The sequence below is a fragment of the Sminthopsis crassicaudata genome, chromosome 1 (assembly GCF_048593235.1).
Source record: "Sminthopsis crassicaudata isolate SCR6 chromosome 1, ASM4859323v1, whole genome shotgun sequence".
Taxonomy (NCBI): Eukaryota; Metazoa; Chordata; class Mammalia; order Dasyuromorphia; family Dasyuridae; genus Sminthopsis; species Sminthopsis crassicaudata.
In genome coordinates, this window is record NC_133617.1 from 252,122,550 (window position 1) to 252,266,728 (window position 144,179).

General features: G+C 34.6%; 1 protein-coding gene across 3 annotated transcripts; it reads left to right on the top strand.

The window, feature by feature from the left end:
* Nucleotides 1–1,114: 1,114 nt before the first annotated feature.
* On the top strand, nucleotides 1,115–55,579 carry UBE2V2 (ubiquitin conjugating enzyme E2 V2). Of its 3 annotated transcripts, none has more exons than XM_074278039.1 (4): nucleotides 1,115–1,523; nucleotides 40,491–40,639; nucleotides 47,076–47,201; nucleotides 54,676–55,579. In XM_074278039.1, exons 1-4 carry the CDS (start codon nucleotides 1,508–1,510, stop codon nucleotides 54,820–54,822), a joined length of 438 nt encoding a protein of 145 aa, XP_074134140.1. In that variant the 5' UTR covers nucleotides 1,115–1,507; the 3' UTR covers nucleotides 54,823–55,579. The 3 variants fall into 3 exon arrangements, with proteins under 3 accessions (XP_074134140.1, XP_074134149.1, XP_074134129.1); XM_074278048.1 differs by having other exon boundaries at nucleotides 1,188–1,295; XM_074278028.1 differs by lacking the exons at nucleotides 1,115–1,523; nucleotides 40,491–40,639 and adding an exon at nucleotides 43,724–43,913.
* The last annotated feature ends 88,600 nt before the right edge of the window (nucleotides 55,580–144,179 follow it).

Genomic DNA, 144,179 nt, shown 5'->3' on the forward strand with positions numbered 1-144,179 from the left:
ATAATGATTCAACAATTGAGAAATAGTGGAACAAATTGTGGCATATATTAATATAACAGAATATCATTGCAACAAATAGGAAGAATACTAAAAAAATATGGGAAGACGAGATGTAGTGAGAAGAAAGCAGAACCAGAAGAATACATACTAAAACAACACAATTTTACTAACAATCATTCATTCTTCATTTAAACATCTGTGCACTGTGCATTGTGAAAAATATTAGAGGAAAATAGTTATTAGATTAAGACGCCCATCTTTGCCCTCACAGAGCTTATATTCTACTATAGGGTAAGGAACAAACTATAATACTTAAGTGATAGTATGTAAGTGACTACGTAAGAATTAAGTGAGACTTTTGGAAGAGAGATCATAATAAAGCACTTGGGTGGGAAATCGGACATCTGTAGTGCAACATATTGAAAAGAGGGACTTTTAAAAACATTTTTGACCTTTAGGTAGAAACGTATTTTTTTTTTTTTTTTAAGCATTAGATACTGCAGTATAGTCGGAACATTTTTTAAAAAGTTATAGCTACACTGAATAATCTAGCGTCTTATTTTTCAGATTATAAAGGGTAGCTACAAGTATTCTCAACAGGATAGTTTAGGATTTTTTGTGAAGTACTAAAGGGTCAGGCTCGTGTCTCTAATGTTTAAATAATATTAGAAAGCAACACATCATTTTGTAAATCGGCCTGTGTATGGTGACCTTAACTCTTAGAAAGTAGCATAGCTTTGCCTTTGTGGTGGTGCTACAGGTGGCTAGTCACACTTTCCCTCCTCTCTCCTGACCGCCACACATCTAGCTAGAAAGATGCTCTTCCTTATTACTTTCTCAGGCAAAAGTTAAGGGGCGCAAACCTTTCTCCCTTCCTGCTTCCTGTGTAGTCTCTCAAAAGCCCCACTAGGGTGGGGGATGGGGTCGGCGTTCCCTCAGATCCCTTTGTATGTCCTCTCCCCTCCCCCTCGAGACATTCCAGAAGCTCCGCTTTGGGGAGATAGGGGTGGGGTCGACGTTCCCTAGGGTTCCTTTATATTCCCCTCCCCCCATTTCCCAAGCTTCGGTGCATCATCGAAGCTTGGCTTGGGGGAAGGGGTGACGTCCTCGGGCTCAGTAACTACTAACGCCCCCCGCCCCGCCCGGGGACATCCACGAATCTCGGCGGTTGGGGGTGGGACTGGGATGGTGGTGTCGGAAGTGGGATGGTGGCCGAAGTCACAGAGTCAAAATACGGGTAGATAAGGACCAAAACTCGGGAAAGGTCTTCTCACCCTCAGCCGGGAAGGCGACGGGTAAATACTGTAGGGAATAGTAGGGGAGCCTGAGGCTGGGAGGAGGGAAGCTATCGGATCCGCCTCTTTCCAGTCAGTTGGAAACCCCGGTGGGGGGGGCAGGGAGGTTGGGGTCGGCAGCGTTAACAGCGGCGCGCGCGCGCCCGGAAGTGACGCCGCATGACGCGGCGTGGCGCGTGCTGGGCGGCAGAAGTCCGGGGTTGCAGGAGAAGATGGCGGTCTCCACAGGTCTGTTTTCCGTGCCGGTTTTCTTCACTTTTTTTCTCCTTGGCCCCACTCCTTCTCCCAACTCTCATTCTGTTGCTGGTGTGGATTTGGGAGGGAGGGCGAAGCTTTTCCTTCTTTTTTAAGATTTGGGTTTTCCCAGTCGGCCCAGAGCCATGAAAGGCGGCCGGTGGCTGATCCCCGGGGCCGGGGCAAGGGGGCTGAGGAGGGCTGGGGGACTGAGGGCGCTTGGCCCACCGGGACCGCTCAGAGGAGAGTCGGGGCCTCCGCCGCTCTTGCGCCGCTCCGGGGCTTGCGATCCCGGCAGGCTCGACCCTGGTGGTGATTGGGGGTGGGGGAGGAATGGGCCCTCCAGACCCACGCACACTCGATCGGGGACGGAGCTAGGGGGGGACGGGGCGGCTGTTTGTCCTTCTTCGCCCTTTTAACGGCAGAACTTAGGGGAGAGCAATAGGGGAGCATGGAAACCATAGGGGGCCTGACTCCTAGTTGGAAGGGTTTAGTGCCTGTGTCAAATGAAAGCTATAAAATTAAGTGGGCACCTGGGATTTAGCAGAGGCGGAGAAGGAAGAATGCTACGGTTTATAGAGGTTGACACTTTTCAAAACAGGAATATACCTATTTTACTTAAAAGCATATAAGTGTTGTATTTATTTTGTTTTGTAGCACAGTGAAATATTAGCTGAGCAAGATAGATTTGTTTTTAAGAAGGCTAAAACCAGTTATTTCTTAGATGACCTGTTAAACTTCCTGCCTGCCTTGTGTACATTTCAGGTTTCTTTAAAGTTACAGATATCGAAATTATTGCACTTGCTAGTATTAACAAAGGGGTGAATTTTTTTTTTTTTAATTTGGTGTAATATTTTTAAAAATTGCTTTGTAAGCAAGACTTGGCTAATAACCATTTCCTGACTTTTGTAGATGTAAGAATATAAAACTTGTTGTTAAACAGAATTTTTCTTCTCTTATCATTCATTTTAAATAGTTATGATTGTTTAATTTGAGTACATGTAGTAGTATATGATAGATTTTAGTTTAAGGAATTATTTAAGAATACTGTGCAAACTGCTGAACATCTGTGGGCCTCCTAATCTGTAAAAAAGACTAGTTGACCTCCAAGATCTCTTCATTCTAAATATATGAAGTAGTGACACATTAGAAATAATCTTTGAATAATCTTTTAAATCTCATTTTCACTTCATTTTGCATGCAAATGTTACAGCTGATTTATTGTTGCCTATATCATGCCTTCTAAACAATTCAAGTCTAGTATTAGATGACAAAAAGTCAGTAATTTATTTTACTGTTTTTGACTATTTTATATTGAATCAGATTTTTTTCAGTGTAAAGTTAATTTACCTCTTTAAAAAATTTAAAACTACATTTGAGGAGAGGGGCTGTCTTAAAGTTTATAGATATTGGTAACAAAAGTACATATTTAGTTGGATTTTAGAGTTTCCACTTTTTTACTTAATTAGGGCAATTGCCCTTTCTTAGGCTGATATGTGAGAGAATAGAATATCTTCCTATTAAAATAGCAAAAATCATGAACTTATAGTTAATAGCATTTATTTGGAGCTTATAGTGACTATATAGTGCACTTATTTAAGTACCTTAAGTTTTGCAAAGTAATTTACATGTTATCTCTTTTGACCCTAAGAATTTAGTGCTATTAATAACATGCCCATGTTACCCATGAAGAATTGAAACTCATCTTAGAGTCATTTAGTTAGAAAGTACCTGAGGTCTGATTTGAAAGATCTTCATGGCTCCTGAGTCTGGTATCTTATAATTACTAATTGTTTTTAATATATCTTTATTCTTTTAGTGTTTTTAAAGCTTATGTTGTCCACCTTTTATTTCAAATGTATTATTTATAAAAAGAAGAAAAAAAACTTTCAAATTTGTCCTTATTGGTAGATTGAAAGTCTGTATTCCCACATTTACGGAGTTTGGAATTTTGAAGTGATTTAAAATCTTTACGTGAATTAGGAATAGTTTTTTGTGAAAGTAATGAATATTATTAAAAACCATGAATTATATTTTGAATTTTCCCTTCTTATCTCTTAAATCCTGCCTTAAATTGCAGCTAAAATCCTATCTTCTACAGAAAGCTTTTTCCAATCCCTTTTTAAATTTTTCTACTTTGTTCTGTTAATTATTTTTTTTCTCTCCTGTATACAACTTGTTTGTACATATATTTGCTTTTGGTATCCCATGTTAATTTTTGAGTTTTTCTGGGGCAGGATCTATCTTTTCCCAAATTCTTTCTATCTCCAATTCTTGGCACATAGTAGGCCAGTAATAAATGCTTATTGATTGACTAAAAATTAGCACGGGTAAATTTTCAGACAATCTGAACTAGAGCATTGACAGGGCTGAATCTGAGGTGAACATAGAAGTAACTTTTTTTTTTTTAAATCACTCTGCAGAAGTAAACATAAGTTACTTTTTTCATGAGGAAAATTGGGAAATTCACTTTATTGCTGTAATCTTAAAATAAACTATCAATTATACTTTAAAACAAATTAGAAATTGGAAAAAATTGTATATAATATAAAGTTGATTTACTTTATAAATGTGTAGTTAAATAATAATTTTTATTTTTATGAAGGCATTTAGATCTGACATACAGAATACAACCTTTGAAACTTAAATTTTGTAATTCCATTTTCTTGTTTTTAGAAGGCAAATTCAACAAATGTTTCTAATAAATTTTTTCATAAAAGTGAAATAGTTTTCATGTTTTTCTAGGAGAAACCCCAGGTATTTGCTTCAGAGAAAACATTCTAATGATTTTTTGGGGGGAGGAATGTGATTGATCCAATATTTCAGTCATTTAGCAAGCAAAGTAAGGGCCTCCACTGTGCTAAAAAACCTGAAGCAAAAAGGTAAAAAAGTCTTTTTCCCTCAAGGATGTTCATTTCATATTTCTAATGGAAGTGGCCTTATTTTAGGAGCACCCAACAATTTCTTAATAATTTTAGTATTATTAGCTAGAATGTTCGAAGATACAAATAACATTTGTAATAATACGTCAATAACTCAATAAAGTGTCTTATTATGTTACCATCATATTGTGTCTTATATTATCATCATATCCCTTCAAGTACATTGGGATGTATGTATATAAAAGTATATCCATATTGTAGCATGCTTTTATTCTCATCTGATATTCAGTTACAGTGTTACAGTGGGGTTTTATTGCACTTGAATGCTAAAATGGAGAGGATATTAAAATGCTTTTAAGAATGAAGGAGCTCAAGAAAGATAATGGAATTTTTTTCCCTTTTTAGATGTGGAGGAACTTTTCAGGCTTTCTGAATTTTTGTCTACTATGTGGAAACTTTATCCTCAAAAGTGGATGAGAGGGATACTGTTAAGTATTGGATCGAAGTCAAATATGCAAATGATAATTTGACTTTATCCATTTTCTCTGCAAATGAACTCAAAAACTAAGTAAGGGCTGGCTAGATGGTATGATAGAGCAACAGCCTTGTAGTCAGGAGGACCATAGCTCATTGCCTCCACCAAAAAAAAAAAAAAAAAAAAAAAAAAAAAAAAAAAAAAAGGAAAACTTGTTCCATGCTTGTCCATAGTTCTAAACTAATGATCCTAATTTAAGGTTATTTTGGCCTCAACTAGTCTTTTTCCTGTCTAAGGTTAATATAGTTCCAAATCTCATGGTTTACAGACTGTGGCAAGGGAAAGAGGGTTATTAATAATTAATTAATAATAATAATGATGATGACCTAAAATATTTTAAAGGAGAGAATATACATAGGAACACACATGAAATAAAAGAAAATATTTTAAAGGAGAGAATATACATAGGAACACACTGAAAAAGAAGACTGATTATTGGCCTCACTCAATTTTTATACAAGCCATAATTAATGGGCCTCTATTTCCAGTATGGCATTATGAACATGAAAAGTTGGTATGATTGCATTATTTTAAAACAATCTGTACAGTGTATAAAAGGTAAAGAGAACATGAAAGGAAATAGAATTTTAGCATACTTATTTTATATATATACTCACACACACGCGTGTCGTGTGCACACCCACCCATATATATATATCTATTTAATTTCATTTGAGATCTGGCCATTCAAGTATCTATAGATTTTTTTTTACCTTAAATTGTTAAAGGAAGGCCTTTCTAGATCTATGTCAGCATATGAATTTGGTATTGTAGATCCACACATATTATGGTAAAGTTTTCTTGTATTTAATGTGTCCTAATTCTGGTTAGCAATTATTGTAAATTATTGATTCTTATATTAGGTGAGTGGATATGATCCTTGAAATTTGGGATATGCAAAAGGAGATTGTAGAGGTCATATATATTAGGAGTAAGATCAGGGTGATATTTGAAATCTTCATATTTAAATAACCTTTCGTGTTTTAACTTTTTTTTTTTTAAACTTTTGCTTGAACCTATAATCTGGATGGGGGTGATGGTTTATGAACAGATTCTTATTTTACTTTTGCTCACTTGCTTCTTAGTTGCTTTTTCAGTAGCCCTTTGAAAAATCACTGGGTTTGCCAAGTCTGTCATAGTTACATAGATTATAAAGAAAAACTCAATGCCTTCTTTCTTTGTGCTTGTTGGGTAACACTATAATGGACTAACACTAATAGAAAGTGATAGTGGATTTCTTGAAAGTCTAGGACTGACTAACCTAAGCTTTATATGAAGCTATAACATTTTATTCCTCTGGGGCTTTGATTCTGAAGATCATTTGCCCTTGTATGATTTTTATACTCAGAGGAAATAAAGAACCATTGTTTGAGTTATGCCTCTGCCACACTTAGCTGTGTGATCCTAGCAAATGACTTTAACTCTCTGAATCTTAATTTTCTGTTTTTGAAAATGAATGGTTTGGATGTAGATGATCTCTAAAGTAATTTTCAGTTACAATTTTCTGTGATTCTAAATATTTATCTGCATTCCTCATCTTTCTACAAAATTATAAACTACTCAAAGGTTAGTGACTTATTTTAATAATTACATATCATAATAAATTTCTGGTGGAATTATTGGTAACCCACCTTTGTGACTGATAGAGTTTTCCATGCAGGCACACATTTCAAGTAGATGTCCATTATGAATTGGATATTGAGTTTCTTTTTCATGAAGTGAAATTATTTTTCACTGGCCTTATTTGCTTCCAGTAATCCTCACCAAGTCCTGAGCTTGTTTCATGAACTTCAGGAGCACATGAGTTAAATCTGAATTTTTGAAGGCTGAATTATCATTTATCTATCTTATCTAAAACTTATACTCTGCTGACATAGCCTTTAAAAATTTAGGTATGGATGGCCCTGGCAAGAGACCAAAGACTAAGTATAAATGAGAGTCATTGCTAATAGGATAGCCACTTAGGTGACAAATTCTTTGCCTAAGCAAAGAATCCATGAAGCAAAGAAAAACACAAAATACTCCTCATCCATGTGCTGTTCCCCATTTGTACTCATTGAGGCAGTGATGGGGAAAAAGGGGGTAAAAGATTCAGAGACTTACATAATTCTCTGTTTATAAATATCAGTTTAGCCATGATATTCTAAAGATGAGATCCTTATTCAGTGACCAAGTAGATAGAATATTGGAAAAATGAATGTTTTAACAGTTTTGGTATTTTTGTTGTGAATGAGACTCAGAGATAGAAAGTTGTAGCTGGATGGAGGGAAATAAAGCTCACAGAGAAATTGATTTTATCATATATAGAAAAGCAATAAGAAACATTTCATATCTTGTCAAATACTGGTGGTAAGAAATCTGGGAATGATAACACAGCAAATGATAGAGTTCAGAAAGTATTTGATCAAACAGAATAAAGATCAAATTTAAAGGGTTATACTTGGGTTCAAAAAACAAACTTTGCAAATACACAGTTGGGGAGCATGGCTAGATAGCATTGATAGCATTTTGTTTGGAAAAAGTAGATCTAGGAATTTTAGTGGAAAACAGGCTCAATTTGAATCAACAGTGTGATAAGACAACCAAGCTATCTGAGGCTATAATAGTTTTTAAGATAAAGACAATATTTTTTCCCCCTAGTTAAATTTATTTTTGCTTCCCTATTCCCTTGAAAAAGAAAAGCAAAACATAGGTAACATATGCATGTCAAGAAGAAACATTGCTGCAATGTCAGTGTCCAAAAAAATTATATCACAATCCATGTTCATCACCTCTCTCTTATCAGGAAATGCATAGCATCATGAATCCTCTGGAATTGTACTTGGTCATGAAAAAGATCACAGTTCTTAAGCCTTTTGAAATTGCTTGTCTTTACAATGTTATTGTAAAAATAGTTCTTTCTGTTCACTTTATTGTATTATTTCATATAAGTTCTTAGGTTTCTCTGAAAACATTCCCTTCATAATTTCTTATATTGCACAGTATTTTTATATTCAATTACCATAATTTCTTCAGTCATTTCCCCATTTCCCAATTCAGTTCTTTGCTGCCTCAAAAAGCTATATTTTTGTATGTACAGTTTCTTTTCCTTTTTATGTGATTTTTTTTTGGGGGGGTGTAGGCCTAGTGTTGGTATTGCGGTATGGAAGAGTATATGCGTTTTGAGCATAGTTTCAAATTGTTTGCTGGAATGCCTGGAATAGATCTTTAACAACAGTGAGTTCATATACCCATTTTCCCGCAGTTTCAGCATTTGTCATTTTCCTTTTTTTTTTTTCCCCCCAATTTTAAGAAAGGAATAGCTTCAAGGATTTAAGTAATATAATTCTGTTGTACTTTGCTCTGGTCAGACTATATTTGAAGTATGTCTTCTATTCTGTGAACCATGTTTTAGAAAGAAAATAAGGATTGTCCAGAAGAGGGCAAGCAGTATAGTAAAGGTCTGAATTCATGCCCTCTGAGGATTGCTTAAAGTCAATGGAGATGTTTAGCCATGAAAATAATGATTTAGAGGGAATTACCTGATAACTCTTCCAGTATTTGAAAAGCTATCATATGGGAGAGTTGGACAGGAAAATACTGGTATTACCCATGTGGTAGTCATTTCTGAATCAGCTGTCTTTGTACAGTCAGAACATCAGTATGAAGAAAGATTAGTGTCAGTGTGTAAAAATCACTTGCCACAATGTAGAAGTTAAAAGAGCTTAGTAAATCTTACTCAGTCACATCTTTATTTCTTTGTCAAATGGAGAGGCATGGACACGCAGGGGAAATGCAAGTTTTGAATAGAAACTTGTATACAAAGTCTTAGTTAAATTATGAATAATGTCAACTTCAAAAAATAGCAAGAATATTTTTGGGATTTACTGGCTATATTTCTTAAGGACAATTCCTTAACCCAAACCAATCTGAATGTCATTGACTGCCGATAGTCCTATGCCTTATAAGCCCCATTTGGTCATTGTGTGGGTCCTGTTTGACTCATTGAATCTATGTAGCAATAATTTCTGCTTTGGCCAGAAACCCCTAGAGTCTTCCCTTCCCAGTTTTATTTACTTATTTAGTTTTTTTTTTTTCCTTTGCTGGACTAGGTGAAAGAGGAAATTTTTTGCCTCAGTTGCTACTTAGCCTTAATCACTGAATGAGTTTGGCCTCAAACTGAGGCCTGTTGAAAACCTTTGCTTAAAAAGGCCAACGTCTCCCATTTCATACAGGGCCATCTTCAGTCATCTTGATCTATATCTTGCTACTGGACCAAGGCAGCTCTGGAGGGGGAAAGAGAGACAGGTGACTTTATACAATCCTCCCTCACTTAAATCCAATTCATTTGCATATCAAAACATCACTCATGATCCCCTTTGAGACTGAAGAACAAATAACAATCTACTGTACCACATTGCTTCAGCATTTATATTTTGGACATGTACTACAGATTAACAAACTAGGTTCAGCACTGAATAATGGGGGGGAAGGGAATGGGCTGATTTGCCTTTGGGAAATTATGCACTGCTTTTAGAGATGCTAACTTCTTCCCTTCCTCCTTTCCTTTCTCCCTCTCTTCCTCCTTCCCTCCTCTCTTTCCCTTTCTCAAATCTCTTTTACATAACATTTCTCCAATAATGCTATAAATTCAACATCATTTGCTTCAATTTCAGAATGATAATCACATTATCAAATGTGAGTTGCCTGAAACATTACTTGTTGAAAATTGCACATGAGAAGTGCCAAGGATGTAATTAGAGAATGTATGATCAGAGAAGTATGGAGAATAAGGATTTATTATTAAACATTGCCTGCTTGTGTTGTATTGGTATCCATGAAATGCAAGAAGAGCTCTATGCTCTAGAATTTAGAATTTCTTAGTTGATTGGCCAATCTATGGATGATTTACTGGTTATTTTGCTAGTGTACAATTAGATAATGGGGAATTCCTGAATTGAGGACTTGGGAAAGAATCAAGCACCTATGGATGGGGTGTGATTCCATTGTAGGGAGCATCACATCTTTGAAATCATAAGGCAGTCTTATTTAAAGTAATCTTAATTTTCATCTTTGATTGGAGTTTGTTTTCAGTATTTCTTCTCTTTTGACTCAATAAAAACATTAACACCAGCAATATTAAGAGGACTTTTAAAGTTGTCATTTGTGATAATTCTAAATACTATCTAGAAAGTAAGAATTATAACTTCAGATCCTGTTTTTTTTTTTTTTTTTAATGATTTTTTGACTTGTTTTATTATTTCTTGAAGTCACATGGAGTTGTTAGATTCCACTCTACCAATTCTAATTTTCCCCCCTGAGACAATTGGGGTTAAGTGACTTGCCCAGGGTCACACAGGTAAGTGTCTAAGATCAGATTTGAAGTCAATCCTGTCTTCAGGGCTCATGTTCTCTATCACACTGCCCCACCTAAGCTGCCCCACTAGTTCTAATTTTTAAGGAATTATTTTCTGTAGCATCTCCTTTTCTATTTGTTTGATTCTACATTATTTTTTAAATTTCATTTTATTTTTTTGTAGTTGCAGGTCCTTAAAAATTTTTTTTTATTAAAGATTTTTATTTTCAAAACATGCATGAATAATTTTTCAGCATTAATCCTTGTAAAACCTTATGCTCCAATTCTCTCTGCCCTTCTCCCTCTTTCCCTAGATGGCAAGTAATCCAGGATATATTAAACATGGTAGAAATATACGTTAAATCCATTATATGCATGCATACTTATGCAATTATTTTGCTACATAAGAAAAAAATTAAACAGGAAAAAAATGAGAAAATAAACTGCAAGGAAACAATAACAAAAAGAGTGAAAATGCTATGTTGTGAATCTGAATCATACTCAGTTCCCATAGTCCTTTCTGCGTGTAAATGGCTCTCTTCATCACAAGATCATTGGAACTGGTATAAATTGTGTCTGTTGAAGAGAATTGATCATCATATAATCTTGTTATTGCTGTGTACCTTTGATTTCCTGGTTCTGCTCACTTTATTTAGCCTTAGTTCATGTAAGTCTTTCCAAGTCTCTCTGAAATCATTCTGCTGATCATTTCTTATAGAACAATAATATTCCATAACATTCATATACCATAACTTATTTAGCCATTCTCCAATTGATGGGTATTCTCCCAGATTCCAGTTTCTTGTCACTACAAAAAGGACTGCCACAAACATTTTTGCACATGTGGGTCCCTTTCCCTTCTTTAAAGTCTCTTTGGGATATAGGCCTAGTAGAAAGACTGCTGGATCAAAGAGTATGCACAGTTTAATAATTTTTTGGACATAGTTCCAAATTCTTCTCCAGAATGGTTGATATCCTAGTTTCTAAAAAAGGTTTTGTTCCTCTCTCAAATATGTTCTTCAAACAATAGAAATGTTTCTTATTACTTTGAATGTACTTTAGATTTTTAACTCTAGCAATTGAAGTGTTTTTATGTGATGCCAATAAAATTCCTGACACACATATTAAGAATCAGCATTGGTATAGTGCAGAAGTTTAGGATGAGCCAAACAAGATTAAAAATGTTCTTGGGAAACGTTTAACAAAATGAATTTTTTGCCTCTTCATGTGATGTAACAACCCCATTTTCTTTTCTACTACAATCCCTTTTTCATCTTTAGTTTCTTTTTTTATATCATCACCCTCCGTTATCTACACCTGATAAGTATACCTCTAACAAAGATACAGTTCTCAAGTGTTAGACATATCTTCTTATATAGGGATGCAAACATTTTAATTAAAAAACATTACTTTTTTTCTTCCCTTATTTTCTTCTTTTGCTTTTCTTGGGTTCTGTATTTGAAGATCAAATTTTCTGTTCAGCTCTGGTCTTTTCATCAAAAATAATTGTCCATTTTTTTCTTCTGAAAAATAATGCTTAGTTTTGCTGGGTAGTTGATTCTTGGCTGCACTCCAGCTCCTTTGCCCCCGGAATATCATATTCCAGGCCCTTTGATTCTTTAAAATGCAAACTGCTAGGTCCTGGGTAATCCTGATTTTATGGCTCCTTGATATTTGAATTGTTTCTGCCTACTTTTGTAATATTTTCTCCTTGATCTGATAATTCTGGAATTTATGGAGTTTTCATTTTGGGATCTAAGGAGGTGATCAGTGGATTCTTTCAATGGCTTTTGCCCTCTGGTTCTAGGATATCAGGACAGTTTTTCTTGCTGATTTCTTGAAAGATGTTGTTTGGGCTATTTCTTTCAAAATGGTTTTCAGGTGGTTCAAGAATTTATAGATTGTCTCTTAAATCTATTTTCCAGGTCAGATGTTTTATCAATGAGGTATTCATATTCTATTTTTTCATTGTTTTTCCAAGGAATTGCTTTCTTTTTCCATTTCGTCAAATTATTTTTTAAGGAGTTATTTTCTTTTTCCGTTTCACCAAACCTATTTTTAAAAAATTGTTTTTTTCCCAGGAAGTTTGTTTCCATTTCACCAATTTTTTTAAAAAGGAGTTTTCTTCAGACTATTTCTATGTTTTCTTTTTCCAAAACTCTCATTTCCTTTCCCCATTTTTTTCTAACTCTTAAGACCATTTTTGAATTCTTCTAAGAACCTTTTGAATAGGAGACCAACTCTCATTTGGAGACATTTTGCCCTTAGTGTCCTCAGAGTTTGAGATCTGTCCTACTTTGTCTCCATAATAGTTATTTATTGTCAGAGCTTCTTTTGCTTTTTTGCTTATTTTTAAAAGTTGAGGTCGGTTCTTAGGGCAAAGGGGAGATTGACCAGAGCTTCCTGTACAGGTGACAACAGCTTCATGCTGTGCTGGTGCTGGTGCTGGTGCTTCCTTCCCATACTGAGTGGGTGGGGCAAAGTCATGCTTTTATACTGGGGTTCAGGGGCTCATTTGTAGTTCTTTGTAGTTGTGTCCGCAAATCTGATAATCCACTGTCTTCTGAACCAAGATAGAGTAGCTAATATTGCTGTATTTTGGCTGAGAGCCTCCCACTAGATTCCCCTGATATGGGGAAGCCTTTCTGCCCTGGTCCTCCCTCCATTGCACCTGTATTGGGTCACATAACCCCCTGCCCAAGTGAGACAGACCTTTCTTGAAGTACTTCCAAGATAATCTGCTGGAAATTTGTTACATTCCAAATATTTGTGGGTTCAGTCACTCCAAAATCTGTTCAAAGGCTTAATCTGGTGTGCATTTTGAGGGAAACCAGGAGGAGCTCAGGCAAAGACCTGTCTACTGTCCTCTATCTTGGCTCCATCTCCAACAAAATAAATGCAAAAAAAAAAAAATCCATAGAAAATGTTTGTGATTTTCTGATTGAGCATGGATTTATGCCTGTTTAAATTTGATACCATTGATATAGTGGGTGGAGGCTTCCCTTAAAGAGAGAAGTTGGATTCAAGTTTTGAATTCACACATCCTGGCTGTGTGACCATTGTGGACAAATTCTTTGAATTCTCTGTTTCAAGATAATCTGTTAAGTTATAGTAGAGTTGTGGGTCTGCTAAAATTAGGAGAGAGATTTTTCCACACTGCTGTTTCCTTATACCAGTTAAGTCATAGATTTTGAGGAAAAGCAAAAGAAAAGCAAAAACCTATTAGACCATACCAGACGCTATTCACAGGTGTTCTTGTCTTTTGATACTTCAGTTATAAGATTGTTATGAAGGAATTGGGAACAACTTAATTTGACCTAATTTGAGCCCTGGTTTCATATGTAAAAAGTTCATAACAGCACCTAGCATTGTTGTAGGCTTAAATGAGTTCTAAGTATTTTGCAAAAATTATTTAAGAGTTGTATAGATGTTATTATTAGTAATAATAACAATATTTATTATTTCTCTAACTTCAGGGACAATGCTCTTTCCATTGAAAAATGGTTCTCTTGGAATCTCTTGATTTGGAACTCAAAAGTCAACCTAATAAATTTATTCAACCCTAGTAGATTAAAATCTTTTATTTATTTCATGTAATCATAGGGTTTAGATCTGAAAGGGAACTTGGAGATTAATTTAGATCTTGGAGGCTAGCACTTTATTGTATAGATGAGGAAAGAAGTCCCAAAGGGGCTAAAAAAAAGTCTGCCAGAGTTCAAATAGTTAAATAGTTATAATAAATAGTACTTAAATTTTGCCAGAAGAAATATTGAAATTATTGGAAAATATAATTTTTTTGACAAAATTTGTTTATTATATTCAACTATTTGATGAAAAGTTTTTGTTGTAAAATGTTTTTTTTCACTAGAACATTCTTGAGATTATTATTACTGTTATTTTTAGTTCCTATGGGATATAACCATATAGGGATCTTTTATGTAGAACATTTCACATAATTTACTTATGCCTTTAATCTAATTCTTACTGTATATTTGATATGAAAAAAATTTAAATACAAGCAGTTGCCAGTGTCTTGTTTAGAGCATTTAGTCTTAAACAAGTAAGCTTCTGTCATCCTTTGTGGGATTTCTCCATGATGATGATATACTTGGTATTAGACTACAATAAGATTATTGGAAATCATTAGAATCAGAAAAATTTATTCTTTTTCTCCCGTTTGTAATGTTTGTGTGTTGCTTCTGTTTCTCTATATTATAAAATTTCACTAATAAACTTCTCTTCAGATGGTTTTCTTATGTGAGGTAGCAGAAAAAGTAAATTACATTCATATAAATTCATTTTTCAGTTTATTTAAAAATATTTAGTTAAATTGGTATTAAGGATGCTTGCAAAAGCCGAATGTGTAAGGCTACGTGGGAATATATACAATACATCGTAAGATGATGTAATTGACCCATGCAATCAACAATTAGTATTCTTGCTTATTTAAAAATGAAAATATTGTAGTTCAGCTTCACAGCTTGAACTTGCCAAATCAGATTAAAATGTAAATCAGAAATATTTAACAAAATAAATAAAAATATAGTACAATATGGACATTTTAAATTTGTAGTTTTCTAAGTCTATACCCTTTTCCATTTTTCTTTTAAAAATGTTTTTAGTGATGACATCTGTTATTTACATCATCATACCTACCCCAACTATTTCTCTTGAACACTTTCTAGAGAGCCATAATGTGTAGCAGGGTTTTTTTTTTTTTTTAATAATGGAAAAAAATAAGCATGACTGACAGATTGAAAAAGTCTGACAAACCTATGCAATGTATAATACCTGTAGATCCTCCCTTGTTCACAAAGGTATGGGTTGAGGGTGTCCACTCAACTCTTCAAATCCTACTTCATCTTTGTAATTTAATTTATACATTTATAAATGGTGTTTTCTCTCCCATCTTCCCCTTTCCTATTTGATACTGCTGTTGAGGGAATTAAAAATTGACGATGTTGGAAAAAATAGTTTAAATGAAAAAAAAAAATCTTCCCAATTCAGGTATATTTGAATAAAGTGGTCTCAAAATTTTGCTTTACAGTTAGTTCAAATAATATAATTATGATAACCTGTGAATATCTCAACTTTTTGATAAACTTGTCCCATTAAAATAAAAAAAAATTTTGATTCAGAGGATGGTTTTGTGGGGGAAAAAAAGTAAGACAACTAGTTTTTTCAAACTGGAAACTGAGAGTTTTTCATTTCAGTTCTTTTCAATTCAATATCTTTAAGATAGGCAGGTTGTGGAAATAGCTTAATGGAAGAAATGAGAAAGGCCAGAGAAGAGTTGAGAGTAGAGCCAGGCACATTGTGACAATCAAGATTTTTTTTTTTTTTTTTGATGAGAGGTGGCAGGGGAGGAAGGGGGGGAATTAAGCATTTGTAATCCTTTATAGATGTTTTTTGAGACCCAGCCATGTTTATTTTAGTTAATGTCATTCAGTGGTGCAAGTAGTTACTTTTAGTGTAAAGGCTGTCTCCTAATTTACCTTTTGCTATGCAATCCTTGTCTATACCTTTTGGTATGCAATTAAGAAGCAGTTTCATTTTGGGTTCATGTGAATTTACTACTCACATTCCCTTTAGGAAACTATTTCCTATTGGGAAACTATTCCTGTGATTCCTTTCAGATTCTCAGCCCCTCCAGGCTGAGGCATATCTTCCCCAGATACTGTCTTTCCAGGATGCCAGAGTCTTTGATTTAATTACAAATCCTGGTCAAAAAGCATGCCTTTGAATTCCAATAGGAGATCCGGGCTATCTCAGCCCCCACTAAGACACTCAATATAAAAAAGCCAAATTAAAACCCTTTCTTTGCAGAGGTTTCAAACATACCAGCCATGCCATGCTTGACTGACATCCCAAGGAGCCTCTGTCCACTGGAATATTCTTTTCCAGTGCCACTCTCTTTTTACCCTCATTTATTTCCCTAAACAGACTTTATGCCTCTCTGTCAGGATTTCTAACCTTACTTCCAATCCCCATAATAAACCACTTTTATCAATCTAGGTTTTTGGGTCTGTAAATTTCTTTATAGAGAACCTCTGCACCACCAGAAGGGAGTTCCCCAAAACTCCCTACTCTTGCACTGAATCCCAAGGAGTTGCAGGGAAACCAAACCTTTCCATTTGGTTCCCTGAACCTCGAACCTGCCACTAGACCTTATTATTTAACTCCCCAACCACCAGAAATTCTAATCTCATTTTGGTTCCATAAATCTAAACCTTAATCAACTTTACATGTGGTTTGAGTTTTTTCCCAAGACAATTCTGTCAAGATGTCTTTGTAATTACATATAATTATTATCAAGTATTAAATAATCACTCTGTTACAATTTATTGTAAAATCAGTCTCTTTTTATGTCTTATTGTTTTGTATTTGTAGAAATGAATATTATCCATTTCTTAGTCCTGTAAATTAAGATAGGCTTATAATCTAGTTAATTCATTTTATTAAGTGATTTAAGTAGTTAGGAAGACTTAATTTTTTTTTCAGCAAAAGTACATTTTAATTTTCTATTTAATTTTACATATTTAATTTTCTATCCACAAAATAATCATTTTCATCTTAATACCACTTAATAATACTATATATTTTAAAGTAATAGTTAATTTCGGTTATTTGTATAGGTTAGATTTTGTAACATTCAGAAAACTATAAAAGCTGTTGAAATAGGCACTTAAATATCTGAGAAGTGAATAACTTGATATTATACTACATTAATTAGAGCCATTTAAAGACTTTTTCTTACATTGTATTAAGGGCCATTATCAACTAGAACTGTAGTAGATGTTGATTTGTTGATTTTTTTTTTTTTTTTTGAATTAAAAAAATGGCAATTTTGCATATCAGGAATATTTTTTCTTCAATGACATGTATTTAAAAGTATTTTAAACATCTCCAGGAGTTTTATTTTCATAATTTCAGTTAAGTTTAGCATACTAGAATTGTAAACTGGTAATGCATCTGTCTCTTTTTCCCCCCCTCCCATTTATAAGAGGAAAAAAAATAAGCTTGTGTGGTTTTTAAAAATATTCTTTAAAAAAAAATTCATCTGAATTCTCAATTTAAAATAAATTATCCCAAAATGAAAGAATATGTGCCTATGTTTAAAAAAAGCTACTGCTATTAAATATTGAGAGTGTTACTTAAGCAGCACACTGAAGACTCTAGATATTTAAATAACTCCCAGTAGAGTGACTTTCTTTAAAATTTAGGCAGTCAGCAAACATTTAGATTTCTAGTATGTTCCAGGCTCATCAGCAAGTCTTGAATGATTCAGTCCCTAGCTGTAAAAATAGATTTACAGAATCTCATCATTGGGAGATAAGTCACAGGATATTTAATCCAACCTATACCTGATCATGAATCCCTTTTATTGTCTTCCTGTCACAAGGTCATTGACCTTTTTCTTGATGAAATTCACTGAGAACCTATTATTTCCTAAAACAAGAGGTTCTTAACCTCAGGGGAACTTGAATGGCAAAAAAGTATGTTTATTTTCACTAACCTTTGTGGCATTCCCTTCAGTTATTAATCTAGGCAGCAAACATTCTGAGGAGACTATAGGCTTCATCACATTGCTAGCAAGATCTAGGACACCAGGAAGGCTAAGAATTTTTAAGTTTTTAGTTTTAAGGCATCCCATAACACCCATATTATAATAGGAAATTTTTCATTCGATCAAACCTTAATTTGCCTCTTCATAACTTCTATATGTTGTTTGTAATTAAGAAAACTTAAGCTAACCAGAACATGAGTCTTTTTTTTCTAGATGATCAATTTTAAAATCTTATTTCCCCAACTTGAAATAACTATTCCCAGAATGAACTTGACAGCTGTCCTGATTGTCCTACGTTTGATAATCTGTAATTTATAAATTTTTTTTTTTTTTATAAAAGACAGCACCTAGAATTGAGAGAATACAATTGTCTGACCAGAGATGAGAAGTACTTTGGCTTTTTTCTTCCTACACTCTGATTCTTTTAATTCAAACTAGGATTGCATCAGCTCTTTTTAATTAATTAATTTTTTTTTTTTTGCTGCTGTTGCTGCATTACACTGTTAATTTATATTGAAGTTGTAATCTGTTAAACTCCTAGATCTTTCTGTATTTTCTAGCCAAATCTTGTATTTCTTAAGTTTGTTTTTTGAAATTAAGAAATTTCATAGCTTTGTATTTTTGAAAACTTTTAAGTTTATCTTTATTATCACTTTATCTGATTCGACTCAGTGTTCCTGCTTGGGTTGAGAAACCTCATATACCATGAGATAAGAATAGTTTTAAATATTTTTTGAATTTTTAAATAGTATTTTATTGTTTTACCTAATTACATATCAAGACAATTTTTAGCATTCACTTTTACAAGATTTTGAATCCCAGATTTTTTTTCCTTCCTAAAAATGGCAGGCAACTTGATACAGGTTATGCACCATCATGTTATGTTACATATGTGTTAACATATGTTTTTCATATTTCCATATTAATCATAGTTGTGAAAGAAGAAACAATCAAAAAGAAAAAAACTCAAAAAAATATGCTGTTCTATGCATTCAGTCTATCAGTTTTTTATCTGGTGTGGATGGTATTTTCTTTTGAATCCTTGGATCATTGTGTTAATGAGAAGAACTGAATCATTCATAGTTGATTATCACACAATGTTATTGATATTTCGAATACACAGTAAGGGTAAGAAGGTGAATGAAAGCACAATCTATACTTTAGCTGAAGTAAGAAAATCAGGGTTAGCATTCCTGGTCTCAAAATGAAAGCAAAAATAGACAATTAAAAGAGAAGGAAGGAAACTACATCTTGCAAAAAGGTATCAGAAACAGTGAAGCAGTATCAATACTAAAAATATATCCACCAAGTGATTTACCATCTAGATTCTTAAAAGGAGAAGTCAAATGAGTTAGAGAAAGAAATAGACAGCAAAACTATATTAGTGGGGGACTTCAAATGTCCTTTTTCAGAACTCAATAAATCCAACCAAAAAATAAACTAGGAAAAAACTAAGGAGGTAGAAAAGCTGAATATGTCAGACATTTGAAAAAAAACTAAATGGGAACAGATAAGAATATTGTGTACCTTTTGCTCAGGATTACATGGCATCTGAATAAAAATAACAGTGTTGTAGGGCATAAAACATTCAGAATTGAATGTAGAAAGGTAAGTATATTAAATGTATTTTTTTGGATTCATAATGAAATAAAATTACATTCAACAAAAGGGCTCTGAAAGATATGTTAAAATTAATTGAAAACTAATATAATCCTAAAGATTGCATCAAAGAAGTTGTCATAGAAATAATTTCATAAAGAATGACAACAATGAGATAATATACTAAAATTTATGGGATCCAGCCAAAGCATCCCTCATAGGGAAAATATTTCTCTAAATTCTTACATCAACAAAATAGAAAAAGAACAAATTAAAAGTCCCCAATTGAGCACCCAATTAGAAATTGTGAAAATCAAAAGTGAGAATAAGATTGAAAGTAAAAAAGCTATTGAGCTAATAAGTCTAGGAGATGATTTTATGAGAAAAAATAAGATAAATCATTGGTTAATTTGGAAAAAACCCAAATACCCAGTATCAAAAATGAAAATTGAGAAATCACCACCAATGAAGAAATTAATCATTAGGAAATATTTTGCTCAATTATGTCATATATCTGACAATATGAGCAAAATAGAATATTTATTAAAATACAAATTATCCACATTAACAAACAGATCAGGAAACAGAATGCCTAAATCGCCCCATCTTAGATAAAGAAGTTGAACAAGTTAATAATGAACTCCCCAAGAAAAAATTCTCAGTGGCATATGGATTTACTAGTGAATCCTACCAAACATTTAAAGAAAAATTAATTCTAATACTACATAATTTGGAAAAATAAGCAAAGAATCTCTACTCATTTTATGACATAAATAATGGTGCTGATACCTAAGCCAGGAAGCGGTTACATAATGTTGTACTTTTTTTTTTTCCCCTCCCTCCGAGGCTGGGGACTTGTCCAGGGTCACACAGCTAGGAAGTGTTAAGTGTCTGAGACTACATTTGAACTCTGGTCCTCCTGAATTCAAGGCTGGTGCTCTATCTGCTGCGCCACCTAGCTGTTCCTGAGGTTATATAATGAATATTGATATAAACATTTTGAACAAAAGCCAGTGAATCAGCAATATAAAATAAGGATTATACACTATGACCAAGTAGTATTATATCAGCAGTGCAGGATCATAATGGACCATATCAGTAACAAAACCAGTAAAACCTAGTAGCAAGAGATAGAAAGAGAAATTCTATTTAAAATAAACAATATAAAATCCTTGGGAGTCTACCTACCAAGACAAACCCAGGAACTATATGAACATAGTTAGACAACATTTTTCACACATAGATTAAACTGGAAAAATTTCAGTTGTTCATGAATAGGCAGAAGCAAAATAATAAAAATGACAATTCTCAAACTATATTTTAAGGATATATTATATATATATATTCTTATTGGATATATACATATATCCAATAAGAATTGGCTAGTGGTGACAGCTGTTTTCATATCTTATATAGGAGGATCATTTCCCTCCTTGTGGCTTTACTTTCCATGATAAACAGCTCTGATCATCTTTTAGTCCTTCTGCTGTAATGTTCTATGCAGCTATGGCTGGCTGGATCCTGCCCTCAGTGTCTCTATATCGTATATTTGTGTCTCTGTATTTACCAGAGCTGGAAAAAATTCCATATAAAAAAGTTAAAAAAAAAATTCCTGAACAGGAATCTTTTGGTGCATTTTCTAGTTTTGTGGAGGAGCTAAGGGAAGGAGAATTTAGCTAAACTTTCTGCTAGTCTATCTTACCTCTGCCCACCTTTGTCCCTTTGTATGTACATGTCTGAAATATTCTCCCTTATTACCCCCTAGGCTCTTTAAATTCCAAGGAAATTTTAAAGTCTTACTTGAAGTGAGAACAATTTGTAGAGTTCTTTCCTAGTTCCTAGTTAGCATGCTTTCACACACTTTTTTTTTTCATGTTTATACATAATTGATTTCTCCTTGTACATGTTTAGCTTCAGTTGAATTGAAAATAATCCCCTCCTTAAGGGAGGATCTGTTTCCTTTTTTTGTCCTTGTAGGCACTTAATAAATAAATGCTTATTGTGTAGAATTGAATTTCTTTAAAATAAGATTCCTTCTTCTCTCCCTTTACCTATGCTATTCTTTTTTTTTCCCCCTCTGAGGCTGGGGTTAAGTGACTTGCCCAGGGTCACACAGCTAGGAAGTGTTAAGTGTACCTATGCTATTCTTGATGTTCCTTGTAAATTAGCTCATTCTGAGCTTTAGTATAGCATTATTCTCTTTTGAAGAATGAAATCATTCTAAACATTTACTTTATAGTTTTTAAAATTTTATTTGTTTTGAACATTGCAATCACCAGTCATGTGCATTTCTTCATGTAAAGCAAAAGAGAGAGAACTGCATATGAAAATATATCTATAGATTATTTTTCTTAGGATGAAATTGTCATTAAAGCAAGCCAAGAAATTGACTCCTAGAAAGTCTAAATGTTTAGATAATTGAAGATGCGCATTACTAGTGCCAGGCTTGTGAGCTGTTTCTTGAACTCATCTATTTCCTTTTTCATGGCAGTCTGTCTTACTACTCTCATGACAGTATTTTGTCTGTATTTATGCTTTTGTTATCTTAATCCAGTTATTCTTCACCTTGCTTTACCACTTTGAATTCTGAATTTTCTTTAGAATATTTTCTTACTGTATAGGGCAATTTTGACTCCTGTCCTATTTTTAAAAAAGAAACAAATCATATGTCCTTTTCTTTTATATTCTAGCAATGAATTTCATCCCATCTAGTTATTTTGATACCAGTGAGATAAAATTTGCTTTTTTATCTTAGGCTCTCAATTTGTGTAGTCATATTTTGTGCATTTGTGTAGATATGATACCTAGAATTTTATGACTGGTCCCTTAGATTTTATTTTTTGAAAGTAAAGCCATTGAGGGGAAGCTAATTAACTTGGCCAAGATCACATGATAAGTGTCTGAAGTGGGATTTAAATCTATGTCTTTCTGATTAATTGGTAATTATTATACATAGGTTATCAGTTTTAAAGCAATTGGGAAACAGCAGCTAATAAATAAGCCACATTTAATGTGGCTCACTAATTTTCAAATTAATTTAATGTTAGATTTATGTATCTTAAATAGGGTGTGAGTTTGAATATCAAATATGTAGATTTTATAGGATGTATTAGCTAAAATGTTATTTTGATCCCATAACATGTTCTGGAAGTTGATTTTTTGAATAGATCTCAGTTGTCACCTAGTTTTCTTAGAATCATGTTAGAATTTTAGAGCAAGAGGCAACTAACCCTATCTTCATTTTATATAAGAAAAAACTAAGACCTAAGTAAAAGTCACATTGTCTTTCAAAACAGGGCTTAGAGAAATGATTATGTAATAGCTCATATTTATAGAGTGTTTTAAGACACAAAGTGTTTTACACCTATCTCATATGATCTTCACAGTAATACTTTGTGATAGGGATTATTATAATAAATCCTTATTTTTACAGATGAATAGATTGTGGGTGAGAATAAGTGACCTGCCTAGGGTCACACAATTAATTTCTTGAGGCAAGATGTATACTCAAATCTTCTTAATTTCAAGATTAGGATGTGCCATGCTGCTTCATATAGGCTTATATCATTATTTATTATCTTTTTTCTCTCTTAAAAATGTGTTGTAAAATATGCAAAAGTGATTTTTTGATATTTGTGATAGTTTGACTTTTAGGTCAATAATAAAAATATAAAAAATACATCCTGCCTCCTACCTCAAGAACTTAAAAAATTTCAAAAGATTTCAAATACTATTTGTCTTAAAATTACAAATATCTATTTTAAAAATTTAACAGTGCATTTTACACGAAGGAAGAAATCTTTGATTAATTCAGTTAATAGAATGCTTGAAGGGAATAGATAAAAGGGATTAGGAAAAATTATTTTTCAGGATAATTTGGGAATGCTATAAATTGTAAACAGAAATGGCATGTCAAATTTTCAGAAGTTTTTTTTGTTCATTTGGATTTTCTAAGTAGAGATGTCATTGGTCTACTTGAGGTACATAGCTAGTAGTGAAATCTTTGGATTAAAAGGATATGGATAATTTTATCACCATATGCTTGTATATAATTCCACATTGATATATTTAAATAGTAGACCAATTTACAGCACTTATCATTGCTTATCATTCTATAAACTCTCAGACATTGGCTATTTTTCTCATGTCATCTTTACCAATTTGCTAGATGTCTAGTGAAACCAGACATCTGGTTCACTTCATGTTTTAATTTGCATTTCTTTTATTATTATCGATTAAAGTATTCTCATGACTTAGAACTTTGCAGTTCTTTTGGGAACTTTTTTCTCTTTGATCATTAACATCTATTAGGGAATGATTTTTAGTCATATATACCTAGTTGCCTTTTTATCTTAGATATTATGACTTTTATCAGAGATGTTTGCTATGAAACTTTTTTTTCCCAGCAGTGGTTTTCCTTCTTATCCTTGTTGTGTTAATTGTTGTGGAGTGGAGGGGGCTTTTCAATTTCATCCAATTTTATTTTGTTAGGTACCTGTCTCTTTTTTTTTTTTTTTTAAAGTTAAGAATTCAGCTTTTAATTTTAGCATGTAAAAGGCACCCTTCTAATTCTCTCCTTATTTTTTGTGGTTTGATCTTTACTGTTCTGATAATATATCTATTTTGAGTTTATTTTGTAAATGTTAGTTTTTGTGGTGCATTTGATAGGCCTGTAGTCAGGAAGACTTGAATGCAAATTTTACCTCAGGTATTTATTAGCTATGTAACCCTGGGCAAGTCACTTAACCTGTTTGTCTCTGTTTCCTCATCTATAAAATGAGCTGGAGAAATAAATGGCAAAATACTCCAGTAACTTTGCCAGAAAAACCCCAAATGAGGTTACAGAGTTGAACATGACAGACAACTGAACAGTTACAAATTTAATATTTCTTTATAGTTTCCCTGTAATTCTTGTCAATATTAAAATTGTTTTCCTGGCTAATTGTTCAGGTTATTTGAATGCTGAATTCTTGAGTTTATTTATTTCTGATTCTTCCTGACTTAGTCTGTATCATAGTCTTACTTTTCTATGATTTTGAGGATAACTGCTTTGTGATATAGCCTTAAGGGAATTGTCTGGGATATTTGATACATTAAATGACTTGTCTAACAAATTGAGCATGTGTAAGGAAGCACTTGAATCCAGGACTTCCTCACTCAGCTCTCTATCCACCAGGCTAGAGATTTCAAGCATCCTGTTGACAATAATCCCAAGTGCCACTGGACAATTAAAATGTAACTCAGAAATATTAAAAAATATATAAAAATGCAAAACACAATATTGGTGTGGATTTTAGTGACCCCAGTTTCTACTTGAGTTTGACGCCTTTGTGCCACACTATATACTGCCTCTCAAAAAAATAGTCTGTCTTCTGGGACATACTTTTTTTTTTTTTTTCACAAAAAGATCTAGATAAGCAAGATGACAAAATTAAAAGAGAAGAGAAGGAAAAGGTGAGAGAAGTGCCTCGAAGTTATGTTAAACATGATATTAAACATCACATATCAAGAGAAGAGCCCATGTTATATAGCAAGCAGCTAGCAACAGGATGAACAGAGAATTCAAGATCCCTGCTCCAGCAAAGTTAAGGGTAGGAGTAATTTTCCATTCACCTTATGTTTATTTCTTCCATTGTTAAATAAAAGCTGTTATCTATGTATACCATACAGGTTGAACTCATACTTAAGGGAAATGTGAAAGGACTTAAGGAGGAAAATATTTCTGTACTGTCCAATAAGGCATTCTTGGAAAGAGTGGAATAAAATGCTTCAAACAGAAAATGAAGAAGGCAGAAGGGAATCCAAACAAGTGTCAGGAGAATGAAGGAGTAGTACAAAAACATTAGAAGGAAAGTAGAAAAACCCTTGGTTAGAGCCAAGTAATAGATTACTGTGGAGAAAGGAATTTGTGATGAGAATTCATGGGTTTTTCAAGGGCAAAGATAAGCTATCCAGTATAGTTTAAAGAGAAATTAATGTTAATTCTCTGTTGCAGAATACCAAAGCAGTTGTAGAATGATCTGAAATAAACATTAGGAAAATTTGCTGTTTTCCTAGGGTATATTTAGGAAATGACTGAAAGTATACCAAAACTTGTCAAAGTAAACTGCTATTGTTACATCTGTCTGGAGCACAGACCATACTTTGAAGGTTTTAGCCCTTTAATTTCTGGAACTGTTGTCCTGGGGCTTTGACTTCCTGAATTGTGACTTCTTCACCTGCTTCTGACATTTCCTTCGCATACTTCACTTTACTTCCTGTGCCTTGGCCATCTTCACTCGTCATATTTCCATTTCTGGAACTGATAAAATTAACTTTGTTACTGCTCTTGGCGTGGGGTTATGTCAGTCATATCATTTCTGTAGTCAAAGTGCTTACTGGCTACTATTTTCCTTTGTTTATTGGCTTCATTATAATATAGCTTCCTTGAGGATCAAGACTGCCTTTATATTTATATTTCTAATGCTTGGCAAATTAATATTTTTTTCATTCATTCGTCATGCATATTAATGATTTTGGGTGAGAAGGTAAATTATACTTTTGGGAGGAATCTAGAAAACATTGCTTTCATGAAGCCCTGGTTAGGTAACTGTTTCGAATAGTAGAATTAGAATTGTAATAACTTTTATATAGCTCTTACTGTATCAGGCACTAGTAAATTATTGTTTCAGTTGATCCTCAAAACAGCCCTCAGAGGTAGGTGCTAGGAAAATTTGCTGTTTTCTTAGGGTATATTCAGGAAATGACTGAAAGTCATTGTCAAATTAAACTGTTATATTACCTGACCATCTTCTCATGTTTCTTGCCTTTCTCCTTGAAAAACCCTATTTTACAGATGAGGAAACTGCTAAGGTTAACAGGTGACTACTTGCCCATGGAGGATATAGGTGCCTTGGTCAGCAAGCATTTATTAATTGCCTACTATATGCCAGTCACTGCTGTGAGCTGGGGATGCAAAGAAAGAAAAAATTCTCCCTTCTGTCAAGATGTGTAGTTTGTTGACAAGGATACAACATGCAAACATTGCATATAAGTTCAAGATATATACAAAAATCAATTGGAGATGGTGCATTTGGCATGTGACTAGTTGATTAAAAAGATAGGGTCTGATGAAAATATTTGGATTTCTAGATTCTTGTTTGTGATTTAAGAAGATGAGCTTTTGGCTAATGATGGAGGTATCTTGAGAAAGTTGGTAAAAACATATTTTCCTGGACATTTGTGATCCACTAAACAGAACTTTAGATTGAAAATAGAGGAGGAAGTGGGGGGGGGGGGGAATGGAAACAGCACCAAAACATGTCAACATGCTTCCAGCAAGTCTATTTCTAAAAGGATCAATAAGAGTACTTTTGGTTTTAGATCTCTATGTAAAAATGTGCAGAAAATGAATAAAGTCAAGTATAATGCTTAAAATAGAATTTTCCTAAGTATCACCTCAATTATTTTAAGATCACTTTTTAAATATGGGACCTTAGGGATTATCTCTTCCTATCCCTTCATATTACAGATGAAACTAAGGCCCAGAAATTTTAACCAAGACAATACCTTTATATGTGTATGTGTATATATGTATGTATGTGAATTTCCAAACTTTAAGGAAAAATGTATTCTTATATTTCTTATACATGATTTTATTGCAGTACTATTTATTTAGGCTGCTCCCAATCTTTGTACAGATAGCTCTTTAATTGTTTTTGATATCATTCTTAGGGTATATTCTCAAAATTGACAAAAAGGTATGATTTGGGGAGTTAGTTTATCCTGTCAAGTTACTTTCCACTAAGATTCTATTTCATCCACAATGAATGAATATATTGATTTCGCCCTGATTTTCCTGGCATTTATTTACTACCTTAATTTTTTTATTATCATTTTGATGAGTGTAAAGTAGTATTTAAAAATTGTTTTAATTTGCATAATTTTGATTATTAGCTAAGTTGAGTATTTTAGATGGTTGTTATCAGCTTATTTCTACTTTTGAAAATTATCAAAATAAACTTTTTTTTTTTAAATTATGCTAGGCATATGAGAAAGACCAAAGGGGGGAGAACCATTTCTTGGAACAAACTGTACAATGATAATAAAGTGAATGAATGAAAAAATCATTTATCGTTCATTATATACTTAGTTTGTTGTAAATGTGCTATTTTAGCATTTGATAAACTAAGGGCTAATGTCAATAGCCCATTAGCTCATATGTCTCTTTTCATTATAAAGGAGAACTATTTTTCATTTGAGAATATGGATAGGGTATAAACATAGTCAAGAATTTGAAACTCAAGATTGAAGAGATGGTAAAAAAAGCATTCATGTCCTCAGTAAGTACACCTTGCTGTGCATGCACAGATGTTATATGCCAGTTTAAAAAAAAAAATGGTTGCACCTCTCCTTGACCATCTTTGAAAAATTAAAAATGGAAGAGGTGCTACAAGACTGGATTTAGGTTTGGGGATCTTTTGAATTTCTGAAAAAAAGTGGATTCTTCAGATTACAAGTCAGTGAATTTGACTTTCATTCCTGGAAAAATTCTATATTGCTTTATTAAATAAATAATTGTTATTATTTAATGAAAGAAATTATTGTGGACTCAATAGGCAAGGGGAATTCAACAAAAACAGGTGGTGCTAGAGTAATCTCATTTCCCATTTTGATAGATGTTAGACTGGTAGGTAAACCGGGGGAATCCCAAAAATTTAGTTACCCAGATTTTGTAAAAGTATTTCAATTTCTCACAAATTCTTGTGGGCAAAACAAATGTAGGTTAAGTGGTGATGTATAAATGGTGGCTGATTTTCTGTCATTCGACTGGTTGAATGATCAGATAAGATAGTAATTAATGGTTCAAAATCAACTCTATTAATATTGATATGAGAGATATGTGCTTAGATAACTTGATTGTGGGCAGAGCAATCTGGGATTTTCAGTAGTCTCATAACCTTAATGAGTCATCAGTTTGGAGTGGTATCTGCAAAAAGTAATATGAAATTAGGTTATTAAAATGATCTAGTATCTAGGTTGAGAGAGGTAGTAGTTAATTCTGTTCTCTCCTGGTCAGAGTGCATTTTGGGGAGTTATATTCAGTCCTTGGCACCACATTTTATTTAATATTAAGTTAGTTTTCATTGATAAATATTCAGATATATAAAGTATTACATTTCTTCTATTATTAGTTGTTAACCTCATCTTTCAGATAGTGGTTAATTGATAAATTAGAAGAAATATGGTATCTTGCATGCTTATTTTTCTTTTCTCTTTTTCTTGAAAACTTGATTTTTATCAGTAGACATTAAAGATTTTATATATATACCAGTATTTTATTTTATTTTATATTTATTTGATGCAAAGATAGCCATTATGAGTTTACCCTTTTTTTTTTGTTAATTCCCTATCAGTGTGGATCTCCCTCCCTCTCTTCCTTTTTTCCTTCTTCCTTTCCTCCATCACTCTGTCCCTCACTTCCTCCCTTAATTCTTTCCTTCCTTTTCATCCCTATTATCATCTTCAAAAACAGCTCTCACTTCATGTAAATTTGCATTATACAGATATGACTTTACATAGAGTTCTAAAAGAAATCTGCATTCTAAAGAAATTATAAAAATTCCTTAACAAAAAGTAGACACTGTACAATAAAGTGATGTAAGATGTTTTATGATGTAAATGATGATGGGAAGCTAAGATTCATTTCATTTGGAAATGAAAATAAAAATAATTAGAAAATATGAAGGACAAAGATCGTTGTCGATAGCATATGAACTTAGTCTTGTGGTATTGACTGAACACTTGTGGTGAAGGATGCTGCCAGATAAAGGAGAAGCAAAAGAGAGCACTTGGACAAAGTTGACTTTCTGTGGAAATGAAGAGATGGATAAACCACTGACTATGTGGATAGAAGACCAGACTCAGAAGAATTTTCCTTTAGCTTGATGACAATTCAAGCCAAGACTTAAAACTTGTTCTTGTGGAGCAGCTAGGTGGCGCAGTGGATAGAGTACCAGCCTTGAATTCAGGAGGACCTGAGTTCAAATGTGGCCTCAGACACTTAACACTTCCTAGCTGTGTGACCCTGGGCAAGTCACTTAACTCCAGCCTTAGGGGAAAAAAAAACAAAAACAAAGTTGTTCTTGTGCAGTTTCAGAAAATCCTAGAGCACAGAAACAGAAAAGATTCAGCAAAGGCAACACACTACTGTGCTTTTTTTTTTTTTTTTTTTTTTTTTTTTTTGCTAATCCTTATCATCCTTGTATAGTAGTTTATATACTACTTCATTCCCAAAATTGAAAAATTTTTAATGATAATGGCATTCCTTTCAAGATTCTATTTATCTTGAGTAATGTTAGCTCTGAGTGATCCACCCCCTTAGGGTGGATTTTAATGAAAATGTAAAAGTTCCTTTCCCCTAACATCTCATTATTACAACCTTTGTAGCCTTGGTTGCAGATAAGGACTTGACATTGAGAGATTAATCTACAATATTTACCTTGCATTCTGGAATATTGCTAGAGCATGGGAAGATGTAATAGAAATATGTGAAGTTTGGAAAAAAGTATGCTCACATTTCTTTCCAGTTGACTTGGGTTTGACAAAGATGAAACAACAGAGGAAATGAGTATAATTAGCACAAGAATTGGAACTAGAAGTAGATAAGAATGGTGTGAAGAGCTTGAATCATGGAGAACTCTTGATTGAAGAGCTGATGAACTATTAACTGCAAAAATTGCCAAGAAAGGGAAGTTTTGTAATAGATCAGCAGAAGCATTTCATCATTTGAATGATTTTTTTCCCTCTTTGTATTGAAAAGTTGGATCCAAATACTGCAGGATTTTTAAGTTCAAAGATTGGTTGAGAATAATATTATATATATATAATATTACTTTCAGATATATGAAGGAAAAAAAGAGAGCTACTGTCTAAACATTCCCTCAATAGCTTCATTAAAAAAAGTTGTAGGAATGATGGCATATGGGATACAGAAGCACTGAATCCCCCCCAAATATATTGATATTGTGGTTTCAGGACTCTCCTTTTGCAGTCCACCAAATATTGAGAAGAAGGGATTAAGCCCCAGAAGTATGTTGGGGTTTAGGTCCAGTATTGGGAGAAATCGCAAGAATTTGTAAATTTAGACCATCTTCAAATTGAAAAAAACAAAGATTATATTAAGCCACTGACTGACACTAATGGACACTAAAGTTCTAATAAGGAATTTTAGCAGTTAACAAGGGGAAAGCCTCTGACTTAAAAGTTCCCCTAGCAGAATACCTCATAACAAGGAGAAAGATGTCATAACAATAGCATAAGTTAGTAAGCAGGCTAAAATCCTAATGGGAGTTGGGAGAGGAGGGGATTATGTCATTGAGTGGCAAGCCTACCCTAACATGAGTTAGCCATTGTTACTTTTAGTGATTGGGCTAAAGGGAAGGTGTAACAAGGAGAAAGATTCCAGAAGGCAAAGCTCCTAGAGAATTTGCTACCTTAAGGGAGGAAGTGTTCCTAATGAACTCGCCATTATGATGCTTAGTAAACTGGCTAAAAGGAGTTAATAATAATAAGGGATTAGAGTGCTAGTAGGATTTTTTTTTAATAGGAGAGAAATAACTTTGGCGGTTAATATCATAACTTGGCCTTCTGATCCGATGATTGTCTTTGCTTGGAATTCAACCAGGGACCTCAAACTGCTGGAAAAGTCCACTTGAAGATAACAAAAGTCCTAATTAAGATCAAAAGGTTCAGGTAATCAGCGCTCTTCCTTGTTTGCCCTAGGGAGTAGCTTAGACTGTAAAATTTTGGTTCTCTTTCCCCATAATGCCACTTCTTGCTACCAAGGACTACCAAGACTGGGGTCTTTTTGTTGGGGTATTATCATTGATCCCAGCTAGATGCAGTGGGTGGTGAAAGATAACATACCAATTTTACATTATTGGATCTGCATTATTGTTGGCTTTGATTTCATAATTGTTTATTATCTTGGTACAATATTTAATATGCCTGCATTTTAGTATTGTGTGGTACAGAAATGGTGAGGGATCACCATTTAATAAAAAAGTGGAGAGATCTCTAGAAGCAAAGCAAAGTTTATTTATACATTCTCTCCAGACCGGGAGTCCCATGGAGGAAGCACCTTCTGGGGCAGGGTTAACACTTAATCCCTAACGCAAATAGTCCCTCCCACCATTGATCCTCATCCTCATTGGCTGAGGATCTTATATTCTAAACTGGAGATCTACCCAAGAAATTGAACTTGACCAATAAGTACATAGTTACCCATATTTGATTGAAATAGGGAGAAAATGTTGTCATGGGAGGATAGCAGGAAGTGGACTTAAGTAAGTCCACTTAAGACTCAATCTTCAAAGTCCTTCAGGCCTACTCAAACTTTGAAGTAGATGAAACCTTACTTGATTTTCACAACTGTCTTGAAAGATCTCACCTCATCTCGTTCAGTATAATGTATGTTTTGTGTAACAATATTATTTTGTACATGCCTTTGTTATATAGACTAAGTGGGAGGTTGGGGGCAAATGTGCATTTATAAAAATGACTATCTCTAGGTAGATTTATTAAATAGGAAATCATTAATAGAAGGAAGATACTGGACTTAAGAGGGGTTGGGAGTTGGGAAGAGGATAGAGAAGGTGGAATTCGAGGTGGAACTTATAGGAAGACAGGAAAGTCTGTAGCAGAATGGAGGAAAGAGTGTTGCAGGCGTGGTGGGGACATAACAGAAAAAATGTCCAGAGCTGAGAAATGGTGTCTTGTTCATGGAACAGCAATGTCACTAGATTGAAGAATTATGTATTTGGGTGGGAGTAAGGTTTAAGAAAACTGGAAAGGCAGGAGGGGTAGGTTATAAAAGACTTTGAGATCCAAATTGAAAGCCATTAGGACTTGCCATTTTAGGAAAATCACTTGAGCTGCTGAATGGAGAATGTTTGGAGTGGGGAGAGATTTAAGGCAGGCAAGCTATGTCAGTAATCAAGGCATGAAATGAGGAGGCCTATAGTAGCATGGCAGTGTTAGAGGGGAGAAATTGGCACATTTCAAAGGTAAAATCATGGGCCTTGGTGGCCAGGGGGGAGGGGGAGAGGGAAGAAGGGATGTTTGAGAGATTTTGAGGAATCAAGAATGAGCCTTGTAGGACTGGAAGGAGGGTATTTTCTTCTACAATAATAGAAAAGATGCTGGTCCGGATAGGGAAAGGATGTTTTTGATACTGTTGCCTTATCCTTGTTTCACTAGTTAACTTCCCAATAAACCCGAAAGTCGTCTTTGGTTAGTTAATCTAGCATTGAGCTTGGAGAAAAATTGGTATACCTCTTTGGTTCATTTATGTTCTAGTTCTTTGTGTATGTACCTCCTTTGCTTAAAGTATACCTTTTTTTTTTTTTTTTTTTTTTAAATACACTACAATGTATGTGATATGTGGGATTGCACTTAGTTATTAATAGCAGCTAATGTGTTGTGGACATAGTTGGTGCTTAATAAATTTGTTTACTTTAATTAGGCTTTATTTGATAAAATCGTGATCTGGTGTGTGTGTGTGTGTGGGATGAGTGCTAGACCCCTTTACCCAAATTGAGGCCCAAGCACACCAGCTGAGGAGACCCAGAGCCTCTCAGCTCCTATCTCCCAGCATTGTGCCGCCTCCCCCAAGTCAGAAATAGTGAATTTGGTTAAATAGCAAAAGACTTGAGTTCATTGAATGGATTGAAAAGGAAGTAGCCATTGAGCAATGGTCAGCAATGTTGTCTACTACCTGTGGGTCACCAAACTTCCAGAAGCTTAGGCCTAGGATCTGACCTTTTTTTTGCCTTCTGAGAATAGGGATCATGTGACTTCCTGCAAATTAGGCCTAGGGTCTGACCTACTCCATCTCATAGACCTTTTGGGAAATCTTCACCTGATCCTATTCAGTCCCTCCTCTTTTTCATAGTTTGAAGATTTCTCACACCAATCTTGATATATTTCTTCCACTAGGGTATCTTTTTTTTTTTTTTTTTCTAGGCCTTTAGGCTCCTCCCCTCTAAATTCTTAACTGTAACCTGCCCTCTACCATTTAGAACCATTTAGAATTGCACATGGAAACTTTCAGGAACCATTTTAACTAAGTAATGTTGAACTATTCTAGTGACTAAGAGCATAAGCAAGTGGGTGATAGGATCATACTGCTTATAGCAGTGACCAGGAATCAGAGCCCTCTTCCACCAATTCCCACTATCTGTTTTGGAAGCCCTGTCATTACAGACCAATAGATTAGAATCTGGCAGCCAGTATTTTCCATAGAATTACAGAATTGTTGAGGTCCAGGGGCCTCAGAGCCATTATCTCATCATTCCCATCTCAAGTAGTCCAGACCCAGATTCATTTGGGACAAAGGGATGAAGGTCTCATCTTCTGGAGCTGCTTCAGGCTGATAAGGGACAAGGAGCTGGCCCTTCCCAGTGGGGATCCATACTGAGGAGGGGAGACAAGTAACTTGCAGGTGGTATCAGCAGTGTCTGGTGCTGAATGTCAGAATCAGGACTCAGGTGATTTCAGGTTGAACAAGTAGTTGGAATTTCATGGCTTACAGTTTGGAAGAAACAACTCTCACAAGTAGATTAAAAATGCAAGGACCAAATATGAGCAAAAGAAAAAGAATAAACAAAAGTGGAGTTTAATATGGAGGCTACTAGGGACATGAACCCCACTCAGAGGAAGACTTGGGGGAAGGGAGAATCCTATCCAATCAGCTTTTTTTAGGATAAATACCAAAGAATGTTTTCCCCCAAATTCCTGCTTTTGTTTCCTCAAAAGGAGTAGGGGCAAGGAGAATGAGCTTAGGAGCTTCCTCAGTTAGAAAGGGCTCTGGCAGCCAACTCTAAGGCAGGAGGGTCACCCTAAAGAAACCAAGTTTCTTTGAGAATTAAACAAAGGATCTAGGATATGGTTTTAGAGACCCCTAGGACCTGGTCCCCACCTTTCATCAATGTACCGTGTAAAAGGCTTTGGGTAGGGCTAAGACCCAGGTAGAGTTTAGTTTCAGGGTTCTAAAAACCCTGGCCTGATCAGGGCATGATTCTCTGCTTCCTCTCCAGTGAGGAAAAGGGAAAGTGGGAAGTGGCCCCAAATACTTAGGGGAAAAGTGGGCCTTCAGACAAAGAAACTCTTGTCCCAGGAAGCAAGAGAGTTGTTGCAAACTTATTGTGCTTATCTTCCACTAACCACTTGCTCTGATTATAGAAATTTGCTACAAGAAAAAAAAAAGCAGGGACATGATTATTATATAATTTATATAATTAGTCAAAACTGATTCTTCAATCTGAGAGTATGTACATGACAGGATAAGGCATCCTTAGCTCTGACAACAATCATGCATTTTCTACCTCATGGCCAGATTCAAGAATAATCAGGTGGGAAGCAAAGAAATGGAACTGGAAAACTGAGTCAGAAGGATCCCACTTTAAGCAGAGGCTAAAGTTGTCCTTCCAGCTCTTGCCCAGATAAGCCATACACCTTTCAGTCATCCCTCTGAGTAACTTATTGCATATTTTTTTCAGGTGGTAGATCACTGGCTTGATGATCAGTCAGGCAATTATCCAAATTTGAAACTTTAAACAATATTAATACAGGCTCAAGAGATTTCATCTCAATAGCAAGTTTCACATATCAGGGGCTTCAAGGTCTATATAAAAACAAACAAGACATCTGACAAACAATTGTGCAAAACTTATCAAATGTACCTGCAAAAGCACAGTCAAGACTAGTGCAGCGATATCAGGTTAAAATTTTGTTGTAGGTACTTTAGGAAATCTATAGATATTTGTTATTTATATTCATTAAATGAGACCATTATGCACTTAAATAAATATTAAATAATTTGCTGAAGACAGATGGAGACCTGGGTAGAAATAATCATTTTCAGATATTTCATTCATTTGCAGTCCTAATAAACCTCCTAAAAGTTTCTTGTATTACTAAGCCGTGGAATTTTTGATACAGCATCAAAGGCTTTGCCTTAAAGGAGCTATAAATTTGAAAATTTAAAACACATTCAATTATTAATACCAAGTAAATGTAAGCTGTTTCTTTAAACAATAAAAGCAATTAATGTTAAAAGTAATTTCATTTAACCAGCAAATTGGGGATGTGTGTGTGTGTGTGTGTGTGTGTGTGTGTGTGTGTGTGTGTGTGTGTTGGGGTGGGGGTGGGGGTAGGGGTAGGAGGGTGGGATGAGTGTGTGGATGTTGAGTTAAATCTTTACTTTCTGTACGCTCCTACAGATCTTTCCCTTTCCCCTTCCCCTATTCCATGTGATATTTCTCCTAACTCCACTATGCTTTCCAACTCCACTTCTCTTTATAGCTAATTCTTTTGGGGTGCTAAATCTTTTGGGCTGCCAGCTAAGGACATGCTACAACTTCATGGGATATCTCCTTTTCTCTGGTAAATGGCAAGTTCCAGTAGGAGTTTGCCCCTTTTTATCTTTTAACAAAGATTATGGCCAAGTCTAATTCCTTACATAACCGAACCTTAACTTTGGGGCCTATCATCATCTAGTATCTACCTAAACCACATGCCTAACAATTTTTAGGTTTTAATATTAAGGCAATAATAACCCCATATAATTTAACTAGCAATTTCACAATCTTTATAAGTGGTAACCAAATAAACATAACATAGACTATCACAAAAATGGATAGGAATCTCATATAATTTTCAGTTTCCAATTTTAACATCCATGCCAATTAAGTAATTTTAAAAGTCAATACTTTACCTTGTGCTATTCTAACGATGTTCCATTCAAGCTATCAGTTGCTTTTGCCAATTGATCTTTCTTGTCCCTTGTTTTTAAAATCACCTTTTTTTTTTTTTTTTTTTTAAAGATTCACAATATAGCTAATATCCAAATAACTTTGGGCCAAATTTCATAAAACTTATACATATGTCCAACAGAGCTGACAAATTTAAAACATAGATCATAATTTTTACAAATTATTCAATGTACATTTTAGAAAACAACATACTTCATCTAATTAGGGGATACATACATGTGATCCCCTTATGATAAGCCACCACATTTTGTTTTAATAACCTGTTTGGTTTTTTTAAAATTTAAAATCAAATCAAATATAGCTTTAAATTTCCAGTAGTAATGTTTCAATATTTGCACACAAATTTCTAAGATCTTTTAGTTAAAAGTAAACAAACTTAAAATTCTAGCACATACCATTTAATAGTGAGCATCTCATATAATTGTAAGAGATTGATGTAATTATATGACTTCTATAATTGTAAGAGAGTCATCATAAAATTTATAATTCATCTTGGTATCTAAGGAGGTAGACTTCAGGGCAACATTACTGATTGAATCCAATCATTATAATTTATTCCTACTTATTTAACAGACTTGTAGATTTGTAGATTATTAGTAAACTCATTCCTTCTATGTAATTCAAGCAAGTTATTTCTCAAGGATAATAACCTTACAAAATAGTTTTAAGAAGCTCCCCCCCCCCCTCCCGTGCCTCAGAAAAGGCTTTTGGACTAGACTGTTTATTTTAAAAACAGCTTTTCTACTTTTTGACTTTTCAATTCTTTTCTGTTCCCCCCTACCCCCCAAAGTCATTACAAAAGGATTACAATTTATATAAAACTTCTCTTACTGTCATATCTCAGATAACAAATTTCACTGAACTGATTGAGCATAGTTTCTTTCTTTCCCTCTCACCCCTTTGTCCATGTATCCCTGCTGTAGTCAGGGAATGAGGGAAGGGGAAAGAAAAAGAGATTCTCTTTATGTATTATCCTCCTCACAAAGGCCTTAATTTAGTTGAATTTGTTTCCAAATTGCTTTACACACACACATACACAATCCATTTATCTCAACGTTGGTATTCTACGATGGTCACATCTAAAAACCCATATAAAGTTACCAAATATGAAGCAATTAAATCCAATAAAGAAGTTAACACTCATATATAGCATTTGTTTCATGCTAAGCACTTTTGCAATCTTGAAATGACCAATTTCCTAATGCCTCAGTTATTGCTTTCAAAAATTAGCTAACTTTTTCTGCAGCCCCCAGCTTGCCTAGAGCTGGTCTACAGAAAAAAGGCTTTTTTTTTTTTTTAATGAAATCTAGCTCACAGAACATACATGACAGATATTCTGCACAAAGACACAGATAGACAAAAATTACATGAAAGAGGACCCCTTCTTTCCCCACGCAAGAAAGAAGTATCTCATCAAGTGTACCCTCTGGTGATATTTTAGGTTTCTTTTTCTCCAAAGATTTGGTTTAGACTGTTCGTTCCTTCTCTCCTGGGGAGAGCAGTTCCAATCTCATGGCTTGAGATGCTGTAATACACAGAGCTGACCTCTCAGTTGGATGCTCAACTCTGGAGGGGTCTCCTCCATCCAGGAGTCATCCAGAGCACCCCTGCCTCTATGCCATTTATCAGATTTCTTTCTGGCTTCCCCTTCCACCTAAGGACAGCCCAAGGACACAGGCAGTGCCCTGGGAGGGAGAGCTGGACTGCTCCTTCCCCTTCCCTCTGGATTATAAGCACATAAGTTACCTGATTGGCCACTTGTCCTAGGGCTGCTGCTTTTTCTTCAGAGACTTGTGCTGCTTGAATTTGGATGCCTCTCTTGAGGCCCATACTTCACAGAGGAAGGCTGAGGGTCTGATGTCAAGGACGGGTGAGAGAAAACCCAATCTGGCACCTGCCTTGAATCAGAACCCCAGGCAACTCCCTGAGAAGTCACAGATCCTGGGAGAGCCCCTGTAAACTGTGTAGGACGGGTGCTGTCTCCCTTACCCAAATTGATTACTCAGAGGCATATTCAGGTAGAAAGAGGAAGCATTTATTTGGTCCTTGCAAGGAGAGATCCAAACACACCAGCTCAGCTGAGCAGATCCAGAGCCCTTCAGCTCCCCTCTCCTTTAGGCACATTGTGCCTGAATAGTGAATTTGGTTAAATAGCAAAAGACTTGAGTTCAATGAATAGGTTGAAAAGGAAGTAATCACTGACCAATGGTCAGTAATGTTGTCTACTTCCTTTAGACCTAGAATATGACCTTTACTGCCCTATGATCCTCTGAGAGAATGGGGATTACATGCTATCTTGCAGTTTAGGCATAGGGTCTGACCTCCATTTCATTGAGTTTTTGAGAAATCTTAACCTGGTTCCATTCAGGGGAAAGCTATAGTTTTTTTTTTTTTAAAAGCCTTTTACATCTATTGTTTATTGTTTAGAAAGAAAGAAAAAACCTGAAAAGGGTCCACATTAATTTCCTGGTTCTCCTCTTTACTGAACAATTGGAACTGCTTTGAATCATCTCATTGTTGAAGAGAGCCATATCCATCAGAATTGATCATCGTATATAATCTTCTTGTTGCCATGTATAATGATCTCCTGGTTCTACTTATTTCACTTAGCATCAATTCATGTAAGAATCTCCAGGCCTCTCTGAAATCATCCTGTTGGTAATTTCTTACAGAATAATAATATTCCATAACATTCATATACCATAATTCAGCCATTCTCCAATTGATGGACATCCACTTATTTTCCAGTTCCTTGCCACTACAAATAGGGCTGCCACAAACTTGCCCATGTCCCTTCTGTAACATCTCTGGGATATAAGCCTAGTAGAAACACTGCTGGATCACAGTTTGATAACTTTTTGAGCATAGTTTCAAATTGTTCTCCAGAATTGTTGGATCCATTCACAGTTCCACCAACAATGTATCAGTGTAACAAAAAAAAAAAAAAAAAAAAAAATCCTCCATTCTGAATCTACTGGATAGTTGAGAGTTTATTGTAGGGCAAGTTGGCCCTGTAAGTCCACTCATTTAACACTTTACTAATTCTTTCCCCTCCTGTTACATTTTCTTATGCCATTTATCATAAACTTATACAGTCAAATGGATATTGTCCAGCTGTTCATCTTTTAGAGCATTACCCTGTACAACATCCAACCTTCATTTGTACTTTATCAAAATGCTTCCAGTGACCATCTATCATAAAAGGTAGTTCAACTTTTGACAGTTATAAAACTGATTGAGCTGCAGTTTGCCTTATAATTTCTATTGATTCAAAATCTGCTTTCTGGAACTAAAAAGGAAAAGATGAATTCGATTTCCTTGTAATAATTCAACCCCTCTGTACCTTTGTTTCTGTAAAGTATATCTACTTTTGTTCATAAAGTTGTTATAAAAGTAAAATAAAAAGACTTAAGCAATTTTTTTATAGTCAGCATGCTAACTTTTGATAAAATTTATAATTACCTAAAGTTGCACTGTTCTTTGTGCCTATATAATATATTAATTATGGAGGAAGGGGTATTCCAATGTATGGGACAGCTAAAAGCATCTATGCACTCTGCCCCTGGAGTCATGAAGACTCCTCTTCTTGAATTCAAATCTGGCCTGACACTTAGCTGGTTAAGTCTGGGCATGTTACTTAACCTTGTCTACTTAAGTTTCCTCATCTGTATAATGAGCTGAAAAGGTAATGGCACACCATTCCAATGATCTTTGTTAAGAAAACCCCAGATGGCATATGGCGTCGTGAAGAATTAGACATGACAGCAAAATGATTCAGTACATCCCAATGTATACATTTTCTAGTACTTGGAACATAATTATACTATTTTAAATTGTAGAAATTTCTTCTTTGGATATTTTATTGGTCATTCTTAAGATTTGTTTGATATAGAATACTAGATTATAAATCCATCCCTGATTGTGATAATTCTCCTTGTGGGAAAATACAGCCCAATTTATGATAATCTGCTTTATGGTGTTTTCAAATGTGGGAAAAAGTACTGTATATAACTAAGAAAGCTAAAAAGTATGTAAATGTACTAATATTCAACATGATTCATTCTTTAGCCCTTATGAACAGTTGTAAGAATTTTTCCTTGGAGAAGAATTTAAATATTTATTACTAAAAAAAAGTATGAAGATTGTTTCACTTACCAAAAGTTGAATTGGAATGTTTGTTGAATATTCAATAATTATGAGCTTTTTACGTTTCCATTTCCTTTGTGTAGGAGTTAAAGTTCCACGTAATTTTCGCTTGTTAGAAGAACTTGAAGAAGGCCAAAAAGGAGTAGGCGATGGGACAGTTAGCTGGGGACTGGAAGATGATGAAGATATGACACTTACAAGGTGGACAGGCATGATTATTGGGCCACCAAGGGTCAGTCTCCCAAGTTTTTTCTGTTAATACTGATCTTAACTAATAAATGACTCATTGAAAAAATGTTAGCATAAGAAATCACTATTAACCATAATTTTAAAATGTTTCCTGTGTACTTATGTTTAATATAGATTTACAAATTCATTTGCAATAAAAAAGGTCCTTTAGAATTTTTTATCATTGTTTCAATCATATTGCATAGTAAAGGTATATATCCTTTTGTCTCTCTCAAAGTTATTGGCTTTTATTTTAATTTGTAGGATTTTTTCCTGGATTGAAGCAGCATATTCCTCATTTCAAGGAATTCCCTCACTGAGGGTTAGTCATTTTTTTTTTTTTTTGAAACCTATGTTAAAATTCTCTTTGGTTTGATAAATTGATACCAATTCAGACTTTTCCTTCATTTGGTATTATTTTGGTATTGAAAGGAGCATGGTATAGTAGATAGGGAAGCTGGCTTTGAATTCTGGAAGATTTAAGTTCAATTTCCTCTTTTGGTATACTAGCTGTGTGACCCTGAAAAAGTCAATTGCCCCAAGTAGTTTCTATGAGGTTTTAACTCACACAGAAGAAATTTCTGTCTTGGTAGAAGAAATTCTTCACTGGGGAATTTTCTACATTGATAAAATCATAAGGCCTACTAAAAGTAATTTTATTTTTTTACACAGTGGCTCCTATATTATCAGGCTAATAATATAATTCTCTCTCTTTCTCTATATATACACTAATCAGTGGTAGTAGAACCATCATATCTGAATACTTAAAATTATAGTTCCCAGTGAAAAAGTATAAATTTTACTAAAAAAGAGTATCTGGCCTAGGGACTCTGTGTAGGAGAACAAAGGTTTGGAAAAAACCAGATTTTATTATTTAAAAACCCATATATTCAAGACAGACTATAACTATTTATGTGTATGCCTGCTATCCTAGAAATTCTTGAAGAGTCACAGTAGGACAGCTTGTCATTTCCTTTGGTTGTTGTCAATTAGCTAGCAAGCATTTATTTATTCATTCACTCATTCACTTTATTTATTTATTTATTTATCTGTTTATCTATTTATCTATTCATCTATCTATTCATTTATTTATCCATTCATTCATTCATTCATTCATTTAAGCTCATGTTTGACTTTAATAGAATTAATTTGAGAGAGATAGCTATAAGAATGGTTAAACACAATGTTCAGTGGTCATATTAAAAAACGTATGCAACTTCCTGTCCCTTGTGTTCATCACTTCTGAAAGGGAACATTCTTCATCATGGGTCCTCTGGATACATGGTTGTTACTGATCAGAGTTCTTGTATTTTGAAGATGTTTTTCTTTTAAAATGTTGCTCTCTTTGGATAAATTGTTCTGCTGATTTCATTCTGCATCAGTTTCCATTATAAAGGATTCTCTGAAATCATCATTCATCACTTATAATGCAATAACATTCCATCGTATACTTATATCACAATTTGTCCTGCCATTTCCCTACCACTTAAGAGGCAAAATTTTAAGGCATCCCATTAGATTAAAAGTATTTTCCTTTCAGCAAGTATTTTTGCTATGCCTTAAATTATATTAAGCAAAGCATAAAACAGAAATATTTGCTTACTAAATATTTTTGCTACTATGGGAGATTCAAAGGGAAGAAGGATTTCCTGTAGTTGGTGAGGGTCCTATAATATCTTTGTTGGAAATTTTATTAAGCCCCAGAACATTGCAGGCCCTTTTAAGTAGGGCCCATGATTAATTATAAGAGTTTGACTTAACTGCAAAAAATAAAGTGAATGAAGATTGCTAGGTTGTGATATATAGTTGGATTCATAGAGTTTGTCTGTCAGTACATATATCTCAGGCAAGCTTAAATTAAGCTGGGCTTAAAATTAAATAAAGATGTGATAATGGCCTAGATTATTTTTGCAAATTACACATCTAAAATGATCCTCAATTACCTTCTGAAAAAGTCATCTTTTTAACACAGCTTCTAAAGAGTTTAAATTGAGAGTCATTCAAAGGGCAGTAAAGAGGCATGTATGTGCACATACGGAGAGTATAATATAGTAAAATCAATTGTATAAGAGAAGTTTTGTAAAGAACACCATCAGAAAAATCTGTGATCGGTAAAGAACAAAGGAATAATTGTTGAACAGATCCTGCATTCCATTGAGGATTTACTCGTGCTATATCCAGAGAGCTAGACAAATAATCTGCAGCAATTTGGGTGGAGCTCCTGTTGAGAATTGAAGAATAGAATAAAAGTCACTAAGGATAAAAGGAAATGGTTAGCTTGCAATCCATGTTGGAGTACTGCATCAGTGAGATTACAGGTCTTTTTGAGAAATGAATTGCAATATAGTATATTCAGATATATTTTTGCTATTTTGTCTGTTAACACAATATTCACAAGGAAGCTAAGATAGGGTAAGTAACAATGCTAATTTCTTGGAAGGAATATTTTGTTGTATGTCCGTTTTTATTTTTCTATGCTGATGCATATTTAAAAGTTATCAGTTTTCTAAAAAAATTTCAGGTGTTAGGAAAGAAATTACATATAAGTGTTAGCAAGAAGAATTTTTCATGTTTCCTCATCAATTTTTTACAGTATGTGTTTAGTGCATATTGAATTTTTTTTTAATTTGTTATAATGATTTAAGATACTTGCTTTACTTTATAATTTAGTTATTATGAAATTAATTCCCTAGTCAGTGCTGTTTAAATGTAAATTATTTTCATAGTTAAGTCCACTAGAAATAACATTTTAAAATAATTTGTTTCATTTTGCTAAATTCATTGGTTCTAATACTCTTTCATTTTTCTGTGAGTTCAAATCAACCAACATTTGTATAAATTACTTAGAAAGAGGAGTTAGAATTGGAAGAAGCCTTAGAAATTATCTAGTCCAACCTCTCATCGAACAATTGAGGAAACTGGGCCCATTTGCTAAACTAGTAAGTAGCAGAGCTGGGATTTTTATCCAAGTCCTCATATTCTGGATTTATTGCCTACTCTCTCCCCACCCCCCCCTTATGTCATTTTTTCACTCTCCTGCTCTTAGGATAAAATCCATTTATTTTGCTCTTGGTTCTTTTAGGCATCAGGGAAAGCTGCAGTGTTTGAATTATGGTCAAATCATGTATCAAATTAACCAAAGATGCCAATGGAGTGCAAGTTCTAACAGGTTCTGCCAAACTGGAAAGGCTACTAGTATGGGCCCAGCGACGGACTGTCGCTTGAGGATCAGCCTCACTCTGTGCGGAGAGGCTCATCACCAAAAGGCTGGCCACCAGGTGATGAATCTTTTTGGTCACAACTCATGAGACTATCTACAAAGGTGTGCGTGGGTTGTGATCTAGTTTGGGAGAGGGAATTACATTGAAGAAATCACATTTTGAAAATGGCAAGATATGCCACTATGCCTTTATCCCCACTCTATTTATCTTCAGACGTTTGTGGGGTATTATAGATTGATTCTCAGATATCTACTATTATGTCACTGGTGTTCCAAAATAAATCTGTTACTTCATTACCACTTTTTCTTTTTAAAGGCATACCTAAATTTTTTACAAAACTTTAAAGCATTATATGGATGTGAGCTGTAAATATGTTGGATTTTTAAAATGCATAATCGAGGGGAAAACCAGTAAGTGAGTGTATATGTGAAACCTAATTTTTGATTCTTTTTGTTAGATAAGTAAAGTGGTATGCTCATACTTTATAAGTCAACCATCCTTTTCTACTTCCAGTCTGGTATTTTGTTAAATAGGCATACATAAATGATTCTCTTCTCCTTAATTCTTGATTTAGTTTATATTATTGTTCCATTCTTCTTTTTTTCCTCCAAGGAGTTTTTGTGTAATTTTTGGAGCTCTTGTTCTTCAGACATTCTTTATGCTTTTGACTTTGACTCATTCTTCTGCTTCTACATTTTTTGTGTGTGTGTTTTTGTGCCAGCTTGTTTAATCCCTAATTAAATTATATTAACAGTACTCAAGAATCCTGACATCATTTAAAATAATGTTCAGATTGGTATATTTAGTGTATTCAAGATTCCAAACTATATCTTCTCCTGTAACCTTGGCATTGGAAATATGGAGTCTTATCATTTTCTTCATGATGGTAAAAGAAATCCTCATTGCTTCAAAGTGCTAGGATTGACTCCCATGATTGGGGGATAGCTGAGTGTTCCTGTGGTTGTCTACACCTGAGAGGGAAGGACAGAAGGAAAATAGAACAGGATTTTCTCTGAAGGGAAAATAAAGATTAAGGGAGGGGATAGCAGAGTTCTGGTTCTAGAGTCATGTGGAAGCAAAGTGTGGTAGGACGATAGCATCCATGACCTGAAGTGGAGGGAAGCAAATATTATAGGTAAAAATAATATACTTGAGTTGGGATAGTGAGAAGGAAAAATTGAGTGGTAAGTTTGGTAAGGTTCCTTGGGGAAAACTTGACTCTAGTTAGAGGACAGTGAAAATGTTGTGGCCAAGTTTAATGGAAGAAGAGTAGAAGGAGAAAGGTAGTTAAGGTAATTTTCTCCACTTAGGGTTATGTGGGGAGTAAAAGATAGACTAACAGAAGTATCTCTGTTGATGACAGGGAAAGTAGGGGGAAGGAAAAGAAAATAATAACTAGGATAGTGGGATAGGTGTTCCTAAAAAGAACATTCTTAAGTTGTAGACTGCTTTTGTGAAAAAGGGATGTTAAACTTGTGATGCACTCCATTCTATCTAATTGTTTAAGACACTCCACTCTTATCTACTTTTCTATTTGATAGCCATTTCTCATCTTGTTTATTCCTCTGTCTGTTAACTGTCTCTGTTTCACAATGACTTTAGCAATAATTTTAATTCTTCTTATCATACTTCTTTGATTTTTTCAGTGTATTGTAACATATTTATCAAATTCTGTGCCTACCTATATCTGTACCTTTTCCGTATAAAACATATTCCCTATTCTCCACATACTTCTAATGATTTATCTGCAGGTAGGTAGTTAATTGACCCAGATTTAGTTGCAAGGAGGAATACAACATAAAAAAGTCTTTGAACTGGATAGTCGTCATAAATAATTTAGAAAAATGGTATACCAGCAAGATCAATTTTTAAAGAAATATTAGGTAATGATAAATCTTGCATTTATGTCTCTCAGCACAAATGGGTAATTTAGTAAAACAAACTGAATGCATATATCAGTATAAACATGAAAAGAAACATGAAGTAATTTTGAAAAGTTGTTGACTTATGTGTTTGAACAACTGTGACTAAAAATCTAGTATGTGAAACTTCTAAGTTTCTATAGCTTATGGGTTCCCAAATAAATTGGAATTAAAAAAATTACAAATATATAGAAATATAAAATATAAATATTAATTTGCGCCATAATAGATATAAAGATATAACATGGAATTAAAGGGATTACTAGGGGAACTTTGAAGGTAAAAAAATGAAAGCCTCTTTTAATACATAATTTGGTACATCATAAGAAAGATATTGCTAATTGGTATTTTTCACAGCACCTTTGCTTCTGGTCATGAGAAATAACTAGATTTCTATAGTACATAATTGGGAAATGTTTATGTATACCCTTCTGGAATGGATGCTGATAATATAATTACTCCCATAAAATTGGGAATTAATGCCATAGCATGTAGGGATCCCCATTGGGTAATTTTATGTGGCTCTTCTCCCACCCCCCAACAGTTCACTTTCCCTGGATTCTTAATATGCAGGTTGTATCTGTATGTAATAACCCTCATTGGTATTTAATAAAAATAGCTCACATTTACATAATACTTTAAATTTTACGAAATGTTTATCCTACGTGTTATATAATCTGTGAGGGTTATAGTCCAGCTTTTATCCCCATTTTGACAAAAGAAGAAGGCTGTGACTTGCCCAGGGTGAGGTCACTCAATCCAAGTCAGTACCTGAACTTCTGATTTCAAGGTCAGTGATTTTTACACTATGCCATGATTAATATCTTCATTTAGTTCTTTATGTATGAAGTTTTTGATAATAGAAGTTACTTTTAATATTTTATGTGAGACCAAACAAGCCTAATTTTTGTTAAATTTGCTAAATTTTATCTTTAGTTTCATTAAACCTTGCTTTAAGAGTATTGATACTAAATTTTTTTTTTTTTTTGGAAGAGGAAGAATTGCTTCTAGAATTTCTTTCATTTTTGACTGTAATTTATAAGACAATTATTCTCTTATTTACTTAATATTATATATATATATTTTAATATTATATTGATAATTTTAACTATCGAGGTTTAATAACCCAAAGAGAAATGTATCCCTCTTTAATACTTCTTTAAAACAATGAGCCATAAAACAGCATAATTAGATAAGATATATTTCAGTGCATTTATTTTGGTATCTTTTGAATTATTTTGTTTTGTCATTTAAAATATCAGTTCTTAATAAGCCATTGATCTTTTTTGCCTTCCAGACAAACTATGAAAACAGAATATACAGTCTGAAAGTAGAATGTGGATCTAAATACCCAGAAGCACCTCCAACAATTAGATTTGTAACAAAAATTAATATGAATGGGATAAATAATTCCAATGGAATGGTAAGTTGAAATCATCTCTGCCAAACTCCATTATAGAAGGTTTTAATAATGTTTTGGAGGAAAGATACCCTTAAACTTACAGTACAAAATTTCTTGATTAATATTTCAAAAAAATTTTTTTAATTTATTTTAAAAAAAAAAAAAAAGAAAGAAAAATAAAGAGAAAGAAAGCAAAACAGAACAGAACATTGGCATATGCCCAGAAGAACTTCAGGGAGGATTCAAAATATATAACAATAAACTTCCAGTTCAAGAAAGTATATATAATAGTAGTAGAAGAAATTATATTCATGAGTGTCCACCCTTTTTTTGATTCCTTGTAGGTGGTTCTTTTATTCTTTGTTGCACACTTTTTAAACTTTATTCTTTTTTTCCCCTATCATCCTTCCCACCCTCCCCTAAGCATGCTATAGTTAAACACAGAAGCATTTAATAGATGCACACATGTGCACGCTCACACATACACATTTTCATCCTCTCACCTACCCACAGACCTACACATATGCATATAGCTATATATACCAATATTTAGGTGACACACATACATATCTATATATACTCAGATACACACATTTAGCCATTTGCAAATATACATCTAAAACAATATTAGTATGATTGACATAATATAGATTTTTCTCTTGAATCTTTTTAAGTTTGACTTTGTGATCAATAATTATTAGCCATACTTTTATTTTTTCTAATAAATTCAACTCCTGATCCTTGTTGTAGTGTTTGTGTATATTATTTCTTCTTTCCTATCCCTGCTAATCCTTCTACTTTAATTCTTCTTAATTTATCTTGCTATTAACTCCCCTCTTCTCTCTCTCCTTGCCGTGGATCCCTCCCTTGTCTTTTTCCCTTACCTTTTGCTTCCCTCTCTGCCTATCTCTCCCCCCCCCCCCCCTTATTTATATATTTTGGAGGATATTATACCTTTATGGTATTGTATATGTAGTGTTGCTTCCTGGTGAGTAGGTTTTTCAGAACTATGAGCCCTCCTCCTCTCTCTAATGCACTTTGTATATATTCTTCCTCAGCACCTCATTTGAATAAGTCTTTATTTTTAAGATACCCAATTACTGATGTCAGTCTTAAACATATGGTAAACATTTCCATGTAAAAAAACAGTTTGTCCATATTAAATTCCTTGAAATTAATCTTGGATATTGACTCTTACATGTTAAATTTTCTTTTGAGTTCAGGTTTGGTATATAGAAAGTCCTAAAAATCTTCAAGTTTATTAAATGTTCATTTTTTTTTTCCATTCAGTATTATGGATAATTTTGCTGGATATTATATTTTGGCTGCAGATCTAGTTCTTTTGATTGTTGATATATATGATTCCCAGGATCTATGGTCTTTCATTGTGGCTGTTGATAAGTCCTGTTCAACTAATTATAGCAATACATCTAATTATAGTTCCAGCATATTTGAATTTTTTTTTTTTTTCGTGTTTCTTGCAAAATTTTCTTCATCTACTTTCCCCCTTATGTTTTATCACTCCAGGACAGTTTTCTTGGATTACTTCTTGCATTATTGTGTTAAGGTTCTTAACCTTTTTTTAGTCACAGCTTTCAAGTAGTCCAATTATTCTTGGTATTTTTCCCTTCTTGATCTTTTCTTCAGATCTGTTGTTTTTCTTTTTCTTTCCCTTCCTCCCTCCCTCCCTCCCTCCCTCCTCCCTCTCTCCCTTCCTCCCTCCCTCCCTCCCTCCCTCCCTTCTTCCCTCCCTCCCTCCTTTCCCTTCCTTCCCTTCCTTCCCTTTGGCAGTTGGGGTTAAATGATTTGCCCAGGGTCGCACAGCTAGGGAGTGTTAAGTGTCAGAGGCCAGATTTGAACTCAGGTTCTCATGACTTCAGGGCTACTGCTCTATTCACTGTGCCACCTAGCTGCCCCTAGATCTGTTGTTTTTCTTAGAAGATGTTTCCATTCTGTTCTTTTTCATTCTTTGTGTTCTATTTTGTTATTTCTTGGCCTCTTATAGTTTCACTAGCTTCCCCTTACCCAGTTCTAATTTTCAGTTACTTTTGTGTTTATGATTCTATCCCCTTCCCCCTCCCCCAAGACAATTGGGGTTAAGTGACTTGCCCAGGGTCACATAGGTGGGAAGTGTTAAGTGTCTGAGGCCAGATTTGAACTCAGGTCCTCCTGACTTCAGGGCTGGTGCTCTATCCACTGCTCCACCTCGCTTCCTCTCTGTTTCTTTTTTAGTTGTAACTTGTTTTCATAATCTTATTTTTATTGAATTTTTTTTTTTTAAGTTTTTTCTCAGTGTGTCTCATTTGATTGTTAAATTCTTTTTTGAGTTCTTTTATAAATTCTCTCAGGTTAAAGAACCATTTAATGTTATTCCTTGGAGTAGAATTTTATTTTCTTCTGTGTCTTCCTCTGAAGATCAACCCTGGTCTTCCCTATTCCCATAGTAAGTTTCTGTGATTGGGTTTATTCTTTGCCAGTTAAATTTTTTTTTTTTTTTTTTTTTTTAAATGGGATTCTCTCAGTCTTTCCTGACTCAGACCCTGACTTTGCTTGCTGTTCAGGAGATTAAAGTTCCTATGGTTCCTGCTTAGTCTCCAGACAAACCCAGCTAGCCCCAGGGGTTCCTACTTGGTGTTTCTGTGGAACTAACCTGGAGGTGTTTGCAGTTCACACTGGTTAATCCCCAGCCTGTCATTCTGATCTCCCTGATTTCAGCCTGTTATGCCATAAGTCTTCTTGATTTTTCACCAATCTGTGATCTTCCTGAGGCACAAATTTATTATTGGTGGGGAGATATTTGGAGAGCTTTTGAAATTTATTGACACATTCCTCCATTTTCCCAGGATTCTCCCTTGGTTAGCATTTTTTTTTTTCCCCGATGCTGGGGTTAAGTGACTTGCCCAGGGTCACACAGCTAGGAAGTGTTACAAGTGTCTGAGACCATATTTGAACTCAGGTCCTCCTGAATTCAAGGCTGGTGCTCTATCCACTGCGCCACCTAGCTGCCCCCTTCGCATTTAAAAAAAAAAAAAATCTAGTTTCTTGTGTTTCTTTTTTTCTGTGTGGGTGTTTTTTTTTTTTTTTTTTTTTTTTTTTTAATAAACTTGGCTTCTGTTTTATCAATAGAAATTAGTTTTTTTGGTGAAGTTCATCTTTTTTCCTTTTTTTTTCTTCTACTAACATGTTTATTTAATCTTACACTGAAAGAGCAACTGTGCATTTGTTCTCAAAATCAAATTAATTCACTCCATGCCTCTTTTTTGAGGTTTTCAGAAATTTTATTGGGGCTTTTCTTTGAAGCCTGGGATAAGAATTGAGGATTAGGACTTGAAATTTATAGCCCAACGTAATGGTGCTCTGCCCCCTCAAATCATTTCTGTCTATGATTAGGGTCACTAAATAGCTTTCAAAAATCAGGAGTATCAATCATTTCTAATTCTGAAGGAGTTAACCTCTCAACAATTATCTTTCCAAATCAGTTTATTTTAATTGAAATTAAATGACGATAGATATTTTATTAGTAGACATAACTTCATAAAATTTTTATAGCATAAGAATGACCCGCTTAAAACATTATTATCATGGAGGATGGAGGAGTGTAGTAGGAAGAAGTAATGAAGCCTAGCTTCTTCATATCTACTTCATTAAAGTTCAAAGAAGCATGCAAAACTGAGGAGTGATCCTGAAGTCTAAGGAGAAACTACTTCCTTGAGCCTTAATTTCCTCATCTGTAAAAAGAGATTTGAGGGCAGCTAGTTGGTGCAATGGATAGAGTACCAGCCCCTGAAATCAGGAGGACCTGAGTTCAAATCTAGCCTCAGACACTTAGCACTTCCTAGCTGTGTGACCTTGGGTTAGTCACTTAACTCCAGTTGCCTCACATGAGAGAGACAGAGACATATATTTGGTTTTGATGGCCCCTGAGATCTTCTCCAGTTCTAGATGTGTGATTTTATGCAGTACAGGCTAGGATTTGCAAGACTTAAGACTGCTTGAGGATAGCTCTTATTTAAAACTTGATTGTACATTTTTGCCTCCTATTTATAATTCCCTCTTTCATGATAATTTATATTTACATAAATATTTATATTTTTCAAAATCCTTCATTCATTCTCATTTGATTCATAAGACTATTATGAGGAAGGTTGTATATAAGTCATGTTAGGATTATTTCCTTTTTACTAGTAGATCAATTGACGTTCTTTTTAAAAAAAAAATAGCTTTTTCTTTTTCAAAATACATGCAAAGATAGTTTTCAATATTTACCTTTGCAAAACCTTGTGTTTCAAGTTTTTCTCCCTACTTCTTTTCCCACTATTTCCTTTTCTCCCCCCACAGCAAGTAATCAAATATAAGTTAAATATGCACAATTCTAAACCTATTTCCATATTTATCATGCTATGAAAAAATATGTATTTTAATATATATATATAAAATATATGTATAAATATTTAAAAAGGGGGAAAAAAGAAGCAAGCAAACAAAAACAACAGAGGTGAAAACAATGTGTTGTAATCCACAGTCCCCATAATCCTCTCTCTGGGTATAGATGCTTTTCTCCATCACAAGTCTATTGGAATTACCCCAAATCCTTGATTTTTTTTCACTGTTCTGTCTTTTTTTTTTTTTTTTTTTTACCATATATTGTGCTTTGAGACCTCCAAATAAGCAAATAAGAAATGTTAGTTGAATTGAATTATTGGCTTCATCTGTAATACAAACTGTTTAACCCTGAAGGGACTTTGGCTTTTAATTTTTGTAAGCCTCATGCTTAAAACACATCTATTAGCAGGTACTTTACTGAATGTTTGAACTTAACTTTATTATCTTATACTTTTTTCATTTGAAAAATGAAACAATGCTTGGCATTTAGGGGTGTGTGTGTGTGTGTGTGTGTGTGTGTGTGTGTGTGTGTGTGTGTGTGTGTGTGTGTGTATGGGTATGGGTATGGGTATGGGTATGCCTAGGCATCAATTATTTGCTTCTGATAATGCATTTTGCACTAGTAGATTTTGTAGTATGCTTTTAAAATCGTATTTTTCTGTGTTTATAAAATGAAACTAGGCAAAAATATTACTTATAGTGATGTTTCATTGTATAACACAAATTATTAAGTTTAAATGCTGCAAGATCTTAAGTTTGGGAGATTATTGTGTATTGTAAACTGATGAATTGCAGGTTTTATTCTGACATGATATTTATTTTCCATTTATCTTCCCCATATTTCACCCCACCAAGCTCTTTATTGAAAATTTATGAAATTCTTGTGGAATCTGGTGTTTCATGAGATTTGCAGTCTCTTTTATTTAACTACCATTATACAGTGGCAATATTTGTTTCTGTTTTAGAAATATCTTGGATTTCTTTCCACTAATTTTATAAACTCCATCCAGTTATAGAGACTTTATAATAGTCTTATAAGATTGAATTATAAACACAATTATATAACATTTCCTTAATTTTTAATAAATATTAAGAGAAATTCTTCAGAGAATCTATTAGATAATTCCAGTTACTGTCTTTGTAATGTAGAATGTATTACATTAATTGTGGTCAGTGGAAATGATAATAGAATATCTTCTATATAGAAAAGAGATAAGCTTTAAAACAAAGTTTACTGTACAGTAGAAATATAAGGGACATTAGTGCTCTTCTAATCCAGCATTTTGATATTATAAATAAGGAGGATTAGATCCAGAAAGGTGAAGGAAAGAGTCTTGCCCAAAGTTATTCATTTTATCTGATTGTTTTCTATTATGAAATGAAATACTTATAATTGATAACAGTGTATGTGCTTATTTTGGACTTGGGAGTAGTCAAAAGGGAGAAAAACAATGAATCTTCCTTGTTTTTCTTTGATAAATCAACCCCTATCCTGGTGTCATTTTTCCTTCTTTCAGGCCTTGAACTAGTAATCAGTCCATTTCAGTGATGTACTGTGGTCTCTTCTGCCTTTGAATTCCTTGACCATTGTATCATCTGATATCTTCAGGGTTGAGAAATTTATTTATTTCCTCCCCTCCCTGATTTATCCAAATAATGCTCAACTTTGGTCTTCTATAGATTTGTGTTAACTGACCTTAATTGGGCTCATTGCTTTACAGTCTTCCTTTGAATAGTCCCTTACTGAGTCATATTTCTTTTGGTGGCTATTCCAAACTTAAGCTTCAGTTTCCCATTCTACTTTCATTCAAAGGAAACCTTTTATGGAAATCAAGGTCACCCATCACAAACTCTCACAACTCCACTTTTTAAAGTCTTTATTTTTTTCATGTTCCCTTCTTTTTTCCCATAGGCTTCAGAGGATGAGGTAGCTTTTTTTTTTTTTTTTTTAATTATTTTTTTATTTTTTATAATATTATCCCTTGTATTCATTTTTCCAAATTATCCCCCCTTCCCTCTATTCCCTCCCCCCATGACAGGCAATCCCATACATTTTACATGTGTTACAATATAGTCTAGGTACAATACATGTGTGTAAATACCATTTTCTTGTTGCACAATAAACTTTAGATTCCGAAGGTACATGTAACCTGGGCAGACAGATATTAGTGCTAACAATTTACATTCACTTCCCAGTGTTTCTTCTCTGGGTGTAGCTACCTCTGTCCATCATTGATCAACTGGAAGTGAGTTGGTTTTTCTTTATGTTGAAGATTTCCACTTCCATCAGAATACATCCTCATACAGTATTGTTGTTGAAGTGTACAGTGATCTTCTGGTTCTGCTCATTTCACTCAGCATCAGTTGATTTAAGTCGGATGAGGTAGCTTTATACAAAATCACCCCCTTCCACATTATTCTTTGTGATTTCACTCCCTAGTTATTGTCTAATGTCCATCTCCTTCTATTGATTCCCTTCCTATATGCTTAAATATATATTAATTGCCCCCCATTCTAAAAAACCTCCCTTGCAATCTTAAGCCTCATCATTTTCTACTCTTCTCTTTCAGTGCCAAAATTGAAAGAACAAAAAAAAGAAAGAGTAGTTTATACTACTGAAGTTTGGTTAGTCAGTGTAAATCTTCCTTGTAAATCTTCCCTCTCTAATTTTTAGGGAGTCATTTTGTATGTATGTGCTTTAATTTGATCTCTTTGACTTGACTCTCCTCTCTTTGCACATTCTCTACCTTTACAAACTCACAGCTTTAATTGACATGACATATTTTCTAAATCTGCATCTCTAGTCCTGACTTCTTTGTAGGCCTTCAGTCATATGTCTTCCATGTTTCCAAAACTGAATCTTAACTATTTTCTCAACTAGTCCTTATATCTCCTTCTCTGCAAGATTGTCAACCATAAAAAATTTCATTGAACCCTTTCATTAAATCTCATTTACAACATTTCATTTTAAAGCCCTTTTCAAAATAAATAAATAAATAATAAAAAAAAGAATTGATTTTAGTTTGGCACGTTGTCCTCTACTTTATTCATCCCTATAGCTATAGTATTTTATGTATATCATTTATTTGTGGTCTTTCTTTTTTTCTTTTAGGTGGATGCACGGAGCATACCAGTGTTAACAAAATGGCAAAATTCTTATAGCATTAAAGTTGTACTTCAAGAGCTAAGGCGTCTAATGATGTCCAAAGAAAACATGAAGCTTCCACAACCTCCAGAAGGACAAACATACAGCAATTAATTTTAACAAATCTCAAACTTATCTAAACCAACAACCTTCTACTCATGTTAATGTCTTGATTAAATCTCACAATGCAAAACCCACACATTAAAAGAATTCCAGCTGGTATACATGACCTGGACATTTGTAAGAATATATTTAATATATGTACACCCATTATGTTTTCAGGCACAATGGGAAGAAAAATGCAGCACAATTTTTTTTTTTTTTTCTCTTATCAAGGCACTATCATTTAAGCATAAACCTGGAGTACTCCAAATGGAATTCAGGTTTTACAAGATGAAAGCATGGCAAGAAGTGTCAGATTGCTGTGGAGTAATGTATGTTTCAGAAATCTAATTTCTCAAGAAGGAAAATTATAAATGGCATGCTTGATCCATCTTGCTTAGTGAAAGAGCTGCAATTTAAATTGTTTAAAGTAGCAGGTACAATAAATACTGTTGCTAATTTTGTTTAATTTTTGAAGAGGTGTGGGTACCGACTACTAGTAGTAACAAAGAGTATGTTCAGGATTGTTTTGATACCTGTATTTATAAAACGGGGGGAGGGATTAAGGGAGGGAGATGGATTTCTGTTTTAAAGCAGCTCCTGTGTGTTACATGTAACAGACATGGTAAATACTTGTTTACAGTCTTTGTTATGATAAACCATGAATTTAAGTTTTAAGTGAAAAAACAAAGGAAATAGGTGTATGGATATGTGATTCTGAGATAAAAGTTAGTCTTAAAATGTAAATAAAATGTGGAAAGTATCCTCAGAGACTGTGCCATTTCTATGATATTGCTGTATTATATGTACAATAATTTGCCGAAGTAGCTAAAATCAGAATTATTGTATCCTGTTGATCTCTCTATTTGTTCCCCTATTTTTGTATGCTAGTTAATTAGGCCTTTGGTTATAATTGCACAGGAGCAATTATATAATTGATTTTATCCTGAGAGAATAGAAATCCCTTGTATTGTGTTTTTAAAACCTCACAATTTTTAATCACACCAGAATTTTCAACACCTGTCTCTTATACTGTTGTTTTCACACGCTACTTTAATTTTTTTTAAACATCTTTTTTTTTGTTTCCTCTAACATTTTTCTGTAAAACAGGTTGTTCCCACTAAAATACTCAGTTACATGGAAGTATATAAGCATGTCTCTTCTTTTGACTATACTGTCAGCCCTGACTGCTTATGGTATGAGAATGAATTTCAACCATACCACATCCAAAACATTTCCAGATCATATTTTCATCCTATTTAATAATGGTTTTCATATTAGCAGCCTTGGTGTTTTTCTGTTTAGTTTGTTGAAATGATTGAAGTTAACAGAGTTTATAGCACTATGTTACTGTTCTTTATCAGATTATGTAGTTCATCAGTGTAAAAGATACTTTGGTTAAATTGATCTATTTTAATATACTTCTAACCCTTTAATTATAAAATGATTCACAAGAAATAAATTATAATTATAATGTTACACACACATAGGCACCACTACTTATGTGGTGTTAAAAATGTTTTGAAATAATTATTACTGATTTTAAAATATATTCTACTTCTAAAATGTTAATTTTCAAATAGTTGGAGAAGAAAGGAAATTGATGTGGTTTGCCATAACATTTTGTTAAGGTGTTCATGGAACTTGGACAGTCTCAGTCAGTGTGCCTATGTATGATAAGTGCTTTTTCACTGTGAGAAACTGTCTTGCCCTACATGGAAACTAGTAAAGTATAGTAGTGGGAATATAAATTATTTACTCTGGGAACTTTGTATTATTTTAAATCATCTGTATGCTGTTAAAGTCTTTATATACTTGTGAGGTTGGGAAACTAGAACTATGTTTTCTTGTGTTCCTTCCTCTCAGGCCCACAATTGTGTTCAAGTGTTGGTTTTCCAGTTATATGTTGTCTAAGTTAAATCTGCAACGTATATTTGTCATTAATTTTGGGGGACTATGGATTTCTGCAGAAACTTGCATGCCAATTAACAAATTTAGGAAGCAGAATCCATTTTTGCATGCTACAATTGAGCTGTATGTAGCAGTCAAAGCCATGCTGGTTGGTTATAGAAGGGGGATAATGTAGAGCCACTCCTACAATAGAATAACATCTAAACAGGGCAGTTTTTATGCAATTTTCCCTTTGTCTCTCTTGAAAAGAGGCTAAGGTTCTAGGAGTGTATAGTCTTAAAAATTTTAAGTGAACTGTAAAATTGCCTTAGATGATTGTTTAAAAAGTTAGTAAGTGAAACCCTTAAAGGGTAATCATATACTAATAAAGGATTGTAAAACAACTTCTTCTTGTCCTATTAGGTCAGTGTTCTCCTTTCTGAATTGGTCATATGTTAAACTCTCCCCCTGTGGCCCACTGGATCTGAACTAATGAGATTTATATTCATGGACATAATATGATTTTCCAATGTTTTGGAACAACCATTTACAACCTTACAAACATCTATATGTATGGCACAGGGCCTCATCATGACATTAAAAAAATAGAATAGTTTATGTGCTTAAAGAGTAGCTTAGCTTGGCCCATGTATATTCTAGCAAGTAATTTCATAAGAAAAACATGGCATAAGGTACTTAAACTGATAAAGTGAATGTTCTTATTTCTTATGCATTTTATTGACCAATGAATATTTAATTTTACTTAAATACACTAATATTATCTGTATAATTAAGAAGGAACAGCTAGAAAACACTAGTTGTAAAAGATTTTCACATGTATGACAATATGTTGACAATTCTGATTGTGTTAATCCAAAATGTAAAGACTTGATGTCATAGAATTTGGTTTAGTAGGAAAATAAATGTTCCAAATATGTTTATATTTTTAAACTATACAAGCAATAATGATAATACCAATTTAGTCTAAGGCTTTGTAAACATTTAGGAAAACTGAAATTTTATTTCCCAAATCATTTTTTATAGACTCAAATTTTAGACATATAATTTTGTAAGCTTAGGATAAGACTAATAAATGATTTATTTTGTAGAAAGATGTAAAAGGCTAAAGATAGGAATGAAACAGAACATGTACCTTAATTGTGTGCTTCTAGAGTAAATTTAATTTATGAGTTTTGGCTTATTTTCTTAGATATCAAAATGTCAGATTATTTTTTGCTAAACATGTACATTCTAGTGTATTTTATGCATATCTTATAACATTAGTACATTCCATTAGAATGGAATTCTAATACTTGACATTTTTATTTTTATTTTTTACTTATGTCTCCTTTCCCTAATCTCATTCTATAGTTGACAAATAACCATTACTTAAATTTTTTCCAAATTCTAGCTTGATAGACGTTTTCCTTTTTTTTGTTTGAACATTCAACTTTCAGGGTTTTAAAAGTGTATGTATATATACAGTGTATGTGTAAAGCTATACATGGAAAAGGAATGTACAAAGTATATTAAGAGGAGGGGTTGGTTACATGGGAAAATTTGGTTAAATAATTTATATTTTTTTATAATGGTCTTTCAAATGAGAATGAATAAGTTTTATCAGAAGTTACCAAATATATGAAATGGGAATATCTGTATGATAGTGCTACTTAGAAAATGCTAGTGGTTTTTTTCTTTTCTTTCTTTCTTTTTTTCTTTTTTAAAAAGTAATTAGAATCATGGAAAATGACAACAGAATGGTTCCCATGAACCATTCTAGAGGAAGTCTGATAATTAGAAAGAAAGAAATCAGTATATAAAATTAATGGGAAAAAAATGGTAAAACTTTTGAGAAACAATGCTGTTGAATTTGTACTTTTAAAAAAATAGATATGAAAACTCTACTGCTGTTAAGTACTAATTGGGATGTATGCTATCTAAAATGTTTAATTAGCATATATACCCATCATGTGCTAGGTCTAGTCAATAAAACTCAAACCAGGTTAATTTCTGGTTTGTGCAAGTTTTTGATGAATCTCAGTAATAAGTCTGTTTACAAATGTTAAAAAAAGACCCTGAGGGTTTACCCTTCTAGAGTGAATATTTGAACAAGTATGTAAGTATTGTATAAGTGTCCTTTTTGTTGTAAACTGTCAGTTATGAGTCCTGAAAGAACCTGGTTTGGGTTCTAATTAAATTAATATTTACTCTTGTTTTTGCTGAGTAACTGGTGGTTACTTTCAAGGTTATTCAATTAATTATTTGAATGCCTAATATATACATGGCATTGTGCTTTGGGGTTTGAGAGATAAAAGTAAGACATCTTGGAGGAGCGCGCATTTATTAGAATACAAGTAACAAATATAAGTTAATCATTGAAGTGACCTTTAATTTTTTTTTTGTGTGTGGGATATTGTGGTCTGTTGCTTTGCAGAAGAGTTAAACAAAAGTGATTTTGCCAAAATCATTAGTTTTTTTTTGTTTGTTTTTTTGTTTTTGTTTTTGTTTTTGGCTAGTTTAAGGGAAGGCTATCTGGTAGTGCTATTGAATGGAGCGTTGAGGGGTAACATGGCTAACAAGGAAGCAACTGACCTGTTCAAAATAGGAAGGGGAAGGAATTTAATCAGGGATGCCTCCAAAAGACTCCAGCCTAATGGTTTCCAGGCCTTGGTGAGAGGAGTTGGTACATGTTCACACTTCCCAGTTCAATGACTGGAACATTCATCAAGAAAACTAAAGAGAGTCAGTATTTTTATATTGGGAGGGGTATAGTCCTGCTCAAGAATCTTGTGTTCTCACTTCTGATGAGAGAGATACTTGTCCAAAAGAGAGGAGCTGAGTGGCTAGGGCAGAAGCAATCTCGTAGGAAAGACCTAATATATGCATATTTACATACTCTCAATTGATATTTTTGAATAAAGAATTTTGTAGTATGAAGTTGGTAACATTTTTCTAAAAGTAATTTGAAGATATGACTAAACTTATTGAACTCCTGTACAAGACTAAATAAAGATACCTAAGGCATTTTGGGGGATTTGGAGGGGAGAGAGGGAGATGGGGAGATGGGCAGCTAGATGGTACCATGAATACAGCACTGACTAATCAGGAGAACCTGAGTTAAAATTTAGCCTCAGACACCTAACACTTCTTCGATGTATGATCCTAAATAAGAAATGGATTTGGAGGGAAGGATAAATAGTTTGTTGTCACAGGTACGTGGGGAACTGAAAGCTTTCATAATGGAGGTATTTGAATTATGTAAGTGAAGTAAAATTTTGTGGGAAGATGGTAGGCAAGTATATATATATGCGCTTTTGTGTGTACACACACACACACACACACACACACACACACATACACATACACACACTAGTGGAATTTCTATTAGAGTTTGAGGACAGAGTCAAATATTTGGTTACCTTTGTGACCTTGAGCAAGTTTTCACCTTTATGGATTTTAATTTCATCTGTTAAATGAGAAGTTTGGATGAGATGATTTCTAAAAATTTATTTAGCTCTTGATTGTCTCCTCAAGTGATACTTAAGTCTATAAAGATGCTTAAGTATATTCTTTCAGAATATATGGTTAAGAAGATTGGTAATTGAATTTTTAAGTACTTTTTAAATTTAAAAAAGACCCCTATAAATTAAAGTCCGTTCCAAATATCCAAAGATGTTTTCATTAGGCCAATGGTTCTTAATCCTTTTTTGTTGGGAGCAGGTAAGTGGATAGAGTGCTGGGCCTAGAGTCATTAAAATCTGACCTCAGACCCTATCTATGTGACAATGGACAAGTCATTTAAACTTTGTCTCACTTTCCATATCTATAAACTGGGGAAAATAATAGCACCTACTTCCTAGGATTATTTTGAAGATTAAAATACCATATTTCTAACATACTTTGCAAACCTTATGGCATTTTTATACATGTTAACTATTATGTCATGGAAAGTGTTATTGTGAAGATTAAAGTGATACAATATTTCTAAATTACTTTGCAAGCCTTATGGCATTTATATACATATTAACTATTATGGATCGCTGTCAATATGTTGAAACCTGTGAACCCCTTTTCAGAATAAGTTTGTCAATAAGAAATAATAAAGTTCAGTTAGATGTTAGTGAAAATAAAGATGGATTTCCCCCCCCCCCCAAAGTTAATACATCCCCTGAAATTTATGAATCCCTTTGGGGGTAGGGAGATCCATCAGCTCTAGGTTAAGAACTTTTGCTCTAAGAGCCTTTCTAAGGTAGCTAATTTAATTTTAATTTGCAGGTGTAACAGAATTTTGTTTTATAAAACAGTTCTCATTAATGTGTAATTAGCCTGAAGACTTCAGGTTTTTGTCTCCCAGCCCCATGGGTCCCAAATCAGTAAATTTCTGTGCTGTCAGGGGGAGGAGTATTGTGTGATTAAAGGAAATTTTAGTCCCAATTATCAAAATATTAGACCTTAGGAGAGCCTCAATTTCCTCAATAAATTGAAGTTAGACTAGATTATCTCTATGGTTGTGTTCATATCTGCTGTTTCAAGGAGTTTGATTTTAGGAAAAGAGAGATGAGAGTCTGAAGGTACAGTAAAATGGAGGTGGTGGTTTTTTTTTTCCCCCAATGCTAAGGCAAACCTGAACACACACACACACACACACACACACACACACACACACACACACACACTCTCACACACATACACATACACACATATATAAGGCAAACCTGAACACACACACACACACACACATATATATATAAATGGGCTAATAAAACAGTAAGTAGTGAGGGCTGTAGCTTGATGCCTGGAGACTAAGATGTACATTTTACTAATTGCAGTAGCTTGATGCCTGGAGACTAAGATTTACATTTTACTAATTGCAGTTGTGGTCTCAGGAATACTGCAAAGAAATGTCTTTGTAAGCCTTTAAAGTGTTTTATTAACACATTTTTATCATACTTTTAAAAGAACTTGCAAAGCTATCTGTTGATAGTTTTTCAGTCACATCCAATTCTTTGGCTGACGTTTTTCTTGGCAAAGATCCTGGAATATTTTGCCATTTTCTTCTCCATTGACTTGTCCATGATTACATATCTTGTGAATGTCTGAGGTTGCTTTTGAACTCAGGACTTCCTGTCATCAGGCCCAGTAATCTTTACACTGATTCATCTAGCTGCCTCAACTTTAGAGATGTAAATGTGTGAAACAAGTTCTGACTATTTGATAGAATTTGAATCCAGTTCTCTTGATTCCTGACTCAGCATACCATATTTGTTTTGCTTTATAATGTGTTTTAATGTATTAATGAGTTATTGAATATATAGGAAGCATGATGTAGCAAGATCCCTAGTATATAATATGGATTTTTTAGTGCAAATTTAATCTAGAAAACTCATCTTATTTAGGAAAAGATTAAACCACTTCTGTTTAATGTTTGGTACTTTGATCTATGATTTTATTAATGTGGCTAGTTCTTCCACCATGAAATAGTATAATCTCTACATACCTTTTTGATCTTCCTTTTTGTTCATGCTTTTTCCAATTTAGAATTGAGGGATTATACTGTTAATTTCTGTCAACTGCTGTACTATCTAAACCATTATACATTGCACAGTTTAGTCCCAAATAATCTTAATTGTAATAGGAGTCAAATTAAGATTTTTGATTAGAGCTAAAATATGAGCATTACTTTAACATTAACAGTTTATTAAGCTTGCTAAAAATCTACCATGTAAAATCAGAAATCTTGGATTCTAATCCTGTTTCTGGCACTAGCTAGTATGAATTTGGGAAGAGCAATGTAGTTTTCTTAGGATTCATTTTCTGTAGTAAATTGAGGAAATTAAACCAATTCTTAACCCTTCAAATACTTGACATTTTAATGTGATTCTGTATCATGATTTAAAATTTTTTAATTTAATTTTTTGTTTGTTTTTCATCCCTTCTATTTCCTAATATATTTTTCTCTTCTACTTCCACATTATAAGCTGTGTTTTTCCTGAAGTCTTTTATGTCTACAAAGAAGGGAGATACTTTCTCCTGTCTTTGTTGCCAAGATAGTTATAGGAATAAACAATGTTTAGTTTTATTTATCATTTATTATTTATTAATTGGTGGGATGATTGAGGTTAAGTGACTTATCCAGGGTCACACAGTGACTCAGTGTCTGAGGCTGGATTTAAATTCAGGTCCTCCTGATTTCAGTGCTAATGTTCTATCCATTGCACCATCTAGCTGTCCCCCAATGTTTAGTTTTAATTATTGTAGTAATTTATGTCATTTTCCTGGTTTTGCTTACTTCATCTGCATCAGTTCATAAAAATTTTAACCTGTAATCATAATTAATTATGATCCCAGTAATAATCCATTCCATTCATGTAAGACAAATTACTTAGCATTTCATCACTTTATGGGTGATTTACTACTTTGTTTAAAATTCTTTCTTACCAAAAGGGCTCCTATAATATGTTGATGTGTTCTTTCTGTTAACTGTTCTTTCTAACTTTGTCCTCTGGGATACATGCTTAGCAATAGGACCTTTGGGTTTGAGGGTATTAATATTTTTTTTTATGTTTTAAAAAGTAGTTTAATTCCAGATTGTCTTCTATAATGGTTGAACTAATTTATTCATGGAGTCAGGAAGATTTGAATTTAGACTCCACTTCAGAATCATTTTACTAGTTATATGGTCTTGGGCAAGTCATTTGACTTCTTGTTTGCCTTAATTTTATTATCTGTATAATGAAGAGGATAATATCCTCTTCCCAGAGTTGCTGTGATGATAAAAATAAATAGTATGTATAATATTTCACATTCTTTAAAACACTGTATAAATGCTATTATTGTTTTTTTAAAAATATCCAAAAATTCTTGGAAGGATATTTGTTCCAACTGACACTTTTTAAAATTATGATTACTGATTATGAGCATAAAACCTTATGATCTAATTTCACAGATATAATGCAGCAGTATAATAGTTCTGAGCAGGATAGCATCAATTGTTTTGTCCTTAATATGCTCTCTGAAGTGGCACTGAGGAGAGGCTATGAAAGGACATAGAAGGCACAGTTCCTGTCTCTAGGTGTTTAATCTTCTTAAAAAAGAACTTTATTGAAAAGACAAGAAAAATGAAGCTCATTGCACTATGTAAAGTCATGCAAAAACAGATTCCTGCATTAGCTTATTCTTCTCTCCCCCAACTCCCCAGTCACTTCTCTCTCTGGCATGTGGTGATAGCACGTTTCATCATGAGTCTGCAGCTGTTTAATCATAGCTTTACGTTTAATGTCAACAAGACACTTGAAATCATTAGGACTGCCATCCTAGTCATGACTAGGTTAACTTTGAGAAGAGCTAGCAGAGAGATATGTAGAATCATGACCAGAACTTTTACTCCTAACCCATTTATAAGTCTTATGGTCCAATTTTACATATGATTAAAAGTGAGAGGGATTTCATGTGCCAGTCACCAAATATTTAAGCACCTTCTATGTGTCAGATACAGTGCTAACCGCTGGAGAGAGAAACTCAAAAGCTGCCAAACACCAGTCTCTGATCCTCTCCCCAAAAAGAAAAAAAAGCAGTTCTGCTTTCAAAGACCTGAATGTTATAGGGAAGAGAGCATGCAAGCAACTATGTACCAATAATATAGAAGATAAATGGGAGACAATGGAAGGCAATAGCACTAAGGAATCAAAAAGGGCTTTTTATAGTTGGTTTTAGCTGAGACTTGAAGACAGAAAGGAAGATAAAAAGTTAGGAAGAGTTTACTCAGAAGTAAAGAAGAGGAGAGAATTCCAGGTCTGGGAGATAACCAGTGAAAATGTTGGGATTTGGGAGCAGTCTCGGGTCTGCATTGGTAATGGGGCCAGTGTCAATGAATGACAACCTGGTGGGAAGTAAGGTACAAGAAGATTGGAAAGGTTATGAAAGGCTGTAAACATCTAAGAGGATTATACATTTGATCCTGGAAGAAATAGGAAAGCACTAGAATTTACTACTTGGAAGAGAGGAGAGTAGGAATGACGGAAACATGGGAAAGAGTAGAATTTTAGGAAGACTTGGGACTGGGGTTTAATACTGTTCAATACAGTGTAAGTGCTTAATAAATGCTTGATTCTGCATAATTTTTTTTCCTTGAGGCAATTGGGGTGAAATGACTTGCCCCAGGTCACACAGCTAGGAAGTGTTAAGTTTATGAAATCAGATTTGAACTCATGTAGGTCATCCTTACTTCAGAGCTGGTGCTCTATCTACTATGCCACCTAGCTGCCCCTTCCACTTAAATTCTTAAAAGTATTATGACTAAAGTCAGAAGTAAAATGAGATGGATCAGGTGATCTAGCTCAGATTTTGACTTGGAACTTAACCATTGTCAACAGGTATAGTGCTGATACTATGCATCATGTTTTAATTTATACTTAAAATTTCCCATTTAAAGAAATATTTTATAAGCTTTCATTAGCTGGTGATAATTTTTTTGGTGATATTTCCTTAGTATTTCGTATATATTTCACATATATTTCATAATAGCCAATATTAGTAGTCAACATTTATTAAGCGCCTACTACATATTTGGCACCTTGGCTAAGTATTCAGGTTATGAATACTAAGAAAAATATTCTGCCTTCAAGGAGTTTATAATCAAGTGAAGGAGGATAATACACAAAAAGAAAGCAGAATAGGTGGAAGGGGAGAGAAGCTTCCTCTGGGGGGCATATGGGAGTTAATCAAGAAGTCTAAAAGCAATGTAGCTAGTGGGAAATGGAAACAATTGTGCTGAGCCCCTTCTCTAAATGTTACCTTGATTAGTTTAATATTTCTTTCTCCTAGTAAAGATGACCTGTTGATAGCAAACTTGACTTGCCTTTCATTTAGCAGCAAAGATAAATGGGAGCTATTCGTGACTGGAAAAAGTACTGATATATACATTTTTAAAATTTTCAAAAGTTTTTTTAAATTTTAAAATTATTTCCCTCGCTGAAATTTTTTAAATATTGTTTTTATTTTTTAAAGTTTGGGTTCCAAACTCTCTCCCTCCCCCCTCCAAGACAGTATGTAGTCAGATATATGTTATACATGTGCAATTAAGTAAAACATTTCCATATTAGTCATTTTGTACAAAAAGACACAAAAGAAAAAAGAATGAAAGTTAAAAATAGGATGTTTCAGTCTGTATCCAAACAATCATTTTTTTTCCCCCTCTGGAGGCAGATATAGTATGCTTCATCATTAGTCCATTGGATTTTTCTTGGATCATGTGGCTGAGAATAGCTGTCATAATTCTTCAAGCAATATTGCTGTTACTGTGCATAATATTCTTTTGATTGTGTTTATTTCTCTATAAGTTCATATAAATCTTTCCTTGTTTTTCTGAAATTATCCTTTTGTCATTTTTTTATATCACAATAACCCATTACAACTCTATTACAGCTTGTTTAGTCATTCCCCAAATGATAGGTATCTCTTCATATTTCCAATTATTAGTCAACTTAGAATACAATATTTTTGGACAAATAAGTCTTTTCTCCGTGGTTTTGATGTTTTTAGGATATAGAACTGCACTCGTATTGTTAGGTCAAAAGCTATGCATGGTTCTCTAGCTCTTTGGGCATAGTTCCAAATTGCTGTCCAAGATGTTTGTATCAATTTATGATTCTAGCAACAACATATTAGTGTTCCAGTCCCCCCCCCCCTTCTATTCCAATCTTTGTCATTTTCCTTTTCATATTAGCCTTTCTGAGAGGTCTAAGGTGGTACCTTGAAGTTGTTTTAATGTGCATTTATAATCAGTTATTTAGAGCATTTTTTTCAAAAGATGATAGCTTTGATATCTGAAAACTGCCTGTTCATATTCTTTGACCATTTATCAATTGAAGAATGACTTGTATTTTTATAAATTAGATTCTCTATACATTTGAGAAATGAAGCCTTTATCAAAGATACTTATTGAAAATTCTCCCTCCCCCTTTTCCTCCACTTGTTTTCTGCTTTCCTAAAAATTTTGATTGCATTGGTTTTATTTGCATAAAAACTTTTAAATTTTATATAATCAAAGTTATCTATTTTACATTATAGTGTTCTCTACCTCTTGTTTGTTCATAAATTCTTTCCTTCTCCATAGGTCTGACAAACTATTTTATGTTCTCCTAATTTGTTAATTATATCACCCATTTTGGCTAAATCATGTACCCATTTTGACCTTATCTTGGTATACCAATGTATATGTGTATATATGTGAAATGTTAGTCTATATTTAATTTCTGCCATACTGATTTCCAATTTTCTTAACAGTTTTTGTGAAATAGTGAATTTTTGTTATAAAAAATGGGATCTTTGGGTTTATTATGTATCAGATTACTATTGCCATTTATTATAATGTAATTTGTACCTAATCTAGTTCATTGATCTACCATTCTATTTCTTTGACCAGTACCAGATAGTTTTGATAATTATCATTTTATAACAGTTTGAGATCTAGTATGGCTAGAATGCCTTTCTTCACATTTTTTTTCCCCCATTGATTCCCTTGATATTCTTGACCTTTTGCTTTTCCACATAAATTTTTTAGGATTTTTCCCTACCTGTATCTGACTTTTTTGGTAGTTTGATTGGTATACACCTAATAAGTAAATTAGTTTTTTGCAGAATTGTCAGTTTTATTATATTGACTTGGCCTACCCTACCCATAAGCAATTGATATTTTTCAGTTGTTTAGATCTGACCTTGTGTAAAAAGTGTTTTGTAATTGTTTTCATACAGTTTCTGATTTCTCTTGACAGGTAGATTCCTAAGTATTTTATCTTGTTTACAATTATTTTAAATGGAACTTCTCCTTCTAGCTTTGTTGGTCATATAAAAAAATGCTAACATATTTTTAAGCAAGTTTTTGTGCAGCCTCTCAAATTTGACTTACAAATCTGAGGATGAAGAAATATGACGATGAAAATGCTCTTCATTTCCACAGAGAAAACTGATGAACTCTGAGTGCAGATTTAAAACATTTTTAATTTTTTTTGCAAACATAGTTAATATGAAAATGTTTTGCATGACTTCATATGTATAATTGATGTCATTATTGCTTGTCTTCATAATGGCTAGGGGAGGGGGCTGGAGGGAAGGAGAGAACTGGAAAGTAAAAAATGAATTATAAAAAAACAATTCTATATGGGTATTCAATTCCCACACAAACTGTGGGAAACTTTTTCTTATACTAAGATAATTTCCCTTGATCTAAAGGTAAACATCTTTGTTTGATTCTGTGCAGTCTCTTCTTGATATTCCCATCTTATCCCCTTTTTTGTTACTCTTCTCCGTAGTCCAGGTCTGTAGGTAGATGGTTTGCTTATGGTCCTTGGTCTCATATTGGATAACCTGAGTACTGATCCAAAATCATTCTCATTCCTCATCTTTGCCTTTTCTTATTTACATACTCAGTTTCTAAGTCTTCAAGCCATGGAAGACTGTAGCACATGTTATATTGGCAGTTATGCCTTTGCCCTCTGGGCAAAAATCTCTAGATCTAGGACAAAAAGGAACAGTATAGGTATGTCATTTATAGCAAATTTCAGTTCTTTTTAGCACTAGGTATCCTCTAGTAGTAGGCTTAGAATGTATATTATATTATGTATATTATATTTTATAAAAGTATGGTAAGATAATTACATATTAGGCACTCCTCCAGGAAATGGGTAAGACTCCTACTTTAAGAGAGAAAAATGATTGACTTTAAGGTCAGTGGGAAGCATCTGGAAGCTTCTTAAACACATTGGGTTTGTCAGCCAAACTATTGATATATAAAAAGCAGAATAGAAGAGTGGAAAACTAGAGATAATCAAAAAGTACTCAGTTTGATCCCTGCCTTTGCCAATTACTGCTTATGTCTGTAAATCACTTAAACTTTGTGAGTCTCTTTATGTGTAAAGTAGAGATGATAATACTTTTAGTACCTGCCTCATGGGGCTATTGAGAAAATCCAATAAGATATATTTTGCAAACTTACATAGACTATTATATATCAGTTATGTGAATAATTTGAATTTATAATGTGATTAATGTTGAAATATAATGATTCAAAGAATGAGTAGGGGTCATAAAGTTGCCAAGTATATACACATATTATACTTAAAAAATATTCAGTTCAGATTTTGGCTAAAAAGCCATACAAAAATCTACTGTAAGGGAATCTCAGAGGCCACTTAATCTGATCTGTATTTGAGCAGTATTTATTCTACAGCATGCTGAAGGAATTATCAGCAATCCATCAAACTTTTACTAAAGCATTTGATATGTTTACAGGTACTATAGTCCAGGTACACCAAGACAAAAATTAAACTATGCTTTCAAAGAGTTTACATTTTATTAAGGAAGGCCCAAATACAATTTTCAGAGCAGGAGAAGCGTTAAGTTATTGGAACAGGAAGGATAATAGCACTTGGACAGTGAAATGGCACAGTGGGCATAGAATCAGAAATTTTTTATGAGATCACATCCAGCCTCAGACTCACTAGATAAATGCGGTCATAAACTGTTATACTGGACTAAAATGATCTATCTACAAAAATACAGTGTAACTAAGTCTAAGTTAATATGCAGTTTTAAGGGAGATAAAGAGGGAAGCATTCTAGCCATGGTAGACAGCCATTGCATAGGTCATAAAGTTGATATGTCAATGATATAAATTGCAATGTCATGTAGAAGATATGAAGAAAGACCAATTTGGCTTGTTAGTTTGAGATAGGATGGAACTAAATTTGGCAAGTTTCAAATGCCAAAAAGAATTTGTATTTGATCCTTTAGGAACAGGGAACCTAGATCCTGCCACTGTCTTCTGTTGACTGCTCTGGGGCCTTCTCTAGCTCTGGACCCATGTCTACTTTCTTTTTATTCCCACCGGGATCCTACCACCCACTTTTTACTTCTGTGACCTCCAAAGCCTAGTTTGGGGAGAAGACTTCTCTTTCCTATCCCCCAGAGCAGGCAAGATACTACTGCCCCCTGACCTACTTTCTGTATCTCCTCCTCCTTCATGCTCTGAGTTAGGTCTCGAGACACAGGACTTAATGTGGAATTGAACTTTGAGAGAGGACTATAAAAAAGTAATCACAACTCAATACTATGCTTGGATTCATTGTTCAAATGTTGGTTCACTCCCACTCCTTTGTACTCTCCCCATCCCAGGGATTCTGAACTCTTAACTGCCTATGTCTAGACCCTGTCCTTGTCTTCAACTGGGTACTCTATCCATAACCCCACTCCAATGTCCCACTCCAGATCTCCTTTTCCTCCTTGGGAATGCCTGCTCCATAATAAATTTACTTTAATCTTAAGTCTCTTCTCACTATTATTTTCTACTTCACAATGAGAGACATTGCTTTCTCTTGATAGCCTTTTCATTCTTTTTAGTACTGATTACTTTCATGACCCTCTTCTCATTGGTTAGGAGGAAGAGTCAGAATATACCTTGTGACATGCTGCCACTTCCAAATTCTCTTATCACATTCAGCATACTCTGATCTTTTAGGTTCATATTATCCAAATGTATCCAGTTGCTGGTGACAGTTTCCTACTGGTCCTCCAGGAGAATTTACCTTTCTCGAATTAATTTCACTCATTCTAAACAAGTCAATGTCAAAACTTGTCATTTCTACCTTCACCACATCTCTATCCAGTTTTTTTCCTCTTGTCTACTCGCAGAGCTGTCATCCTAGTGCAGGTTCTCATCACCTCTCACACTGAATTTTGCAGTTGCTTTCTATTTGCTGACCCTTCCATCTCTCCATGCATCAATACATCTACTTGAATGCCAAAGTTTTTTTTTTTTTTTTTTTTTTTTCATAAAATCCAGATTCATCTTCCCCCTATTCAAGTAAATTCTGTCTGCTTTCTATTGCTTCTAGAATCAAATATAACCTTTTTGTCATTTAACAATTCTTGATAACTTAACCTCTTCCTACTTTTCCAATTTCTTAGGCTTTATTCTCAGATACTCCATGGTCCTGCTAAAGTGACCTTTGCACTATCTCCTATGCCTAAAAATGCTCTAGCCCTGTATCTCAGCCTCAGCTTCTCTGGCTTTATTCAAGATTCAACTCATGAATCATTTTCTGCAAAAGGCATTTCAAATTTCTTCCAGTTACTTCCCCTCTGAGATTTCATTTCATCTATAGTATACAAAATTTGTATGAATCTAGTTAATGTTTTCTTCTCTGTTAGAATGTGAGCTCCTTGATGGGAGGGATGCTGTTTTTGCCTTTCTATCTCTAGCACTTATGCGCAGTTAGTACTTAATAAATGCATTTTCATTTATTCATTGATTCATTCAAAGAGAGCTCAGCATGTTTTGGGGGCATCACTGTAGTTTTTGAAATCCCTGTATTTGAGGATAGGCCCTGAGGTAAAAGTGGAAATTACAGATACTGCACTTCTTGAGATAGTTAGTTTATTTCCTTTGTTTTTCCTTTCCTTCTGAAGATAGTCCCTTATTCCTTTCATTTCTTTCTTCTAAGACTATATACCAGCTGGAAACTGCTTTAAGTTTGGTTCTTTTCTAGACTAACGTAGTATGAGGGAGAGTATGACTCCAGGTGCTGGAAAGGGAAGATGCTTTATCAACTAATGTTTTGGCTATAGCTTTAGAGAATATATTGCTTTATAAAATCCCATTTATGTTAATTGGTTAAATGGTGGTTAAATTGGAAGAGAACACAGTGGACTGGGGCTTTATGGAGCTAAATATTAATATAGCACTTTTTTCAGCCATTTTCTAATTGTTGGGAGTATATTTTCAAAATTTCATTTATTTTTGCAAATAATGCTACTATTGTCATTTGTGTACATATGGGCCTACTGTGTTTAACCTTTTTAAGGTATATGAATCAACAGTAGGATATAAAGTCAAAGATTAGGAACAATTTGGTAACTTATAAAATTCCAAATATTCTAGACAATATGTTAAACTATGGGTCATGAGCCCATATGGGGTCTTGTAACTGAATGTTGGGGTCTCAGAATTATTATTTATTATCAGTAAATGTTTGATTTGTATACTTTTTATATACCTACATAGCTGGGGTTATGTAAAAATTTGTTGGGTGAAAAGAGATTGTGAGTGGAAAAAGTTTAAAACCTGTTCTAGAACATTTATAATAGCAGCTCCATGTAAAAGAAATTAGTATGTCTTGAAAAGCCTCATTAATATAGATTTGGTGGATAACAGGCAAAACCTCAGAATTGTTTGAATTTGAAGTTTTGGATAAACTAGTGATTTTTAAACAATATTCCCATGTTATTTGTAGTTTTCATTTCTCCATTTTATAACTTTTTGATGATTTGTCTTTTGGAAAATATATAGAAACTCTCTTTTTTACATTCTTTTAAAAATATTTTTAAAATTTCATTTTTTAACATTTTAAAAAAATTTTGAGTTTCATTTCTTTTGTCTCCATATTGAGGGTCATTTTTGACCCCACTTGCTCATCCCACACATTCAAACTGTTGTGAAGTGCTATTTTTTTTTTTTTTTTTAGCTTTGTAATAATAATGATAGCATTGGTTTGCAAAATACTTTACAGTTATTTTTTCCTTTTTATCCTCACTATAATTCTGGGAAGTAGGTGCTGTTATTATCCCCACAGAGGTTAAGTGAGTGTCCAGGATCACAGAACTAATAGGTGTCTGAGGCTAAAATTAAATTCAGGTCTTCCTGACTCAAGATTCAATGCTCTGTTCACTGTACCACTTGGCTGCTTCTGATCTGTGTTGTCTGTGAATTTCATAAGCTTTTATCTCTCCTAGTTAATGGGATATGCATGTAATGATGTTTGTTTATTTCAGATTTAATGTTCACTAGAATGAATTATTAGAACCACATAATAAGATACTTCTATACTCTTGAGTTACTTTGTTAAAGTCTTTGAACATTGGCTGATTAACCAAGTGTGAGTCCACTAGCCTCTGTGGTAAGGAGTCCTAATAGGAGTTTGCCTGCTTATCTGTCCTTGGTAATATTGTCTTGTTAATTGAGAGCTCCTTCGAATTATTTAAAATAGGCTATAATAATGCATTCTTTCTCCACAAACTCCAGCCAGAACAATTGGACTTTGAAAAGGAGTCATTGATGGATCATATGACTGAATTGAGGGCTAGGATTCTTGGGTGGTGGTACACAGAATTGCAAACCTAAACATTCTGACTCTGTTGTTTTTGACACCTAAAGAAATGATGTTTATACCTTGGAATGCCTCCTACATCATTTGCAAGAATTTCAAGTTATGCTACAGTCCTGGGAGGGAACTATCGAGGATGACTAATTGGTCCTGATGAAATCATTCTTAATCATGATAAGAATGTTGGGGTTTCTGATCCAATAGATCAGTTTTGTTTTTTTTCTTGCTAAAAGGATAGGGTCTTCTTGATCCAAAACTGACGTGTTACTTTATTTTATTTTATTTTTTTAGTTTGGAAAGTCTTTTCTTTCTTTTTCTTTTTTTTTTTTTTAATTATTATTTTAATAGTTTTTATTTACCAGATATATGCATGGGTAATTTTACAACATTGACAATTGCCAAACCTTTTGTTCCAATTTTTCCCCTTCCTCCCCCCCTCCCCAGATGACAGGTTGACCAATACATATTAAATATGTTAAAGTATAAATTAAATACAATATATGTATACATGTCCAAACAGTTGTTTTTCTGTACAAAAAGAATCAGACTTTGAAATAGTGTACAATTAGCCTGTGAAGGAAATCCAAAATTCAGGCGGACAAAAATAGAGGGATTGGGAATTCTGTGTAGTGGTTCATAATCATCTCCTAGAGTTCTTTTGCTGGGTGTAGCTGATTCAGTTCCTTATTGCTCTATTGGAACTGATTTGGTTCATCTCATTGTTGAAAATGGCCACATCAATCAGAATTAATCATCATATAGTATTGTTGTTGAAGTATACAAAAATATCCTGGTCCTCATTTCACTCAACATCAGTTAATGAAAGTCTCTCCAGGCCTTTTGGAAATCATCCTGTTAGTCATTTCTTACAGAACAATAATATTCCATAATATTCATATACCACAGTTTATTCAGCCATTCTCCAATTGATGGGCATCCACGTAGTTTCCAGTTTCTGGCCACTACAAAGAGGGCTGCCACAAACATTCTTGCACATACATGACCTGTTACTTTTTAGAAAGCTGGTATAATTTATATGATGTTTTAAGATTATAAATTGCTTTACTCTCTCCCACCTTATGCCCTCTTAGCTCTTCTGATTTCCTGTAAATCTGAGCTAAAATCCTACTTCTAAGGGAAACATTTCTCCATCCTCTTAATGCTTGTGGTTTTCCTCTGAGGATTATGTCCAATTTATCATGTTTATATCTTATTTTTACATTGTCTTCCCTATTAGATTAGAAACTCCTTGAGAACAGAAACTGTATTTTAATTTTGATACATCCCTAATTTTAGCACAATGTCTACTACAAAGTAAGTGCTTAATAATTGCTTATTGACTGACATATTATTTAAATGGATGAATGACCACTCTCATGCAATGAACTTTGTACAACATATAGTGAAGAACATGCTGTGGTTTCATTTTTAACCATAGGGATGAGCAGAGGAGCAGGCTGAAATGTGAAACAAAAGGGTTAAAATCAAGAGAAGATGAATATAGAATTTCCTTCCTCTGTTTTCTTGCAGCCAGATTAAAAGCCAAGTTACCCCTTTCTCTTTTGAATCCCTGCCAGAAGCCACATCACTTTTCTATTCTCTTTATTGTCTTTTCTTGAGACTGGAGGCCACATTGTTCACTCTGGATCTGGCTTCCAGCCAGGATTAGATATGGCTCTTTCCTCTAGTCTTTCTGTTTGGGTTTGGAAGGGGCTTATGATTTGTATTCTCCTTCCATCCTGTATACATGAATGCTTTTGTATTTGTCTCTTTAGGGGTTATTGTTTAAAATTACATTCTCAATACATAATTGTTTTTGAAAGATTTACATCTTTATACCGAACTACAAAAATGTCCACATAGCTATATTTTACCATTCCTCATGATACTCATATTGCATTCCCAAAGTATAAAAATATACTGACAGAAAGCTTTTTTGTTGTGGGTTTGTTGTTGTTTTTAATTGAGAGAGAGACTGTTAGCCCTACCCTCTACTAGCAGTTAAATAAAAGGTTCTCAGAATTTCTGCCTGGATTGAGAAGCAGTTGAACCTTGATATTTCTCTCTAAGGCAGGATTCAGATGCTAGAAAATAAATAATATTCACAACAGGATCCATTTTTTTTCTTAAATTCTTTTAATTGTATGGACCAGAAAGTTGACTCACAAACCCCAAGTCATGAACAGAGTTTTTGGTTGGCAGTATGCAGAGGAAAGAACCTAGAGCATCCTGACACTATTTCTTCTGCTATCAAAGTCTCTGCTCCTGGTAGGTTCTCCAAGACTTTTGAGTTTTATTTTGAGTGCAAAGATATGAAATTTTACAATTGACTTATGGAGGACACTGAAAAGTTCAGTTCTAACTGGTGCTGCTGAGACTAATTTGGAATCATAGGGAGAATTCTGGGATTCCTGATCATTGACTCTCATTTAATTGAAATTAGAAACTGGAGAAATAATTGAAGGTGAGCCAAACAAATAAAAAAATATGTAAATGAGGCTGTCTGTCTTGTTCCATTGTTGCTTGTTGATAGTATGAGCCATGTGGAGAGGGAAAAGCAAAGTAAGTATGAATTGAGGTAAGTAAGTACTTGTGGCATCTGTTAGGTATCAGCACAGTAACATCTTCATTTGGTAATCCTCAAAGGATTGCTTGTTAAAATTCTGTCAGTAATCCCATCATTTGACACCAACTAGATTGACATTACAATTTATAGTAATCAGAAAGCTTAGGAAATAAAAATGGACAAGCTAGTCAAAACCAGTCGATGTGATCCAGTATCTCGAAGTGGTCCTCAAACTTTTTTTTTTTTTTTTTTCCTGAGGCTGGGGCTCAGTGACTTGCCCAGGGTCACACAGCTAGGAAAGTGTTAAGTGTCTGAGACCAGATTTGAACTTGGGTCCTACTAAATTCAAGACTGGAGCTCTAGCTGCCCCCGGTCCTCAAACTTTTTAAATAGGGGACTAGTTCACTGTCCCTCAGACTGTTGGAGGGCCGGACTATAGTAAAAACAAAAACTCACACTCTGTCTCCACCCCTCAGCCCATTTGTTATAACCCCGTGGGCCACATAAACATCCTCAGAGGCTGCATCTGGCCGGCAGGCCTTTGAGAACGCCTGCTAGAGAGAGGAAGAAAAAAACCCAAAAAGCATACTCTGCTGCTCCCATTTCCTTTTTAGGCTAACTATTACAAAATAATCTGAAGTCCTTAGTCTGAATGAGAAAGTCTATCCTCAAACAATATATTGCTTTGAAAACTTGTTGCATCATTCTTAGTAGTAAGATTTAACCACTTTCTTGAAACTGGGGAAAAATTTAAGAAGGAACTCTAAGCATTTGGAAAAATAGATTAAGGTGGTGACCAATGTAGAGTGTATGTAGTCCATGTAAAATTATGCATGTTTGTATAGGTTTGTCTAAATGTGGTTCTTGAGGCTTTGATATTTCAGGAGTCTGCTTACACCTTTCCTAAGGAATCCTTTCATTCCTGCCTGGAGGAAACAGGATAAGCTGTCATGAAGCTGGGTGCTCTCTTTTCCTTATAGAAAAAGTACTGAATGAGAATATCCATTTCCTAAATATTCCTAGTTTAGGGGACATGCTTTTATTCTTAGATTCATACTACTTTCCTGATTACTATCCCTTAGAGCTGAAGGTATTTCAAGCTTTTATCGAAAGATTTCCAACCAAATGCCAGTTTCACAAAAGAACATCATAAATAGTAAATATCAAATAAATCCATTTATCCAGAGAGCAAATATGAGTCAGAGAAGTTTTACAAATTAAAATATATTAGACAACATATAAAGTATGAATGAGCTCTCCCTTGGTAGTGAGAGATCTCAGTGAGAAAGACACACAGAGACAGTGCCAAATTTCACCCAAAGTTAAATATCCTGAAGCTTCTAGGGAGATAAACTAGAAATCATGACCATGTTAATTAAGAAGCCTGCTGTCTCCTACATGTCTATCTTTTAATTGATTCTCAAACTCCATGTTAACCTTTCTGAAACAGAAGAGAAAAACTTCCTTTTTGTTCTAAGCTCTAATGCCAACCTAGTCCCTCATATAGGCATGCACTGTTGAGTTACCATTCTATCAAACAGGAATATATCATACAAATGTTTCAGGCTTGAATCCAGGGTTCCAATATTTTCAGAGTCAGATGGGGAACACCTTAATCAAGTTAATGTCACTATCTCTACCCTTAGAGTGAATGGTTTAGGAAAATGATTCTTCGGAATCTAGGACATTTTCAGTGACTTATATTTATCCTCTATTTTTTGATGAAGCAATATTTCAAGTCAAATATTTCAATATTTGACCTGAACTTTATGTTGTCTTATTTTGGAATTTTGTCCTTTAATTTTTTTTTTAATTTTAGTAATACATAAATTATTAGTGGAAATGGTTTGTGTCAGGGAGAGATTTTGAAAGGCAAGATGAATTCCTATCTTTTTTCAGATTTTTCTCTAAGCAAAAATACCTTGTAATGTAATAAATTCATCTTTGTCAGTCTTGGGTCCAAAACAAGAATATTAAATTTTTGCTTCAACAGAAACATAGTTTAATTTCTATATAATGCATTTGTCACTCTCAAAAGATTTCCTTTTGTCATTTTAGAGTTCATCTTTTCTGGGATTAAAAATAATATAAGTGGTTTAAATAAATGAATTGTCCTTTACTTAAAAAGTCTTTTGAGAGAAATAGGAATACTGTTAAGCAAAGTGGATCTTAGGAGTTTTGAAATGCATCTGATGTATCTAATGACACTGGGAAATTATAAAATGAAGATAATGGGAGAGTTTCACAGAAGTTGGGTGAGAATTCCCCAAAGCATATCAGCATTGGGGAAAAAGCAGAGTTTGTTGTTTATTATTTCATTTGTGTCTGACTCTTTGTGATCCCAATCAGGGTTTTCTTAGTAAAGATAACTAGAGTGCTTTGCCTTCTCCTCCTTCCGCAGCTCATTTTACAGATGAAGAAACTGAGACTAACAGGTAATCCTGACTTGCCCAGGATCACATAGCTAGGCTAGATTTGAATTCAGATCTAACTGACTACAGGCCTGTGCTCTATCCATTGCACCACCTAGAGATGTCTTTAGATGCACCAAACAGTGCTAAGTTCTGTTGTTTGTATCTTTATGCAACAGAAAGCTGAGAGAACATATTTGATTTTTGAAGCAGCATGGATTTAAAATCAGAGAGTGGCAATTCAAATCTCAGTTCTACCACTTATTACCCATTTGACACTAGGTAAGTTACTTAATTTCTCTCCACCCCAACTTGAGATCTTTGGTGCAGGTGGCCTCAAATTTCCAGAAAGAGGAAAAATAGTGTGTTTTGAAAAAAACTTGTGAAATGGAGGGGTAGGAAATAGATGAGGAATAAAACATGAAAACATGAAATAACCTAAAAACAAAGAGTTTATCATGGAGTAGGAAAGATAGATACATATCTAAAATTATTAGGCTATAAAATAGTGAAAATGAGTTTAATTTACAAGGAAGTAATATCTTAAAATCTGAAAATTATTGCTAAATATTAGATAGAATATAACAAATGACCATAAAACATTGTTAAGTTAAACAATTTCATTATGGGTATGTTTTAGTTTTTTATCTTTGCTTTTAAAATCAGCATTTTCTCCTTCCTCTGTTTAGAGTTTGGTGGTTTTTGTTTTTTTTTGAGAAGTTGATCATACCCATTGCTACCTGTCATGAACCGTGCTTCTAGTCCATGTGATTTAAATAAAAGGACATTTTTATGCACACTGCCTGGTGTTTCTTGATTGTTGTACAAGAGATAGGATCCATTATAATCTTTTGGGCATAGAAAACCAAAAGAGAAAAGTTGGATTTTCATTTATTTATTTTTGGAAAGTTGCATGACAGAAAAGACTCTTTAAAATTTTTTTTTTATTTATTTCATTATGTACTTCCTAATTACATTTAAATCTTTTTATTTATTTATTTAATAGTTTTTATTTACCAGATATATGCATGGGTAATTTTACAACATTGACAATTGCCAAACCTTTTGTTCTAATTTTTCCCCTTCTTCCCCGCCCCTCCCCCCCAGATGGCAGGTTGACCAATAACATGTAAATCTTTTAAAACAATTTTTACAAAATTTTGACTTCCAAATTCTCCACTTCTTGGTCCTCTCCCCTCCTTATGAAGGCAGGTAATTTGATATTGATTATACATGTAAAGTCATACAAAACTTTTCTATATTAGCCATGTTGTAAAAGAAAATATAAACAACAAAAAACAATAAAAATAATTTAAAAAAGTATGTTTAATCTGTATTCAGAGTTTATTAGTTCTCTCTCTAGAGGTGGATAGCATTTTTCATAATAAATTCTTTGGAGAATTGCTGAGAATTACTAAATCATTCAGTTCATTGTACAATATTGTTATTGTATACTATATTCTCCCAGTTCTATTCACTTCACTTTGTATCAGTTCATGTCAGTCTTTACAGGTTTCTGAAATCATCCTGCTTGTCATTTTTTATAGCACAAAAATAATTCTATCACAATCATTACCATAATTTGTTCAGCCATTCCCAGCTGGTAGATGCCTCCTCAACTTCCAATTTTTGCTGCCACAAAAAGAGCTGCTATAAATCTTTTTGTACAAATAGGACCTTTCCCTTTTGATCTCCTTGGGATACACATTTAGTAGTAGTAGTCACAGTTTTATAGCCTTTTAGGCATAGTTCTAAATTGTTCTCTAGAATGGTTGGACTAGTTCAGAACTCCACCAACTGCATTAGTGTCCCAGTTTTCCCACATCCCCTTCAACATGTTCTTTTCCTTCAGAAAAGACTTTTGTTTGTTAAGTTTGTTTCCTCGGTTTACTACCTTTGATCAAGTATTAGGTTGTTATGGTGACCTCTTTTTAGCCATTTCTAACTTTCAGTTGGGATGAATAAGTCAGTGAATAGCTATAATTGAACAAAAAAAGGGCAAGGATACCTCAGGGATCTAGAAAAAAGTTTTCAATCCCAATTCACATACCTCTAGCCCCTCTATCACTGAGGCTCAGTCTTTGTGTAGATAAATGAATTTTAAAAAGAGGCTCTTCTTTTTCTCAGCTTCTCTCCCTTCCTCCCTTCCTCCCTTCTTTCCTTCCTTCCTTCCTCCCTCCCTCCCTCCCCTTTTTCTTCCTTTCCTTGCTCTTACCCTCCCTCCCTCCCTCCCTCCCTTCCTTCCTTCCTTCCTTCCTTCCTTCCTTCCTTCCTTCCTTCCTTCCTTCCTTCCTTCCTTCCTTCCTTCCTTCCTTCCTTCCTTCCTTCCTTCCTTCCTTCCTTCCTTCCTTCCTTCCTTCCTTCCTTCCCTTCCTCCCTTCTTTCCTTCCTTCCTTTCTTCCTTCCTTTCTTCCCTTCCTCCCTTCCTTCCTTCCTTCCTTTCTTCCTTCCTTCCTTCCCTTCCTCCCTTCCCTTCCTCCCTTCCTCCCTCCCTCCCTCCCTCCCTCTCTCCTTCCCTCCTTTCTTCTCTCCCTTCCTTCCTCTCCTCCTCTCTTTCCTTATCATGGTTATTCATTCACCTTTTGATGTCCATCTTAAACCTGTGACTTCAAGAAGCTGTAATATGTGCAGGGTACAAAATCCACAGAAATCATCAGCATTTTTATATATTACCAACAAACTCCAGCAGCAAGAGATGCAAAAAGAAATAACATTTAAAATGAGGATAAATAACATAAAATATTTGGGAGTCTACTTGCCAAGACCTAAAGGCAGGAACTATATGAACATAGTTACAAAACACTTTTCACAAAGTCAGAGCTGATCAATTGGAAAAATATCATGTGCTCATGGGTAGGCTGAGCTAATAAACATGATAATACTACCTAAATTAATCTACTTATTCAGTGCCATACTAATTAAACTCCCAAGAAATTATTTTACAGAGCTAGAAAAAATAAAAAAATTCATCTGGAAGAACAAAAGGTCAAGAATTTCAAGAGAATTAATGAAAAAAAAAAAAAAAAAACAAATGAAGGTGGCCAAGCTGTACCAGACCTAAAACGATATTATAAAGCCACGATTACCAAAACCATTTGGTATTGGCTAAGAAATAGACTAGTTGATCAATGGAATAGGTTAGGTTCAAAGGACAAAACAATAACTTTAATAATGTAGTGTTTCACAAACCCAAAGACCCCAGATGTTGGAATAAGAACTCACTGTTTGGCAAAAACTGCTGGGAACATTGGAAATTAGTATGGCAGAAACTAGGCAGTGACCCACACTTAACACCATACACCAAAATAAGGTCAAAATGGGTTCATAACCTAGGCATAAAGAATGAGATTATAAATAACTTAGAAGAACATAGGATAGTTCACCTCTCAGGAGGTAAAGAGGAAGGAATTTATGACCAAAGAAGAAAAAGAAATCATTATTGATCACAAAATAGAAAATTTTGATTATCAAATTGAAAAGTTTTTGTACAAACAAAACTAATGCAGACAAGATTAGAAGGGGAACAATAAACTGGAAAAACCTTTTTACAGTCAAAAATTCTGATAAAGGCCTCATTTCCAAAATATATAGAGAATTGACTTTATAAGAAATCAAGCCATTCTCCCATTGATAAATGGTCAAAGGATATGAACAGACAATTCGCAGATGAAATAATTGAAACTATTTCTAGCCATATGAAAAGATGCTCCAAGTCATTATTAATCAAAGAAATGCAATTAAGACAACTCACTATACACCTGTCAGACTGTCTAGAATGACAGGGAAAAATAATGCAGAATATTGGAAGGCATGTGGGAAAACTAGGACACTGATACATTGTTGGTGGAATTGTAAATATATCCAGCCATTCTGGAGAACAATCTGGAATTATGCTCAAAAAGTTATCAAACTCTGCATACCATTTGATCCAGCAGTGTTACTACTGGGCTTATATCCCAAAGAAATTTTAAAGGGAAAGGGACCTGTATGTGCAAGAATGTTTTTGGCAGCCCTCTTTGTAGTGGCTAGAAACTGGAAACTGAATGGATGCCCATCAATTGGAGAATGGCTGAATAAATTGTGGTATATGAATATTATGGAATATTATTGTTCTGTAAGAAATGACCAACAGGATGATTTCAGAAAGGCCTGGAGAGACTTACATGAACTGATGCTGAGTGAAATGAGGAGATCATTATAAACTTCAACAACAATACCATATAATGATCAATTCTGATGGACGTGGCCCTCTTCAACAATGAAATGAACCAAATTAGTTCCAATAGAGCAGTAATGAATTGAAACAGATAAACCCAGTGAAAGAACTCTAGGAGATGACTATGAACCACTACATAGAATTTCCAATTCCTCTATTTTTGTCCGCCTGCATTTTGGATTTCCTTCACAGGTTAATTGTTACACTATTTCAAAGTCTGATTCTTTTTGTACAGCAAAATAACTATGGACATATATACATATATTGCATTTAACTTATACTTTAATATATTTAACATATATTGGTCAACCTGCTATGTGGGGGAAGGGGTTGGGAGGAAGGAGAGAAAAATTGGAACACAAGGTTTTGTAATTGTCAATGCTGAAAAATTACCCATGCATATATTGTGTAAATAAAAAGCTGTAAAAAAAAGAAATTCCATTTAAAATAAGTTAAATAACATAAAATATTTAGGAGTCTACTTGCCAAGGCCTAAAGGCAGGAACTATATGAACACAATTACAAAACACTTTTCACATAAAGTCAGAGCTGACCAATTGGAAAAATATCAAGTGCTCATGGGTAGGCTGAGCTAATAAACATGATAATACTAACTAAATTAATCTACTTATTCAGTGCCATACCAATCAAACTCCTGAGAAATTATTTTACCAAGCTAGAAAAAATAATAAAAAATTTCATCTGGAAGAGCAAAAAGTCAAGAATTTCAAGAGAATTAATGAAAAAAGTACAAATGAAGGTGGCCAAGCTGTACCAAACCTAAAACTATATTATAAAGCAGCAGTCATCAAAACCATTTGGCACTGGCTAAGAAATAGAGTAGTTGATCAGTGGAAAAGGTTAGGTTCACAGGACAAAATAGTCAATGACTGTAGTAATCTAGTGTTTGACAAACCCAAATAGCCTAGCTTTTGGACTAAGAACTTACTATTTGACAAAAACTGTTGGAAGAATTGGAAATTAGTATGGCAGAAACTGGGCATTGACCCATACCTAACACTGTATAAGAAGATAAGTTCAAAATGAGTTCATGATTTAGACATAGTGATATAAGTAAACTAGAAGAACAAAGGATAGTTTACTCCTCTGATTTCTGGAGAAGGAAGGAATTTGTATCCAAACCCCTCCCCCCCTAAAAAAACAAAATTGGAGTATATTATTGAATATAAAATGGATAATTTTGATTATATTAAGTTGAAAAGTTTTTGTACAAATAAAACCAATGCAGATAAGAGTAGAAGGGAAGCAATAAACTGAGGAAAGAATTTTACATTCAAGGGTTTTAAAAAAGAAGTTTCATTTCTAAAATATATAGAGAATTTATGCAAATTTATAATAATCCAAGCCATTCTCCAATTAATAAATGGCCAAAGAATATAAATAGACAAATTTCAGATGAAGAAATTAAAACCATTTCCAATTATATGAAAAGGTGCTCTAAATCATTATTGATCAGAGAAATGTAAATTAAGATGACCCTGAGATACCACTACATACCTGTCAGATTGGCTAGAATGACAGGGAAAGGTAATGAGGAATGTTGGAGGGGATGTGGGAAAACTGGGACACTGATACATTGTTGGTGGAGTTGTGAATACATCCAGCCGATGTATTTGGAACTATGCCCAAAAAATTATCAAATTGTGCATATCCTTTGATCCAGCAGTGTTTCTACTGGGCTTATATCCCAAAGAGATCTTAAAGGAGGAAAAGGGACCCACATGTACAAAAATATTTGTAGCAGCCCTTTTTGTAATAGCTAGAAACTGGAAACTGGGTGGATGCCCATCAATTGGAAAATGGCTGATAAGTTAGGGTATACGAATGTTATGGAATATCATTGTTCTGTAAGAAACTATCAGCAGGATGATTTCAGAGAGGCCTGGAGAGACTTACATGAATTGATGTTAACTGAAATGAGCAGAATCAGGAGATCATTCTACACATCAACAGCAAAACTATGGGATCATCAAGTTCTGATGGGCCTGGCTCTTCTCAACAATGAGATGATTCAGGCCAGTTGCAATGATCTTATGATGAAGAGAACCAGAGAGGACTGTGGGAACTGAGTGTGGACTGCAATATAGTATTTTCACTCTTTTTGTTATTGTTTGTTTGCATTTTGTTTTCTTTCTCAATATTTCCCTTTTTGATGGATTTTTCGTGGGCAGCACAATATTTGTGCAAATATGTATAGAAGAATTGTACAAATTTAACATATATTGGATTACTTGCTGTCTAGGGCAGGAGGTGAGGGGAATGGAGGAAAACAATTTTAGAACACAAGTTTGGTAAGAGTGAATGTTGAAAACTATGTATATATTTTGAAAATAAAAAGGCTTTAATTAGGGGGGAAAAATAAAGCTGTACCATGCACAGCAGCTGCACCCTGGTAAAATTGTTTTGGCAGATAGTTCAGACCAGGTTGAGTGTAGCCTATAGGCCTTAAAACAGTGAATTAGGGGGAATATTTACCCCAAGCTTGCAAAGTTTTCCCTTGGGGAATGGGCAGATGAGAATCTTGGGGTAGAGCTTATCTTTCTGAGAATACCTCAGAGTTATGAATGTTTATTCATAACTAGCTGGTTTTCAGGGATCTAAAAACTTATAACTTGACCATCAAGCAGGACCAAGGATCATACAACTTTTCTCTATCATGAACTCTCCCCTCCTTCTGCTTTCAACACTTTTTCACCTCTTTCAGGAACTTATAAATCAATGTGACATTTGTTCCTTGAAGGATGTGATGATTTTTGGAAGGATTTATGGGGAATATCAGTAAGTAATAGTTATATAGCACCTTAAGTTTTGAAAAGCACTTTTACATATACTCATTATTTCATTTGGTCTTTAAAATAGCCTTGTGAGGTAGGTGCTATTATTATCCACATTTTACAAATGGGGAAACTGAAATTTAGAGAAGTTCCCCAAAGTCACATAGCTGATAAATATTAGAGAAAAGATTTTTCTGAAATTACATTTTATTTTTTTAAATCAATTAAAAGTCTGCCTGTGTTCCCTACTTCCTCCAAGTTGAAAATTAAAGAAAACAAAACTGATTACAAACACATTTGATCAATCAAATTTAGAAAATGGCTGTGCCCAAAAACAATTTTGTTATGTTCAACATTCTGAATCCTTCATCTATCAACAGGTTGGTAATATAGTTCATCATTAGTCTTCTGAAAGCGTAGTTGATCATTATGCTGATAAGGTTTTTAATTCTTTCAAACTTGTATGTCTACCTTATTGTTACTGTATAAATTGTTTTTCTGATTTTGCTCAGTTTCACTCTGCATCAGTTCATATGAGTCTTTCCAGGTTTCTCTGCAACCATCTCCATCAGTTCTCACAGCACAATGATATGCCATTATATTTCTATACCATAACTTTTATCCATTCTCCAATTTATTGGCTTATCTTCAGATTCCCATTCTTTGTCACTTCAAAAAAAAAAGCTATACATATTTTTGTATGTTCTTAGAGTTTGTTTTGCTTAGGACTAATCTCTTATATAATTTATTCTTCCTTCAATTTTCCCTTCTACTTTCTCCCTTTCCTTTTTATTTTCCTATTGAGTGAAATGTATTTCTGTACCTAAATTTCTGTATCTGTGTTTTTGAAAGTGGGTGTGTATATTCATTCTTTCTTTTTAAATAATTCAGGTGAGAATGTATTTGAAGTGTCAACTTATCCCCCTCCTCTTTGTATGGATTTCTTGTGCACCCTGATTATGTAAAGTGTCAAGCTTATCTCCCTCCTCTTTGTATAGATTTCTTGTGCACCCTGATTGTGTGAAATAATTTTCCTTAATGTTTCTTTCCTTTTGTCCCAATGTGTTCTTCCCCCACCCCCTTTCCCTTCTTAAGATCATCAAGACATCAGAAATCTCGTACCTTCTTTAATTGTGCTCTGTGTATGATCCTAGATGATAGGGTTCCAAGGTTGAGAGTGTTCAGAGGATTGGTTCAGAGGAGGATTCAGAGGAGCACATACATCATCTTTTCAGTTATGAATGTAAAGCCTATTCTTGTTTAGCTCCTTACCATTATTCATGCCTATTTGACTTTTTATGTTTCTTTTAACTTCAGTATTTTAACTTCAAAATTCCTAAGCAGCTTTGGTTTTTTTCATCAGCAATTCTTAGAAGTTCTCTATTTCATTAATTTCACTTCTAGTGGCAGCTAGATGGAACAGTGAATAAAGCACAGTCAAGGGTAGGGAGTCAAGGGTATCCGAGTTCAAATGACCTCTGACACTTAACACTTAATAGCTGTGTGACCTTGGAGAAATCACTTAACTCAAATTGCTTGCAAAAACAAAAACAAAATAAAACAAAAGTTGTTATGAGCCAGAACTCTGAACTTGAAACGAGGATTCTTACAAGGTACTAAGTGGGATTGATGAGACAATCTAGTTTAGCATGATGCTTAATAGTTCTCTAAATTCAGTTTGATTGATATAATCTTACAACAAATAATGGTTTCCTAGTGATATAATGATTGATTTATACTCAGTGTAGAGCATATAAGCCAAGCTCTAGGAGCCAAGGAGAAAGATTCATTTCCACCTTCAGTCAGGCTCCTGGTATCTCTCATGGGGAACTGAGAGAACTCAGATTCAGAGCTAGGGAAGACAATCGGACTAGAGGCTGAAGCACAAGCTCTTGGACTCAGATTCATCCCATCTCACACCACTTTGGTGGCAGGGCTGTCCTCCTTAGCTTCTCCACTGAAACCAAGACTCTGGAAGGCTTTTAAGAAAGCTAACCTGGTCCCAGGAAAGAAGACAAGACTTTGAAAGAGATTAAGGGATTTGGACTTTAACCGCTGGCTACTCTTGTGGTGATTGTTTGACTGAAAAGAAGGCTGCTTCAGAAAACCCCAGAAAACCAAACCAAGAACATTACAAAAAGTTTCCTTTCTATAGTATTATATTCAATTTTGCTGGGTAAAATATTTATTGATTATAAGTTCATATCCTTCATCTTCTGAAATATTATTTTCAGAGTTCTCTGATGCTTTTAATGGTAGTTGCTAAATCTTATGTGATCCCATCATACTCTTGGATGCTCAAATTATTATTTTTTTATAGCTGCTTGCAGTATTTTTCTTTGGAAAAATACTGGATTTTGGCTGTGATATTCTTGGGAATTTTCATTTGGGGGTTTCTTTCAGGAAGTACCTGGAACATTGGTTCTCTGCTATTGGAAGTCTTCAAGTAAAATCTGAATAATCACTTGTTGGAAATATTGTGGAAGAAATTCGTGTTCAGATATTTCTTCCTTCAAAATTTAGCTCAGAGAGCAATTAGATGGTGCCGTGGATAGAACACTGTCCCAGAAATCAGGAGAATGTAAGTTAAAATGTGGCAGTAGACACTTAACAATAACTAGCTATGTGATCCCCAATACTTCCCCCCAATTGCCTTGCAAAAACAGAATAAAACAAAAGAACTTAGCTCAAATACAAACTATAGTACTCATAAGATCTTTTCTGATCCTTTTTATACCAGCCTTCAAACTGCTAGTACCTCCCCTGGAAGTGACCTTGCATTTTTGCATATATTTATTAACTCAATCAGCAAGCATTTCTTTTTTAAAAATAATAATAGCTTTTTATTTTTCAAATATATGCAAAGATAGTTTTCTTTTTCTTTTTTAAAAATAATAATAGTTTTTATTTACCAGATATTTGCATGGATAATTTTACAATGTTGACAATTGCCAAAACTTTTTTTTTCCAATTTTTCCTCTCCTTCCCTTTCCCCCCACCCCAGATGGCAGGTCGACCAATACATGTTAACTATGTTAGTATAAATTAAATACAATATATGTATACACGACCAAACAGTTTGCAAAGATAGTTTCCAACATTCACCCTTGTAAAACCTTGTGTTTCAAATTTTTCTCCTTCCTTCCTCCCAACCCTCTTCCCTAGGCAATAAGTAATCCAATATAGGTTACATATGTGCAATTCTTCTAAACATTATTTCCACATATATCAAAGTATTCTTTTAAAAAATAATAACATTTTATTTCCCTCCAATTACTTCCCTCCAATTCCCTCAAAAACTTTTTTTTAATCCTTTTAAAAATTTTTGGACTCCCAAATTCTATCCCTCTTTCTTTCTCTCTACCTATCTCCTACAGACAGTAAGCAATCTGATATAGGTTATATATATATGTACAATCATGTAAAATATTTCCATATTAGTTGTTTTTTGCAAAAAGACAAAAAAAAGAGAAAAAAAGGGAAAATGAAAAAAGTATGCTTCAATTTATTCAAATAACATCAGTTATTTATTTATTTATTCATTCATTTTTTTTGTAAGCAGATAACGGTTTGTTGTTGTTGTTGGTTTTTTTTTTTTTTTATCATGAGCCCTTTGGAATTGTTTTAGATCATCGTATTGCTATGAATAGCCACGTTGTTTAAAATTCTTCATTGTATAATATTGTTGTTACTTTGTGCAAAGTTCTCCTGATTCTGCTCACTTCACTTTGTATTAGTTCATGAAAGTCCTTCCAGGTTTTTCTGCAACCATCCTGCTTTCATTACTTATAGCAAAACAGTATTCCTTTACAATCTTCTACTACAACTTGTTCTGTTATTCCCTAATTGCTGGGCATTCCTTCAGTTTCCAATTCGTAGCTACCACAAAAAGATCAATAATCATTTCTTAAGTGCCATGTGGTTGATACTGAACTAGATGCTTAGTAAAGAAATGCAAGTAATAAAAGTATCTCTAATCTCAAGGACCTTACTTTCTAATATATTTACATATATTCCCTGACAAATATAAACTCTTCAAATTTTATTTTTGTATTTGTAACCTCAGTAGATTTTTAGTAATTTCTGAAAAACAAACAATAGTAAAAAAGCATCTGAAAGAAAAGGATCATCTAGTTTTTTTTTTATTTCCCTTCCAGAGCCCTAGTACTAGTTCTTAAAGACTAGTTCTAAAAAAAAGTTTTCTGCTATTGTAGAAGGAATTCATGTTCAGTTATTTCTTCCTTCAAAACTTAGTTCAAAGGGAAGTTAGATGGTGTAGTGGATAGAACAAATACTGGCCCAGAAATCAGGAGGATGTGAAAACAGTGGTTAATAACAATTATCCTTTTCACATATTAAAGATTAGAAGGAAAGGTTAAAGGTACCTTCCTGTGATCTGGAAAATTATGTAAACTTTTTTTGTTTCTCCCTTATTATCAGAGAAGGTTGAATTTTTCCTTTTTCTTTTATGAGGTAGTTACAGAACTTAGTTGTAAAATTTGAGTTAAATATTTTATCATAGGTTCTGTGTTGTCTGCTGGCCTTCATGTATATATGGCTTCCACAAAACTCCCTCAAAATTCCCACTTAATTTCTTATATTGACCTGTGATATATGTTGGAACCATGATGGGGAAATTTATGATGTGGAATGAATAACTGTATTGCTTGGCTAAATTAAAATTATTTATAAATATTTGTTTCTATTTACACATGACAATTATATATAATGTTTATGACATATATAATTACATATAACAATATTTACATGTATGTAACTGATTTCAGAGGAGAATGGCATATAGCAGAAGGAATTGGAGGAAGAAGGATAGAAGGAAACAAATATTTACCAAGCACTTACAGTGTGCCAGGAATTTTATTTCATTTGATTCTTAGAATAAACCTGGGAGGTGAGTGCTATTATCCTCATATTGTGGGTTAGTAAACTGAGGCAGACAGAAGTTAAATGATTCCCTAGGTAACTCAGGAAGTGCCTAAGACTAGACTTGAACTCAGGACTTTTTGACTTCAGGTCCTGTCCTCTATCCAGTGTACCACCTAGCTGCCTGAAATGAATTTGAAAATAATTTAGACAGTTTCTTTGGATATTTGAAGAAAGATAACTATTGAATTTTGGAAGGAGGAATTTGGGAGAAAGTGAGGACAAATAAAGGGAAGATTATTACTGTTGAAGAAAGAAGGAAAAGAAAAGGAGATTTGGGAAATAATCACCTGATTAATAGAATAGTGTTTGAGAACAAGATTTGCATTTCTGGACCATTGTTTGTGCTAGAGCAATGATAAACTGGGATAAATTACACCTAACAAAGGTGGCTTGGATTATATTTGCCTGATGTCATGCAAGAGTAATCAATAGAAAAGAATGAAGATGAAGAAAACTGGCCATTGTGGAAGCATCAAAACCCTAGGACTATTTTATTCCCTCTATTACAACAAATGCCATGTCTATAAGAAATAAAAGATCATGGGAGGCCCTCTGAGGCCAAATTGCTGACTAAGTACTTACACAGCATATACTTTTCTATTGTATTGTTCTTCTTTTTTATGTGACAACCAATGTTCAGATAAGTTACAAAAATATATCTAAAAACTGCATACTCTGTCCTGATCTTTCCTTTTATGGAATATCGATTGTACCCACCACTTGTAACTTGTCACTGATTTATATATGCTGAGTACAAAATGCTATGTTCAGAGCTCCTTGTCTAAGATGGGGACATTCTGTCTGCCTAGTCAACCAACTCTCTCTTCAATTGCTTGTCCTGAAATTGCTTATATAATCAATAAAGTGTTTTGACTGGTTTTTGATCTGAATGCAGAATGAAGCTCATTTCCCTTCCCCCTCATACTTTGTATATTCACCATGCTAGATACAAAAGAATAGTAGTCTCCAAAGTGGGCGCTGAGATGTAATTCTCAGGGTGTTGTAGACTGACCTGGAAGGAAATATGTGATTATCCAGGCAGAGGAAAAATGATGAGTTCTATATTATTTCCCTCTGATAAATAAATTGTGCAACTTATTTCCAACACATTCCCATCTACCCTTTAACACTCCTTCGCTATGCTTCTTCCCTCTACTATGAAATTCTAACCTCCCAACTCCTATGTTGCCAATCTAACCCTCAGGGCAATTATAACCCAAGCAACATTCAGGCACTGAGAGTACTTCTCAAGCCTTTAAGATCAACTTATGGCTGAAGATTGATTTCTACCCTGTTTGAATGTAAGTTCCTTGTTAGAAGGGGTGATTTTTTTAAATTTTCTGTGTATCCTCAGCACCTAACAATGACTGGCACATTCTAGATATTTAGTTAATGCCTGTTGATTGACTGAGGCTTGGAGGGATCCTGGGATCATAAGATAATACTTCTAGAGCTGGAAGGGGTCTCAGAGGCTATTTAGTCTAACCTCTTTATTTTAAAGTTGAGGGAAGTTATGGAACTTCTCCCAGTTCCAACAAGTAGCAAGTATAAAAGTCAACCTCCACTTGCTTTCATCCACTGGAGAAGGAAATAGCAAACCATTCCAATAACTTTGCCAAAAAAAAATCCCATAGTATGCTGCTGTCAAGAAGAGTCAAACACAGCTGAACAACATGATGTCAGGCACTGTGCTAAGGAGCTAAAAATAGAAATATAGAAAAAAGTATAAGTACATGGACAATATAGATAAAAATAAGGAGATCAATAGCCCTCCAGGGGATTGTATTCTAATTGGGAAAGATAAAAATAAAAACTTTATAAAAAGGAGAGAGAAAATACCTAGATGGGGGTATGTTGATGAAAGCTGGAAGCTTACCACATGCTTGGTACTACAGTAATTGTTTAGGATACAAAGAATGGTATAGACAATACCAGCTTTCAAAGAGCTTACATTCCAGTGGGGGAGACAACATGGAAGTACAGACAAGATCCTTATAGAGTAGGCTTTAGCAGTTGGACTGGGGAGATTTTAGGGAAGATCTTCTGTAGAAAGTGACACTGGAGTTACATTCTGAAGAAAATTGGAGACTCTAAGAGATAGAAGTGAGGAGAGAGACATTACTGGGATAGCCAGTGAAAAGGCATGGACACCCGAAGTGTTGTGTTCAAGGAAGGCAAAGTAGACCATTATAAATAGATTACAAGGTGTGTGGAGGGGGCCAGGTTGTTAAGGGCTTTTAAAAGCAAAGCAGAGGATTTTATATTTTTTTCCTGGAGGTAATAGGAAGTTTATTGAATAGGGAATAACATGTTCATACCCGCCCTTTAGGAAGATCATATTGGTAGCTGAGAATCAAGTAGAATGAGGAGAGATCTATGTCTCTATGATCCCAAGCTGTGTCACCACCACGACTTTCCACTTATTCCTACAAAAAATTTTCCTGTTCTATAGTGTCTCTCATATCACTTCCTGGCAGGACTTCCAGGTTTGTTTCTGCATTTCTGGACAACACTATTTATAGTTTTCCAAGAAATGATTCTTTTCAAGGAATCTTTTCAAGGAATATCATGCCCAATTTATCAAGCTGACAGGATCATCCTATTGCAAAATGTGGAATTGTGTTCTGATTCCTCAGGTGTCCTTGTGCATCCAGAGTGTATATTTTCCTGTGAATTATCAAATCAAAGCCAATGCAACCTATGAACAGTCTATACAAATATTTTACTTTTCCTTCTATATATCTACTTGTTCCAGTTACAATAGACTCATTTCAGCCTTGAACTATAGACCTTTGTCCTCTGCCTATTATTGTGGGGGGCAGGATGTAAGTTCAGGGCTAGCTCCCTGGAGGCCTCACAATCAGCCGGAGTCAGGATAAACAAAAGTCCTTGGTCTTTAGGGGGAGAAGTGAAGGAGATGGAGGAAATTGCCACAAGCTCTCTATCAACTTCCCTTCTAGTCCTCCTCCAAAGTGACTCTGGCTTGTCTCACTCCATCCCCTAATCCCTCCTACAATTCTCCTAACCCCAAGCATTGAGCTAGCATTAACTGCTAGAAGAGAAATTCCAAACATGCTAATAGAGTTATTGTCCAATAGGTAATTAGCCTTAAGTGCTCAGTTGTCTGATTCAAGTGCACCTATTCAGAGTTTCAGCCCTTTACAAGGGAAGGGAGAGGAACACATAATCTAGGAAATCCTAGACTCACAAAGGCAATATGTTAGAATATTGCCTCTTTGGGGCAGCTAGGTGGCGCAGTGGATAGAGCACCAGCCCTGAATTCAGGAGGACCAGAGTTCAAATCTGGTCTCAGACACTTAACACTTGACCCTGGGCAAGTCACTTAACCCCAGCCTCAGGGGGGAAAAAAAAAAAAGAATATTGCCTCCTTTACTTGGGCAGGACATGTACCCAAGGAGAAAACATGGAAGCCCTGTTCAAAGTGCAACTATAGGCATGTCAAGAAATGCTGGGCTATCTATCAATGAAGAGAAGGGGAAGGACCTACAAAAATGTGCATCTCAGGAGGTTCTGGCACAATTCTAGGTTTCTAGGCACAATTATGTGGACATACTCTAAAAAGGCCTTCTTCCACCAGTGTTGTCCTGAAAAGCTACATTCTTGTGTCCCAAAGAAGTGATTTAGGGTTTAGGATAGTATCCCATGTCATGAGAAAACCAATTTGACAGATTAAGGCCAGATCCAAGCAATATATGAGGAATATAAGTGAGGGCATGACACAACCAGCTTATAAGAGTTTTCTCTCTCTTTCTCCCTGTGTCTCTGACTTTTTTCTCTTTTTCCCTGTCTCTGTCTCTCTGTCTCTGTTTTTTTTTTCTCTGTCTCTATCTCTGTCTCTGTCTGTCTCTGTCTCTGAATCTCTCTGTCTTTTTTTTTTTTTTCTCTCTGTCTCTGTCTGCCTCCATTTCTGTGTCTGTCTCTCTGTCTTTCTCTGTCTCTGTCTCTCCTCCCCTATGGGATCACAGATTTAAAGTTTCCTGGGGTCAAATACCTAGTAAATGATTGGATGAGGATTTAAATCCAAGTCTTCCAAACTACCACATGACCCATGTCTCTCATTCCTTTTTTTTTAGTATGTCCACCTTACTCTGGGCTCACTTTTTCATTTTTTACACATTGTTTTTTCATTCTCCATATCTTGCTTCTCATCTTATCCACTGAATTTGATAAATCTGGGGAGCCTGAGCTTGCCTCAGCATGGTCTCTATTGAATTCTTCCTCAATTTAGATACCTCTCTGACCTGAAGCCCTGGTGATTCCCCTAAATCACCTACCCATTGGCTCAATTTTCTAGAGTGGACTGGGACCGGACAGCTTTTGCTTTATTCTTCTCTGGCTGTTGCTTATCTCTTAGAGTCAGTTTGGGAAGATTATCCTCCATAAACCACAGATAAAAGTCCAGCTTGTCATGCTGCTGACAATGCTATTCAGTAGATCTCTGTAGCTTTCTTTCCCCTAGGGCATCTTGGCTGGCATTAAGAGAAGGTGGTTAGCAGTCTTCTGCTTTGTGGCATTTTTACCATTACCAGTGAGGAGCAAGATAAACCCTGACATTTGAAAAGAAAGGAAATGTGAGAAGCTGAATGTTCTTTTCTCTGCCCCAATAGTATAAACTAGAACTGTGTGAAATAATCACTTCAAAGCCAGAGAGCAGACCAAATTGCTGTCCACAAGAAAGAATGAGGTAACTGAGAACAATTTTTTGGTGAGAGTTTTCTTTTCTTATTTTCTAAGAAAGGCAGTCATAGCTATTCTGATGGACATCTTTTAAAACACACACATTTCATTTCATGAATAAAAAAATTTAAAGATCATCCATTAAAAACTTTAAAAATTATTTAAGTCTTAGATGATGAGAAGAAAGAGGAATATGTTAATTTGTGGATGTAAAAATAAGAAACTCAAATTAGATTTTTTAAATTATAGCTTTTTATTGACAGAACATATGCATAGGTAATTTTTCCACATTATCCCTTGTAATCACTTCTGTTCCAACTTTTCTCTTCTCTCTCTTCACTACTTCCCCTAGATGGCAGACAGTCTCATACATGTTATAGTATATCTTAAATATAATATATGTGTACACATCTGTACAATTCTTTTGTTGCACAAGAAAAATCGGATTCAGAAGGTAAAAATAACCTGGGAAGAAAAACAGAAATGCAAGTAGTCCACATTCATTTCCCAGTTTTCTTCTCTGGGTGTAGCTGGTTCTGTCCAACAGTGATCAGTTGGAACTGAATTGTATCTTCTCATTGTTGAAGATATCCATTTCCATCAGAATATATCCTCATACAATATTATTGTTGAAGTGTATTGTGATTTCCTGGTCCTGCTCATTTCACTCAGCCTCAGTTCATGTAAATCTCTCCAGGCCTTTCTAAAATCATCCTGCTGGTCATTTCTTACAGAACAATAATATTACATAACATTCATATACCATAATTTACCCAACCATTCTCCAATTGATGGACATCCATTCAATGTCCAATTTCTAGCCACTACAAAGAGGGCTGCCACAAACATTTTTGCACATGTGGATCCTTTTCCTTTCTTTAATATCTCTTTGGGATATAAACTCAGTAGTGGCACTGCTGGGTCAAAGGGTATGCACAATTTGATAACTTTTTGGGCATAGTTCCAAATTGCTCTCCAGAATGGTTGGATTCGTTCACAACTCTACCAACAATGCATCAGTATCCCAGTTTTCCCACATCCCCTCCAAAATTCGTCATTATCTTTTCCTTAGCCAATCTGACCGGAGTGGTGTTATCTCAGAGTTGTCTTAATTTGCATTTCTCTGATCAATAGTGATTTGGAACACTCTTTCATATGAGTAGAAATAGTTTCAATATCATCATCTGAAAATTGTCTGTTCATTCATATCTTTTTGATGAGAATTAGATAAGGAGTATCTAAATGAAATTAGTTTTAACTGAGGTCTAGTGGCAGGTTTGGGGTACAGGGAGTCAAATAGAGTTCTCCTTCAACCCCTTTGGATTTGGTGCAAGGATACAAAGTTAAATGAGGTCTAGTAGCGGTGCAAGAGTCCTCTGTAAAGGAATTTACAGACCCCAAAACCTAGATTAATAAAAAAAGGTTTATTGCGGAGTTTGGAAGTATGGTTAGAAGGTAGAAAGACACCAGGGCCAGGGCTGGCACTGGGTGGGCAGGAACCCTTGACATGGCCGGCGTAAGGATGCCATGTTTGGTACTCCTGCAAAGAGTGTACTCCAGGGTTCCCTTTTTATCTGAAGGAGCCTGTGGGTGGAGTCCCAGGTTGGCTCCAGGCTGGATTTCAGCCAGGGTTAGAATTTGAATAGAATTCAATGCGTTTTTAGATAAGGAACTGTTTGTGCGTGGGGTGGGGGTTGGGAAACCTGAGCAGATCATTAGAATAGGGGCTGGGACAGTCCAAGTTAGCTCAGATTTGATGGGGACTGGGAGAGCCCTGATATCTCCCATTGGAATTCATGGGGTCTGGGAATTAGAAAGGAATCTTAACCCACATCACTTTGACCATTTATCATCAATTAGATTTTTAAACACACAGTGTTAGTATATCACTGAATAAATTTATTACTGATTTTTGCCTTCTTGGTACTAAAAAGGCTTTTATGGAATTACAAAGTATGAAAGACATTTTGTAAGGAAATCAAAGGAAGGAGAATGTGTATCTGAAATTACTGTGTCACATGTCCCTAACTTTAAGCTTGACTTTATTCTGAGAATCACCAAATTATAGTATATTAAAATAGAAAGAGATCTCAAAAAGGGTAATCTAGTACTGTCTGTACTTTAACAAAAATTCCCTTATTGACCATCAGTCCATCCAACCTCCACTTATATGCTCCAAAGAGGGGAAACATGTTATCTCTTGAGGCACTCATCCCCCTCTTTTGTATTCAATCTTGATTAACTGCCCTTGGGTCTTCCTTCTTCCCTCTCTTTGTCTCTGTCTCTCTATATCTTCTAAAATTGTAAAGTGATTATGAGTTTTTACTGCACCACCAATTGTAAAAAAAAATAAAAACAGAAAGAGGAAAAAAGTAATTCAGTAAAATCAACTCCTATACTTTTACAGAGTTTGATGTATGTGCAATATTTGACACTCACAATTCCCCACTTTTGCATGGAAAGAGGAAGGTGCATTCTCTCTTCTCTAGAGCCAGTCTTCTTGGTCATCATAATACATGGAATTAAAAAAAACCCAAATATTCCATTTACATCATTGTCATTATGTATATATATTTCTGTTTCTCCTTCCTTTATTCTCTCATTTTATAGAAGTCTTTTAATATTTTTCTATATTCATTATTATTTGGGATGAACTTATGCCCTCCTCTCTATCAAGGGTTTTTTAATACCAAGCCTGGCCCTAGGAAATAAAAATGTTTCATCTTTCCTTTGAGTACCTTTCATCCCTTTGTTGGTGCCACCATTCTCTTCTAGATACTCCAATTACTGGGGGTGTGAAACTGTGTTCCCTTTTGATCTATAAGATTAACACTCTGAAATCTGCCCCTTTTTATTCCTGACTCCCCCATACTCCAGAGAGTCTATGAAAGCATATCCTCCTGTCTGGGCCTTTTCTAAGGCAAATCACCTCCATGGATAGCCAGATCTCCATTCAAATTCAGTCTGAAAAAAACCTTCAAAGCAATTTCATTGGGAGATGCAGATCTGATCAGTTCAAACTGCCCCCGGCCCTCCACCAAGATCTGCTAATAAAATAGGTTTCTGTTTACGAACTTCTTTGAAGAAGGTCAAAAGTAGCATGCTCTGCCTCTTTGACATAGCTACAAGGACCCTGCCAGCTGAGAAGGCATTCTCTTCTCAGTGCCAGTCTCCATTTCTCGAATAGGACTTTGCCACTAAAGAAGTCAGTTTTTCTAGCAAAGCTGACTTCTCATCCAATAATAAACTTCCATTTTTGCCACCTAAAACTTCCAACCAAACCAAAAGGGGATTTCCACAACTCTCTGCCATTAGAACCCCATCATAATGACTTCCTGTTTTCTCTAGCCTCCCCTACCTTACCTCCCATAAAAACTTATTCTCTTCTAGTTGTCTTATTGGAAGTGATTTGATAAATCTTATCAGATAATTTATATACATAAAGGTAGTTTGTATAATCATATTAATACTAAGGTCATATTCAAGTTATTAGGGCACAAAGATTTACTAAAGAACAAAAGAATGAATCTTTATGGTTGACTTTTGATTGTATAACTTTAAGATCATGCATGAAAATAGATGCCTGTTTTTTGTACATATAAGATATATCTCTCCCCTACCAATTAGCATATGCAATTTATAAGTATTCTTCTGGAGGTAATATCTTCTGACTTTCTATTCTAACCTGAAGTAATGATTGTATTGGTGAGAGGATCAGACTAGATATGAGAAGAAAGGACCATGGTAGATCAACAGAATGATATCATTAGGCATATGGAGGCTCAAATGCTGGGAGTTTTCACTGGATTGGAAGGTTTTGGCATCCAGTGAAGGGCAAAAATTAAAGGTTTTCATTAATAAATTAGAATGGCTGTGTGTTTTAGTAGAAAAAGCCCTGGACTATTTAGTTCAATTAAGGATTTTTATTGAATTAAAATAAATAATTTAAATAAATGGGTAGAGTGTGATAGTTGAAAGAAAAATAATTGAATTATCAGAAGACATACAGTTTGAATCCTGGTCTATTCAGGTTTGTTAATGGCATTTCAAACTAGCTGAGAAGAAATTAATAATCAGTCTGTAGTCAGTAAATATTTATTAAACAGAAGTAATACTATGGTCCATAAATTGTGCTATATTCTGGGCATATATAGAAAGTAAAAAAATAGCCTTTGCTCACAGTCTAATGATGGGGACAGCATGCAAACAGCTAATTAAAAGCAACATGTGTGTGTGCCTGCACATATACATATTAAGAAGGTTCAAAAAAGGATTTTTGTAGGAGGTGGGATTTAATCAAGGACTTGAAAGAACCCAGGGAGATCAGTTGGCAGAGATGAGGAAGGAGAAAATTCCAGTCATGGAAGATAGTCAGTGAAGGTTAGACATGATTGGAGGAAAGACTAAATGTGGAATACCCAATGGAGTTAGTTAAAGTTAGGCTAAGGGTTATAAACACCAAGAAATATGCCTTTTAGGTATGGAGAATATTGGAAAATACAGTTAATGAGAATTCCAAAATTAATTAATACAGTTAATGAGAATTCCAAAATTACTGAAAGATATATAAAAGGGGCAAGAGAACAAGAGGAACTCTGAGACAAATTTTTCTGAATACCAGAGGTTATATCAGTTAGTTATGGGGAAATGGTCTTTTCTTTGCTCATTGACCTAATGGTCTGAAGTCTGCTTTGTAGGAGTGCTAGACCAACTCCAGAGGGCAGAATTAGAAATGTTGAATGGAAGTTGCCAAGATGCAGGTTTAGGTTTGAAAAACTTCCCAATAATTCAAGCTATCCAGATTAGAATGAGCAATAAGCAATGTTGGGAGTCATGAACTTTCAAAAGAAATTTTTTTTTCTTTAATTCCATATTTCTGAGACTTTACTTGTAGATTTTTCAAGTCATTCTCTTCTGTTTGCATCTTAATTTCCTTGTCACTATGGTACTATAGGGATTCAGGACTTGTGATGTAAGTATCTCAAAAGATTTTGAAGGCTTAGACCATTTCCAATTTTTAAAAAAATAATTGTAAGGTTAATTAACACAGATTAAATTACAATAGATGAAGATAGCAAAGAAGAGGGAATAATCAGTTAAATTTATAGGAATTTGGGGAATACAGAACAAAGAACTGAGAAAGGTAAATGACATCATGGGATTGGAGTTCACACAATTGGTGGGAAGTTTGGTAATTCGACTAACAACAACCCCCTTTTTTCTTTCATGAAATTAAGAAGTGCTCCTTGTTTGAATCTAGGTGCAAAACAGCAGCCCAGACTTTTGGATGACAAACCAGACATCCTTGAAAGATAGCTTGGTGAAGTAAAGATATCAGGCTTAAATTCCTTCCTTTCACATACATTCTCCAAAACTATGCCTTTTCATTCCCAAATAACTACATTCCTAAGGTGACCACATCATTTCCAAGGCTGAGTATCCTGGGGGGTTATTACTATAATATTCCTAAGGGCTGCACCACATCAATAGATCTAATATGGTGGGTTTCTTTTTTTGTCTGATATTCTTCCAGACTTCTTCTTGACTTTGGACTTTATGTTAGTGCTGAGTTCTGTGCCTTTTTGGGGGTTTGGAGTACTTGTGGCCTTAGTCTCTGTCCTTTTGATTTACCTGTTGCTTTAACAGTATGGGGACCTTTAAACTTTTAATATTTCCATAGTGGTGTGACCTCTAGGGAGGTCTACACACCACTCTCCTAGTCTTGCTCTGCAGGTTCCCAAAACAGATTTGGATCTATTGGCTTGTGTGTGGTTGATTTTAGTAAGACTGCTGATGGATTTAGTCATGGTTAACTTGCTTAGAAGTTTTGCAGGTTTGGAGAAACTGACTTTTTGGATTTCCTTTGGCTTGGGACTCCTTCCATGACTATTATACTATTATATTATTATTTAGATATAAGGCTAACAGCTAGAAATGAGCTACCACTCTGCACCTGGGATTAGAATGACACATCTACATTTCAAGAACTAATTCCTTGCTCAGTACACAGTTGGGGCACATATGGGATCTAGGACACATACAAAAAAAAAGTTAAGAATCTCTAACTATAAAAGGATTCTTATTCAGAGTCATGGAGTTGGCATTAATGGCCTCTGAGTTCCTTTCCAACTCTGAAATTCTTTGATTTTGTGAACCAGTTGCTTTATAGGGATTTAAAAGTGCTGACTAATTTGCAACTTTTGTACTTTCTTAGCTTGATTTCCTTACAATAATCTTAATATTATTTTCTGTAAGGTGAGGATTGTAATTCTTGCTCACTTCTTTTATATTTGTTGGATCAAAAGAGAACATGACTATTTTAATTCTTTTTAGTTAAAAAGGGCAACATAAATGTTATCTATGGTTATTATTAACACAGAAGTGGTTAAAGTAATTTTTAAATCATTGCAAATTTCTATTGTTTTGAGTTTTTATGATTAACTCTATTCATATCTTTCTGTTCTTTCTAAACACAAGGTTAAGAAATGAATACAAACGTTAAGACTATGAAACTCATGGCACATCTTACAATTCTAGTGAAAGAAGAGGTCCTTTATCTTAATTGCTATCTAGTCTTAATCACTGAATAGATGCAGCGTCAGTCAAACTGAGTTAAAAAGATCTTAACTTCAAAAGGCCAAGGTCTCCCATTGCATCCAGAGCCATTTGCTGTTGTCTTGATCTATATCTTGCTACTGGACCCAGATAGCTCTGGAGGAGAAAGTGAGGCAGGTGACCTTGCTCCTGTACTTAAATCCAATTTACTTGCAAGTTATGGCATCTCCTCATGATGTCATGGTCCTCTTTGAGAATGAAAGAGAAACAATCACAATCTACAATCTAATGGTCTGCTAAGAGTATTCATTTTTTGGTCTGCATCTTCAGCTCATAGTACAGTGCCTGGTACAAAGTAGATGCTTAATAGATACTTGTTGCTTATTTGATTGATAGGATCCAAATTTTGGGCTCAGACTTTTAAAACAAAATCTCAGAGAAGGAAAAGTAAGAGGAAAAGAAAGCCAGGAGTGAAGATTAGAAATGAATTTATTAAACCTTATTTACATTTTAGTTTTATACATTTTTCATTTCTAATGTATAACCAAAGAAAAATATAGAAACAGAAAAATTAATGCATCAGTCACATAGTGAGAAGGAGTAACTGGACAGTCACATGCTCCATTAATAACAAACCAGATGAGGAGGACTAGAGCAAGATTCCCAGCATATTGAGTGACTGACTTTGTGTGGTGGATTTATGAGAGAACATGAATGAGATTTGCAGGAGATAGGCAGATGTGGGGGTTGTAAGTTGCATCCATGAAACAAGCATCACATATCTATTGAGGTATTGAAATGTTTCTAACATATTCATGTTGGGAAGAACAAGATTTTACTTTGGCCTTTGTATGTCATAAAAGCAAGGATTTTTATTGTGGTAAAATTTGCTTTGTTAAAGCAAGAATATGACCCCAGAGTTTGGAGGGGGATGCTCTGGTCCTTTTAACCTAGATTTTGTTTTAGTTTAACTTCATTTGCATAACATGGTGGGGAGCTCAAGAAGGAAGATAATTTTATAGCTCCAGAATTTTCTCAGTTCTTATGTGGCTGTTTGGTAGGAAGAGTCTCTACGATGAGGTATAGAAGTTAAATGGAAATAACAAATAGTTTTCTAAACTTCAGATAATTGTCTGAGACCCTGGACTTTAACTCCAACTTCAGTGCAGGAAGCAAAAAAAATTGACTTAATTTTAGCCTGGAAATATGCTTTCCAGCTTTTGTTGTCTGGCCTTTGCTAGGAGTGATTCACAGCATTGACGCTGGGCTAAAAGATCTGTTAGTCTTGTTAAGAAGAGGCTTTATATCTACATTTCTAAAGATGACCCTGAAGAGGTGAAGACCAGAAGATGATAGCTCAGTGACCAGAGGAGTCTTGTAGACTTACAAGACTTACATGGAGATTACATACATTAGTATGTGACATTACCAGAGACATAAGCAGCAATGGAGGTATATGCCATAAATGCTCCTTGCTGAGTTTCCTCCTTGTATTCCTTAGTGTGTGTGTGTGTATGTGTGTATGTTCACACATGTGCTGTGGTTTAATAATTTTTGGGAGACTGTATCTCATTTTTGTATGGTAGAGAGTTTTTCTTGCCACTTTTTTTGCTATACTGCTTGATTAGATATTTTTTCTTCTGAACTAAGGTATAAATACATTGATTGGAATGCTGTAGTCATGGTTTATTTAGAATGTATATCGACCCACAGAGTGCTTTGAATTTTGAGTAGAAACACACATGTGAAAGAGGGCACTTCAGTTACTATACCTACCCCCAAAATCCATTGAACATGGATTGTGTTTTGGTTGTTTATGTCTCTCTCTCTCTCTCTCTCTCTCTCTCTCTCTCTCTCTCTCTCTCTCTCTCTCTCTCTCTCTCTCACACACACACACACACACACATATAAATATAAATAAATAAATATGTATTTATACATATCTCCAGACAGACACAAAAATACATAGACATATATATATATATATATATATATATATATATATATATATATATATATATATATACATATATATATAAAACACATAATAACATTATCTGCAAATATGCAGATAATTGATGTCCTAAAAGGGCATTAATACAATAGCTGGAGGAAACAAAAAAGAGTTGCATAACAGATGTAATGACAAGCATAGGAAGGAGATATAGAGAAGTTCAGAGGGCTTTATTTGGTGTCATGCTAGGCTGCTTTGGTAAATGAAATAAAGCACTGAAGAAATGATTATCTCAAAGTTAAAAAAATTAAGATTCATTAAGCATTCATAGTCATTGAGGGATTTACAATTGGTTTTCCTAGTGGACTAAAAGGATAAAAAGAAGTATTGTATTAATTAAGTATCCTCTAGCATTGAGGGCTTTAAAAGTGATTTTCACTGTGTATTTATTGTATTTGAGAGAGAAAGCTTGATTTTGGGGAAAAAATAGCCACAATAACAGGAGAAATTTTTAGATAAGTAAGAAAATAAATGGATACCCATCAATTGGAGAATGGTTGGTAAATTGTGGTATATGAATGTTATGGAATATTATTGTTCTGAAGAAATGACCAGCAGGATGAAAACAGAGAGGCTGGTACGCCATGCAGGGTGGTCCTTTGCCAGTGTCTCCCAAATCACATAATTGATTCCAAAATTCTAGAGACATCTTGAGAATGCTTTGTATTGCTTCCTCTGAACATCAACTATTTTTAAAATTATAGCTATTTATTGACAGAATATATGCATGGGTAATTTTTCCACACTGTCCCTTGCAATCACTTCTGTCTCAGTCTCATATGTATTAAACATGTTAAAGTATATCTTAAATACAATATATATGTACATATTTATACAGTTCTCTTGTTGCACAAGAAAAATCGGATTTAGAAAGGTAAAAATAAACTGGGAAGAAAAACAAAAGTGCAAGCAGTCCACATTCATTTCCTACTGTTCTTTCTCTGATGTAGCTGGTTCTATTCATCACTGATCAATTGGAACTGAATTGGATCTTCTCATTGCCAAAGATATCCACTTTCATCAGAATATATCTTCATACAATGTTGTTGTTGAAGTGTATAATGATCTCTTGGTTTTGCTCGTTTCACTCAGCATCAGTTGATGTAAGTCTCTCTAAGCCTCTCTGTTTTCATCCTGCTGGTCATTTCTTCAGAACAATAATATTCCATAACATTCATATACCACAATTTACCAACCATTCTCCAATTGATGGGTATCCATTTATTTTCCAGTTTCTAGCCACTACAAAAAAGGCTGCCACAAACATTTTTGCACATATGGATCCCTTTCCCTCCTTTAAGATCTCTTGGGATATAAATCCAGTAGTATGCACAGTTTGATAACTTTTGGGGCATAATTCCAGATTGCTCTCCAGAATGGTTGGATCCATTCACAGTTCTACCAACATTGCATCAGTGTCCCAGGTTTCCCACATCCCCTCCAACCTGACAGGTGTGTAGTATTATCAACTAAGTGTTTTTCTTGAGCAGTTCTTCAACTTTCTTGAGTTCTTCAAAAAAACAGTCTTTTAGGCAAATGTAAATTTGGTATTAGAGCAATGTGGCCAGCCCATTGGAGTTGGGCTCTCTGTAGTAGAAATTCATTAGTTGGCATGTTAGCACAAGAGTCTCACAGTATTTTGCCAGGATCTTCATAAGACATTTCAAATATAGTGTTTCAGTTTCCTAGCATGGCGCTTGAATACTCTCCAAGTTTCACATGCATACAACAATGAAGTCAGCACAATGACTCCATAGACATTTTATTTGGTAAGTACTCTAATACTTTTCTTCTCCCACTTTTTCCTTTGGAGCTCCTAAATACTGAAGTAACTCTGGCAAAATTTGTGTGAAATTCATTATCAATGTGTACAGGAAAATATATTGCCAAGGTAAGTAAACACAATTTTCAAAACTTCTCCATTTGCTGAAATTGATAATTCCACAAATGGATGATATGGTGCTGGCTGATGGACCTGTGTTTTCTTGGGGTACTCTCACAGTAGCCAGCAGATTTTGTTACCAATTCCATTTGTCATATCTCTGGTGGTGCTTCTGAACTTTAATGCCCATAAAAGCTATAATCTCCAGTACTCACTCCTCCAATATGGAAGTATAAACACAATAGAGAAAGAACAGAGACATCATGGGTTCACAAACATAAGGATCTTTTTGGCTACTTGGGATAAAAGTCTTCAATAAGGTGGATAGTAGTTCTTGCCTCACAAAAGAGAAAGAAAATTTTCTTTTATTCAGATGTTTTGTGTGGACATTCAGTTTTAGTTCAGCAGCTAATTGAAAGCCTTTTTGTTACCACATTGTAAGCCACAGGAAATAGAGATATGTGTGCATGCTCTTAAGCAGGAAAGGAAAGGGCCCCTGTATCACATATTTCTAGAAATAGGTTCAAGCCTCTTAGTGGGCTGGTAGCAAGAAGACCATATTGCTTATATTCTAGGAACTGACTCCTCCAGTACACTTAATTACTTGAAACTACATCTGAATTTTTCATTTTTGCCACTTCCACCCATTATACCTAGTTGTGCTATCTGGGACAAAGGGGAAACAAGCAAATTCCACTCCCATATCAAATACTAGAAGACACTCATGTTCTTTTAAGTTTTTCCTTCATTGCGTTAAATATCCTTAGTTCTTTTAATCAGTCCTCATGCGATACAATTTAAAACTGCTTCATCATTCTGTTTGCCCTCCTCTAGACACTTTCTAGTTTGACATCCTTTCTAAAATTTTGTGTCCAAAATTGAGACAACTCTGAGATACCACTACACACCTGTCAGATTGGCTAAGATGACAGGAAAAGATAATGATGAATATTGGAGGGATGCGGGGAAACTGGACACTGATACATTGTTGGTGGAGTTGTGAATGAACCCAACCATTCTGGAGAGCAATTTGGAACTATGCTCAAAAAATTATCAAACTGTGCACACCCTTTGATCCAGCAGTGTTACTACTGGGCTTATATCCCAAAGACATCTTAAAGGACGGAAAGGGACCCACATGTGCAAAAATGTTTGTGGCAGCCCTTTTTGTAGTGGCTTGCAACTGGAAACTGAGTGGATGTCTGTCATTGAAGAATGGCTGAATAAATTATGGTATATGAATATTATGGAATGTTATTGTTCTGTAAGAAATGACCAGCAGGATGATTTCAGAGAGGCTTGGAGAGCATCAACTGATGCTGAGTAAAACGAGCAGAACCAGGATACACAGCAACAAGACTATACAATGATCAATTCTGATGGACATGGCACTCTTCAACAATGAGATGATTCAAACCAATTTCACTTGTGCAATGATAAAGAAAGCAATCTATACCCAGAGAGAGGACTGTGGGAACTGAGTATGGTTCACAATGTAGCATTTTCATCCTTTTTGTTGTTTTTTGCTTGCATTTTATTTTGCTTCACTTTTTTCTCTTGTGTGGCATGATAATTGTATAAATATGTATGCCTATATTGGATTTAACATATGTTTCTACCATATTTAATATATATTGGACTACTTGCCATCCAGGGGAGGGCATAGGGGAAAGGGGGGAAATTAGTATACAGAGTTTTGAAATGGCTAATGTTGAATAATTGTCCATGCATATGTTTTGAAAAATAAAAATAATTAATTAAAAATTAAAATAAAATTTTGTGCCCAAAATTAAACATGGTAATCAGTATTATAGTCTGAACAGAGAAGATATAGGAGTATTATCACTTCCCTAGTTTGATATACTTTACCTCTCTGAGTAAAGTCTAATTAGATTTAAATGATTTTTCTTGATTGAATCACACTGCAGTGTTCTCATGTCACTGGGACTGTTCAGGATGCAGATTTTATATGACCTTAGCTTTTGGGTGGTTCAACTTAAAGACCTAAGTGGGGGAAAAACTTAAATGCCATAGAAATCATTTCATTGTGGACTCAGTCCATAAATGTGGATGGCTACTAACTACCTAGGCATGTTAGGGAAATAGCAGTTGGTGGCTACTAACTACCTAGGCATGTTAGGGAAATAGCAGTTCCCCCAGATACCATTTTAACAGTTGATTTGCTCAAGCCCTAGAATTGCTTTCCCAAAAGCTTTCTTTCAGATTTTGGGCTAAGAAGCTTCAATGTTTCTAAATAGGGCAAGTATAAAGTAAAGTAAGTAATTTGGGATTTAAGAATGGAGAGGACACAAGTAAATCCATGAAGGGATGGCTAAATTGCTAAATTATGTGGCTCAAGGGGATTTTAGAAGAAAGGAAACTTTTTTCAAAATATCCTGTTTGTTTGAGGAAAAGATTTTAACTACCTAAGTCAGAGTCTATGATCTCTGTACTAAATAAAAATTCCTACCTTCTTTCAAGGTTCAGTCAAGGGCCCCCTCTTACATGGGACTTCCCTGATCTCAGTTGTTGATACTTTTCACCCCCAAATGGATTTGTATTTACTTTGTCGAATTTTTGGATTTGGTTATCAGTGTGCTTCTTGTTTCTCAATCAATTGATTATAAGCTCTTTGAGGACAGCTGCTATTTTGTTTTGGTTTTTTTTCCTTATATCATCTTATGCCTAGTACATTTCCTGGCACACATAGAAACTCTCTAAATACATATACATTTTTTCTTTTGTGTCAAAATACTGCTGCTTCTGTAGTCCTGTTGAAAACACTATCAGAACAAAGTCAAATGATTTGTCCAAGGTCAGGCAACTTGCAAATGCTATTTGGACTAAGATACTTTGACTCCATATTCCATGTGTTTTCTATTGAATCATTCTGCTTTAAGCTGTTTTTTCCCCTAGTCACAGGAATGGATTTGACAGCCATTAGTATTGTGTATAAATTAAATGAGCAATTTTAAAAAGCTTTTTATTTTCAAAACATATGCACGGACAATTTTTCAACATTAACCCTTGCAAAACCTTGTGGCCCAAATTTTCTCTCACTTCCTCCCATCCCATCTCCTAGATGGCAAGTAATCCAATATATTATGTTAAACATGTAAAAAAATATATGTTAGGTGCAGCTAGGTGGTGCAGTGGATAGAGCACCAGCCCTGAAGTCAGGAGGACCTGAGTTCAAATTTGACTTCAGATCATTTCCTAGCTGTGTGACCTGGGGCAAGTCACTTAGCCTCAGTTGCCTCAGGGAAAAAATATGTTAAATCCAATATATGTATATATATATATATATATATATATATATATATATATTTATACAATTATCATGCTGCACAAGAAAAATCAGGTCAAATAGGAAAAAAATGAAAAAGCAAGCAAAATGCAAGCAAACAATAGCAAAAAGAGTGAAAATTTCTATGTTGTGATCTACACTCAGTTCCCACAGTCCTCTTTCTGGGTGCAGATGGCTCTTTTCATCACTGCACAATCAGAATTGATCATTGTACAATCTTGTTATTCCTGTGTACAATGATCTCCTGGTTCTACTCATTTCATTTAGCTGATGTTCATGTAAATCTCTGCAGTCCTTTCTAAAATCATCCTGCTGATTGTTTCTTATAGAATAATAATATTCCATGATGTTCATATACCGTAACTTAATTCATCCATTCTCCAATTGATGGGCATCCATTTAATTTCCAGTTTCTGGCCACTACAAAAGGGCTGCTACAAACAATTTTGCACATACAGATCCCTTTCCCTCCTTTAAGTTCTCTTTGGGATATAAGCCCAGTAGTAACACTGCTGGATCAAAGTTTGATCACAGTTTGATAATTTTTTGAACACAGTTCCAAATTGCTCTTCAGAATGGTTGGATCATTCACAATTCCACCAACAATGCATCAGTGTTCCAGTTTTCTCACATCCCCTCCACCATTCATCATTATCTTTTCCTGTAATTTTAGCCAATCAGACAAGTGTATAGTGGTACCTCAAAGTTGTCTTAATTTGCATTTCTTTGATCAATAGTGATTTAGAGCACCTTTTCATATGACTGGAAATGTTTTTAATTTTTTCATCTGAAAATTTTCTGTTCATATTCTTTGACCATTTATCAATTGGAGAACAACTTGAATTTTTATAAATTTGAGTAATTTCTCTCTATATTTTAGAAATAAAACTTTTATCAGGACCCTTGAATGAAAAATTTCCCCCCAGTTTATTGCTTTCCTTCTACTCTTGTCTGAATTAGTTTTGTTTGTACAAAAACTTTTCAACTTAATATAATCAAAATTATCCATTTTGTATTCAATAATATATTCCAGTTTTTCTTTGGCCACAAATTCCTTCCTTCTCCAGAGATCTGAGAGGTAAACTATCCTTTGTTCTTCCAATTTACTTATAATATCATTCTTTATGTCTAAATCATGAACTCATTTTTAACTTAACTTATTAGGTATTAGGTGTGGATCAATGCCCAGTTTCTGCCATACTAATTTCCAATTTTCCCAACAGTTTTTGTCAAATAGTGAGGTCTTATCCCAAAAGCTAAGCTCTTTGGGTTTGTCAAACACTAGATTACTATAGTCATTGACTATTTTGTCCTGTGAACCTAACCTTTTCCACTGATCTATGAGATTTCTAGAGAATTCCTCTAATTCCTTTAATCTATTTTTCTTCTCTTATTGCCAAAGCTAACATTTCTAGTACAATATTGAATAGTAATGGTGATAGTGGGCAATCTTGTTTCACCCCTTATCTTATTGGGAATGGTTCTAGTTTGTCCCCATTCATATAATGCTTGCTGATGATTTTAAATAGATGCTACTTATCATTTAAATGAAAACTCCATTTATTCCTATACTTTTTAGTGTTTTTAATAGGAATAGGTGTTGGATTTTGTCAAATTTCCCCCCCTGCATTTATTGAGATGATACGATTTAGTTTGGTTATTGATATAGTCAATTATGCTAATGGTTTTCCTAATATTGAACCAGCCCTGCTTTCCTGGTATAAATCCTACTTGGTCATGGTGACCTAGGGACAACTTGCTGTAATCTCTTTGCTAATATTTTATTTAAGATTTTTGCATCAATATTCAATGGGGAAATTGGCCTATAATTTTCTTTTTCTGTTTTGACCCTATCTGCTTTTGGTATCAGCACTATGTCTGTGCCATAAAAGGAATTTGGTAGGACTCCTTTCCCTATTTTATCAAATAGTTTGCATAGTTTTGGAGTTAATTGTTTTTTAAATGTTTAGTAGAATTCACATGTAGCTCTATCTGACCCTGGAGATTTTTTCTTAGGGAATTGATTAATATCTTGTTCATTTTTTTTCTAAAATGGGACTATTTAAGTAATTTATTTCCTTTTCTGTTAATCTGGGCAATCTATATTTTGGTAAGTATTCCTCCATTTCATTTAGATTATCAGATTTATTTACATATAGTTGGGCAAAATCACTTAATTATTGCTCTAATTTTTTCTTCATTGGTGGAAAGTTCTCCCTTTTCATTTTTAAGACTAACTATTTGATTTTCTTGTTTCCTTTTTCTAATCATTTAACTCAAGGTTTATCTATTTTGTTGATTTTTTCATAAAACCAATTCCTACTTTTGTTTATTAATTCATTAGTTTTCTTACTTTTAATTTTATTAATCTCTTTTTATTTTCAGAATTTCCAATTTGTTATTTAATTGGGGATTTTTAATTTGTTCTTTTTTTAGCTTTTTAAATTGCAAGCCCAACTCATTGATCTTTTTTCTCTTTATTTTAGTCAAGTAAGCATCTAGAAATATAAAATTTCCCTGAAGGACTGCTTTGGGTGCATCTCACAAATTTTGGTATATTGTCTCATTATTATCATTCTGTTGGATGATCGATTGTGTCTATTATTTATTTTTTCACCCACTCTAAATGAGCAACTTGTAATTGAACATCAAAAGAAATTAAAACATGCAATGATAGTAGCTCAGTTGGTTAGAGCAAGGTGTTACTGTGACCAAGATCAATGGATTTACTACCTATGAAGGTTATATAGTCTTGTTTTGTTCCATGAAAAAATATGCTTAAATCTTTGTGCAAATCACACTGACATCTGCAGCCACGTAGACACAAAAAAGTAAGATTGTTGGCAAGTTGCTATTACTCTGTGTTGCTCTTATTTGGGACTATAACCTGAGGTCCCGTCAAGAAAAAAAAATCCTTACAGAGCACCTATTCATTGACAAAAATAAGACTTGTTTCTTTTAAAATGTAGACAATACCAAATCCTTTTGGCATTCGATCAACCTAAAAAGCTTTTTGTAATTTAATTTCATCTTCAGAAATGTTAAAGTGTAAAAAAAAAAAAACAAAACAAAAAACCAACCAACCAAACAAACAAAAAACCCCCGACAAGGCTAGAGTCTTCTGGAGAAAAATTTGAAAGCAAGAAAAAAAATTTTCAAACATATTTTCACTTCTGCATGAAGGCAAAAACTTTAATGCAACACTGTGACTTTTAGATGAGTTTGCTCACCACCTGGATTTTATTATTGGCTACTCTTTGCAAGGAGCTCCCTATCCACTTCAGTAAGTTTTAGGATTGAATTGTTACTGTAGCAATTTCTTCTTGGAGGTCTTGACCTCCAGATTCCCCACATAAACAAGACTTCATGTGAGCCATCTGTTGTGGAGGGACTCTACACACTGTTCATTTTATGTTATAGTACCCTGGAGTCTACTCAGGGGTACTATATTTTTAGTTAAATGCTGGTGTATTTTTCAACACTAAGAATATAATCAAAATACCATACATGGTCTGTTTATGTTTTTGTTGTTGTTTTGAATGTATGTGTGTATGCATCATTCACATGCACATTTTTCAAAGAAGCGGAATCACAAGATGTTTGCCTTAAGAAAAAAAAAGTTTATATTACATGCTTGAGTTTGACAAGGAAACAAAACAGTGAAGGCTAGAAGTTAAGACCTTCCATAAGAAATGGCATTAAAAGTAAATGCATTCTGAGGTCTGCTTGAGTTGTTATTTATAAAGTGGGGTAAATGTGTGCAGGCTTTCTGACATGCCATTTGCTAAGCAAAGAACTGAATAAGTCTTTCTCCAGGGAACTTTTATAAGCTGAAAGTAAAAGACAGTATGACTACATACTAAATTATATAGACAGCTTTGATGCAGGCAAGATGGGAATGGTGGGTGGTCATGATGGGGGAGAAATCTGAATGGAATAATGTTTGGAGGCAAACAGGGAGTAGGGTCTTAATCTACATAGCATTCCATATGTTTTGGATGTTTGTATATTTAATCATTCTCCCCTTAAAAAATGACTAAATAGTTCTATTCCTTATTTTCTCTAGAAAAAAGTCAATAAAACTGTTTAACAGTCTAGGATTTTTATTCCTATGAACTTATAGGAGCATGACAACTTTATGGATCTAGTATATTTTTCTGCTTCTAAGTCTTGTAGCCTCTTTGCACAGTCTCTATTGAAGGGTCAAATGTAATGAGAGATCTGTATTTCCCCACAATGAGGCAGCAAGCAGATGATCCTTTTATGTAGACACACATTTCTCTCATACATATGAATATTCTCTCATATTTATGTGTATATGTGTGCATTTATTTACTTATACATATCTATCTATCTGTATGTATATAAAGAGACTTCTAAGGTAGAAATTTCTACTACAGGATTTTGGGGAACACATTTAAAAATAGTTTTCATCACATTTTCTTTTATTTTCCTCCCTCCTTCTCTTCTTCTTCCTTCTTTTCCCTCCTACTTCTCCTCTTAATTTATTTTGCTTATCTATAGCTATTTGTAACAGGTTTTATGTTTTTCCCTTTTTTATGAGTGGGGAAAGGAAGGGACAAAAGAGAGAGTATTGAAGCTGAAAATAAGATAAAATTGAATTTTTAAAAACAACCTTCCTGCAAATGTAAAGTATTTTGCTTTATGGATCATTTATTTGTTCAGCCTCTTGAATATTTAGTTATTATTGCTCCAATGACAAAGTCTCCATATTTGGAACTGTTATCTCAGTTATTGGAGTATTATATAGCCTAAATCTTGGATTGATATTCTTAGCATGAAGACTGTTTGTGAAAATTTTGTTTCTTTAAATCTGTAACATAAAATTAACCTTTTAACCCTAGCAAAGAGGCCTTAATTGAGAAAGTTATTGATTTCTCTTAGCTTTCAAAATCACTGAAAGTTCTTTAGAGAGATAGTATGAGACCTTTAAAATTGGCTGAGTAAACATTCATTCCAGCCCTGCTTATACGTAATAGTATTTTATCTTTTATTTATTTATTAATTTATTTTAAAATATAAAGTTAGTTTTCAACATTCACTTATAAGATTTTGAATCCAATTTTTTCTTCCCTCTTCCCAAGATAGTAAGCAATCCGATATAGATTATACATGTGCATATTAAATATATTTCCACATTAGTCACATTGTAAAAGAAAAAAATCAGAAAAAAGAGAAAAACTAAGAGAAAGAAAAAAAAACCAAAAATATGAAAATAGTATGCTTTTATCTGCATTTATATTTGGTACTTTTTTCTCTGGATAGTATTTCCCATTATGAGTCTTTTGGAATTGTCTTAGGTCATTGCATTGCAGAGAACAGCAAAGTCTATCAAAGTTGATCATCCCCACAATGTTGCTGTTACTGTGCCCGATGTTCTCTTGGTCCTGCTAACTTTGCTCAGCATCAGTTCATGTAAGTCTTTTCAGGTTTTTCTGAAGTCTGCCTGTGCATCATTTCTTATAGAACAAGAGGATTCCATTACATTCACATACCACAGTGTGTTCAGCTATGCCCCAATTGATATTCATCCCCTCTATTTCTAATTTTTGCTTTCCACAAAAGATCTGCTACAAATATTTTTGCACATGTGGGTCCTTTTCCCTCCTTTATGATTTCCTTGGCATACATAACTAGTAGCTTTCTTGCTGGATCAAAGGATATATACGGTTTTATGGTCCTTTGAGCATAATTCCAACTTGTTCTCCAAAATTGTTGGATTAGTTCACAACTCCACCAACAATGCATTGGTGTTCCAATTTTTCCATATCCTCTTTAACATTTATCATTTTCTTTTCTGTCATCTTAGACAAATTGATAGGTGTGAGGAAGAGTTGCTTTAATTTGCATTTCTTTAATCAATAATGATTTAGAGTATTTTTTCATATGATTATAGCTAGCTTTAATTTTTTTTTCAATTGAAAATTGCCTGTCCATGTCCTTTGACCATTATCAATTGGGGAATGACTTGTATTCTTATAAATTTGACTCAATCAGTTCTCTATATATTTTAGAAATTAAACCTTTATCAGAAACAAATACTATAAAAATTGTTTCTCAGCTTTCTGCTTCCCTTCTACTTCTCTGGATTGCATTGCTTTTATTAGTGCAAAACCTTTTAAATTTAATGTAATCAAAATTATCCATTTTGTACTTCATTGAACATTCATTCCTCTGGGAGAATTTAACTCAACAAGTTCATATATTTTAAAGTTATCCATTTCTAAATTCCTAAACAGGAAGGGGCAAATGCCACCTTTTAATATGCCTTTATGTGAAAGTAATTCAGAGGCCTTTTCCTATAGTGTCCCCAATCCTAGTGTGTGTGTGTGTGTGTGTGTGTGTGTGTGTGTGAGAGAGAGAGAGAGAGAGAGAGAGAGAGAGAGAGAGAGAAAGAGAGAGAGAGAGAGAGAAAGAGAGAGAGAGAGAGAGAGAGAGAGAGAAGAGAAGAGAAGAGAAGAGAAGAGAAGAGAAGAGAAGAGAAGAGAAGAGAAGATAAAAGAAGAGGAGAGAGAGAGGGAGAGAGAGAGAGAGAAGAGAAGAGAAGAGAAGAGAAGAGAAGAGAAGAGAAAAGAAGATAAAAGAAGAGGAGAGAGAGAGGGAGAGAGAGAGAGAGAGAGAGAAGAGAAGAGAAGAGAAGAGAAAAGAAGATAAAAGAAGAGAGAGAGAGAGAGAGAGAGAGAGAGAGAGAGAGAGAGAGAGAGAGAGAGAGAGAGAGAGAGAGAGAGAGAGAGAGAGAGAGAGAGAGAGAGAGAGAGAGAGAGAGAGAGAGATATCTCAGGGAAGAACACAAGTCATGGTGGGACCCTTGAAATCAAAGGTTGTTTAAAGTGTTTGTATATTTCATCATTGTGACTGGAGGAATGTACTTTATTTGTTCAGTTTTGCAAGAAATTGCTTCATCTCACTGTATGTTTAGTGGCTTAAGTGACTTGATTTTATAAACTTACAAGTAAGGACAGTATCTTAGTTTTCTTTGGATCTCATAGATTCTAGTTTTTTTTTTTTTTAAGTTGTGCCTTTGTTTTGGTTGTATGTGACTATAACTCTATTTGGAGTTTTCTTGGCAAAGATATTGGAGTGGTTTGCTCTTTCCTTCTCTAGCTCATTTTACAGATGAGGGAACTGAGGCAAACAGGTTTTTATTATTATAATTCAGACTCTCACCACCTGAACTGAAGAGTAGCTTCTAAATTGTTCTTCCAACTTTAATTTTCTCTCCTCTTTAGTCCACCTGCCAGTTTGTTTGATATTTTTAAAGTAAAGGTCTGGCCATATTATTCTACCACTCAAAAAGCTGCAAAGATCTTCCTCTTGTCTCTAGGACAAAATAAAAATACCTGTAAAGAGCATCCTTTAATAATCAGCCTCCAGCTCACATTTCCAGTCTCTATGGCATGCTATAGTCTCACATATTCTACTTTTTAACCAAATTAACCTTCTTGTTACTCCCTATACACAATGTTTCCTATCTTGGGGTCTTTGCATAGACCTGGTATGGACTCCCTCCTGATTTTTTTGTGACAGGGTAGCCAAAATGACAAATGTAAATATTAAACTGAATCAATATAAACAGTACTCTGAATGAAGGTTGTAGTCCTGCTTTACTCCTCTCTAATGCTAATGTAAGTGTAATAGTGCTTCTCTGATGCCCAAGTGTCTGAGGACCTGAGAAGGAGCTTGGAGGATCTTTTGTGACTGGCTCAAGTTCCCACACATTGTGTTTCTAAAATTTTAGGAGTTCAAGCAACACTAGTTCCATTTAATCACTTGTAATAGTAAGATTAGCTTTTGCAGAGGAGTATTTACTCTAAAGATAGAGCCAGAACACACACACGCAGACACACACTTACCCAGAACACCTTGAGGTCTTAACCGCCGCCCCCCCCCCCCCCCCAGCCACACACACACTTAATACATTCTCAGTTTCTGGCTGGTTACACTTCCTAGGAAATGTAACCAGAATCATTATTGGTCTCAACTCTATCACATATAAGGATTTGTTGAAAGAACTAACGGTGAGTTAGCCTGATAAAAGAAAACAGTCAAGGACAGGAAAGATAACTGTTTTCAAGTATTTGAAGAGAAGCCATAAAGAAGAGGAATTAGACTTATTTACGCTTTGCTATAGAAGTCAAAACAATGAATACCAGGCAGAAGTGGAAGAGAGGCAAATTTTTGCTTGATATTAAGAAAACCGTCTTATCTGAACTTGGAATAGGACAATTCAGGAGATAGAGTTCCCTGTAATTGCAATTATTTAAGTAGGGTTTAGTAGATTGATTTTACAGGATATTTCCCAGTATATCAACTCTCTGACTCCATACTTCTTTAAATTTTGCAGGGAAGAAGTATCAGAAAAATTCACCAAGACACCTGAGGAAGATTTGTTATTTGTATTTTGTTTTTTGAAGAGGAGCAGTGACAGCATGGGGTGAGGTCATGACTAGTAAATAAATGGGATTTAAGTGAGATAGAGTTGCACAAACTTCAGCCTCATTCTCTCTTCCAGAGTCATCCAAGTCTAGTGGCAAGATAAAGTCTGGATGACTGGCAATGGCCTGGGATGCTGTGGATGCTCTTAGCATCTCTGATGTCTGACCAAGCTCTCAATTCTCTGTGGCACAAGTTTCAAATGCTTTTATGGCTATTGGAACAAATTGTTCTCACCAGCCCATTCCAGTGGAAGGGACTCTATATGTCTTGGAGAGTCACCGACCTAACTCACCAACAGGGTTTGAGGCCCATTGGTTACCCTCAGCCTGGTTTAGTCTGTTTGCTCAGATGGTTGCCAGGGTGTGGCTGCTGTGTATGCTATAGTTTTTTATAGCATGAGTGAGTGAGAGGTGAGTTCCAGGTAGACACCAAAGGTAGATGAGCAGCCCTGAAAAGGGATCAGCAAGCCTGCATAGTCCTCCTTGATTATCACATAGGTCCCCTTAGGAAATGGAGTGATAGCCTACTACTGTTTTCTTCTCTTCCTAAAGATCTATTTTTAAAGTTTAAAGTGCTAGGGAGGTCCTAATTTGTCATGCCTCAGGATTGGTTTTGTTAGAAAGGATATTCAGTCAACCATAGATTTAAAAAATTATCACTAATACAAGTAGAAGGGCAGCTAGGTGGTATAGTGGATAGAATGCCAGATCTGAAGACTATCTTCCTGAATTCAAATCTGGTCTCAGACATTTACTAACCCTGGGCAAGTCACTTAACCTTGTTTGGCTCAGTTTCCTCATCTGTAAAGTGAACTTGGAGAGAGGAATGATAAACCACTTCAGTATCTTTGACAAGAAAATCCTAAATGGGGTCATGAAGAGTCAGATATGACTGAAAAACAACTGCACTACAACAAATACAAGTAGATTTAATATGAGCATATGGACAAAACCAGTCAGTCAATAATAATTTATCTATTTTTTTATTATTTCCATATATAATTTTTGTTAAAATTAGCATATATAGTGATAACATCTTTTATTATCTTCTTCAATAGTATTTTATTTTTCCAAATACACATAAAGATAGTTTTCAACATTCATTTTTATTAAACTTTGTGTTTCAAATTTTTCTCCTTCCCTCCCCAAGACATCAAGCAATCTCATGTAAAATAAATATGTGAAGTTCTTTTAAACATATTTTTATGTTTGTCATGTTATATAAGAAAAATCAGATCAAAAGGGAAAAAACCTATGAGAAAGAAAAAAAACAAGCAACAAACAACAAAAAAGTGAAAATATTATGTTTTTATGTACATTCAGTCTCCTTATTTATCTTCCTGGATGCAGATGGCATTTTCCTGGATGCAGATGACATGTACCAGGCACTGTGTTAAACCTGGGAATACAAATAAAAGCAAAAAGACCCCAAGAAGCTTAGCTAAGTTTGTAATCCTCAAAGTATTCTTCCTCAAAATATATCCTCAAAATATGAGAATCTCCTTATTGGTAGAGATCAATAACCTGCACCTCTGTGAAGGGCAGGGTGGAATTGGCCAGGAAAAAGAAGAGCTCTTCAATTTTTCTTTGGACCCTCTTCCAGCTTGACAGTCTTTTTAAAGTTATTTTTTAAAGTTTCAAATTCTTTTTAAACTTTGAGTCACTTATGACTTTAGGCACTTTTGACTTCCAGGTTCAAGAGGGAAGATGGATGAAACCAAAGCCATTTCAGGTTGTTGAAGAAAAATAAACTCTGGGAAGATGTGAGAAGAGCTGTCAGTCTCAATTATGACCCCATCCCCATCTTGCTACACTAGAGACTGATAAACTTCCCTTTGAATTAGATCTAGAATTCTCTCTCTTGCCTGAGCAAAGTTGTCTTGTTCCCAAGATGAGAGCACCTTCACTTTGTATTGTTTATATTTATTTTCATAAATGACCTTCTCTAATTTTCTTTTTTGTTATTGAATTGAATAATTGTATTTCTTTGCTATTCACTATTTGTGTTCATTCTGGAACTGGTATTTGGTAGAAAAGGGATCAAACCCCAGATACAGAGCTCGGGTTCTACCTTCCCCAGCAATTTTGAAGTAGCAATAAGAACCCGAACACTGTATCCCCTACTTAAGGAAGCAGATAGATTTAAATCTACCCTAGTAGATGGAACTTCAACTCCTGCTATCCCTCTTGGTAGGAAATAAATAGGAGAGGAGAGGGGAGAAGAGACTAGAGATGTCTAGTTTTCCTCCCTTTGAATCACATAACATTCTCATACTATGTTAGGGGACAGCCCTCTGACACATTTTAAAGGAAGAAGAAAACACATAAAAGGAAGCTCAGAAAGAGGGTATGGGAGGAACCCTGTTTGGGATCAGAGCAAAGATCTGTTAGGGTAATGATGGAGAATAAGATGAGTTAGTTGTTTACAAATCCAATCAGAATTTTGTTCAACCAGTTTGTGTGATACCCAATTATCATATGCAATGTTAACTTGATCTGACCCAGATCTGGAAGGAGCCTTAGAGAATAGCTAGTTGAATATTCTAATTTTACAGATGGTTTTTTTCTTTTTCTTTTTCCAAAAACAACTGGCAGAGAAGGGGTGGCTGGGTGGCACAAAGGATAGAATGCCAGTCTTGGAGTCAGGAGGACTAGAGTTCAAATCTGGTCTCAGACACTTACTAGCTATATGATCCTGGGCAAATTACTCAAACTTGTTTGCCTCAGTTTTCTCATCTGTAAATGAACTGGAGAAGGAAATAGCAAAGCACTCCAGTATCCTTGCCAAAAACAATAACAACAACAATAACAACAACAACAAAACCCAAATGGGGTCACTGAGAGTTGGATAAAACTGAAACAACCACTACATGACATTTTTATTTCTCATTCCCCTGTGTAATATCATGTAGCTCTTAATATACTTTCTACTCCCTCTTTCTCTCTCTTTCTTCCCTTTTCCCTTTTTCATTAGCATCAAACGAATTTCATTGTTTTGTCTATATTTATTTTCCCCCCTTTTCCTGAATCAGATAATTATAATACTATTTTCCTCCTTTTTTTTGCCTTTTCACCTACTATATGCTAAGCACCGTGCTAAACCTTGAGATTATAAAGAAAGGCAAAAGAAAAAAAGTTCCTTTTCTTATGGATCACACAGCCTAATAGGGAGACAGCATGAAACAAGATATGTGAATGATAAATTGGAGATAATCTTAGATATTTCACTAACATTAAGGTAGTTCAGGAAAAAGTTCCTTTAGAAAGTGGGGTTTTAGCTGAAGCCTAAGTAAAACAGGAAAGCCAGGGGGAGAAGATGAAAAAGGTATGGCATAGGAACAGCTGGTGAAAAACCCTGGATTAAAGTTCCTCTTGTATAATGAACAGGCAGCCAGGGTCATTGGATGGTAGAAAAGGTGGGGGGTGTAAGGTGTAAGAAGACTGGAATAAATTGGAATAAGCATATATGGAATAAGTAAGAAGACTACACTGAGCATTTTATATTTGATCTTGGAGCTAGTCTATTTTCCAATTTGTTCCAATGGCCACGAAGCTGTCTGAAGCCCTGGTCAGAAATCAAAGATGCTGGCTCATCCTTTTCATCCTAGGTCATAAACAGTCATCTTGATTTTTGTTTTGCTACTAAACTTTAATGGTTGTAGAAGAGAGAGACTGATAACTTTGTGCAATTCTGCCTTACTTAAATCTAATTAACACACAGTTTAAGACATCATCCCATGATGTCAATGATTGTCTTAAAAAGCAAATGACGTACAATTTCCCATATGTCGTTCTGTCTCCCAAGTATTAAAGCATTTCTAGTTAATCTTCACCAGAATTATCTGCTAATAATTCATTATGATGTATAGACAACCTAGAGTATCAAAGCTTATGCTAGAGTAACATAAGACCTAGTGCAGCTTAACTTGACTTCTATCCAGGAAATTGACTTCTCTATTAAGACCCAGATTTGCTCAATTTTGAGAAAAGGCTACTCAATTCCTCATTCCTCAATGCTGGTCATAAAGTGAAGAATTCTTTAGCCATGGCAGTCCAAGAAATTTTGCGAGATTGATTTCTGTATCAATGGAAGGAACATCTACCAGGGGTTCTCAAACTATGGCCCATGGGCCAGATGTGGCGCATCGAGTTGTTTATGCTGCCCAAAGGGTTATGGCAAATGGGTTGAGGGGCGGAGAGAGAGTGTGAGTTTTTGTTTTTACTATAGTCCGGCCCTTCCACAGTCTGAGGAACAGTGAACTGGGCCCCTATTTAAAAAGTTTGAGGACCACTGATACAAATGATATTATGTATCTTTCAAAATATTCTTAGATCAACAAAAATGGAATATTGGTCTTACTTGCCTTACTGAAACAACCTGGACCCTGCATGACATTCATTTTCCTTAATTACCCAGATAATTAGTTTAGGTACTTATCCAGAAGTATATTACTCCAGGGGCAAGTTAATTAATTGATTTATGTTTCAGATTTCTCCTTTTTAAAAGCAGCATACCAATTTACCACACAGGACACCATGAGAATGAATGAGTTAATGTTTTCAGAGTGTTCTGAAATTCTTGGGTGAAAGATGCTATATAACTAGAGAGTGTTATAATTATTATTTTAATGCCTCCAGAGGCCAAACCAGATAGAATTACCATGACCATGCTTTCAGCTGGGGTTCCTCAGAGTCTGGTGATCCAGCTGTTCCAGATAACCAGAAATGTTTTCACTTCAGTAACTGTCAGACTCCAGGGAATGGCATTTCTTTTATGTTTCATGGCATTCACCAATGAAGTTTACATTAAATAAACTCTGAATTGAAAGCTCATGGGTAGTGTTTCTCAAGAAAAATATTTGTTTTCTTCACTTTTGTTCTATTCAGTCCAGTGTTTCAGGAGGAATGGGTTATACTTTATCTTTCTGTAAACCTCCAGTTCATTTAAGGAACTCTTAATACTAATTTAGGCTTTTAGAGGAATGTTGAATTTTGTTGTTGGTTGCTTGACAGGCAATTTAGAACATTTCAGATTTAGCTTTTTTTCTTTTTAACAAAGCTTTCAAAGAGTTTAATTTAGAAACAGATTACAGAAAACATTTCATTGAAAAAATGTTGATTCCGGTACCAACAAAATGATTAAAGAATTCATGCGGATATGACAAAATGATGGACTATAAAGTGCACCAAATGGGTTGTATTTTTGGAAACTGATTACATAATACATTTAAGAAGAGACCTTTGAGATTATTGAGTCAGATCCCCTCATTTTACAGATAAGGAAACTGAGCCATGTAAAAGTTAAATGATTTGCTAAGGCACACATAGCTAGTGGATATCTAGGAGAAATTTGAATCAAGACCTTCCTGAGTCCAGGTTCTTATGCCATGTTGCCTCTCAGTTGGTATTGGTGTTTTCAATACTTTAATATTTTGGTTGATCCATTATCTTTTATGACAGCTATTTTTTCCAGTGGAGAAGATCATACTTGTTTACCTTTTGCTCCTTGTGTTTCTTATCTACACTCTTCCATAAATCTTTCAGAATATCTAATTAACTGTTCTGGAGGTCTTTTGCTAGTTCATTTGATATTTTGTAGAAGCCATATAGTTGCTAGGCTAGCTGGTAGTTATTCCCTTACTCAGCTGAGTTGTATGTTGGAATTCAAACTATGCCTTAGACACTCACTATGTGTTTACTGGGTAATTTACCACTTTTCAACTTCAGTTTTCTCATCTGTAAAGTGTGTTCTCAATTAGTGCAAATAATGAATACCCTGAAGTAGTTTCATGTATTTGAATCTGAACTATTCTGGTTATAATTAGGTGAAAAATGGTCATTAGTTTCCTCCCAATGGAAATATATAATGTAAATTTGATTAATTGGAACTTACTATCTACATTACAGGATTGTTGTGAAGATTAAATGAGTTAATCTTTATAACATACTTTGTAAACTTTAAAGTAAAGTATAAATGCTAGCTATAATTATTCTTATAGTCACGATGATGATTATTTGGCTATACTTTTCTGATCATATACATTCTTAATAGCATCTTTTGTTCTATGCTTTATGGGCTATTGTTGCTAATATGTTGTGAATGACATAGAATTATTATATCTTTTCCCATTGCCTTTTGGAGATCTCTTGCACTTAATTTTCTGAGATGGTGGTACTCTGTGATTTATAGCCATATAGGATCACTGATAGAATATATGTCACTACTTCAATGGCACTGGGATCTTACAAATGTAAGCATTTGCTCTAATTGTGTAGAACTGAACTCATCTGTGCTTTTTCTTGTCATGTCCACCATTTGCTTGTGTCTTTCCTTCCTGAGACCCTCTTGATGGAGTCCATCCAAACATCCTGGAAATCTTCCCTGTTTTGACTTTTTACATTTGTTGGGTGCCAGTGCAGGACTTGGCTGTCTCTCAATTAGTCCTCAGGGTTGCTACATGACTCTCCTGTCTCTTTGTCTAATCATCAGTCTTTTGAATGATATTTAGGATTATGCCACTAAGACAAAACTGGTGTCAAAAATGGACTCTTGCAGTAGGGAGTAGCTTGAAGTCGTTGAAATTGCTTTGTAATTTCCTAAATAAAATTTGCTCTAATTTCCTCTAGAACTAGTTTATTGTCTGTCTATCTATTGTGCCTGAGATATAAGTACAGGTTTGTGAATTCAATGTACTGTATTATCAATTTCAGGTCATAATCTAGATAATTCTTACACTACTTGATTTTTTTCTGTGTAGCTTTTAAGGCTGATTTCCTTTAAGTGACCATGGATCTCCTAAGAAGGACCTAGGGTGTTTTAGAGCAATGTGCAATCATCAGATTGGCATCCACAAATAGATATACTTGGAGAATCTCACTATTTATAGAGAAACTCTTTTCTATTTGATCTTTCACAGGACATTCTTCATGGCACTGATGAACACCTTTGTCAAGCATCTCTTTCTCTCTCATATGCCTCCTTTGATGTTGCTACTCAGAGGATCTTTGAAAACAGTTATTTATCTCTGTGGTTGTTCCTAACAAGTAATTTTGTGTAATCTGAACACATAAAGAAATGATATTTTGTTGGAAGAAAGATTTGAAGGGTGAATTTTGCTTGACTAAATTAAATCCTACTTGGTTAGGTCCAGGTACCTTTCCTTACTTATTCTCATGATTTTTAAATCAGAAGCATTTCAAATTAAGGAAATGTGATAGAGAGACAAAGGATTGAATCCAAGAAGAACAATGGATGCCCACCTTTAGCTACAGCATCTGAAACTCCCCTGAGCTTCTATATGGTACCTAGATTCTATCCTTCAGTCAAGAAACATTTATTAAGTGCATAAAGATAGAGGGCACAGTTCTTGTGATCTGCAAATATATGAGGGAGAAATGATACATGTAGAAATAACTGAAACATAAAATAATATTATTTATAGAACTAGGGATTTTGTAATATAAAATAATTCATGATAACTTAATCCGATTTAGAAAAAATGTTATGGAAATTTCAGGAGAAGAATTGTAGAAACAAGATAATTCACATTGATGCAAATATTTGAACTGAGATTTAAAGAATCATTAGAATTTTTTGTAAGTACAGAATAAGTTAGCACTTAGTTTTGCTTATTTCAAGTGTGGAATTTGTGGCAAGGAATAGTATAAGTTTAACCACAAGGTGGCTCTAATTACCACTCTCTAAGGAGTTCTCTATTTGCACTGGTAGTTTGCACATTACTACAGCAGAAACATTGAGACAGTATCTTGTTTACCAGAGGGTCTGAGACCTGCTTTCCCTCAAATTCACATTTTACCATAGGGACATCACTTGCTGTCTTAGGGAATGTGTGTGTGTGTGTGTGTGTGTGTGTGTGTGTGTATGTATTTGTGGGTCGGGTCTACCAGCAGAATTAAGGTTTGAGCCCTTACCCATTGACTAATCTCTTCCTTTTGAACAGGGTATATTTTAATGAATGCTAATCATATGACTTTGGAATAATAAAGTTGATTTCCTGCAGAAGCAGACATGCATATTGAATATTGTAGTTAGCATTTTCCCTTTTAGTACAGAATTGATCAATAATTAAACAAGCAGTACTTAATAAGTAAATTAATAATACTTTCCTTTGTTGGTTCATCAACCATATTATGTTCTCTAACTCTGGGTATCCAAATGTTCTCTCTTGGGATCTCTTCTGTTCTCTCTTTACACTCTCTTAATTAGTGAGAGCAAACAATTCTTATGATTTAATTATCATTATTATTTAGCTATTTAAGTAGTGTGAAGTAGCAGAAAGAGTACTGTTTTGGAGTCAGCTGTTTGTCTTTTATTTACACATATATTTATGACGTTTCTTTCCTCAAAACCCTTTTATGGATGCTTATTATTGACCAAATCATGTTTAAACATCTAAACCTATCAGTCAAGATAGATCTTCCACAATCCAGCATCATTCTTTCTATCTTTTTATCTTTCTAGTCAGATGGAAATAAAAGCCTTTAGAGGAGTGGTAATAGAAATAGAAAAGAAGTGCAAGACAGAGAAAGAGACAGGCAGAGACAGAGAGAGAGGAGACAAAAAAAATCTATGATTTATTTTTTAAATTAATTAAAATTTTTTTTTGAATTCTAAATGATCTCCTTCCCTTTCACTCCTCTTCTATCTATTGAGAAGGCAAGCAATAGGATATCAATTATAAATATGAGGTCATACAAAACATATTCCCATATTAGCTATGTTATTTTTTAAAAAACAAGAAAAAGAAAGAAAGTGAAAAAATTATGCTTCATTTTTCACTCGAAGTTCATTAATTGTCTCTGGAGGTGAATAGCTTTTTCTACCATGAGTCCTTTGGAATTGTCTTTGATCATTGTATGGATCAGAGTAGCTTAAGTCTGATTTTCACTATGCACAGTATTTTCTTGATTCTGCTCACTTTACCTTACATCAATTGATAAAAGTCTTCTCAGGTTTTTCCTGACGCCATCCTTCTTATCATTTCTTATAGCACAATAGTATTTTACTACAATCATATACCACATCTTGTTTAGCCATTCCCCAACTGATGGGCATCCCCTCATTAGATAGTTCTTTGCTATCATAAAAAGAGCTGCTATGAATAATTTTGTTCTAATAAGTCCGTTTTCCTTTTCTTTGATCTCTTTGGGATACAGACCTAGTAGTGATATTTCTGGATCAAAGGGTATTTTTAGTTTAATGGCCCTTTAAGCATAGTTCCACTGTTTGAGGAGAGAGATTGTTGAGCGAGAACTGACAGGACTATCTAAAGATGGCCATCTTTGTCTTGAGAGGTAGTTAAATCCACTCGGAATTTACTGGAAGCTTGTTTTTTGGGTATGTTTATGTAGGACATTTCTATTCAGGTCTAGATTCTGCTGGATCACCTGTGAATTGCCCCACAACTCTGAGACTCCATGGCAACATAAATATCACAAAGGAGGGAAACAAAATACTATGTTTTCTTGAATGCCTTTTCACTAGAAAGCATGCTGGGCAAAATAGAGATAGTCTCATTTTAGAAAAATTCAGGAAACTTTGTCACTGAATCCAAAAGCTTCTGTAGGCCAAGAAGCTCACCTCAGTCTGGCCATCCCTCTCACTGGGGTCTCAAACTATGGCCGGTGGGTCAGATTCGGCCGCTGAGGACCTTTATGCGGCCAGCCCGGTTATGGCAAATGGCTGAGGGGCGGAGACAGAGTATGAGCTTTTGTTTTTACTATCGTCCAGCCCTCCAACAGTCTGAGGAACAGTGAACTGGCCCCCTATTTTAAAAGTTTTAGGACCACTGCAACAAACCTATCTAAAAGCAGTCTCATTGCTTATTCAAAATAATGCATGTATTATGGCATCTTTAATTTCTCATCTGATATTAGCTAGCTGCTTGCTGTTGCAGTCATGGTACATTTGCTCCCAATGCTCCCATTCATTTCCTTTGGGGCTTTTTAAATTTCAGATTTAACACCTTTGTATTGTGAATGAAAAAGAAAATATTTTTAAAGCAAATTAATTGTAAAGCAATAATTATTTATATACAGGTACTTCCCATCTTACATAATTAATTTAAGCAAATCCATTGAAAGAGAAGACAACATTGTTGGAAACTCTTAGTTTCATAACTAAGTTATTGACTGAAGTATGTTCCTGGGTGGTCAAAATTCAGACTGTAAAAGCTTAATGTGGGTAGCTCTTTACAGAGAATTGAGACTATATAACCTTTATGATGCTAATAATAGTTTCCTCTACCCACAACTTCCTCTTTCCCTACCCCAGAGACCCAGAGCTTCCTATAAGGTAGGCAGGACCAGGCAGGAATTCCCCCACATGCCTTCTTATGATTATAGTCAATGTGAGGAGGTGAGGGAGGGAGCAGGGTGGGAAAAAGTCCTGTTGAAACCCTGCCAATCTTCTGCAAAATTCTGTGCCTTCCCTTTGCAGCTTGCTTTGAGAAGAGAAGTCAGTGATTGGCTGGTCATAGTTTCCCATCAGAGGTCTGGTGAGAAGTTGGGGAGATGGCAGATAGTCTGGTAATTTGGCGATCTGTGATGGCTTTTTGTTTGATATGAATATTAAGATCATGCGTTAGCTACTTCGTATTGTTCTCCACCAAGATGGTAAAGGAGATTTGTTTTTGAGGGGAAACATCACTTGCTGTGTAATTTTGCTTTCCTGGAGAAGTCTATCATATAATCAGAGAAGATTATGAACATGACCACCAGGGGGCGAGGAACACCGTACACTTTTGATTATAAACCCCATAGCTGACAACAGCCTTTTAGTTTTATCCTGCAAAAAAGGGTGATTAAAGAATCAAATGGACTTGGAAGGGATCATGAAAAGTTATATAATTCATTCCCCCTCTCTATGCGGAATTGTGCTTAAACTAGCCCAGACAGGTGAAAGTATTTTCAGAAACATCTAGAAAAGAATCTCTTGTCTTGTAAACTCATTCCAAAGTTTGACAGTCCTTTTATCTGGAAGTTCCTCCTGGCCATCTTTGTCCTCAAACACTGTGGCTTTGTCTTTCATAGAAAGGCCCTGGCATCTTTTAGTTGCCCTTAATTAGCCAGGATGGGTAGCAGGATTTCATCAGGAGATCATGTGGAGTCTCTTGTTTGCTTATAGTTCAGTTCGTGCTTATTTTTAAATCTGGAATCAACTACACAGGCCCCTATTCACAGGCAAAGTTCTCTTTTCCAATGTATCTGTACACTTCCCTTTGTATCTGGAGATAACACTATCCACTTGCCATGGGGAAGGAACATGTGAGCATAGATCATAGATATAGCAATAAAGGCCATCCAGTTCAGTCCTTTTATTTTACAGATAAGAAAACTGAAATCCAGAGATATAACTTGATTGTACAAAGTCACAGGGATAGTGAGGAACAGAGGTTGGATTCAAACTCAGGACCTGTGACTTTGGGCTCTAGTGTTCTTTCCATGGCATGACACTGTCTGAGACAACTTTGACTTGTCTTTTTGGGTAAGGCTGATCAATCTGTCCTTATACATTTCCTCAGACCTTCCCTGGTTCCATCTTTCAAGCTTGAAAAACCTTTTCTGCCTGAAAAAAAAAAAAGACTGCTTTTCCCCATTTGAGTTCTTAGCAAACTACTTCCTTTATTTTTGTGACAAAATCAAAAAATGAAAGGGAGTTAATTGTACCCATAATCTGTATCTGAAAGGTCATCTTTTGAATCTCTAAGATTGATTAATTCTTACAATTTTTGGTTGGTTTGTTAGCTTTCAAATGTCTCCAAGTTCTCCCCTCAGTTAGTTTTGAAAGAATTAGCCATAATTTGTTTCCTTGGTGACTATTCCATGCTCCATTAGTAGTGACTTTAGAAATGTGGATGACTTTTGAACATTTAGAAAAAGTAATAAATGTTCACTAAAAGCCAAAATGGTTAAATGATAGACCAGATCTATAAGATATGAGCTATGTTTTGATAGATAAGTAGGCAAAAATGTAAACAGACCATTTTCAAAAGAAGACAATAATATGAACAAACATAAGAAAAATGTTCAAAATCACTAAAATAATAATAATAGAAGAGAAATTTGACTGCCATATTATGGTATTTATATCCTGGGGAAGTCAATTATAAAAAATAAATATGACAAAATAATAAAAGCAGCCCATTTTATAGCACCACAAAGCTATACACAAATGTGCCCAACAAATGGAGGTAGCTCAATAAGTGGTGGTGTATGACTATAATGTATAATAATAATGTATATCATAATTATATTATAAGGGAGAAAAAATATAAAGAATGCTGAGAAATACTTGTCACAATTGATGCAAAGAGATAAAAGCACAACAATAAGAATAATATATAATTTGGCTTTAATGGCGTAAAAGGTGCAAAATCATACTAAATACAAAACACTTTTTCTGCTTACAAAAATGAAAAGGTGCAGCTCCTGACAGTTGTAGTTACTACATTAAAAAGTTTTACTTCATTCTTTTTAAAATAAAAAGTTAAATTGATATATCAGTGAGATTTCAAAACAAAATGTATCAAAAGCAGTAGGAAATGATGAATATGAGGAGCTTGGAAGAAAAGTGGGAAGGTTTGCATGAACTCATACAGAGTAAAATAAAAAAAAACAGAACAGAAATAATAATGACAATGATGTAAATGGAAAGATCACCACAAAGATGTTGAATTCATAGCAATTGAAAAATCAATGAAGGTTCTAGAGAAGATATAATGAAATATACTATAACTACCTATTTGATCCCATGGCAGAGGCAAAAAAAATCTAGGATAGAATATTGTATATATTATATACATTAATTTTTTTAAATTTCAAGGAAGAATTTAGTCGGCAGGGCATTGGTGTTGAAATGACTATAATGTAAAGAAAAATATATCAATAATTTTTTAAAATAATAGATCATGACAGATTAATTTCATTTCCCATTTTGACAGGATAACTAGATATATATATACATATAGATAGATAGATAGATAGATAGATAGATAGATAGATAGATAGATGAGTACTACCAAGTGACATACCTAGATTTCAGGAAAAATATTTGAAAAAATCTTTCATTCAATCTTTATAGACAAGATGGAGATATGAATAAGATAATAAAATTAGATGGATTCAAATTTGGAGAGAAATCTCTGCCAAAAATCCTTAGGGATCTATCCTTGGTCCTATTCTATTTATCATTTTTATCAATAACTTGAATAAAAGCATTGTTAAATTTGCAGATGATGTAAAGCTTGTATACTCATGTAGACATGTTTAGAATTTTCCATAGGGCTCTCAGATCTCAAGCAACTAAGATACTAAGTGTATATAAATATGCATACATCACTCTTAAAACAAGGTATAAAATGTAAAGGACTACAAAGCACCTATAAATAGCTATAGAAGAAGAACTCCAGAGCTGGGCAGGATCTGGTGGGAGGAGGAAGGAAGGATAAAGTTAAAATATTAAAGGGTACATCTGGACCCTGTCCTCTAATATTACTGTGATTTATGGGAACTGTATAAAGAGAAATCTTAGATATTTTCCCTTCTAAGGATTGGAGAGATTAGTGCTTTGGAAGATTATAGAAGGCCATTGTGGAGATAGTACTCACAAGAAAAGGTAAGAAAGTTATCCCATGTTTATGGGCTTACTCAAGGCAATAATCAGTTTTAGGAGCTTATGCAAATGTGAGCACAAAGAAAGAGTTCCTGACTTTAACGAAACTAAAAGGAAGAAGACAACATAAAAAGAAGGCAAAACGATATATGTGGTAAATGAAAGTTTCAACATGGTGAAGAAAGTTCAGAGTATCTGGTGGAGAGGAATGAAACACAGGTGATCCGTACCACTTACTTCTGTGAAGGTTCTGGGAAAAGCCACCCATTCAGAAAGAGAGGCTACAGGGATAGAGTGTACTTCCAATGTGTGAATTCCATGCCTAGAATAGATTTCCAGGATGGTCCATGATAAAGTCCAGAGTTCATCTGGGGAGTGGATGTGAATTCTTTGTATTTTGCATTTTCTGTTGAGTAAAATAAAAGTCTATATTTAATATATTGATAGCCTAAGTGCAAACCTTTTACCTTTTTCTTATAGACAACATAGATGAATTATATTCTAATGTTAATTGGGGGAGGTCCTGAATACCTAAGAGTGATTTGTGAGATGCTTCCAAAATTGAACTCAGTTTATATAAATTTGGTTCTGAGTTACAGGCTAAATCAATCAAATATCCATTTAATGAGGAAAGAATAATAATAAAATAACACACCCTCCAAAGAGAAACCCTCAAAATCATAAAACCATGTTATCCAACATGATAATGTGTACTATAGAGCCAAGTAGCATCTGGAAAATTTCCAGACAGTACCTAAAGCTCAATACTGGACTAGCTTAGGTGTAATAGAAAAGTCCTTATCCATGTCTCAGTCACAAATGGATTTATTCAGAAATTATTTGGAGGAAGTTCTCAAGTTGATTTGTTGCTCAAAGGGTAGTCCTACTTGTATTGGAGAAGCTCTTTCCCCACCCTTCCACCTTTATCCTCACCTCTCTTGAAGAGACATGAATGAACCAGTAAGTAAAAATTCAGATATAAGCATTTCTTTATTGCCTTGTCCTGATATAATATTTCTTCATCAATATCATCTTTAGAATATTAATTAAAACACAAAGATTTAGGGTCAATAAGAAGAAAGTTGGAATTTTGTTTAGTTATAGGCAAAGTCTGGAGAATACAATGTCATGTTTCCTTTAAGATTAGGAAACTTAATATGATCTAGCTTTTGGATTTCCAGATAGTGGTTGTTATCAGGAGTTCTATGTTGGGGGTTGGTGAGTGATAGTCTTGTCCTAAGACTGATTTTTCATACCTTTGCAATTTTTAGCCCAGATAACATCAAAGTGTTTGTTTCATTAATAAGACCGGTTTATTAAAATAATACCCAAATAATTAGGTTTATTGTCACACATACTTATAAGCTGTGCTGTGGGGAAGGGTGAGGCTAGTAGATTGCTTGAGCTCCGGAGTTCTGGGCTGCAGCAGGACTGAAGCTATTCAGATGTCTGCTCTAAATCTAGATACTGGCCCATTTCATATATAGAGAAAGTCAAAGCTGCTATGCATATCAGCAGTGGGGTTGGGTCCATGAGTGGTACTGTACTTTTGAGCTAGATAAGAGGGATATCTTGTCCCCAAGCCAAAACAAAGCAGAACCATTATCCCCCCCAATTTTTAACTGATATAATGTGTAGCACCCCACCTTTGTAAAAAGAACAATCACATGCCCCTAAAGATTTGCAATTTATATCATAATAGCTTGTGTAGTATTATTAAGACATACATTATATGTCTTAAGTCATTTGATCAATAGCCCTATGAAGTGGTTGGCTCAGTAAAAAGAGCTCTGGGCATAGAATTAAGAAGGCCTAAGTTAAAATCCAATCTCAGACATTACTAACTTTTTGACCCTGGGCATTTGATCATTTAAATTTTGCTTGCTTTAGTTGCCTTATCTGTAAAATGACGACAACGACAACAACAATGTCATCTATCTCATAGGGTTATTGTGAAGATAAAGTAAGTATTTGTAGAGTGCTTTGAAGACCTTAAAAGTGCTATATAAATTTTAACTATTTTTATTTTTCCCATTTTATGGATAGTGCATAGGAACTAGTAAAGTTGAGATTTGAACTTGGGTAATTTGAAATTTTATTTAACTTTATTCAGTTTAGTTTCCTACTTCCCTACATTCTTATAAAAACTTGTGGCAACTAAGATTGGGGTTGCATTGCTTAGTTATTTAGCATGTTGGCCTGGTAAATCCATAGTCACTAGTTTGGAATCTCTTCCTTTTTGTAGTCTGGTCCAATAGCACCATGCATAATAGGAATAACTTGATAGAGCACATAGTTGTTTGCAAGATATTTACATACATCTTGTTGCTTGAATCTCATTAACAGCTCTTTGGAAGTAGGTGCTGTAGGCATTACCACTTCCATTCTACAGATGAGTAAACTGAGGCGCAGAGAACTAAAAGGGAGGTTGAAGGGGTAGAAGATACTTCCACTGTGGAAATTCCAGACCTGCAGTGAGTTTCTCCAAGCATGAATACGTTTCTGGAGGAGAATAAAGTCAAGATTTTAACCTGTCAAAAGATAAATATGAATTAATCCTTTGTGTTTTGTGTTTTCTGTTGGTAGCCTAAGTACTAACCTTTTGCCTTTTCTGTAGACACATGAGGCAAGTTTTATTCTGATGTTACCTGCAGGAGGTCCTAGGCAGGTGTCCAAGTCAAAGAGTGATTTGTGAGAGTCTTTCTAGATTGAACCTAGTCTTTATAAACCAGCAATTTGGTTCTGAGTTATAGACTAAATCATCAAGGATCCATTAATGAGGCAAGATCCATTACCCAATATAGTAACATGCTCTGTGGAGCAAAATAGCACCTGAAAAATTTCAGACAATAACTAAAGCTTAATACTATCCTAGTTTATACATAATAGAAAAATCCTATCTGTGCTTCAGCCATGTCTATGTTCACACGGCTGGTGTTAGATGAAATGTTGTCAGGTTTGCTAGGCTAGCAGCATTATCTCTCTAATGGTAGGTTGGATTTGTCAATCCCATCTTTTGCCCAATCTAGTAGAACTGCAGACCATTTGGGTGTCTGGCATATAATAGGTCCTTAATAAGTATAAATTTATTTATAAATATATGTTAATATATATTTACACATAAATATATACATAAAATACACATAAAACCTAAATATAATAGATATTTAATAAATGTTTATTGATTGATCATTGATACATAGCTTTATATGGTTTGGATCTAGTTTACCCCCTGAGAAGAGAGCCACATTGGATATGGATCCATATTGTCTATATTACTGGAAGGTTTATTTTAGATTGCCTTTTTGATTTTTTTAAAAGCTGCATATAAACATTTGGAGACCTTGGAAGGCATGGACTATACATTTCAGGAACTGAAAAATTAAGTTTAAGGAGTAAACAGGGATCCAAACAGCCATTTTATCAATGAGTTTTGGAACAGAGTTGTTTCCACATTCAGGAAAAGTAGCATTTGATGTTCCGTTGTTAAACCTGGCTTTTGCCAGGTTGAAGTCATGCATGAAGGCCAGTTACAGAACAGAAATGAACCACATCATGTTTGTTTGATCTGCCCAATCAGTTTGTAGTAATAAAGTTTTATTTTATTTTGAAAACAATAGAATCCTGTCACTCTTTGAGTATTATAATTTAGCTAATCTCTCCCAACTTTTCTGGACTGTTGGCAAAGGAGTTTTTTCCTTGTGAAAGATTCCCATTTTTGCTACAAAATCTAACCATTTTCAAATGGCATTTGAAGGGAAAAAAAAAAGGATTTGATTTTCCTCCCCACCTGACCCCTTCTTATCCCTTCTCTTCTTTCCCTTTTCACTAGCTAAGCACCATATTGGTAAATTAACAGAAATTAAGGTCGTTTCATAAGGCTCTCCCAACCCCTCTTTCCTGCCCCTAGGCTTATCTTTGGGCCAACAGCCATCTAGGTGATCTAGTTTTTAGAAACCATGGTGTCTGAGCTTTTTTAAAATAGTTTTTTATTTTCAAAATACATGCAAAGATAACATTTACCCTTGCAAAACCTTCTGTTCCAAATTTTTTCCTTCCCTCCCCCTCATTTCCCTCCTCTTGACAGCAAGTAATACAATATATGTTGAAGATGTGCAATTCTTCCTTACATATTTCCACATTTTATCATGCTGCACAAGAAAAATTAGATCAAAAAGGAAAAAAGTAAGAAAGAAAAAAAGGAAGCAAACAATAACAAAAAGATGACAATATTATGTTGTGATCCATATTCAGTTCCCACAGTCTCTTTCTGGATGCAAATAACTCTCTCTATCAAAAGTCTATTGAAACTGGCCTGAATTACTTCGTTGCTGAAAGAGTCAAATCCATTGTGATAGACTTTTAAAAGATTAAAAAATATACCTCAGAAATTTACTTAGATTTTTTAGCTCTCAGACAGTGTATCTCTCATTCACCCAGTACTGTCTAAGTACTAAGTACTGAGTACTGAAGTTTTTAGGGACACTTTTTGTTCATTTAGAGACACTTATCTTCCCTTCCATTTGAGTTATCTGGGTAAGTCACGCAAATTTGTCTTTGATTTTCTCAAGAAAGCACCATAAAGTAGAGAAGGGACTTCTTTCAAATAACTTTCACCAAATAATCTATAGACCTAAATATTTTATAGCTTAGTATAGAACTTTGTAAACTATATTATTTTGAGCTATTTTTATCATTACACCCTGAAATAAAAAAATATTTTGTTTTATTTTGAAATAAAATTTATTTGTTGTTTTGTTTGTTTGTTGTCTGAGGACCATTAGAAGCCACAAAATAATAAACATTTCTGCCATAGCAATTCTCAGAGATCATTTATTGAATTGTAAAGAAGTTCTGACCTGAGTTTGTGGAGCAGCTATCCACATGAAGAAAACAAAGGATCCTTGAAATACTTAAAAAAGTACTACCATATCTACTTGGATAATTTGGACTGTACAACTGCTTATAGTGTGTGTGTGTGTGTGTGTGTATGTGTGTGTGAAGTTTTGTAATTTTATTTGCTGTCTCATTTGTCTTTAAATGATCTTAATCAATTTGGCTCTCTTCAACAATGAGGTGATTCAAGGCAATTCCAATAGACTTGCAAATGGAAAATGCTATTTACATACAGAGAAAGAACTATGGAGACTGAATGTGGATCAAAGTATAGTATTTTCACTTTTTTGTTTGTTGCTTTTTTCTTTCTTATATTTTTTCCCTTTTGATCTGATTTTTTTTGGTATGAATATAGAAATATTTCAGAAGAAATGCACCTGTTTAACCTACATTGGATTGCTTGTTATCTCAGGGAGGGAGGAGGGAGAAAATTTGGAACACAAAGTTTTGCAAAGGTGATTGTTGAAAACCATTTTTGCTTGCATTTGGAAAAACAAAATACTATTTTTAAATGATCTTATCTAAACTTCTTGGGGATAACACCTATTTGGTATTCTGGGATTTGGCAAACAAGTCAAATTTTACTCTTCAATGTCATTATGATATTCTATGTTTTGATCATTTGTCGTTTGATTTTGGTGTTAGAGTACTTGAGTTCAAATCTTGTTCCTGTCCCCCACTTCCTTTATGCAAGCCACTCCACTTCCCTGAATTTGTTTCATTTTTTTATTAAAAAGGGGTTGTTGGAACTCATGACCTCTGAGGTCTATTCCAGCTTTTTCAATAATCCTATATTTCTAAAGCATCCTTATGTGCAAAATCTCTTCATTTTTTGAAATATTGCTTTACCTTCCTTTGGCACTCTTCAGTCTCATAGGGTCTTTCACAGAGTATTGCAATCTGAATGCCATAAGATATAGTGGATGCAGACTTAGGATAATGCTATAAAGAAAAGGCTCATTTTCTGTTGGCTTTCTGTACTCTTCCTGATGGTCCCTATTATTGGCCTTTCTGGCTGCTGCTGCACACCTGTGACTTTGGATAACGGAAACCAAGATCTCTTCAGTTATAGAAGATAGTGTAGAGTCTGTCAGCTCGTAAAAGCTTTTAAGATATCAGCTTCATGGTAGTCTCCACCATTCAAGGAACAAGCTATTCTTTTTGAAGTTTTCTAAAGGGATGGTTTAAAGGCATTAAAAGATAGATTCATCAGGAATTTAATCACTATTATAGATGTAGGAAGTATTTGTTCTTACATAGAATTATGTTTTCCAGTTATTTTTAAACTTTAATTTTTGAAATAATGGTGACATTTTATCACATTTTTTCTGATTGTTGAAACTTGAATATTCTTATTGATGTGATGATTCCATAAGGCCCTGGAAAAACCACTAAATCTGGAGTTGGAAATCTGATCTCATGTCCTGACTGCTATTTACTAGCTAGGCAAGTAAATGAAACCTTTTCTGGGTCTCTGTTTCCTTATTTGTAAGAGGTGCAAGAGGTGCTCTAAGACTACTTCCAAACCTAAATTTACTATGATTCCCCTATTAATTCAGATTGTAAATTTTTTATTCCTTCACATCCTGTGTGTCTTGTATCCTTATGTAAATTCAACATAGTGGGTCTAACCCAACATGGGGACCTTCTTTGTATCTTCTTCACATCAGGAGGGATACACAAGATTTTTTTTTTCATCATCAGATGATCTGTATTGGATGAAGCTTACCTGCAGGGTAACTGTTATATTATGGAAGACAAAACTTTCTTGGCAATATTCACAAGATGTTTTAATCCAATCCAATGCACTCTACCAAGTATGACCTATTTGTCTTGCTTTAATGTGAACCCTAAACATATAGGACTAAGTGGCTATAGAGTAGATTTATTTTATACTTATTCTCTAAGGATTTCTTTTGGAAATCTCCTTTATTTTTTGGCCTTTTCAAGATTATAAACTGCAGTTGTCTATATGGTCATCTTATCCTTAGATAAGGAAGAAAACATTTTAGTACATCTTTTAGGAACAGTACAGAGGCAGGCTCAGATATTAGCTGTGTAATCCTGGGCAAGTAATTTAACTTCTATCTGCCTCCGTTTCTTCATCTGTAAACCAGGAATAATAATAGCACTTACTGCCTGGAGTGTTGTGAGGATAAAAGGAAATAATATTTATAAAGTACTTTTCAAACATTGAAATACTGTATAAATGCTGGTCATTTTTATTCTAACAAAGAACAATAGAAGGTCTATTGTTGTATGTTATAAAATAATTTTGTTGGTTTTTGGCAGTATTGCAGTTCCTGTTAGCTTCCCAGTGTGTCATAATTAATGTAACAGTTAGATATTGTCAACCTTGAGCTATACCTCAACTTTCCTTTGTGGGGAGCAGTGGTGTGCCATATGAACTCTAATACTGAAAAACCTTTACTCTGCCTCCCCCATTATTCTGTGAGTATTTCATGTCCACAGCAACCAAAACATTTTGATTTTATAGAAAAGAGATTTTCCTGTGACTTCCCTGGCCAGGTTGGCCAGACCCAGACATAGAGATGTTAAGCAAGTCTCCAAACTCTCAGTTGCAATCTGCACCTCTCCAGATCTCCACATTGTGCAACATCATAGCTCTTCCACTGTATTTCACTTAACTTGGAACTAGTACCAAGATGCCTTATGTTGTAAATTTTCTTTTTTGCCATGGGGAGGGACAAGGGCAGGAATTAGCTGTCTTTGTTTTTTTTTTTTTTTCCCTTTCCATAAAGCTGCCAAAATCATTTTGACTCCCTCAGATGAAGTAAGTCTTCTAACTGTGGTTCTCCTGAGGTTCCTTTGGAAGAAGACAGAGTAATTCTGAGAAACCAGCGATGGGGGATGCCAAGAAGCTCTGTCTCCTTGGCACTACAGCTCCTGTTTCATTGCATTAGGGTCAGCAATGGAACAAAAACCACAGATTGTGAGGAATTGGAGAGGGCTGTTGAAACAGTTGTCCTCATTTACCTAAAAAGCCTCCCAGCCCCAGACAGCGTTACTGATCTAAATTACTGATTGTAATCCTAATCCACAAGAACTATTCTGGTGATTGTTGCCGGAATTTGGCATTTCCTTTTTATTTCCTCTTTGGAAGCTGCTGTGTTCTCTCATTGAGAAGGTTAATAGGAATCATGTTCCTTAACTTCCCTGGGCTTCAGTTTCCTTGTTTGTGCCAGAATATTGCTAAAATAATGATAAAAATTCTTAATATCAAATGCAGTATGAATTTACACTTCCTTAAATCTCAGCTTCTTAAACTATGGATCTATAACTGAATGTGGGATGACTTATTATCAGTAAATGTTTGATTTATATACCCATTTTATATATCTGGGGTCACATAAAAGAGGTCAAAAGTGGGAAAAATTTAAGAGATCCTGCCTTAAATGATCCTTATAGTGTCAATATTTCAGTAATGTTCTTGCATTCCTACTCTAAATTATTTACTTTCCATCAGGTTGTGCTGAGTCATACCTTAAGTCCTTCAACCCAGGGATTTTACCTTGTAAAGGAATTTAGCTTGAGCTGGATCTCAGTTCTTGATGTCCTTCCCCTGCTCCATTGGGATTTGTGGCAGGCAATGAAAAAACAGTCACTATGGAATGATTTTCCTTACCCAGATTGCCAAGGGTTACTGCGGTCTCATGAGCAGGCCTTGCTACCTCACCTATCTCCTTCCCTTATCCTCCTAAAATTATAAAAACCTTTTCATGGGTCTCTTTGATTGGGAAATTAATTGGACATCCCCCAAGTGGAAGATCTGCTGCCTTGTTATCTCAATTAAAGATGCTTTACTTTTCAACTTATGGCTTTGGTTTATTTCAGGATGACATATGTAAAATGAAGGGGTTGGACTGGAGAGTCATTGAAATCCTTTCTATTACTAAAACTTGACTCTATGATTATCTGTACTTGTTTAAATTGAGAAGCACTTGGATGATCATCCAATTTATGATAAACTAAAACTCAACTCTGACTAATAATACATTGGTCTATAATTTCTGAAGTTCCTGGTGACCTGGTGATCCCCATGCTGGAAACATCCACTCTTCATTGTTGGATTTCATCGTGGACCCTGTAGGATAAGGGATTTGGAGACTTAATGAAGTTTGAACAGAGCTGGCTAATAATGTTTGGAGCGTTTGGTAAAGAGAACTCCTTACAATCTTTGACTCAGACCTGAAAGGGAACATTAGAGGTCTTTGATATTTTACAAATGAGGAAATGACAGTAAGAAGGCTTGGGTGACTTGTCACACAGTTAATAGCAACACTGGTAAATAAATCCAGGTGCTTGACTTTTTGTTCAATATTCTTTGCTTCTCACAAAAGACCTCCCTATTTTATGATGGCTGGAGAAGGATCTGTTTTAGAATCAGAATTTTAAAAGTGGAAAGGATGATCCAGAAGAATAGTCAGCCTGAGTATCACTAACTCAATCTTGACAGTGATAGGGAGAAAGGTAATGCTACCCTCACCATCTTGGCTATCACTACCCCCCAATCATCAAACAAAATACTGTTAGGAAGGATTAAACTGCAAGCAAAACAGCCAATAGTAGGTTGTTTTATTTTCAAAGGAACATGTGTTGATAATATGACTTTATTTCCTTGGTGTCTGTAATTCACAGATTATCTGACATCCCTTTGCTCTGCTTGTGGAACCATGTTCTTTGTAGACAAGGGCACTGGCTTCTCAAAGGCCATCTACCTTTTATGCTCATCCATTTTTTTCTTTAATCGCTTAAACAAGAAACCATCTGGGACTCAGAAAACAGATGTTTTTGGGTATTCAGTGATCCCTAGATTAATAAAGTCCGTGAGAACAAAGCTACTTTGTGATGAAATTGACAATTAAAAAAATTGGACTGGCAAGAAGCATGGGTGTTTGCAACATAAGACTCAGTGAAAAGATTCTTACTAAACTTGGGCTGTTTGAGGCCATTCAAAATAAAAACTGGCCACACACACTTGAATTGGTACCCATGGCAAAATTGTGAAAATAGCAACATCCATCTTTGTTATTCCCATATTCCCTTTTCTGTGTACTGGTCCATCCATTGTCAGTTACCCTGTGTTCTACTCTTTAATTAAACTCCCTTCCCCTTACTAAAAGAGGAAGAGAGATGACAGTCATTTCCATTTGTTGACTGACTGTGCTTTTTGGGGATAAATTTTGACAAGATATTTTCACCTCAACTAATTACTAATTAATCACTAATTAGTAAATGAATAACTTTATTCTCTCTAAAAAGAATTTCAGGTGTTAAGCAGACAGGAAAAATTTAGGTGGACAGATAGTCTTCTGGAATCACAGGCAAGCTCAATATGTAAACTTTATTGTCTTTGAGGATTAAGAAAAGTCATAAAAATTAGTGGCTTTCTTTCATAAGGCTATCTTCTATTTAGTTGTGGTAGTTTAATAGACATTGGATTCAGTTTGGCTTCTAGGGGTAAAGGAACATATATCCTTTTTTTTTTTCACTTGTTTCTTTCACAATATATTGTTTCTTAATGTGGGTCTTTATGGTAAGCCCTACTCCTCTGGCTCAGAGGTTCTTAACTTTTTTGTGTCTTGAACATTTTTGACAGTCTGGTGAAACCTATGGACCCTTTCTCAGGATAATGTTTCTAAATGTGTTAAATAAAATAAAAGGTATAGGAAGGAAATCAATTATGTTAAAATACAGTTGTCAAAAGTAGATTAAAGAATACTAATTAATGGATCTCCTGAAATCTATCCATGAACCCATTGGGGATTCAGAGCTTCTCTAAGCCCTCCTGACATCTCTTTTTTCCTTTCTTGTCTGAGCACAGATCTAGGCCCCTCTTCTAAACTTAACCACTCCTTTTATCCCTAAATTTACAGTTGATAGCCCTGAAAGCTCGGGGCTCATACTGATCAGTTTCAACCTTGGGAGGTGGCCAGAAGGATCATATTTTCTTGGATTTGTATCCCCCAGAGTTTACACTGGGAAGTCTCCAATATTTTCATGCCTACGTTTTTAAGTGTAACAAAGTCTTTATCGTTTGTATAAGGTACAAGAGAGATGCCACAAGATTGAAGAAGGGCAAACACTGGCCTGACTATAAAAAAAGGAAGAGGATAGACTCTGAAAGCTATATACTAATGACCTTAGCTTCAATTATTGGGAAAATTCTAGAATGCATAGTTTAAAAAATGATGGATAAGCACTTAGAAACAGTCATTTTAAAAAAAGAATCAGCATTTCTTAATCAAAAACAGGTCATGATAGATTTGCCTCATTTTCTTTTTTTGATAAGATTACTAAACTAGCAGATGAGGCCATGGACATTATTTGGATTTCATCTAATATTTTGCAAACATTTTTCACACTATTCTTGTGGAGAAGATGAAGAAAGATGGATTAGACAGTAAGACAATTAATGGATTTAGAATTTGTTGGATGACTAGAGAATAGGTGTAATTGGTTTAGAGTCAACATAGTAGGAGTCCTTAACCAAGGGAGTTCCCTAGGGATTTGTGATTGGCCCTGTATTGTTTAAAACATTATCAATGATTTGGATAAGGGCACAGATGGGATACCCATTTGATTTGCAGATGTTGTTATTGTCTTTCATTATGGTAGACATGACTACCATATTGACATCACTATATTGAGTCAATTTAATGTGTCCAGCTGTTGGGTACAAATAGTAAATACGAACATTTGGGAGGGATTATCTGAATTCGCACATTTAGCATTTCTTCTAAGCTATTTCAATACTGCTTTGCTCATAGCACAGGGCCCTTTTTGTTGAGGGCACACCGTGTTAAGCAATCCTGTGCCAGTGTTCAAATTTTAGTTTAGTTCAAGAGAGGACCTCAGTGTCTGGTATCTTATCTTGCCAGGTTATCTTCAGAATCTTCCTTAGATAATTCAAATGGAAGCAGATCAGTTCCCTGGCATGGTACTGCTTTGAAAATGACCCAAAGCTGGAAGGGATAGATAAAACACTGCATGATAGAGTCAAAATCCAAAAGAATATTGATCGAATAGAGCATTGGGCTGGATCTAATGAGATAATTTTAGTAAGAACAAATTTAAAGTTTTATATAGGACTGTAAATCAATTTCACAAGTGTAAAATGAGATAAACGTGGTTAGGTAGCAGTTATTTCAGATAGAGATCATCAGTAGAGGATTGGGTACTAACTTGGTAATGTTTTGTTTTGGTTGTAGATCATGAAATTCATGAAACAACCTACTGTATGGGGAGATGGACATGTACCTTGACAGAGAAAAGATCAAAAATATAGAATGAAATTATAGTGCTGTGCTTTCCAATTATTATCTCATTTGATCCTTATAGAAACCTTGAGAAGGAAGTGCTGTTTTTATCCTCATTTAAAGATGAGGAAACTGAGGCAAACAGAGTTTAAGTGACTTTTCCGGGACTACACAGCTAGTAAGTACTTGAGGTCAGATTTGAACTCAGGCTTTCTTGACTCCAGGCTCAGAACATTGTGGCACTTTTGCAAGTTTGACCCCCCCTCCCCCAAAATTTGTTTGGGATAAAGAAACTCCTCTAGTTTCAGATCTAGTGTGTAGTTCCCAGCAAGCCCAGAATCTGTCTTCTAGCTTTTAACTAGTAACAAAGGATGGACCTGTAGTGAATTTTTTCTTCCTTTATTTTAAACAGTATATAAACAGGACTTGTTCCAAATGACTATGGTAGATGTTTCTTCTCACATAATGAATTTTATATATACAATATTTCAGTCTACTATGTGAACTCCCAGTGTGGGAAATGAAAACACAGTGCAGACAAACAATATTGCCTTCTGAAAAAATCATACTCAGGTTTCTCTCCAATCCATTTCCCATAATGATACCAAATGATATTTCTAAGGCACAGGTCTGACCTCACAGTCCCCTATTCAATAAATTTCTTGTCTCTCATTTAGTTCTAAGCTCAGATACAAACTCTGTTGTTTGACATTTAAAATCCTTCACAACCTGAATCTAGGCTACATTTTCAGGTTATCTGTGTATTCTACATTCTAATTAAATTGTTTTTCCTGTTATTCTTCAACATGATATTCCATCTCCTGCCACCATTTTTTTGCATAGGATGTTCCTCCGTGCATGGAGTGCCTTTCCTTTTTATTTCTGCCTCTTACAATCCCTCAAGAACTCATCTTAGGTATTTTTCCTACCTAATGCATTTTGTGACCTTTTCAGATAATTGTATTTCCTATGTATGAGTGTTTAAGGAGGACTAGCTCTTCTGGAGTCAAAGTTTGCTGAGTCTTTTTCAGGGCTGCTCATCCACCTTTGGTGTTCATCTGACACTCAATTCTCCTCTGTGGCTCCAAGAAGTTGTAATAAGGCACATGTATGTCCCCATACTAAACTGTTTTGGCAGATGGACTAAACCAAGTTGAGGGTAATTGATAGACATTGAACTGGCTGATGAGGTTGGGGGATGTTTACCCCAAGCAGGTAAAGACTACCCTTTATCAGCTTAATGGGCGGATGAGAACAATTTATTCCATAGCCATGGACTAAAGCAGGTGTTGTGGAGGGCTCGGAGTGTGATCAGACATTGAAAATATCAAGGTGATCCACTACACGCCCACCATCGCCAGGTGTCCCAACTTTTGTCTTTAATTGGACCTTGATGGCTGGAAGATTTTATACAATTTTGTACAATTCTGTTTCACCTAAATCCAATTTACATAGGAGTCAAGACATCACTCCATAATGTCACTGGTCCTCTTTAATGTTTCCAGGGTTAAAGTAATAGTGTCTGGCACATATTGAGACTTGATAAATGCTTATTAATTGATTAGTTGATACAAAGATCAACACTTTCAAGTGAGACTTCAAATCCGTTTAGTAAGTAGACCTCCATGGGGATAATTTAGGTGTTTTATTTTCCTGAAGCGGAGGGATC

What these genes read in the sequence shown, in the direction of transcription:
- UBE2V2 (XM_074278039.1), top strand. An exon ending in TGATTATTGGGCCACCAAGG is followed by an intron (nt 40,640 to 47,075) that starts GTCAGTCTCCCA and finishes TTTGCCTTCCAG; the next exon opens with ACAAACTATGAAAACAGAAT. An exon ending in TAAATAATTCCAATGGAATG is followed by an intron (nt 47,202 to 54,675) that starts GTAAGTTGAAAT and finishes TTTTTCTTTTAG; the next exon opens with GTGGATGCACGGAGCATACC.